Source organism: Chlorocebus sabaeus, chromosome 19, assembly GCF_047675955.1.
Source record: "Chlorocebus sabaeus isolate Y175 chromosome 19, mChlSab1.0.hap1, whole genome shotgun sequence".
In the NCBI taxonomy this organism is placed as follows: domain Eukaryota; kingdom Metazoa; phylum Chordata; class Mammalia; order Primates; family Cercopithecidae; genus Chlorocebus; species Chlorocebus sabaeus.
The window spans coordinates 8,800,440-8,940,460 of record NC_132922.1 but is presented as its reverse complement, the minus strand read 5'-3'; the positions used below and the strand labels follow the sequence as shown (position 1 = coordinate 8,940,460).

At 49.1% G+C, this 140,021-nt stretch overlaps 5 protein-coding genes, 1 long non-coding RNA gene and 1 pseudogene across 18 annotated transcripts; 3 read left to right on the top strand and 4 right to left on the bottom strand.

The window, feature by feature from the left end:
- Positions 1-2,602: 2,602 nt before the first annotated feature.
- Positions 2,603-7,828, bottom strand: TNFRSF13C (TNF receptor superfamily member 13C). The gene is made up of 3 exons (XM_007975930.3): positions 7,494-7,828; positions 6,948-7,187; positions 2,603-6,397 (listed from the first exon to the last, which is right to left on the bottom strand). The coding sequence occupies exons 1-3, from the start codon at positions 7,627-7,629 to the stop codon at positions 6,216-6,218; spliced, it is 558 nt and encodes a 185-aa protein (XP_007974121.1). The 5' UTR covers positions 7,630-7,828; the 3' UTR covers positions 2,603-6,215.
- A 12,056-nt stretch (positions 7,829-19,884) lies between these two features.
- CENPM (centromere protein M) lies at positions 19,885-29,926 on the bottom strand. 7 transcript variants are annotated; one of them, XM_007975936.3, is made up of 6 exons: positions 29,783-29,926; positions 29,181-29,260; positions 28,673-28,765; positions 27,015-27,094; positions 25,433-25,524; positions 19,885-20,345 (listed from the first exon to the last, which is right to left on the bottom strand). In XM_007975936.3, exons 1-6 carry the CDS (start codon positions 29,840-29,842, stop codon positions 20,205-20,207), a joined length of 546 nt encoding a protein of 181 aa, XP_007974127.2. In that variant the 5' UTR covers positions 29,843-29,926; the 3' UTR covers positions 19,885-20,204. The 7 variants fall into 7 exon arrangements, with proteins under 7 accessions (XP_007974127.2, XP_007974128.1, XP_037863289.1 ...); XM_007975937.3 differs by having other exon boundaries at positions 27,015-27,179; positions 29,783-29,917; XM_073006672.1 differs by lacking the exon at positions 19,885-20,345 and adding an exon at positions 24,597-24,765 and having other exon boundaries at positions 29,783-29,917.
- A 5,647-nt stretch (positions 29,927-35,573) lies between these two features.
- SMIM45 (small integral membrane protein 45) lies at positions 35,574-41,627 on the top strand. 4 transcript variants are annotated; one of them, XM_073006669.1, is made up of 3 exons: positions 35,574-35,879; positions 37,499-37,614; positions 40,354-41,627. In XM_073006669.1, exons 2-3 carry the CDS (start codon positions 37,515-37,517, stop codon positions 40,572-40,574), a joined length of 321 nt encoding a protein of 106 aa, XP_072862770.1. In that variant the 5' UTR covers positions 35,574-35,879; positions 37,499-37,514; the 3' UTR covers positions 40,575-41,627. The 4 variants fall into 4 exon arrangements, with proteins under 4 accessions (XP_072862770.1, XP_072862771.1, XP_072862772.1 ...); XM_073006670.1 differs by lacking the exon at positions 37,499-37,614; XM_073006671.1 differs by lacking the exons at positions 35,574-35,879; positions 37,499-37,614 and adding an exon at positions 35,890-36,129.
- A 2,629-nt stretch (positions 41,628-44,256) lies between these two features.
- Positions 44,257-56,317, bottom strand: LOC119627302 (uncharacterized). Its single transcript, XR_012089445.1, has 3 exons — positions 56,226-56,317; positions 55,029-55,195; positions 44,257-45,010 (listed from the first exon to the last, which is right to left on the bottom strand). It is a non-coding gene; the product is annotated as an uncharacterized lncRNA (long non-coding RNA).
- SEPTIN3 (septin 3) lies at positions 55,372-82,510 on the top strand. 4 transcript variants are annotated; one of them, XM_007975938.3, is made up of 11 exons: positions 55,372-57,149; positions 66,483-66,674; positions 71,009-71,137; positions 72,558-72,639; positions 72,975-73,112; positions 74,884-75,001; positions 76,570-76,665; positions 77,663-77,762; positions 79,303-79,354; positions 79,635-79,728; positions 81,912-82,510. In XM_007975938.3, the coding sequence occupies exons 1-11, from the start codon at positions 55,514-55,516 to the stop codon at positions 81,975-81,977; spliced, it is 2,703 nt and encodes a 900-aa protein (XP_007974129.3). In that variant the 5' UTR covers positions 55,372-55,513; the 3' UTR covers positions 81,978-82,510. The 4 variants fall into 4 exon arrangements, with proteins under 4 accessions (XP_007974129.3, XP_007974133.1, XP_007974132.1 ...); XM_007975942.3 differs by lacking the exon at positions 55,372-57,149 and adding an exon at positions 60,702-60,775; XM_007975941.3 differs by lacking the exon at positions 55,372-57,149 and adding an exon at positions 60,969-61,264.
- Positions 82,511-85,546: 3,036 nt separating this feature from the next.
- Positions 85,547-119,298, top strand: WBP2NL (WBP2 N-terminal like). The gene is given in 7 exon segments (XM_007975944.3): positions 85,547-85,665; positions 106,341-106,449; positions 106,694-106,835; positions 107,035-107,127; positions 114,053-114,120; positions 114,122-114,160; positions 118,281-119,298. Coding segments are annotated over 7 exon segments (888 nt in total). The 5' UTR covers positions 85,547-85,603; the 3' UTR covers positions 118,656-119,298.
- LOC140709079 (ADP/ATP translocase 2 pseudogene) lies at positions 87,363-89,066 on the bottom strand (annotated as a pseudogene).
- Positions 119,299-140,021: the final 20,723 nt, after the last annotated feature.

Here is a 140,021-nt window from a genome sequence, read left to right as displayed (position 1 = left end):
CCCAGGTACATGTGGCCTGGTGGGAGTTCCCACTGAAGCCAGGCTGAGAAGACCATGACCGCGGATGCCACCCACAAGCCTCCAAGGCCTCATTCCTAAGCTAATTTCACTTCCATTTCCTCAATGATGCAGTTACCCAAGAAGCAGAGGTTCTTGGGGGACTCTGGGCTCCCTGCTGGTGCAAATGCCGGTACCAGGAGGGGGTCTGGAGGGAGGGCCCACGGTTGTCTTTGTCTCCCGCGAGGCAACTCTGACTCAGGCTCCAGCTGCCCGTGGGAGGGAAGGGGCGCCCGGGCTCCCAAGGTCGCCAGGAAGCGGCGAGACTGGGAGGCTGCGAGCTGGGGCTCGGCCCCCCGTCCCGATGCCCCCGACACCGTCTCCCCCGCCCGCACACCGCCGTGCCTCAGGATCAGCACTTTAGCTGTCACAGGTAGTCCCTCTGCCTGAACGCTCCCACGCGCTCCCCCTTCAGGACCCTTCAAAGCCCTCAGTGTACGTGCGAATCCGGAGCGGACACCGAGACCTTAGCGCGGGAACCAAGACAGGGCAGAGCTCCGCGGAGGCCACAGCGCGTGCACGGGGACAGGTGCGCCCTCCCCGCCAGTCCCCCTGCTCCTGGGTCGCAGTTTCGGGCGGAGGCGTCTCGCGTCCTCTCCCCTAAGCCTCGCCCTTCAGTCGGGGCCGTGGGCCGCATCCAGGCCCCCAGGGCTCGGGATGCGCCTGAGGACACGGACTCCCGAGGGCGCAGAGGTCGGGAGCCCGAAGCAGGTGCCCTTGGCCTTGGTCCTGCCCCTTATCCGGTCCCACGCTTTTTCCTCGCCCCTTGGCCTTGACCCCACCCCTTCGGCATGCCTCTGGCCCCGCCCCTTTCCGGCCACCTTGAGACTTGGGGTCCCTCAGCCCCGCCTCTTCTTGACCCCGCCCCTCGGCCGCACCCCCCCCCAGTCCCCGCCCCACGCCCAAACCGCCCGGGGCCGGTGGTGGCCGGGGCTGGCTGCAGGAGCCGCTCGAGACTCGCCCGCCCCCAAGTCCCTGGATTCGGGCCTGGATCTTAGATTATCCGCAGTCTAGGGGATTGGAGAGATGCCCAAGGTTCACCTGGGTCCCGGGACCCCAGTAGCGTCCCTTCCCCCGTACCCCACACCAACCACTGAGCGCCCGTCTGAGTCCCGGGAGGAAAGCGCAGGGGCGGGGAACACTGGCACCTCTTCCCTCCCGGTTGCTCCCCGACTCTGCCCGCTATTCCGCTATTTGGGGCAGTCGTTTCTATCGCACCCCCATTCTCTCCCCCCGCCCCCCGGGGTCATGAGGGCAGGACTAGGCCTGCTCACACTTCCCTGCAGGGGGCGTTCCCTGGCCCTGGCAGGGGTCCCTCTGTCCCTACATGCCACATGACCTCTTTAATCTTCAAGGACAGCTGGGTGGCCCTCAAGAGCCGCATTTTGCAGATGGGAAGAGGGGCCCAGATAGTTGAGGCCCAGGGAGGTGCTACCAGCTTGTAGGGATAGTGCCGTGTTGAGCCATCCCTGCTGAAACGAAGGTGAGGGGCCTTCCTCCCTGGCCTCACCAGCTGGGCTCCTCAACCCCTCCCGGAGCCCCCAGCCTCTGGCTACCAGGCAGGAAGTGAAAGGGGCCTGCGGGAAGCCCCAGGAGGAAGCGAGACTTCAGCCAGCCCTGCCCCCACCGGCCAGGGTCCTGGGGACCTGGTTGAAATCAGACCCTCCTTCAGGAAAAGCTGGCCCGAAACAGGCTCAGAGAGGGGCCTTTTCCGTTCCGTTCCCACCCTGAAAACGGCCCTTCCAGAGTCTGTCTGGGATCCCTCTTACCGAAAAGAGAGACCAGATAGGGAGAAAATCTGAGTAGTGATGAAACCAAGGGGTGCGGCCTGGCATCAGTCCCCGAATTCTCCGCTCCCAAGAAGGGTGTCCGGGTCAATGACCTTCTGCTGGGCAGGCATGCCGGCCAGGTGCGGGAACCCAGGTTTCACCCAGCTCCACCACCCACCTGTTGTATCTTGGGCTGGATCCCGTTACCTCACAGGGCCTCTCTTTTCCTATCTGCAAACTGGACCATATAGTCACTGCTCGTGGATGTGAAATGGTCTAGATTTGCAGGAGAAAAAATGGACCAACAGGGACTTTTAAAAAGGTCAAGGCTGGCGGTGGACGCGGTTCTCACGCCTGTCATCCCAGCACTGTGGGAGGCCAGGCGGGCGGATCACCTGAGGTCAGAAGTTCGAGACTAGCCTGGCCAACATGGAGAAACCCTGTCTGTACTAAAAGTACAAAATTAGCCGAGTGTGGTGCCGCATGCCTGTAATCCCACCTATTTAGGAGGCTGAGGCAGGAGAATCACTTGAACCCAGGAGGTGGAGGTTGCAGTGAGCTGAGATTGCACTATTGCACTCCAGCCTGGGCAATAAGAGTGAAACTCCATCTCAAAAAAAAAAAAAAAAAAAAAAAAAAAAAAAAAAAGTCAGGGCCTTTGGCACAACAACTGTGCTGGGAAACAGAGACCCCTGCCCAGGACCATGCGGAAGGAGGCCATCTTGGCCACAACAGCAAAAACCAAAGTATCCAAATGCCCGGGTGGAAAACCTTACCATGTGGAAAACTTTATTGTGAAGTATTTAAAGAGAGAAAAACTTACCAAATATTAATATGATGGTCAAGACATGAATTTGTATGTATAGAATGATTACAATTATACAGAAAAATACACCACACACTCAAGGCCTGGGGTTACTGGACACAGGTCATGTCTTCCCTGACTACATCATGGATTCTGGTCCAGAACTTCCAGATTGTCTACAAAATGCCTATCTTCATTCTTTTCATTCAAAAAAATCTAAGCAAACACAAACACCCCACCCTCCTCCTCCAGGTGCTCTTATAAAGATCAGATGAGGGATCGATGTGGTGGCTCTGGGTCTCAGTTTCCTCATCTGTGAAATGCATATGAGAATTATCTAAGGTTCTTTCCTGTCCTTCTCCGGGGACCACAGGCTGGGAGGAGAACCTTGCATCCAACCGCTCATTTTTCAGAAGACAAAACTAAGAACTCAGGGGAAACTTCCTACTGGCTGGTGGGGCCAGAGAGATGACCAAGGTTTGCATGTCTGGGCCCCAGAGGGGTTTCACCCACCCTCGGGGTTTTCACCTGCTGAGCTAACCCTAGCTGTAGCAAAAGATGGGGTGGCAGATGGGGTTGTCCAGGAGAAGATGGGGTGGGAGGTGGGGGGGCCAAGAGAAGATGGGGTGGGAGACAGGGTGTCCAGGAGAAGATGGGGTGGGAGACAGGGTGTCCAGGAGAAGATGGGGTGGGAGACGGGGTGTCCAGGAAAAGATGGGGTGGGAGACGGGGTGTCCAGGAGAAGATGGGGTGGGAGACGGGGTGTCCAGGAGAAGATGGGGTGGGAGATGGGATGTCCAGGAGAAGATGGGGTGGGAGATGGGGTGGCCAGGAAAAGATGGGGTGGGAGATGGGATGTCCAGGAGAAGATGGGATGGGAGATGGGGTGGCCAGGAGAAGATGGGGTGGGAGACGGGGTATCCAGGAGAAGATGGGGTGGGAGATGGGGTGGCCAGGAAAAGATGGGGTGGGAGATGGGATGTCCAGGAGAAGATGGGATGGGAGATGGGGTGGCCAGGAAAAGATGGGGTGGGAGGTGGGGTGGCCAGGAGAAAATGGGGTGGGACATAGGGTGGCCAGGAGCAGCTCAGACTCCCCCAACCCCAGATGGAAGGGGAGTGGATGGCTGGGCCCATGTGGGCCTGACCCCACCAACCCTCTCCCATACCTACTGCTTGTCACTTGACCTCACCCTGTCACCTGGCTCCCTGGGGGCAGGGGCATCTGAGATGGGTTCACGGAGCAAGTAGCCAGGCAGAGACCTGGATGCAAGTGGCCACTGTCTTCTGAGTTGGGCACACAACAGGTCCTTGGGACAGGAAGAACTGAGTCCAGAGGCCTGGCAAGGGATAGGAGGGGCAGGAGAAGCAGGGGTCTACAGGCAGCTCTGGTGGCAGCTCAGGGGGAAGCAGGCAGAAAACATCTGATGCATGGAAGAGAACATGCCCAGGGTCCAAGAGTGGAAAGACAGTGCCTAGAACTCCACCTTTTGACTCTTAGTCCAGTGCTCCCTTCCAAAGATGCTAAGCTGCAACAAGTTCCAAGGAAGCTGCCCAGGGTGGAATCCAGCTCAGGAGGTTCTGACCCTGTGCAAGAGGGCAGGCAGGAGGTGGCTGACTGGGAGTGCACAGTGTCATCCAGGAGTGGAAAGAGACGGTCTTGTCCCCCAGGCCCCAGAGCAAGGAAGAGCTTGGGGCTGTAAGAGGAGGGAGCAGCTTCCACTGTGACAGTGGGTGACCAGGGGACTGGCACAGGATGGCCAAATGAACCCAGCACTGGGGGGCCAGTGCTTCAGGGGAACAAGCCAGAGAGAGAAGGGAGTTCAAGGAACCTCATGACCACCTGGTTCAAGGTCACAGGCCTGCCCTGGCCTCTACACAAAGGAGCCTCCTGTAGGTCCCAGCCCTTCCGTGTATATGGCTGAATGTGCTGTGTCTTGGAGCAGCTGGAACCTCAGGTGGACCCTGAGAGAGCTGCCTGCCAATATGTCCCTTCAGCTTGAGTTTGGAGTCCAGCCTTGGAGGGTGCGCATCTCCTCTCAAATGCAGGCTTGTGGCTCTAGAAGCTACCACTGGGGTCAAAATGGCATCTTAGGTTCTGGCAGATTGGGCCAATCTCAGGGGTTGACCCTGGGGTACAGATACCTGACAATCAGCAAAATCCAGTTCAATCTTTTTTCCTTTGTTATTTCTTAAAATAATCTTGTACTAAATCCCAAAGCAAGCAAACCCATGAACTGATTATGCACTGCCGCCATTTGCATCAGTTTAAAAGCAGGACGGCTCTGAGGGCAGGTATTAAAGAAATAGCGGCCAGGCCCAGTGCCTCATGCCTATAATCACAGCCCTTTGGGGAGGACTGCCTGAGGCCAGGAATTTGAGACTGGCCTGGGCAACATATCCAGACCTGTCTTTAAAAAAAAAAAAAAAAAAAAAAAGCCGGGCGCGGTGGCTCAAGCCTGTAATCCCAGCACTTTGGGAGGCCGAGATGGGTGGATCACGAGGTCAGGAGTTCCAGACCATCCTGGCTAACACGGTGAAACCCCATCTCTACTAAAAAATACAAAAAACTAGCCGGGCGAGGTGGCGGGCGCCTGTAGTCCCAGCTACTCGGGAGGCTGAGGCAGGAGAATGGCGTAAACCCGGGAGGCGGAGCTTGCAGTGAGCTGAGATCCGGCCACTGCACCCCAGCCTGGGCTACAGAACAAGACTCCGTCTCAAAAAAAAAAAAAAAAAAAAAAAAAAAGATTAGCTGGGCAAGGTGGAGCACCTGTAGTCCCAGCTACTCAGGAGGCTGAAGCAGAAAGATCGCTTGAGCCCAGGCTGCAATGTACTGGGGACCCATCATTGCACTCCAGCCTGGGTGATACAGCAAGACCGTGTCTCAAACAAAACAAAACAAAACAAGACCAGGTGCGGTGGCTCATGCCTGTAATCCCAGCACTTTGGGAAGACGAAGAGGGCGAAACACGAGGTTAGGAAATCGAGACCATCCTGGCCAACGTGGTGAAATCCCGTCTCTACTAAAAATACAAAAATTAGCTGACTGTGGTGGTGCATGCCTGCAATCCCAGCTATTCAGGAGGTTGAGGCAGGAGAATCGCTTGAATCAAGGAGTTGGAGGTTTCAGTGAGGTGAGATCATGCCACTGCACTCCAGCCTGGCGACAGAGCAAGACTCGTCTCAAAAAATAAAAAAATCAAACAAACACAAAAAACCACCCAGCTACAAATTAGGCATCCTCCCACTTGGTCCTTTTTCAGATTCATTTTGGCTTAATGGTGCCTTCCCCATTTTAAAACCGGTCTCTTACTCATAGTGCCCCAGCCTTTTGCAGGCACAGGAACAGGGGCTGGGCTACCACCTTCAAGGGCTGTCAAAGATGGTGTGGTCTGAAGCCAAAGGTGAGCACACCAAACTCCATGGGGGCTGAACACTGTGGTCTGTAGTGTCTGTGCTTCTGCAGGGTTAGCCTGGTCCCAGAAAGAGGGCATGTACGTGCTGGAGTGAAGAGCAAAATTTGATTTCGAAGCCCCTGGCGGGGGTCCAGAGGGAGGGCAGGGGCCACCTCCTGTCGGCTCCCTGTTATTGTTGCTCAGGGCCAGCCGTCTTGGTGGTCACCAGTTCAGTGGAGCCCAGCTCTGTGGCTGGCACAGGGACACTGTGGCCAGGTGGGGTGGTTCCTGGGTCTTCCCCAGGAGGAGGCCAGGTAGGAGCTGCGGCATCAGAGATTCCCGGAGACAGAATGATGACCTTGTCCAGGGGCTCTGGGGCAGGGCAGAGGGGATAGAGGCTCGGTACTGGGTCACAGCCTTCCCTCCCTCCCCTAGAAGACTCCTCTGGAGGGACAGTACTCCGTCAAATGAAGCCCACTGCACGGTGGGGAGGGGTGGCACATGGCTGACCCTGAGTTCAGAGGCCTGACCAGTGGGGACCTGGCAGGGCAGGGAGTTGGGGAGCTGGGGCTCAGTCTGGCAAACCCTGCAGGGATTTATTGGGGAATCAAGCTCCGTTAGACTCCCAAAGGGCAGGACAGGCTCCTCCTTCAGACGGGCCCCCTTCCCGCGAACTGTCTCTTCCTCACACTGGGGTCTGGCAGGGCAGAGCTGTTCCTGGCTCCGACCAGGGTCTCAGGCGCAGGACTATGTCTCCGTCCCCAGCCTGAGCTCCTCAGAGCAAACTCGTTCCCGCTCTCTGTCTCCGTTTCCCCTTACAGCCCTTCTCTACCCCCAGGGGCCATGCTTCACCCCCTAGGCCGTCCCGACACCCCAGCCCCTGTGCCCCGCTCGGACTGGTTCCGCTACACACGGAACTCACCGTCCTTGTCCTTGTCTCCGTCGGGGGCCTCTGCGAAGGACGCGCCGCGAAGCCGCCGCTGGCGCCGCCTCCAGCTCGCCAGGCCCACCAGGACCAGCGCCAGGACCAGTGCCAGGCCCAGCAGCGCGGGGGCGCCGAAGAGCAGCCCGGGTAGGGACAGCGCCGCCTCGCCGGCCCCCGCGCCCACCGACTCCTGCGGCTGCAGCGCCGTCCTGGGCGCAGGGCTGCTGGCCGGGGCTGCTGCGGGAGGGGACAGGGAGGGAGGGCAGGGGGCCGAGGGGAGGGAGGAGCGGGGACGGGGAGGGGCGGAGGGGGGCGAGGCTGGCCGGGGAGGGGAGGGACAACCGGCGGGGGGCGGTGGACAAGGGGAGGGAGAGAGGCGGCGGTGAGGGCCGCGCGGTGATGGCGGGCCCCTCCAGGCCCTGCCCACAGGGTCCTTTCAGCCCTCGGCGCCCCCAGGGGTCGGGGCTGTGCCTTCGCCGTGGCGGTCGGGGCCCCGTCCTCCCCGCGGCTGCCGGCGCCGCGCGCCCGGTGGGTCCTCCTTACCCGGTTTGGGCCGCGGCGTGCGCAGGAGCCCGCAGGCCACGCAGTGGCGGACCAGCAGGTCGAAGCACTCGGCCGGGACGCAGGGCGTGGGGGCTGGCGCGTCCCTGCCCCGCAGGCTCCGGGGCCCTCGCTTCATGGTGTCGGCGCCTCCGCACAAGCCGTAGGGACTGAGGCTGAGTGGGCCTCCGGGGCCCTCGGGGAGGAAGCGGGGGGCGGGGGGAGCACTCTGCCCTGCCCTGCCCCCGCCTGCTGGGTGGGACCGAGCTCTCCTGGGGCCCCCCTTTCTTTGTTTCTTTATTTTTCTTTCTTTTTTTTTTTTTTTTTGAGACAGAGTCTCGCTCTGTCGCCCAGGCTGGAGTGCAATGGCGCGATCTCAGCTCACTGCAAGCTCTGCCTCCCAGGTTCGAGCAATTAGCTGCCTCAGCCTCCTGAGCCTCCTGAGTAGCTGGGATTGTAGGCACCCACCGCCACGCCCGGCTAATTTTTGTATTTTTAGTAGAGATGGGGTTTCACCATCTTGGCCAGGCTAGTTTTGAACTCCTGACCTCGTGATCCACCCGCCTCGGCCTCCCAAAGTGCTGGGATTATAGGCGTGAGCCACCGCACCGGGCCTGGCCTCTCTTTCTTCCTGTAGTTCCCCAATTCAGTCACTCAACCAGCACCGCCTGGGTGGGCCCTCTGCTGGGTGCTGGGACCGTCTGGGGGCAGACCAGAGCCTCCTCTTGGGTAGGGAGGGGAATGGAGCCAGGACACAGACCGTGAGTGGTTCCTCTGCTCCCTCTAGCCAAGGATACTCCATGACCTCAGATGCTCCCCCACCATCTCCCCCACCCCACTTGTCTCCACTTCTAGGGAGTCCTCCTGCCCTTCCTGGACAGAGCCGGTTGGGGACATCAGACACCTGCTTTTTTTTTTTGAAACGGAGTCTGGCTCTGTACAGTGGTGCAATCTCAGCTCACTGCAACTTCTGCCTCCCAGATTCAAGCGATTCTCCTGCCTCAGCCTCCCAAGTAGCTGGGATTACAGGCATGTGCCACCACGCCCGGCTAATTTTTGTATTTTTAACAGAGACGGGGTTTCACCATTTGGCCAGGCTGGTCTGGAACTCCTGACCTCAGGTGATCCACCCTCCTCAGCCTCCCAAAGTGCTGGGATTGCAGGTGTGAGCCACAGTGCCCAGCCTGACATCAGACACTTGTACCAGGCCCAAGTAGCATGTGGGTCTGCCCCGAGGGAATCTCACACTTGTGCTGATGGGGGAAGACAGCCTTGCAGCAAGGGCACCAGCTCATGTCATCCTGGAAGGTGGGCTAGAAGGCTTCATGGAGGGGGTGATGGTGAAGTACTTGCCAGATGGAGTGAGGTCTACGGAACAGATGGCGGTGAAGGCCAAAGGGGAGCAAATGCTTGGAGGCCCAAACAGGAAGTCCAGGGAGTGCTGGGACCAAAAGGCTGGACTGGGGCCTTATCTAGCACATTAGGGAGCTTGGACTGTGGCTGGAGGACACGAGGGAGCCACTGGGGCTTTGTGCAGGGAGCGGCCAGGAAGATCTGCCTATGAGCAAGGGATCTGTGACTGCAGTGGAGGGAAGCCTGTCCACACTGGCTCCTTTTCTCCAGGGCTGTGTGTCCTCTCCTGCTACCTCTGTGTCTCACTGCGGGTCTCTCCTGTCTATCTCTGCTCCCCAGTGTTTGGGGTCCCCAACTGTCTGTCACCCATGTCTCAGACTGAGTCTCAGAAGCACACACAAGCCCCCTCAGCCCTCCTGGTCACATGCTACCCCCTCCCCAGGGCCAGGGCTGGAGGGGCTCAGGGAGCTCAGGGCTGGTAGCATGGGGTTAAATGCCATGCGTGCCACCCAGACCCCTAAGCACTCAGGGCTGGGGGAGCACAGTGAGAGGAGAAACTCAGGGGCTGGGGAGGGAGCTTGGGGGCAGAGGGAGACCCTGAGCAGCAGCGAGGGGGTAAGCAAACACTCCAGGCAGAGGGCAGCAGGGGCTAAGACTTGGAGAGATGAAGGGGGAGCCTAAGCTGCTCTGGGGGCAGGCATGGCCACTGCCACAGGGGATGCTGGGATGGAGGAGGGAACACCTGGGTTGCAGATGGGCAGGGCACCAGGCCCTGGGCAGTGCAGAACCTGGGGGTGTCTGGGTAGGAGAGAGATTCTGAGCCGTAACTGCAAGGGACCCTGTCTCTGGCACTGTGGCCCACATCCAGGACTGGTGGCCCAGGGCAGGGGATGATGCAGCGGCTGGCCACGGAGTGAGGGGAGCAAGGCCGGCCCCCAGGTTTCCAGCTTGGGAGACCCTGAAAGTTCACAAAGAACCCCAGTCAGCAAGCCCTGACTGGTGGGCACTGGCCCACCCCTCTCCATCCCCTGCACATGGGCCAGCAGCTCCCAGGCAGGAAGGTGTGGGCGGAGGGGAGCTGCAAAGGAGAAGTGGGGCTGGGGGCAGGTGTGGGTGAGCGTGGGTGTATGGTGATGTGGGCGTGGGGGCAGGTGTGGGTGAGAGTGGGTGTACGGTACGGGGATGGGGGACAGGAGCCTGGAGGGGAGCCAGGGCAGGGAAGGCCTCTCTGTGGGGCAGAGGAGTGGGGACAGAGCCAGAAGACTGAGCCATAACCCTGCCACCCACACGCACATCCATCCCTGTTGGTGCTGCCATTACCCATTAGTGAGGGCTGCAGAGACCTGAGTACCAGGCGGCTCATTTAGCCCTTGTGCCAGCCATGTTGGCAGGCTGAGGTTTGTGGGAACCCAGGAACAGGGAACCTGTCCCTGGAGAGGGTGGCTCAGTGAGGCCAGACTCCGGAGAATTTGCAGGAGTTAGAAGGAGGGGGCTTGCCTGCGCCAGGTCTGCGTTTCACAGTGGAAGCGCTGGCTACTCTGACCCCCAGCAGAGACTGGAGGAGGCTGCTCTCAAGGCCAGAGAGACTGGGAGGGCTAGAACCCACTGTCAGAGTTCCAGGGTCCCTCACCTTGGCCAGAGAGGGATGCCAACTGCTAAGAGCAGCAGACGCAAATGAGACACCCACTCATGTGACACAGATGTTTGCTGGGCGCTCCCTATGTGCTGGGCCAGGTGCCGGGACAAAAGGCCTGCAGGATTCGTGTCTGTGTTGTGTGCAGGTGCCTGGCCTCACATGAACCTTTCCACTTGGGCCTGCTAAATGGGGTGGGGGGCTGCAGCAGGCCCTGTGTCGCTGCTCGGATGACAAAACAGTTAAGAGGAATTCACAGTCAGACCAATGTGGGGAATTAGTTTACTCCTCAATGTATTCTTTCTTCCCCCATAGCTTTTTCTTTTTTTTTTTCTTTTGAGACAGAGTCTGGCTCTGTCGCCCAGGCTGGAGTGCAGTGGCATGATCTCGGCTCACTGCAGCCTCTGCCTCCTGGGTTCAAGCGATTCTCCTGCTTCAGCCTCTCGAGTAGCTGGGATTATAGGCATGCGCCACCATGCCTGGCTAATTTTTTTTGTATTTTTAGTAGAAATGGGGTTTCATCATGCTAGCCAGGCTGGTCTTGAACTCCTGACCTCAAGTGATCCGCCCACCTTGGCCTACCAAAGTGCTGGGTTTACAGGCATCAGCCACCACATCTGGCGTCTTTTCTTTTTTTTTGAGACAGTTTCACTCTTGTCGCCCAGGCTAGAATGCAATGGTGCGATCTTGGCTCACTGCAACATCCAACTCCCAGGTTCAAGCGATTCTCCTGCCTCAACCTCCTGAGTACGTGGGATTACAGGCACCTGCCATCATGCCTGGCTAATTTTTTGTATTTTTAGTAGAGTTGAGGTTTCGCCATGTTGGGGAGACTGGTCTCGAACTCCTGACCTCAGTTGATCTGCCAACTTTGGCCTCCCAAAGTGCTGGAATTACAGGCATGAGCCACCACCCCTGGCCTAATTTCTTTATTCGAGTCTTTTTTTTTATTTTATTTTTGAGATGGACTCTTGCTCTGTTGCCAGGCTGGAGTGCAATGGCACGATCTCGGCTCACTGCAACCTCCACCTCCCGGGTTCAAGTGATTCTTGTGCCTCAGTCACCTGAGTAGCTGGGACAACAGGCACGTGCCACCACGCCCGACTAAGTTTTGCATTTTAGTAGAGACGGGGCTTCACCATCTCTACTGGTGATCATCTCTATTGGCCAGGCTGGTCTCGAACTCCTGGTCTCAAGCGACCTGCGCACCTCGGCCTCCCAAAGTGCTGGGATTACAGGCATGAGCCACCACGCCCGGCCACCATACTCTACTTTTAATTCACTGTATACTCTTTTTAAAAAGATAATTTGGGGCCGGGCACAGTGGCTTAAGCCTATAATCCCAGCACTTTGGGAGGCCGAGACAGGCAGATCACGAGGTCAGGAGATCGAGACCATCCTGGCTAACACGGTGAAACCCCGTCTCTACTAAAAAAAAATACAAAAAAACTAGCCGGGCAAGGTGGTGGGCACCTGTAGTCCCAGCTACTCAGGAGGCTGAGGCAGGAGAATGGCGGAAACCCAGGAGGCGGAGCTTGCAGTGAGCTGAGATCCGGCCACTGCACTCCAGCCTGGGCGACAAAGCGAGACTCTGTCTCAAAAAAAAAAAAAAAAAAAAAAGATAATTTGGGCCTGGTGCAGTGGCCCATGCCTGTAATCCCAACACTTTGGGAGACTGAGGCGGGTGGATCACCAGAAGTCAGGAGTTTGAGCCCAGCCTGGTCAACATAGTGAAACCCTGTCTCTATATGAAATTAAAAAAAAAAAAAAACAGAAAAAAAAATTAGCCGGGTGTCATAAGGGGCGCCTGTAATCCTTGCTACTCGGGAGGCTGAGGCAGGAATTGTTTGAACCCAGAAGGCAGAGGTTACAGTGAGCTGAGGTTGTGCCACTGCACTCCAGCCTGGCTGACACAGTGAGACCCCATCTCAGAAAAAATAAATAAAATAACAAGATAGTTTAGGGTCTTCGGAGAGAAGGGGGTTTCTGTCGATTTTTGTGCCCCCCAGTTGTCCTGCAAACACCCTCACAAAGAGTCTGATGCAAGTACTATTAGGACATTTTCCAGATGAGAAAACAGAGGCTTCAAGGGGCAAGGGCCTTCTCGAGATGAGCCAGCAGGTGGGAGGGGCCTACAGGGGGTCTGAGTCCACCTGACTGTGAAGCGTGGCGTGGGCCCTACATGCTTCGGGGACAGGGTTGGGGAACGTGAGGCACTCTGGGGATGGGACAAGCACAGTGTCACGGGGAGCAGTCCTTGGGGACAGAGAGGCCCAGCCCCCCAGATCTGGATGTGAAACTGCTCTGGGGCCTGGGATGCACTCTGTACTTCAAAATCAGTTTTCGTTATAATTATGCAGTAGTACCTAAACACGTGCTCAGGAAAAACCTGCAAACAATACAGAAGTCTATGAGTGACAAAGGGCGTTTCCCCACGGTCCCCAGAGGGAGCCTCTGTTTTCCCTTGGGAGCGTTTCTTCACTGCCTCATCCTGTGCCTTTGCCCCCTTGTGTAGGTGTACACAGAAACAGCTTTTCCCGTGTTCCAGGAATGGGGTCAGCAGTGGAGATGGCTCTGCTGGCTGGGGTGGGCCTGCAGGGCTTCGAGTCAGCTCTCTTCGCTCCATCTTGTCTCATGACACCACCAGGACCACCCCTTGTGGTTATTTCCTTTCCCTTCTCCTGTATTTAAAAGCCCCCACAAACAAGGACAATGCTACCAAGTACCTCTTGCTGGGGACAGGGGAAAGGATGCAGTGTCGTGAGCCTCGGTTCATTGGGAGAGGGGCAGGAGTGGCCAGGGAATCAGTACAAAGTTCTGGTGAGGCCAGAGCAGTGTGACCCAGAGGCAGAGCCCTGGGAGTCCCCTGGTCCCATTCCTCCCTGAACCCACACCAGGGGCGGGGCAGGCCATGCCCTTCCATGAGGCAGTCACCGATCCTTGCCTGGGTCTTCATGGGCTGGAGCTGCCTCTCCTCCAGCCCCCCACTCCATGCACAAGTGCACATACACACACGCTCCTGCACTGTGGGCAGGAGTCTGGCCAGGGCACCCCAGCCACTCTCAGCATGGGCCCGGGATAGAGGACATAGCCCTCCATGTGAGACTAGAGAGCAGACTACAGTCCCTTAGCCACAAGGAACAGAGCCCCCACCTCTTGGGGGCCAGGTGTGTGAAGCGAAGGGAGGCTGTAAGGCCAGGGTGGGCAGGGGGGAGAGGAGCAGGGGGCCCCCAGGGCCAACCTCCCAGGCCTTATTCAGGGTACCACACAGGAAGACCCTTGTGAATGCACAGGCTGACTCCTGTGCAGATGCCTCCCTGTCACTTGCCACTCACTCACTTAGCACCTACCAAGCACCAGGAGCTGTTTTGGGTTCTGGGGAAATAGCAGGGAAGCAGAAAGGAAACCCAAACGGGACACAACATAGTGGGTGGGGAGGTAAGGAGTGCTGGGGAGAAAAAGTCAGAAGGGCGGGGTGCTGGAGGGTTATGGGTGCAATTTCACACAGGGGAGTCAGAGAAGGCCTGGGGGTTGGCGACCTCAGAACAGAGGACAGGGTAGAGCGATCCCCAAGGATGTCTGGGGCAGGGAAGCAGACAAGGCCCAGTGAGCAGGAAAAGCGTGGTGCATAAAGCGTCTCCCTACCCGGCCAGCTCCTCCCTCAGCCCTGTGTGGGGCTGGCCCGACTGGTCCCACTTTACAAAGAGGGAAAGCAGGCTAGAGAGCAAAGGGGCCCACCAGGCAGCCCCTGAGCCTGCCACACTACACACCCCAGTGTGTCCTCTTCCTGTGTGTGGACAGCGGCAGGGAGAGGGGGTGGGGGTGAGGCCCAGGGGTCTGTGTCCTCACAGGGAGGCTGGCCGAGCATACTGGAGGAGGAGGGCTGGGGGACCCCTTGGGCCTGGCCAGCTTGCAGGGGCTCCAAGTACACCTGGCATCCCCTTTGATGGAAGAGGGCGGTCCAGGGAAGGCTGCCTCCTGTGCAGGTCTGGGGCTCTGGGAAGTACCCACCCACTCTCCCCCAGGAGCTGCCCTCAGCAGTCCCCCGTCCACAGCACCATACTCAGGTGGGACCCGCAGACTTAGGGTACATGACCTGGCAGCCCACCCCACTGTCTCCCTCAGCCCCCTAGTGTGAGACTTTCTGTCACAGAGACTCTGCCTGTGTCCTTCTGGCCCCAGGGGACACTGGAGGGAAGGGGCTAAGCCAACAGAACCTTCCAGAAAAGGTCCCTTTGTGCTCCAGCCCTGCCAGCAGGCCTGGCCCAGCACCCCTGGTGTGGGTTGGGGGACAACTGTAACAGGGCCTTGTCTCAAGAACCCCCCGGCTCTCCTCGCCCACCAGCCTGCCAGCCTGCACCGAGCCACTGTCTGTGGAGGGTGAAAGGGCTGGCAGGGACTCAGGCTCTTCAGTTTCTCTCTGAGCCTCACAAGACCTGAAGAGGGGGGCAGGCAGTGGGGCTTGGAGAGGGAAGTGGGCTGCCCCAAGTCACACTGCAGATCGGCCACAGACCCCAAGTCGATGGGACCCAGAGGCTGGGCCTGTTCCCACTGCACCACTTCCCCTCTGCAGCCAGGCTGCTCCTGCCTCTGCTCACCGGGGGTGCAGGAGACAGGGGGCCCAGGCTGCAGAGCCCCTCCTTGCTAGGAAGGTCCTGCCTCCTTGGCAGGGATGGGAACACCATCAGATTGGGGCCAGGACACTCAGGCCTGGACCACTGGCCATGGAGAATGTGAACTCTCCGGGGTCCCAAGGACTGCTCATAGGCAGGTGGACTGAGGGGGACAAATGAGTGCGTGACCCCGAGTAAGCTCTACTCCTCTAAGAGTGGGGCCCAAACACCACCTTCCTTCCGGCTTATAGGAGCATGGATGAGGCAGCTTCCAGGCCCAGCTGAAGAGGCGCCGCCTCCAGGAGCCTCAGCCCCCCATTGCCAGCCTGTAGGCTGGGAATTCTTGTAGGGGGTTCTTGCCTGCCTTCAACAACGTCCTCCAATGTGACCACATCATGACCATGGCCACCCTGAGACATTTGACATTTGTTTAAAGCTTTATGTTCAAAATAATGGGCTTGAGGCCAGGAGTTTGAGACCAGCCTGGGCACCATAGCAAGACCCCATCTCTAAATAAATACATAAAATAGTGGCATCTTCATTGCCAGTCCTCAACCAGCTAGGAAGAAAGGCATCCGTTAACCTGGTGGCATGCTACAGCTGAGGAACTGAGGCTTGTCGAGGGTGAGCGACCTGCCTGAGGTCACCCCACCAAGCAAGCAGCCAAGCCCAGCCTCTCCCATCTCCCTCCACCTCACTTCAGTACCAAGCACCAATTCCGGCACACACTGATCTTCCATTACTTCCCTCAGCCAAACTGTCTCCTGGACAATGCCACTGGGTCTCCAGATGGCACGAAGCAACCCCACTCTCTGGCCACCCATCCCCCGCCGTCCAGGGACAGCAGGTCTGAGGGCACCTGCCTGCCATTTAAGTGTGGCTCAGCTCTGCTGTGAGGCAGGGGCAGGCCAGCCCCCAACTCTAGAGGGGAGGCCTCTTGGTTCCAGGGCCCCTGCCAAGCTCGGCTGGGAGCTGGCGGCAGTGACAGCATTGTGTTCCCCAGTGCTTGGAAGGTTCCCAGACCCTTGGCTGGAGAATGCAATGCCACTTCTCTTGTTAAATGGTACCAGGTGGCAAGGAAAATGTGGCACAGGGACCTGAGAGAGGGGCCCCATGCAGGCCTGGGGGGAGGGGGTGTGGGGAAAGGCCTCTCCTCCTGGTCGCCAGTAAAAAGTGACATCCCAGAAGAGCAGGCAGGCTGCATCCACACTGCATTCCTCCCCTGCTTGGACCCCCATTCCACCAGCCCCCGCAAAGACCTACTCTAGCCTCCAGTTACCCTGCAAAGACACCCTTTCTGGACAAGGACAGAAGGGCCAAAGACAAGGTCACTCTCCGGGAAGGCTGGCCTTCCGGGCCTCTGCTGCTACTGCCCATCCCTTCAGGGACCAATGTGAAGGTTCACCTCTAGCCTCTTCCTTCTGCCCTGGAGCCACCCCTCCTCCAGCACAGAGGCTGGCTTCCCCAACCGAGTGCCCGAGGGGCTTTTTGCTGCTGGGGAAGGCCTGCTTAGGGCCAGTGCCTGCACCACTCTGCTCCCACACTAAGGGCCTCTGCCCTTGGCCTATCCTGCCACCCCCTGCCCTCGCATGATGCTCAGTGTTCTAGTGGTCTCATCCCGAGGCAGGAACCATGGCTTGCTGACTGCTGCTTTCTGGGGGTACACGGGCTGTCTCCACCTTCTGTATTCCAGCTCAGGGCTTGCCCAGTAGAGATGCCCAAACCCCTTTTTTTTTGAGATGGAGTCTCTGTCACCCAGGCCGGAGTGCAGTGATGCAATTTCAGCTCACTGCAACTTCTGCCTCCTGGGTTCAAGTGATTCTCCTGCCTCAGTCTCCCAAGTAGCTGGGATTACAGGCACATGACACCAAGCCCAGCTAATTTTGTATTTTTAGTAGAGGCAGGGTTTCACTGTGTTGCTCAGGCTGGTCTCGAACTCCTGACCTCAAGTGATCTGCCCACCTCGGCCTCCCAAAGTGCTGGGATTACAGGTGTGAGCCACTGCGCCCGGCCTTCAAACCTTTATTCAAGGATTAGGCACACAGAAAAACTGGAGAGAAGCAGAGGACTGGGGCTGGCTCTGCTGCCAGTTAGCTGTGTGACTGCGACACACTTCCCATGACAACGGTCTGTTTCATCAACTGTGAACTGGGGAAACATCATCTACCTCACAGGTCTGCTGTGTGAGAAGAGCTCTGTGAAGCATGACGTGCCCTGCAAATGTCAGGTGACATGTGGGGCCTCGACCGGAATCTACGTGGCTGAGGTCCTCAGCAGAGCCCAAGGGACTGCCAGGAAGTCAGGCAGGTGTCTACAAACCCTTACTGAGCACTAGGGGTGGGGCCCAAGCTAAGTTCCAGAAGAAACCTACAGAAAGGGGCAGACAGGGCCACATCCCCCGACACCTACGAGTTAGAAGGTGGCCCACCCCTCGGTGAAGGGCATGGGCCCAGCTGCAATGGTGACATCAAAACAGAGAGGTCTTAGGCCAGCTGCAGTAACTCACACCTATAATCCCAGCACTTTGGGAGGCCGAGGCTAGCGGATCACGTGAGGTCGGGAATTTGAGACCAGCCTGACCAACATGGTGAAACGCCACCTCTACTAAAAATACAAAAATCAGCTGGGCATGGTGGTGCGCACCTGTAATCCAGCACTCTGGGAGGCTGAGGCGGGCACATCACCTGAGGTCGGGAGTTCAAGACCAGCCTGGCCAACATGGTGAAACCAGTCTCTACTAAAAATACAAAAATTAGCCAGGTTTGGTGGCAGGCGCCTGTAATCCCAGCTGCTCTGGAGGCTGAGGCAGGAGAATCGCTTGAACCAGGGAGCAGAGGTTGCAGTGAGTCGAGATCGTGCCACTGCACTCCAGCCTGGGAGACAGAGCGAGACTCCACCCCCATCAATCAAAAAAAAAAAAAAAAAAAAAAATGCAGACAGGCCCCAATGTGCTGGTGCAGTGCTGCCCAGGATTTCAACTGGGGTCCATCCTGAGGCCTGAGGCTGGTGGGCACTCCCTGGCACACACAGGGTTAATGTGGGGAGGGCACTGTCACGTTCCAAGGGAGTCAGGACCCGGCTCTCTTCCTGAAGTTTCTCCCTCCAGACACCCGCTTCACCCACAAGCTCCCATGTGCCAAGCCCGCTCTGTGCAGTGGCAGGAGCTTTGACCTGGCTATGGGATTTCTAGAGTCCAGTTCTGATGCCTCTACAATCTCCAATGAGACCCAAGGGAGAAGGAAAGCAACTGTCACTGCACAATCTCTCGCCATCAACCCCAAAACGAGACCTCCAGCCAGTTTCTCTTACTTTTTGCAAAGTTCTGACAGTGGTGTAATTCCTAATTTGCACCAGTTTTTGAACTCTGCTGTGTGATTTCTTTTTTGGAGACAGTCTCCCTCTGTTGCACGGGCTAGAGTGCAGTGGCACGATCTCGGCTCACTGCAACCTCCGCCTCCCGGGTTCAAGCAATTTTCCTGCCCCAGTCTCCTAAGTAGCTGGGACTACAGGCGCAGGCTGCCACGCCTGGCTAATTTTTTGTATTTTAGTGGAGATAGGGTTTCACCGTGTTGCCCAGGCTAGTCACGAACTCCTGAGCTCAGGCAATCCGCCCACCTCGGCTTCCCATGTGATTTCAAATAGTTACTGTTCACTGAGTACCTACCTAGCAAGGTGCAAGGCCTTAACACATTATGAACACAGCAACCTACACACAGGCATTGGGGGGGGGTCACACGGTCCCAGGCATGTCCCCCATCATCTCATTCAATCCTCACAATGTGACAAGGTGAGCAGAACATCTCCATTCACATCTGAGGAAACAGCTCCAAGAGGCAACAACCACGTTCTATGACAGCAGGGCCAGGATGCGGAGTCTGATTGGCTTCCTGAGTTCAAGCTCCCCTTACCCCGCCCCACTCTTTTTTTTTTTTTTTTGAGACGGAGTCTCGCTCTGTTGCCCAGGCTGGAGTGCAGTGGCACGATCTTGGCTCACTGCAAGCTCTGCCTCCCAGGTTCACACCATCCTCCTGTCTCAGCCTCCCAAGAAGCTGGGACTACAGGCGCCCACCACCACGCCCGGCTAATTTTTTTGTACTTTTAGTAGAGACAGGGTTTCACCGTGTTAGCCAGGATGGTCTCAATCTCCTGACCTTGTGATCTGCCCGCCTCTACCTCCCAAAGTGCTAGGATTACAGGCTTGAACCACCGCGCCCAGACTTTTTTTTTTTTTTTTTGAGACAGAGTCTCGCTCTGCTGCCCAGGCAGTGGCGTGATCTCGGCTCAACACAACCTCCGCCTTCCAGGTTCAAGTGATTCTGCTTCAGCCTCCCGAGTATCTGGGACTACAGGTCCGTGTCACCATGCCCGGCTGATTTTTGTATTTTTAGTAGAGACAGGGTTTCACTATGTTGGCCAGGCTGGTCTCACTTTTTTTTTTTTTTTTTTTGAGGTGGAGTCTCACTCTGTTGTCCAGGCTGGAGTGCAGTGGCGCAATCTCAGCTCACTGCAACCTCTGCCTCCCAGGTTCAAGTGATTCTCCTGCCTCAGCCTCCTAAGTAGCTGGGACTACAGGCACCCACCACCATGTCCAGCTAATTTTTGTATTTTTGTAGAGATGGGGTTTCACCATGTTGGCCAGGCTGGTCTCAAATCCCTGACCTCAATTGATCCACCCACCTTGGCCTCCCAAAGTGTTGGTATTACAGGCGTGAGCCTCTGCACTTGGCCCACCCTGCCCTACTCTTTAATTGTTCTGAGTCAGTTTCCTTACCGATAAAGTGGTGAATGAGACCAGTGATTTTTAAACTTTTTTTAGTCACAGACCTTTTGTTCGAAGGAAACCTTAAATGGAGATGCAACACGCCAGCTGCTTAAAGACACAAGGCTCTGCAAGAGTGAGTGTGGGAGTGGGAGGGGGCTGGAGTCCCACCAGCTGGGCCCCTGCGCTGCTTCTGCCCAGCTCTCCCTGCTGGAGCACAGGTCCTGCAGGGAACCTTCCCAACCACTGGAGGCTGAGCCTGGGCCTGTCAAGCCCTGACTGGACATCCTCAGCAGAGAATGTTTATGGAGTCAGCACGAAGCCATGGGGAGAGGCAGCCCAGGGGCCAGTCACCCTCACAGGTCCTCCAGGGAGGGGCCCTCAGAGCTTCTCAGCAGGGACAGCAGGTTCAGAGCTGAGACACCGGGCACGTGGCCAGCACAGATCTGCAGCACGCGCACCAGGCGCTGCGCCATGGTGGCCCGAAAGCCTTCCACCTGCGGGGAGAGCAGAGAACAGCAGTGAGACAGAATGCAGTGGCTGGCCCTGCTCCCTTACTCAGAGCAGCTGCAGGGGCTGCCAGAGCAGGGCTGGGGGGGGGACTCGGGGGTAGCTCAGGTCATCACTGCCCATCACAGCCATGCCCTCATTCATGCTACACCTCAGAGTAACTTCCAACTGCCTCAGCTTGCCCAAACCTTCAGACAACCTCCGGAGACATCCAGAGCCTGACCTCCTGTTCAAGAGGAAATGAAGGCTTAGCAAGGCTGGCTAGGCCAAACAAACTGTCTAGGATCACCCAGCTAGTGACTCCAGAGCTGCGCTCTGAACCAGGGCTGCCTCCAACCAATGCCCGGGCAGCTTGGGCCCCAGAGGCTCAAGACCAGGGAGCAGAAGATACTCACAGGGATGGGACGGAGGGAGGGAGAACGGGTGGCCCTCACCACAGATAAGGTGCCATCAAAAAGGAATGGGCCCGGGGGAGCTGTGGGGCCAGAGAGGGACAAGACTGCTCCAGGCCCGGGCACAGATGCTCTAGACATGTCTGCTGGAAGATCACGATGCTGGCCAGTGTCTTCCCCTGGCCGACATGTGGCCTCAGAAGCATCTCACCTTCTGTTTCCTCTCTAGCTGAGGGCAGGTTGGGGTGTCACCACCCACCCGAAGTAGAGACCAGGGCATCCTCAACTTCCCTGCTCTTATTCCCACCGCTTGCTACCATGACCTCCTTGGTATGAGACCCAGCGGCAGCTTCTCAGTCCTCACCGCACTGGCGCTATTGACAGAGTCCACCACAGCTGTTTACTCCCTCCTTGAAACGCTTTTTCTGCCTGGCTCCCAGGCCCCCGCACTCACCCAGGGTTCCGCTCCCACACAGGCGGCTCCCTCGCCTTTGCCCAGCATCTACATGCTGGGGCTCCAGAGCTCGGTCCTTGGATCTCTTCTCCCACACTCAGTCCCCCGGTGACCTCGTCCAGTTCTGTGGCTTTAAAACCACCCAGTTGCTAATAACACCCAAATTACACCTCCAGGTCTTCCCTCTGAATGTCACACATGTATGCAGCTGTTGACTTGATTTCTCCACCCAGGTGGCTAATAGACCCCTTAATCTTTGCATGCCAAAAGTAGAGCCCCTGAAGCCCCCAAAACCTGCTCCTCCTGCAGGCTTCCTTATCTCAGCCAAAGACAACTCCATCCTTCCAGTCAGCTGGCAAAATCTTCAGAGTGAGGGAGGACTCTTCTTTCTCTCATGCCTCACATTCTGGCCACAGAACAGTTGGCTGGCTCCATCCTGGAAGCAGCCAGTGTCATAGACTATCCCACCATCCTTTTTCCTGGCCAGCACTGAGTCCATGCTTAACTCCCCTAGAAAGAGCCTCCACGCCGGGCGCGATGGCTCACGCCTGTAATCCCAGCACTTTGGGAGGCTGAGGCAGGCGGATCAGGAGGTCAGGAGTTTGAGACCAGCCTGGCCAATATGGTGAAACCCCGTCTCTACTAAAAATACAAAAATTAGCCGGGCATGGTGGTGGGCGCCTGTAATCCCAGCTACTTGAGAGGCTGAGACAGAAGAATCACTTGAATCCCAGAAGTGGAGGTTGCAGTGAGCCGAGATCGCGCCATTGTACTCCAGCCTGGGTGGCAGAGTGAAAGTCTGCCTCAAAAAAAAAAAAAAAAAAAAAAAAAAAAAAAAAAAGCCTCCAGACCTGTCTCTATTTCTGCCCTAGTTTCCCTTCAGCCCACTCTCCTCCCAGCAGCCAAAGGGGTCCATTTAAAACCCAAGTCAGGCCACATCCCTCCCTGGCCCTGAGCCCTCCAGCAGCTCCCCACTAGGCTCCACTGATCCAGCCCCACCATTCCTGATTTCTACACCCCAACCCGTCGTTTGCTGTTGTGCTGCAGCCACCCAGGCCTCCCTGCCAGACCTTGAGCACACCAGGCAAGTCCCACACTCGACCCATGCACTTGCTGTTCTTCCTGCCACGAGGTATCTCCATGGCCTGCCCGCCTACTTCCTTCAGGTCTTTATTTATTTAAAAGTCCTGTTTGTAGGGGCGTTCCCTGGTCACCCTGCCTAACTCTCGCCTGTTTACCACCACCTGATACGCCACGCCTCTACTTTCCAGCACCTCATTTACCCTGTTTGTTTCCTTGACTAGAACAAAGCTGGGGCTTTTTTTGTTTTGTTTTGAGACAGAGTCTCGCTTTGTTACCCAGGCTGGAGTGCAGTGGCACCATCTTGGCTCACTGCAACCTCTGCCTCCCAGGTTCAAGCGATTCTTGTGTCTCAGTCCCCTGAGTAGCTGGGATTACAGGAGTGTGCCACCATGCCCAGCTAATTTTTATATTTTTAGTAAAGACTGGGTTTCACCATGTTGGCCAGGCTGGTCTCAAACTCCTGACCTCAGGTGATCCTCCCACGTCGGCCTCCCTGGGAATAGAGGTGTGAGCTATAGCGCCCAGCAGGAAGCTGAGGTTTTTGACTGCTTTGTTCCGTGCTATGTCCCTGGAGCCTAGAACAGTGCTTGGCACCACAGAAACTCAGGAAGTGTTAATAAATCCTCTCACTCTAAGTTTGGTGGACTTTGTTCCCAAAATCTATCTCCAGGCTGCTGAGGCTCAGGGTCCACAACCTGCCTCTTGCAGCAGCCTTGACCCAGCCTCCTGCCTCTGGCCAGGCTTCCTCCAATCCACGTCACTCCAGAGACATGACCCAAATGCACAGGTCTGACCACAGTCATGACTTTGCCCATGACATCCAGGAAGAAATGACCTAATTCTACCGCCAGGCTCCCAAAGCTCAGCAAATCCTTCTGCTATTGCGTGTGTTACATGTCTGCTTATTTCATGAGATTCTGAGAGAGGAGGGCCAATATCTGAGTCATTTGTGTTCCCAGGGCCCAGCACAGAGCCCTACCAGCAGACCTAGGCAATTATCTCACTGGGCCAATCATACACCTTCCTGTATTTCCTCATCAATGAAATGGGGCTGGTAATTCCTGCCATGCAAAGGCCTCAAGATATATGGTGGGGCTCAAACTCAATTATTCAGAAGAGTGTTCTGAAGAGGACAACACCAGCATGAAGAGGGAGGCCTGTTCAAACCCTGGGTGCTCCATCTGACGGATGCAGGCCTATGTTCTGAGCAGGCATTTCTGCAGCTCCTGCTGCAGCTAGAACCGGACTGGGGCCTCCTGCTTCCTGCCCAGGCCATGAAAGAACCCAGGACCTGGTCTGGCCCGCCACCTCATGGCCACAGACAGAAATGCACCACTTGTCACAAGGTGAGCAGGCAACATTGTCCCCCACCAGCACCTGAACTATGGAGCAAAGGTTGTGATTCCCCTTTAGAGATGAGAAAACTAATGCTCTGTGGCAGGCAAAGTGACCTAATCAAGGTCACATGGTCAGCAGGCTAGGAAAGGAGAACAGCTGGCTCTACCCCTCACTCATGAGCTGTGTGACCCTGAGCAAGTCACCTCGTCTCTCTGGGAGGAAAGCCTGGCAGGGGAAGGCACTTCAGGTGTGCCCAGGCCTCAGGATCCCATCTATGAGATCAGAGTGCTGGTCTGGTCAGGCGCTCGAAAAGTAGTCATCAAATAAGAAAACAAATGCATGAGTCAAGTGTGTACCGTGATCGATGCATCGACCGAGGGGCAGGCCTAACAGCTGCTGCCACATGATGAGACCTGCCCAATCCTAATGTGATATGAAAACATCCCCATTTCTACTGGCGACAGCCACAGACTGCTATCCTCTGAATTCTGCCCTTAGACCAGAGGAGTGCCAAACCTAGGATAAGGGACCCTGGTCTAGACGGTGGCGACGGATTGGTGGTGACAGATCGTGTGCTCACTCGGTTCTCCCTGCATTTCATCACTTTGCTTTTGGTAACAGGCACAAGACCCAGAACAGAGCAGAAACACAACTCTTCAAAATGTATCTCAAAACCAACGAATAGGTTTCCAAAGGAATGGAGCAGGCCTGGCGCGTGGGTGTGGCAGTGTGGGCCCTGGGGCCCCTCAGTAGACCCCTCGGGGGGAGCACATCAACTCCTGCTGAGGCCTCTGTAGCAAAAAGTCATCAGGATTTATCCTGCATAAAAAGGGGGTAAAGGCCAGGCGCAGTGGCTCATGCCTGTAATCCCAGCACTTTGGGAGGCTAAAGTGGGAGGATCACTTGAGGCTAGGAGTTCAAGACCAGTGTGGGGAACACAGCAAGACCTCATCTCTACATTAAAAAGTAAATAAATAAATAAATAAATAAATACTTAGCTAGGTGCAGTGGTGCACGCTTGTAGTCCTAGTTACTCAGTAGGCTGAGATGGGAGGTTCACTTGAGCCCAGGAGCTCGAGTCTGCAGTGAGCCATGATCACACCACTGCACTCCAGCCTGGGCAACAGAGCAATATCTTATCTAAAACAACAACAACAACAAAAAGGCTACTTTCCTACCCCTCATGATTAGTTACACCTTGTGGGAAACACCAATAGAATCCAGTTGGGGCAGAACACCCTACATATCCATCCAACCATCTACCCGCCCACCTAACAAACATCCCTACCGCCTGCTGGGTACCCTGGCTTGGGATGGGACTAGACAAGGTCTGAAATACAGAGAGTTAAGGCCAAATCCGGCATTCTGACTCCCAGGGGACACAAGGATGCACTAGGTAATGAGATGGACATACGCCTGGCCTCAATCATTTACACCCCAGCAGGAGAGGAGACTCACAGATACATACACGTAAGACTTAATTATAACTAAGCATGCAGAAACTCAGCAAAAGGAAAAGCAGGGCAGCACGTGCTAGAGCCTGGCATATAAGATGCACGCCAGATGAAAGCACATCACCCCCGCTTCACACCTGTGTACTCCAAGGCTCAGGGTGACCTGCCCAGGTCACAGCCAGTAAACAGAAACGCCAGGACTCAAACCAGGATCCTGTGTCTCCCTCCACTTCAGAAGCTGCCTCGCTCGGATACTGAGTCCTTCGATAAGCATTCCCGATGTGCCCACTGTGTGCTGACCACCCTTTCCCGCACCCGAGTGTAGTGTTGGTCTCTGTGATCAGCATGCTCACCTCCAGGTCACAGTAGAGCAGGGGGCTTTGGTAGGTGTGGGCCAGCTTCACCACGGTGTGCCGGTGAATGCTGCAGTGGCTCTCCCGCCCAGCTGGAAAGAAGTCATGAGTGCTATAGCTGCAATCTCTACCTTCCTGGCTGGAATTCAGGAAGTGCTGGGCAGAGTCCCTCACTTCCCCACTCTTTGGCTCAGTTTCTTTCTATTCCTGAGGGTGACAGTCCTATTCTACTTTCTTTTCTAGGTAGTCAAGAATATCAAATTAGACAATGACGATAATAACAGCTGCTACCCCACTGAGTCACTCTAGAATCAGTGAGTTGACATCTAGAAATTGCTTGGCCTGCATTTGCTCATCAATGCTTCTTGAGAATTATCTGTGCCGTGCCAGGCGCTCTGCTCAAGGAGCTAACAGTTCAGCTGGAAGGGCAGACAGGTCAGACACCTCCTGCATGCCGCAGAGACACCGGGGCTGAGTTTTGAGGTATTTGTAGGGGTTAGCAAGATAAAGAAGAGGAAACGTATTTGAGAGAAGCCTAGAGTAAACAAAAAGAGACGGGCCGGCCGGGTGCGGTGGCTCAAGCCTGTAATCCCACCACTTTGGGAGGCCGAGGCGGGCGGATACCTGAGGTCAGGAGTTCAAGACTAGCCTGGCCAACACGGAGAAACGCCATCTCTACTAAAATACAAAAATTAGCTGGGCATGATGGCGGGTGCCTGTAATCCCAGCTACTCGGGAGGCTGAGATGGGAGAATCACTTGAACCCCGGAGAGAGTGGTTGCACTGAGCCGAGATCATGCCACAGCACTCCAGCCTGGGCGGCTGAGCAAGACTCCAACTCAACAAAAAAAAGGACGGGCCCTGCAACAGGACTTACCTAGGTGTGAACCTTGGCTCTACCACTTTTTATCTAGGGGCCTTGGGCAACTTAACCTCATGACTCTAAAATGGAGGTAATAATACCTACATCAAACATTAATATGAAAACAAAGCAATTATAGTGTTTGCCTCACAGTGAGAGCTCAAAAGAGGTTAGCCATTATTATTTTCACTGTTAATATTACAAAGTCTCAGGAACAGCAGCAGACCCAGAGAAGGAGAGTAACCAGAGATGAGACCAGCCCAGAAGGCAGACGCCAAACTGCAAAGTGCTTTGTGTCTTTAGAGTTTGGATTTTACTGAAAGCCACAGGCAGCCACTAGGCAACTCCAAGCAACAGCAGAGTTATCTGCTCAGATTCACTCTTAGGCTGACAACAGGTCAGATTCCAAAGTATGTGTATATATGTTCTTTCGGTTTTTAAATTTAACTTTTAAGTTCCGGGGTACATGTGCAGATCTGTTATGTAGGTAAACTTGTGTCATCGGGTTTGTTGTACAGATTGTCACCCAGGTATTAAGCCTAGTACCCATTCGTTATTTTTCCTGATCTCCTTTCTCCTGCCCTCCATCCTCCGATAGGCCCCAGTGTGTGTAAAATACATGTTCTTTCCATCACCCAGGGTGCCTCAGCAAGAAGTCTACCCCCGCCCCACCTTTCCCTTGGCTGGGGGTGGGCAGTAACAGGCAAAGGACGTACTTACCACCTGTGGCGAGGAAACACACCTTCCCCAAGAAGAAGCTGGCATCCACATGGCGCAGGGACTCCTCGGTGTTCTGGAGGCTGCGGTGGCCAGGCCAGGATGAGAAAACACACCAGAGAACAAAACTTTCCAACAGAGAAAGCAGAAGCCCTTGCTTCTCTGATCCTAGAGGCCAGAGAATGACAAGAGGGTGACATTCTCTGGAGAAATACTTTGTCCTTTTTTTTTTTTTTTTTTTTTTGAGATGGAGTTTCACTCTGTCACCCAGGCTGGAATGCAGTAGTGCGATCTTGGCTCACTGCAAGCTCCGCCTCCTGGGTTCAAGTGATTCTCCTGCCTCAGTCTCCTGAGTAGCTGGGATTACAGGTGCAAGCCACCATGCTCGGCTAATTTTTGTATTTTTAGTAGAGACAGGGTTTGCCATGTTGGCCAGGCTAGTCTCAAACTCCTGACCTCAAGTGATCCACCGGTCTCGGCCTCTCAAAGTGGCATGGGCCACCACGCCCCATTATGTCCTTTAATGTTTTTTAAAAATAATTTCAACTTTTATTTTAGATTCAGGGGGTACATGTACAGGTTTATTACATGGGTATACCATGTGATGCTGAGGCTTGGGGTACAAATGATCCCATCACCCAGGTACTGAGCATAGGACCTAATAGTTTTTCAATCGTTGCCCCCTCCCTCCTTCCCTGCTGTAGTAGTCCCCAGTGTCTATTGTTGCCATCTTTGTGTCCATGAGGACCCCATGTTTAGCCCCCACTTACAAGTGAGAACATGTAGTATTTGATTTTCTGCTCCTGTGTTAACTCACTTAGCATAATGGCCTCCAGCTGCATCCAGGTTGCTGCAAAGGTTATGCTTTCGTTCTTTATTATAGGTGAACTTTAATTTTTTTTTTTTTTTTTTTTTTTTTGAGACGGAGTCTTGCTCTGTCACCCAGGCTGGAGTGCAGGGGTCGGATCTCAGCTCACTGCAAGTTCTGCCTCCCAGCTTTACGCCATTCTCTTGCCTCAGCCTCCCGAGTAGCTGGGACTACAGGCGCCCGCCACCTCGCCCGGCTAGTTTTTTATATTTTTTAGTAGAGACGGGGTTTCACTGTGTTAGCCAGGATGGTCTTGATCTCCTGACCTTGTGATCTGCCCGTCTCGGCCTCCCAAAGTGCTGGGATTACAGGCTTGAGCCACCGCGCCCGGTTTGTTTGTTTTTTTTTTTTTTGAGACAGAGTCTCGCTCTGTTGCCCAGGCTGGAGTGCAGTGGCCCGATCTCGGCTCACTGCAACCTCCACCTCCTGGGTTCAAGCAATTCTGCCTCAGCCTCCCGAGTAACTGAGACTACAGGCACAAGCCACCACACCCGGCTAATGTTTTGCATTTTAGTAGAAACGGGGTTTCACCGTGTTGCCCTGGCTGATCTCAGGCAATCTGCCCACCTCGGCCTCCCAAAGTGCTGAGATTACAGGTGTGAGTCACTGTGCCTGGCCGTTGTCTTTTAAACACTGTGCACTGGCCACTGCCTCCTCTTTCCTCACCCTATAGGACTGACCTCAGACAGCCTCTCCCATCCTCACCACTTCCATCACAAGTTAGGTCACTCTCCCAGCACAGGTCTGAGCCAGGCCTGCCTAAGCCCTGACTGCCCCTTCCTCTGGCTCTCACCTGTATTTGCTGTGAAGATTAACCACAAACACGATCAGGTCAATTCGTGGCCGATTTACACTGGAGGGCAAAGGGAGGGACTTTGCCAAGTGGCTGAAAAACAGGAAATTGCAGGACTCAAGATAACCGTGTACCGCCTTCACAGCGACCGTTTAAATGCTGCCCTTCATGGGGAAAAAGGCCGTCAAGGGTTCCCCACCTCATCCTAGCCACCCGAGGCTCTTGCGGCCACAACTCCTTGGGCCAGCACAGAGAGGCAGGACACGGCCGGTCCTATTCAGATTACTCCTGTCTGATTCCCTCTGCCAGAAAGGGCCTCTGTTTAGTCACCACCTCGACAAGGGGAGGTTGGGATATAAGACGGCATGGGCCTAGCCGGCTACGCTGCATGCTGGAAGAAGGACCAGCCTCAGAGGAGGGGGCGCTGGGCTTCGGGGTTTAGCAGCTAGGACTGAATCCCTCTGGAGTGAGAGACACGTGGGCCCAGGCCACAGCCGCGGCTACTTACACCTTCAGCTCGGAGGCGCAGTCCTCCTTGAGCATCGAGTCCGCCAGCTGCTGCAGAAGAGCATCCTCCGTGCCTACCAGCTGCGCAGGGAGAGAGAGCGGACCGTCGAGCCCGAGGCACAGCAACCCCTGGGGAGGGCCTGGCCCTTCGACCCACTCCCGGGGAGATCGGGCCGCCGCCAGCAGGCGGCTCCGAGGACATTTCCCGAGAAGTGGACCCCGCGAGGCGGCACGGGCTGGGGTCCTGAGGTTTGGACCCGCTGCAGGCCTGTGGGCACCGCACTCTCTACTACCCGATCCTCGTTTCGACCGCGGGCCTCTTCAGGAAGCCAGACCCCCAGACGCGGAAAAACCAAATCCAGGCGCGGGAACCCGCTAATCAGAAGATGGGAAGGGCCCGCCGAGCACCTATTGGTGGGTGCGTCTCTCAACCTTAGAGAGCGGCTACTCCGATTGGTTCAGAGCGTGGCTCTCCGCCTTTATCCCGTCCCGCTACGGTAGCGCTCGCTGGCTCGGCGCCTTAGGGAGCTCAGTTGACCTAGTGGCTGAAGCGCCGCCCAGGAGGTAAAGGCCGGCGGGGGAAGCGGGGCCGCCGGCACCTACCAAGATGGTGGCTGTGTTCAGGCTGGGCAGCTTGTCCAGCGGCCTCAACACCGACATCATAGCCTCAAGGCCGACCGCCGCTCCTGCTGTGCGCGCCGATCTTTCAAACTGCCCTGAGTCCCGCCCCTAGAGCGCGGCCTGGGGGCACGTGCCTCCTTATAGGCGGGGCTTCGCGGGACGGGACTGGGCCTCTTAAAGGAACCGAACCTTTATCTCCTTTTCTGAGGGGCATTCCAGCACCACGCGCGGAACACGTGGTGGACAGGCCTTTTGTTCCATGCTCCACAGTAAGCAGATTTTTAGTGATTTCTTTGTGCACTTTCGTTCATTCATGCTCATACACAGTACTTTTTTTTTTTTTTTTTGAGACGGAGTCTCGCTCCGTGGCCCAGACAGGAGTGCAACGTGCGCGATCTCGGTTCACTGCAACCTCTGCCTCCTGGGTTTAAGCGATTCTCCTGCCTCAGCCTCCAGAGGAGCTGGGATTACAGGCGTGCGTCACCACGCCTGATTTATTTTTGTATTTTTAGTAAAGATGGGATTTCCCCAGCTTGCCCAGGCTAGTCTCAAACTCCTGGCCTCAAGTGATCCTCCCGCCTCGGCCTCCTGAAGTGCTGAGATTACAGACGTGACCCACCGTGCCTGGCCTTTTTTTTTTTTTTTTTGGATTTGGAGTATCACTCTGTTGCCCAGGCTGGAGTATAGTGACATGATCATAGCTCACTAGAGCTTCAAACTCCTGGGCTCAAGTAATCTTCCTGGCTTAGCCTCCTGAGTAGCTGGAACTACAGGCAAGTGCCACTAAGCGGATCTGGCCTGTTGCCCAGGTGGCTCTTAAACTACTGGCCTCAAGCAGTCCTCCTGCTTCAGCCTCCTGAATAGCTGGGACTACCGATGCACATCAGCAGGCCCTGCCAATTTACTGCTTTTATAGTGAGTGGTGAGCATGCTGTTCTTTGTCGGGTGGGAGACTTTAACTCATCTTTCAAGGTTCCTTGCTGCAAACGCAGCCTGGGTACAGAGCTGTCAGGGGCTTGCTTTCCTGGCATACCCAGCAAGAACATGCAGGGACGCCCAGGGCCCATTGCGAACTGGTTCTCCCAACAGTTATACAGTAACTTGTTAATTGTTTCTCCATGTAAAATGTAAGAAACAAGCGGTTAGAGACTTTGTCACTTTGTATGTCCAGCACTCTAAAAGGGCCTGGTATGTCATAGTTAATAAATATTTGTTGAGTGAATGGATGGATTACATTCATCCATTCATTCTCAGCAGTCATTTATTCATCATTTCCTATGCCCAGACCCAATGCCCGGCCCTGGGAAGACAGTTGAATCAGACATTATTGATTAACTTAGTGTGATGAGGATGGGATAGACAATGATGACAGTGAGCTCATTGTTGTAATATCTGGGAGAGCAGAGACACTGTCTAGCCTAAATCCTTCAAACTGCAGATTAAACTAACTATGTCTTGCTCAGAAAGATCAGGAAGTAAATGGCCCCATAGAACCCCTGCCCTCAGCACAGATAGGGCTTTGATTCCTCATGGCATGGGATGTGGAGAGGACTTCCTGAAAGTCAAGTAGTAGTAGGCACTATGACAAGAAAACAAAGCAAGCTGAACGCCGTGGCTCACGCCTGTAACCCAGCACTTTGGGAGACTGAGGTGGGTGAATCACTTGAGTCTGGGAGTTTGAGGCCAGCCTAGGCAATACAGTGAGACTTCATCTCTACAAAAAAAAAATTAAAATTAGCTGAGCAGGCTGGGCACGGTGGTTCACGTCTGTAATCCTAGCATTTTGGGAGGCTGAGGCAGGCGGATCACCTGACATCAGGAGTTCGAGACCAGCCTGACCAGCATGGAGAAACCCCGTCTGTACTACTAAAAGTACAAAATTAGCCAGACGTGGTGGTGCATGCCTGTAATCTCAGCTACTCAGGAGGCTGTGGCAGGAGAATCGCTTGAACTCGGGAGGCAGAGGTTGCAGTGAGCTGAGATTGCACCATTGCACTCCAGCCTGGGCAACAAGAGCAAAACTCCATCTCAAAAATAATAGTAATAGGCCGGGCGCGGTGGCTCACACCTGTAATTCCAGCACTTTGGGAGGCTGAAGGAGGCAGATCACAAGGTCAGGAGACTGAGACCATCGTGGCCAACATGGTGAAACCCTGTGTCTACTAAAATTACAAAAATTAACTGGGTGCGGTGGCTCATGCCTGTAATCCCAACACTTTGGGAGGCCAAGGTGGGCAGATCACGAGGTCAGGAGTTCAAGACCAGCCTGGCCAACATGGTGAAACCCCATCTCTACTAAAAATACAAAAATTAGCTGGGCATGGTGGCACATACCTGTAATCCCAGCTACTTGGGAGGCTGAGGCAGGAGAATCGCTTGAACCCAGGAGGCGGAGGTTGCAGTGAGCCCAGACCACACCACTGCACTTCAGCCTGGGTGACAGAGTGAGACCCTGTCTCAAAAAAAAAAAAAAAATGCGGGGCACAGTGGCTCACGCCTGTAATCCCAGCATTCAGCACTTTGGGAGGCCAAGGCAGGTGGATCACCTGAGGTCAGGAGTTCGAGACCAGCCTGACCAACATGGTGAAACCCCGTCTCCACTGAAAATACAAAATTAGCCAGGTGTGGTGGCGCATGCCTGCAATCCCAGCTACTTGGGAGGCTGAGGCAGCAGAATTGCTTGAACCTGGGAGGTGGAGGTTGCAGTGAGCTGAGATTATGCCAATGTACTCTGGCCTAGGCAACAAGAGCGAAACTCCATCACAAAAACAAAAAACAAACAAATTAGCTGGGTGTGGTGGTGGTGGCAGGCGCCTGTAATCCCAGCTACTTGGGAGGCTGAGGCAGGAGAATTGCTTGAACCTGGGAGGCAGAGGTTGCAGTGAGCTGAGATCGCACCACTGCACTCCAGCATGGGCGACAGTGCGAGACTCCATCTCAAAAAAAAAAAAAAAAAAAAAAAAGGAAGATGAATTAAAGCTGACTGGGAGAAGAGATGGATGGGAGGAGGCTATTTTAGAGCAGGGAGGCCTGCCTAAGGTGACATTTGAGCAGATGTCTGAATTCAGTGAGAGAGAGGCCCATTAAGTATGATGAAGAAGAGGCCTCAGGCAGAAGGCAGTGTAAGTGGAAAGCCCCTGAGTGGGAAGCACTTCCAAGGTGTAGCAAGGAGGCTGGTGGCTGTGGCAGGTGGAGTAAGAAGAACAGGGGAGGAGGTGAGGCCACAGAGGTGATTGAGCTCCTGGAGACTGAGGCCCTTAGAGAGTGATGGGCTGGGAAAAGACTTTGGACTCTGGTGGGGACTTTTCAGGAGGGGCCGGGCTGAGACCCATTCAGTCAGTGTGTGCTGAGTGCCTGCCCTGGGGACCCTGGTCCCAGAGGAGCCAAACTGCTTCAGGGAGTTACCACTGGTAACAAGAAACAAGGCACTGTAGTGGGAGAGGCCACTGGGGAGCAGCCAGGAGCAGCAGGAACCCAGGGGAATCTGCCCCGAGTCCCTGGGGACAGAAAGTAGTTGTGTGTAGGATCCATATGTGATGAAGGGTAGGGATGGGGAGGAGGCCAGATCGAGGCCTGGAGGTTCTTACATCCTGAACACCCAAGCTGGCAGGGTCATCAGAGTCCTCTGGGCCAGTGTTTTTCAAATCAGCTTCTGTGGAGCCCTGGGGAGATGACTTGGGGTCCTGTGAGGGACAGGGGGCATTCTGAGTGGGTCGGGTCCAGAACCCCCACCCCCACCCTACCACTGAACCGAAGCAACCTCAGCTTTGTCTGTGTTATGTATTGAGCTTCCCATAAGCTTTTGTATGAATAAGGAATCAGTGGCTATAACAATGCCCACAGGCCATGGATCATATACTTTACAGATTTATTGAGGCATAAGGTACACATATAATCAACTACACGTATTTCAAGGGTACAATTCAATAAGTTTGACATATGTATATACTTAAGAAGCCACCATCACCATTAAGACACTGAACATATCCTTCATCCCAAAAAGTTTACTCCTGCCCCTTTGTGATTCTTCCCCCAACTCCTCTGCTCTCCCACCCCAAAATGTTCAAAAGCACTTTGGCCAGGTGGTGGCTCATGCCTGTAATCCCAGTACTTTGAGAGGCTGAGGCAGGAGGAGGGCTTGAGGCCAGAAGTTCAAGACTGGCTTGGGCAACGTGGCAAAATCTTGTCTCTACAAAAACACAAAAATCAGCTGGGCATAGTGGCATGCATTTGTGGTCCCAGCTACTCAGGAGGCTGAGGTGGGAGGATCACCTGAGCCCAGGAGGCAGAAGTGGCAGTGAGCCACGATCACAACACTGTGCTCCAGCCCGAGTGAAAGAGCAAGACCTTGTCTTAAAAAACAAAGCAAAAGGCCAGGCGCGGTGGCTCACGCCTGTAATCCCAGCACTTTGGGAAGCTGAGGTGGGCGGATCCTGAAATCAGTAGATCCTGGCCAATATAGTAAACCCTGCCTCTACTAAAATACAAAATATTAGCCAGGTGTGGTGGTGTGCGCCTGTAGTCCCAGCTCCTCAGGAGGCTGAGGCAGGGGAATTGCCTGAACCCGGGAGGTAGAGGTTGCAGTGAGCCGAGCTTGCGCCATTGCACTCCAGCCTGGCTAACAGAGCGAGACTCTGTCTCAAAACAAAACAAAACAAACCCTCTGTGAACTCACAGTCACCCCCCTCGTCCCACATATGCTGGAAAGGACCCGTCATACCTGAAGAGCCCCTAGATGGCCCCAGAGGTGTCTGTGGTGGGGGACCTAGGTCCTGAAGCAACCTCACCCAGAGCCTTTCCCCTTGCCCATCCCCAGGTTTCTGGGAACGGATTCCCTAGGGAAGTGGTTCCTGGAAGCGTCTTCCCAGCCACGCCCCATGGGCCCTAGGGGGCTGCTGTCTCCTCCTGAGACAATAGCCCTGAACATGTGGCAGATACCTTATCTATGGCATAGGGGGAGGGGGAGGATCCACACTTGGGAAGGTGGACCCCACCCCCAACGTCAGCCCCTGGCTTTGAACTCCAGCTCAGTCACTAAGAAGCTGAGGGCTCTGGGAGAAGGAGAAGGCCAACAGCTTCACCTCTCTGCCGCATCACAAAATGGGGTCTCAACACCAATCCAGCTGGGAGGACTGCAGGAAGTGACGTCTGGGGCCAGCTAGCAGATGGGAGCGCTCAATGCCTGTGCTGGCTGTACACCAGCCAGGGGTGCTGTGGGGTAGATGAGGCAGAATGGGGAGGGGCAGCCATTTGCGAGGGTCCTGAAAGCCAGGCTAGGGCTCCGACCCTGGCATTGCTACTTTCTTGCTTCATGACCATGAATGAGAAATGAGTTAATATAATCAAAGCGTTGAAAACAGTATCTGGTGCATAGGAAATGTTACATTGAGCCAATGTGTCTGAACTCTCAGACTCAGTCTTGGTTCTTCCTTCTATAACATATGACCCCCTTGGGCTCTACTGGTCACTGATTCTGTGTCCCCACGCACTTGCCAGTTACCCCAGTCTCTCCCTGCTTCCCAAATGGCAAACCATCAAACCCTTAGAGTTATCAGCCGTGGTCGTCTGCTCTCTAGGCCCACCAGGCTTGGGGTGCTACAGCCTGCTGGGTGACTCACCCTCCCCGCACTCCCCCAATCCTGCCGCCCTGTCATCTGCTGTACCACGTGCACAGTACCAGGGATCCAGAAGAGAAGGCTGGTTGCCAGGGCAACGGAAGATAAAGCCCTTGCTCTGTCAGGCTGCTGATTGGTTGAGACAGGTCCCACCTCCTGCCATCCTGAGAGTGGGGGCTAGGGTGAAGGGTCTCTGATGGGCTGGGAGAGGTACCAGGGTGCTGAGCCAGTCCAGGACTGCTCCCTCCTGGCCCACTCAGAGCCCCCGGATGTGAGAAGCTCCGTCTCCCGTGGGTGGCATTGGCCTTGCCCTATCTCTGCCTCCAGCACCCAGGGCAGCTGCAGATAGCAGTGTCTCTGGGGACAGCAGCTGCGAATGAGTCCACGGGCCGACGCTGAGCTGCTCAGGCTGAGGCGGTGTGCTCAGCGCAGAGACCCCGGAACTGGCATCTGCAGGGCGTGAGGTGGGTCTTTGGGCACACGGAGGGCACCGAGTGGTGCCAATGGCTTGGGAGGTAGGGAGAGGGGCTCTGCAAACAAACACTGTCTCAGGCAGGACTTCGGCTGAAATGAGGCTGGAAAATTCCATATAGATCATCTGGTAACCCCATCTCCACCCTGTCACTTTGCACAGGGGACCCTGAGGCCCAGAGAGGGTGAAGAAGGGGCCAAGGTCACACAGGAGGCCAGTGTGTGTGTTGCTTCTCCACCTAGGTCAGTTCCCTGAGAAATCAGGAAGAGACCACGGGGTCCTCAGTCAGCCTCAGAATGCCTGGGATTTTGTGCACAGGGCTGGAAAGGCTGGGGGACCTTGATCTCTATTCCACACCCCCCAGCATCGCGGCTGAAATGGCTTCTGTTCCGCCCCAGCCCCCCATTCGCATGTTTAAGCTGGAAGGAAACTGGGGGCCTGGCTGGGCCTGGGCAGGGGGCGTGAGTCAACTTGGACACAGTCAAGTCACACAGGGAGCAACCTCCCTGCCTGGGGTGCTCCTTCCCTACCTTCGCCAACCCTGGCAGCACCAGGCAATCCTGCACTCTCTCCGGCTCCCCAGAAAGGCAGCTGGGTAAGAGGTGCTGGGTCCTACACGCTCCCCTGCCCTGGCTGCGCTAGTTACTTTGGACAATCATTGCACTCTTCATTTTGTTCCTCCACAAATAGGGCGCTTTAAGACAATGTCGGTGCCTCAGAATAGCCAGTGAGGACCTTCGGGGGTAGGAGAGGGGCTCCAGATGGATGCAGGACCAGGAAGCAGCATCTTTCCCTCCCCTGGGGCCACAGCTCCCCTCACAGGCCCACCTGGGAGTAGAGAGACTAGAGGAACTGGAGTTTGGAGACGGAGGTCAGAGGAGTGAGGGCTTCCCTCTGACCTACCTGGAGTTCTCTCCATCCATCCCCCTGCTTCCCTCCCCAGAAGCAAGGTGAGCATCTGCTCATTTCATCCTGCTCAGGTGCCTTTCCCTCCCCTGGAGGACGCAAGCCTCAGGGCATCACTGGGGTTTGGCATCTAGCTCTGCCACTTTCCAGTTGGGTAAGCCAGGGCAAGTTAGTGAGCCTGTCTGGGCCTCAGTTTCTTCATCTGTAAAATGCATGTGGATAGTGACGCTTGCCCCATAGGCCTGTTGTGAGGTTTGTGGAAAAACTCAAACAGTGCTCTACCTGCCGGGCAGGCAGAGGTGGGCTCCTCACGTCACCCCTTTCTTATAACTAGGGAAGGTTAGGGGTGGGTTCAATAGACCCTGCATCATCCTATCCCTGGAGGAGATGATCTGTGATCTGTGTGTTTTTTTGTTTTTTGTTCTTTGTTTTGAGACGGAGTCTCCCTCTGTTGCCCAGGCTGGAGTGCAGTGGCACAATCTCAGCTCCTTGCAAGCTCTGCCTCCTGTGTTCACACCATTCTCCTGCCTCAGCCTCCCAAGTAGCTGGGACTACAGGCCCCCACCACCACGCCTGGCTAATTTTTTGTATTTTTAGTAGAGATGGGGTTTCACCGTGTTAGCCAGGATGGTCTTGATCTCCTGATCTTGTGATCCGCCTGCCCCGGCCTCCTAAAGTTTTGTTTTTTGTTTTTTTTTTTAACAGTCTCGCTCTGTTGCCCATGCTGGAGTACAATGGCACCATCTCAGCTCACTGCAACCTCTGCCTCTCAGGCTCAAGCGATTCTCCTGCCTCAGCCTCTCAAGTAGCTGGGATCACAGGTGCCTGCCACCACCCCTGGCTAATTTTTGTACTTTTAGAAGAGATGAGGTTTCTCCATGTTGGCTAGGCTGGTCTTCAACTCCTGGCCTTATCCACCTGCCTCAGCCTCCCAAAATGCTGGAATTACAGGCGTGACCCACCACAGCCAGACTGTGATCTGGCTTTTGAAGTATGAAGAGGAATTTGCCAAGTGAACAAGAATGCAAAGAACATTCTAGAGAAAATGAAAGCATATGCAAAGATGAGGACTGCATAATGTGTAGGTGCATGTAGGTGACAGACAGGCAGCTCCATGTGACTGCACATAGTGGGCGATGTGAAGAGGGGGAGGTTGGCAGGGAGCAGATGGGCACCTTTGGGCCATTCTAAAGAGTCTGGGTGGGCTGAACACAGTGGCTCATGCCTGTAATCCCAGCACTTTGGGAGTCCGAGGTGGGCAGATCACTTGAGGTCAGGAGTTTGAGATCAGCCTGGCCAACATGGCAAAACCCCATCTCTACTAAAAAAACACAAGAACTACCTGGGCGTGGTGGCAGGTGCCTGTAATCCCAGCTACTCACAAGGGAGGCTGAGGCAGGAGATCGCTTGAAGGCGGAGTTTGCAGGGAGCCAAGATCATGCCATTGCACTCCAGCCTAGGCAACAGAACGAGACTCTGTCTCAAAAAAAAAAAAAACAAAAAAAAAAAAAACAAAAAAAACAATAAAAAAAGAGTCTGGATGTATATAAGGTTTGCAACTCACCTTACACCTGCTGCCTTTCACTTTCCTGCCTTCTCTGCTTCTGGTTCAGTGGAAATAACAATAGCTGATATTGACCGAGTGCTGATTCTGTGCCAGGCAGAATGGGGCAAAATGCTTTTTTATTTTAATTATTTCTTTTTTTTGAGACAGTTTCACTCTTGTTGCCCAGGCTGGAGTGCAATGACACAATTGTGGCTCACTGTAACCTCTGCCTCCTGGGTTCAAGCAATTCTCATGCCTCAGCCTGCCAAGTAGTTGGGATTACAAGCATGGGCCACCACACCAGGCTAATTTTGTACGTTTTGTAGAGACGGGGTTTCACCATGTTGGTCAGGCTGGTCTTGAACTCCTGACCTCAAGTGACCTGCCTGCCTTGGCCTCCCAAAGTGCTGGATTACAGGCATGAGCCATCACGCCCGGCCACAAAATGCTCTTTAGGCATTGTCTTGTTAAAAATTTGAAGTACCCTTAGGACATGGGTGCTATTTCTATCTGCATTGTACAGATAAGGAAACTGAGGCTCAGAGAATAAGAACAAACTTACTGTGTGGCACTTGTTATGTGCCAGGCACTAGTTCTGAATATTTTACATAAATTAACTCATTCAGCAGACACAAAAGCCCTATCACCTGGGTACTTGTTACCATTCCCTTTTTCTTTTCTTTTTCCTTTTTTTTTTTTTTTTTTTTTTTGAGACTGGATCTTGCTCCAGGCTGCCAGGCTGGAGTGCAGTGGCGCCATCACAGCTCACTGCAGCCTTGATCTCCCAGACTTAGGTGATCATTCCACCTCAGCCTCCTGGGTAGCTGGGATTACAGGAGTGTGCCACCATGCCCAGCTAATTTTTTGAGTTTTTAGTGAAGACGGGGTTTTGCCATGTTGCCCAGGCTGGTCTCAAACTCCTGGTCTCAAGCAATCCACCCTCCTCGGCCTCCCAGAGTGCTGGGATTACAGGCATGAGCCACCACGTCCAGCCTCATTCTCATTTTATAGATGTAGAAACCAAAGCTCTGGATATCTTGCCCAAATGTTTTGGTGCTAGGGGCCATGTCCTTATAACTATGAAACTGGGCTTGTGTCGAATCCATTGATATCAACCAGGTCTCCTTCAATGGGTGTTTGTTCACTACACTTTCACCAGGCCACACTTGGCTAGGGCATGCAGGTGGCTGGGAGATCCACTCATCTCAGGGGCAGGTGCTGGCAACTGGCAGCCATGGCAGCTACAGTCAGGGCTGGGCCCCAGGGCTCAGGGGCGCAGGGAGACCAGAGGAGGCATCGCCCAACCTGTCCTTTACTGAGTGCCCTGCACAGGCCCCATCCAGGGATCAGTGAATCCTCACTAGGACCAGTGTAGAGGTGTTATCCCTTTCCCCTTCTGTAGGGGAGGAAGCTGAGGCCCAGCGAGGTTAGGCAACTTGCCCAAGGGCACACATCCTGGCAAGAGACTCAACCAGAACTGCCTGTGGCTAAGTCGCTTTGTCGCCCAGGCTGGAGTGCAGTGGCGCGATCTCGACTCACTGCAACTCCACCTCCCAGGTTCAAGCCATTCTCCTGTCTCAAGTGGCTGGGATTTCAGGCGCGTGCCATCACGCCCGGCTAATTTTCGTATTTTTAGTAAAGATGGGGTTTCACCATATTGGCCAGGCTGGTCTTGAACTCCTGACCTCAGGTGATCTGCCCACCTCGGCCTCCCAATGTGCTAGGATTACAGGCGTGAGCCACCACGCCCAGCGTAAGTCTCCTTAAAGGGTGAATAGGAGCTGGGTGTCCCCATGGCGTGGCGACAGCTTTGTGCTTGCCCAGGAGGCCTGGGCTGCTGAGTCACCACGTGGTCTTGATCAGCCGCTTCTCCGCCCTTGCTCTAATGGACCTCAGTCTTCCCATTTGTAAAGTGATGCTTGGGCTTCCGGCTCTGTGAAGCCTGAAAGTCTCCTTCTGGATGGGTGGGACAAGGGGCACCTCTGCTGGCCTTCACTACCTTGTGTCTCCGCAGCCAAGGCCGCCGCGATGCCGCACTTCCTGGACTGGTTCGTGCCGGTCTACCTGGTCATCTCCGTCCTCATTCTGGTGGGCTTCGGCGCCTGCATCTACTACTTCGAGCCGGGCCTGCAGGAGGCGCACAAGTGGCGCATGCAGCGCCCCCTGGTGGACCGCGACCTCCGCAAGACGCTAATGGTGCGCGACAACCTGGCCTTCGGCGGCCCCGAGGTCTGAGCTGACTTGCGAAGGGGATGGGCGGGCGGCACCGGGCGCCCTCCCCCAGCCCGCCCAGCCCGCCCAGCCCGGAGACCCCCAAAGCAGAGGGAGGCCGGTCTTTTGGCCCTCCACGCTATCCCTCTGTAGCCTGGGCTCTCCCGACAGAGGCCCCAGGTGCGCTGGCAGTGGAGGTCTGGGAGCTAGGTGCCTGGCTGGCCCAGGGCTTGCTCTCCGTGTCAAGCCGAGTCACCCAGAGCCCACTCTCCCAAGCTCAGGAGTATCCTCCGCTGGGCCCCAGTGCCTTTGTGCTGCGCAGCACTCTGCCCCTCCACTGGAGTCAGGCATAGCTACGGCTGCCTGTCCTGAGCCTCCCGAGCCCTCATTTCTTCGTGAAATCCTGTTTCCCCACTCAGCTCCCCCGCCTCCACTCAGTGGCACCGGCCCTGCAGCTTTAGGCGGCAGGCGTCAAAGGCAACCCAAGGAAAGAACCTAAGAACCTCGTTTGGAGGGATGTCAACTTGGGCCAGCCCAGCCGCACCCCGCAGGGCTCAGGTTTGGAACTGGTGAGGGTGTGTGGTGGGGGTGTGCAGAAGGGTAAGACCGTGGTAGAGGGTTGGGGAGGGGAGAGAGAGAGAGAAAGTCTTGGGGGAGCGGAGCGGGAAAGCTTGGGGAGATGAGGAGATGTGTACATGTGAGAGAGAGCGTGGGGGCCCCAGGCAGGGCAGGAGGTGGTGGAAACGGGGTGAACTCCGTGGGCTGTGTGAGGACTGTCCATAGTGGGTCCCAACCCCCTCCCTCTGCTGGAGTTTCCTAGCCCTTCCCCCTCCCCAAGACTGAGGCAGCAGGCAGGAGCCCCTACCTTCCCTCCCTGTCCTGTGCCACACTTCTGGGGCCAAGCCCAGCCCCCTTGAGCCAGGCCCCCCCAGACTGCAAGCCCACCCTAGAACCCTCCTCCTGTGTGGAGACTCTGTTGCCCCACTTTGGACACAGATTGGCAACCTGCCTCACCCCGCCCCCCTTCGCTGGGGCTTGCATCTTAATTTATTCTCAATAATAAAGACTTCATGATAATCTCTGCAGGAATGTGTCTTTTCCTGAGAGGAGGATCATGTCTGTCAACTCACTGGGTCCTCATGAAAAATATGACAGCTCTATAGTCCCCATTTTAGGGATGGGAACACTAAATCTCAGGGAAGGTAGGCCAGGGCTTCCCAAGAGCTGCAGTACTGACATTCTGGACTGGATCACTCTTGGTTGTAGGGGGCTGTCCTGCCCATTGTAGGATGTTTAGCAACCCTGGTTTCTACCCAGTAGATGCCAGTTGCTTGCCCCCTCTTCTGTTAGGACAATAAAAAATGTTAACTGGGCTGGGCTCGGTGACTCACGCTTATAATCCCAGCACTTTGGGGGGCTGAGGTGGGCAGATCACCTGAGGTCAGGAGTTCAAGACCAGCCTGGCCAACATGGTGAAACCCCGTTTCTACTAAAAATACAAAATTAGCCAGGCATGGTGGCACATGCCTGTAATCCCAGCTACCGCGGAGGCCAAAGTGGGAGAATTGCTTGAATCTGGGAGGCGGAGGTTGCAGTAAGCCAAGATCCTACCACTGCACTCCAGCTTGGGCAAAAAGAGTGAAACTCTGTGTCAAAAAACAAAACAAAACCCCAAAAATGTTAACTGGAATTCCTGGGGTAGATTATTAGTTAGGATACAAATTCAGGCACAACCAAGATGCAAAACAAAGCCTTACACTGTCAACAAAAAGAGTCCAACTCTTTTCAGCTGGAGTGCAGTGGCATGATCTCGGCTCACTGCAACCTCTGCCTCCCAGGTTCAAGCAATTCTCCTGCCTCAGCCTCCTGAGTAGCTGGGATTACAGGCGGCCGTCACCACACTTGGCTAATTTTTGTATTTTTAATAGAGACAGGGTTTCAATATGTTGGCCAGGCTGGTCTCGAACTCCTGACCTCAAGTGATCCGCCCACCTTGGCCTCCCAAAGTGCTGGGATTATAAGTATGAACCACTGCACCCAGCCAAACTGCCTTAGTTTCTCAGAGAGTTAGGAGTGTGAGGCTGGGATTAGAAGCTCAGTGTAGCCACTGTTCATCCAGAAAACTCGGCTGGGCGTGGTGGCTCATGCCTGTAATCCCAGCACTTTGGGAGGCTGAGGCGATCAGATCACAACGTCAGGAGATCGAGACCATCCTGGCGAACACAGTGAAACCCCGTCTCTACTAAAAAAAATACAAAACATTAGCCGGGCATGGTGGCGGGCACCTGTAGTCCCAGCTACTTGAGAGGCTGAGGCAGGAGAATGGCGTGAACCCAGGAGGCGGAGCTTGCAGTGAGCCGAGATCGTGCCACTGCACTCCGCCTGGACGACAGAGCCAGACTCTGTCTCAAAAAAAACCAAAAAAAAACAAAAAAACCCAGAAAACTCTTTCCCAGCCATGGTCAGAGGTGGGACTGAAAAGGGCCCAAGCCAATCTAGTTAGGAGTGATCATTGCAAGGGACAGAAACCCGACTCTCCTAGCTTGGCCAAGAAGGCCAGATATCATGAGGACACTGGGGTGTTCTGTCCCTTTAGGATAGGAAAGTAGTGGGCTTAGGACAACTAGAGCCAGGCATGCAGACCCTCTTAGGATCCTTTCTCTTGTTAGTCACCACTATCACACCCTCAACATGGAAAACACAGCAGCCAGCTGCTGGCAAGTTCTGTACCTCACAGCTCCAGCCCCTGGAGCTACCAGTCCCTCGCTCTGCCCCCAGCGCAAATATCTCTGGGGTAGGATTCGTTGCCTCATTTTAGGTCAAGTGTCCATGTTAGGCCAGTCACCCAAGGCTGGGGCAGTGTCCTGGGGGTGAAAGTCTGTGGGCTCAGCGTGGGTCATCTCAGAACAAGGCAGATCCCCTGGGATGTAGGGAGAGGAAAAGGCAGGTTTCAGGAGAAATGATGTAAACTTCCCCACCCCACCTCAATCACAACAAACAGACTCTTTTGGAGGTAGATTAGGCTCGACTGGCTGAGCACTGGCTCAGCGAGGGAGGGCCTCCAGGCGTGATCTGGCCTGCAGCCAAGTTTGATTTGTCCCACATAGTGTTTTGAAAAAATGCAAATTAGTTGCCAGTATTCACCAGTCAGGAGATTTCACACTAGCGTCTCTTTTTCTGACTCCTCCTTAAAAATAAAAATTCTAGCCACAGACAGTCTGAAGTGCAAATGTGTTCATGGTCACGAGCTTCACAGCCTGGGCAGGGAGGGTGCTGACTGTGACCCTGCGGAGGCTCAAGGTGGCCAGTCCTTCTCTCAGGAGAGCCGCCTCCATTCAAGGGCTGTACCAAGATTTTTCACCCTAGGCTGCCATCAAAGGGAGGGTGAGAGATTCATCCAAGCACTCTGTTCTTCAACCTGGATCCTTTCCCAGACTTCTCCCCTAGGCTCATTACATAAATGTTTATTTACACCTGTTCTTCCCCTAAAAGATTCAAGAAGGTTTCAGCTGAAGGAGCCACATAACATAGGAGTAAGGAGGAAATATTTTAACTCTGACTCCTACTGTAATGCTGTTATTATTACTTGTCTCTAAGCCTCCTGGCAGTGAGAGGGAAAGGGGAAACACAAAGAGGTCTTTATTTGTTTATTTATTTTATTTATTTATTTATTTTGAGATGGAATTTTGCTCTTTTTGCGCAGGCTGGAATGCAATGGTGCAATCTCAGCTCACTGCAACCTCCGCCTCCCGGGTTTAAGCAATTCTCCTGCCTCAGCCTCCCAAGCAGCTGGGATTACAGGCATGTGCCACCATGCCCAGCTAATTTTGTATTTTTAGTAGAGATGGGGTTTCTCCATGTTGGTCAGCCTGGTCTCGAACTCCCGACCTCAGGCGATCCACCTGCCTCAGCCTCCCAAAGTGCTGGGATTACAGGCGTGAGCCAGCATGCCCAGACTTTTTATTTCTTTTTTATAAATGGGTTCTTGCTATGTTGCCCAGGCTGGTCTTGAACTCCTGGGCTCAAGCAATCCTCCCACCTCTCAAAGTGCTGGGATTATAGGCGTGAGCCACCACACCTGGCCCATCTTTTTATTGTTATGTGATAGAAAGGAGAGATTCACTCTTCATAAAAGACAAATAATAATAATAATAATAATAATTATTATTATTATTATTTGAGACAGAGTTTCAGTCTTGTTGCCCAGGCTGGAGTGCAATGCGCGATCTCGGCTCACCGCAACCTCTACCTCCCGGGTTCAAGCGATTCTCCTGCCGGTAGCTGGGATGACAGGCACATGCCACCATGGTCAGCTAATTTTGCATTTTTAGTAGAGACGGGGTTTCACCATGTTGGTCAGGCTGATCTTGAACTTGTGACCTCAAGTGGTCCACCCGCCTTGGCCTCCCAAACTGCTGGGATTCCAGGAGTGAGCCATGGCACCCAACCTTTTTCTGGTTCTAAATAGGAAAAAGAAATGCTTCAGATGGGATAGTAAAAGCAACACAGTGAAGGGGAGGGAAGGTTTGACCCAGATGGCAGAGTCTACAGAAACAGGCCATTGCCCGTGGAGGCAGAATGTTTCTTCCATCTGCCAGGGGATGTCAGAGGACTGGACTAGGAGCGATTCGAGGTCAAGACTTGATAATAGTAAATCCTATAAAACCATTGATTTAAATTGCACATCCTTGGGCAAGTTTCCTGAGCTCTCAGAAACACAACCACACATTTTTGTGTCAGGCACTGAGAATCACAGATGATTAAAGCCCACATAAATGTCCCCTGCCGGTGTCTGGCATTGTGCTCAGCTCCTGTCAGGTTCTCCATACAGACCTGTTCATTTCTTTATTTTTCCTTTCTTTTTTTGGGACGGAGTCTCACTCTGTTGCCAGGCTGGAGTGCAGTGGCACGATCTCGGCTCACTGCAACCTCTGCCTCCCAGGTTGGAGCAATTTTCCTGCCTCAGCCTCCTGAGTAGCTGGGACTACAGATGTGCACCACCACACCCAGCTAATTTTTGCATTTTTAGTAGAGATAAGGTTTCACCATGTTGGCCAGGATGGTCTCAATCTCTTTTTTTTTTTTTTTTTTTTTTTTTTGAGACGGTGTCTTGCTCTGTAGCCCGGGCTGGACTGCAGTGGCCGGATCTCAGCTCACTGCAAGCTCCGCCTCCCGGGTTTATGCCATTCTCCTGCCTCAGCCTCCGGAGTAGCTGGGACTACAGGCGCCCGCCACCTCGCCCGGCTAGTTTTTTGTATTTTTAGTAGAGACGGGGTTTCACCGTGTTAGCCAGGATGGTCTCGATCTCCTGACCTCGTGATCCGCCCGTCTCGGCCTCCCAAAGTGCTGGGATTACAGGCTTGAGCCACCGCACCCGGCCCGGTCTCAATCTCTTGACCTTGTGATCTGCCCACCTCGGCCTCCTAAAGTGCTGGGATTACAGGCATGAGCCACCGTGCGCATCTGAGCCCTGTTCATTTTCATATCACTCCTGCCCTACCTCCCTCACTGGGTGATGGCAGATATCGAAGGAGATAGTGGGGAAGAAAGCACTGTATAAAAGCCGTGTATCACATAGCTACCCTCTTTTTTTTTTTCTTTCTTTTTTTTTTTTTTGGAGAAGGAGTCTCGCTCTATCACTAGGCTGGAGGGCAGTGGCATAGTCTTGGCTTACTGCAACCTCTGCCTCCTGGGTTCAAGCCATTCTTCTGCCTCAGCCTCCCAAGTAGCTGGGATTACAGGCATGTGCCACCATGCCCAGCTAAATTTTTGTATTTTTAGTAGAGATGGGGTTTCACCATGTTGGCCAGGCTGGTCTTGAACTCCTGACCTCATGATCCACCCACCTCAGCCTCCCAAAGTGCTGGGATTACAGGCATGAGCCACTGCGCCTGGCCCATAGCTATCCTCTTGAACTCTACAGAGGCATGTTGCATACCTAGGCCTGGCACCAAGAATGTAATGGAGAAGAGGATATCCCTGCATCAGAAGAGCTCACAAACTGGAGGATACAGAGGTATAAAGAGACAAAGTATTATTAGTAGTAGTAGTGTTTTTTTTTTTTTTTTTTTTTTTTTTTGAGATAGAGTCTCACTCTGTTGCCCAGGCTGGAGTACAGTGGCACAATCTCGGCTCACTGCAACCTCCGTCTCCCGGATTCAAGCGATTCTCCTGCCTCAACCTCCCGAATAGCTGGGACTACAGGCAAGTGCCACCATGCCCAGCTAATTTAGTAGTAGTATTTTTCGTGAGGGAGTGTTACTCTGTTGCCTAGGCTGGAATACAGTGGTGTGATCTCAGCTCACTGCAACCTCTGCCTCCCAGGTTCAAGCGATCCTCCTGCTTCAGCCTGCCAAGTATCTGGGACTACAAGTGCATGTCACCATGCTACGGTAATTTTTGTATTTTTAATAGAGACTGGGTTTTGTCATGTTGGTCAGGCTGGTCTCGAACTCCTGACCTCAAGTGATCTGCCCACCTTGGCCTCCCAAAGTTCTGGGATTACAGGTGTGAGCCATTGTGCCCGGCCAACAGACAAATTATAAAACTGTACCTGCTGCAAGAGAAGTATGTGTGCAGAACTAAAAACGGAACCAAAGAAGTGCCTAATTCTTGGGGAAGGGGGTTGTCAAGGAAGGCGTCCCAGAGGATATGACTAGTAATCTGGGTTCTGGAGGTGGAATAAGAGTTTCCCCTGCAAAGGGAAAAGAAGGCTGCAAGTATTAAGCCACGGACTCCAGAGAGAACCTAGTCCTTTCTGAAGACTGTGAGTGGTGTGGCCAAAACACAGAATGCAAGTGAGCCAGTGGCAGGAGAGCAGGGGGATTAAGCATCCAGAAAGTGGCTTTTCAAGGAAGGCTTAGACCCGGACAGAGAACCCGATGACCTTCCCATTACCACCTACTTGAGGAAGCCTTCCCTGGCCCTACCAGCGGCTTTCCACAATGCTAATTTTGTGTTGTGATTTTGTTCACGTCAGTGGAGAGCAGTGACCGCATCTTCTCATCTTGGCTTGCAGCCTGCCTGGCACTGGGCAGGGCCTCCTTGAAAGCTTGCCTGTGGCAAGAATGGGGCTAGTTTCTTTGGAATTCCTGCCAGGGGTTGCCTGTTTGCTTAGAAACCAAGATTTCAGAAAGGCTTGGAGGTTTCCTGGGCGTCACGCTGTGTGCAGGTTTTTAAAATGCTTTGAGAGGTTTTGCAGAGTCCTGGGAGCTTTCCCATCATCTGAGAGCTGTCAGGATGGGGAAGGGCAGGTGTGTCAGGGTTCAACCCAGAACAGGAGGACAGGAGGCGGGAATGTACAGGGTCCCTGAGTAAGAATGGCTGCAATGTTCAGATTCCAGCCCTGGAGGGTGGCACAGGCTCCTCATTGTTCCGCCCCCACAGTTCTCCACACTGGCTGAGTAGGAAGGGCTTGGGAAGGCTGAGAGACCAGCTTTGGGAGAAGAGCAAAGGCTACAGGCTCTCTCAAAAGACTATCACAGTCTCAGTCAACCACACTTTCAGAGAACCCCTGGCAGGCAGAGCTTTTTTCTCCTTCCCTCATAAGGTACGAAGGGCTCAGTATTTGGAGCCTGGAGACCTGGGTGTCCAGCTACTGATTCACTGTGTGAACCTTGGCAGCTCCATTTCCCTCTATTTCTGCAGCTATAAACAGCTGGAACTGATGAGAAAGTCAGAGCAAATCATGGAAGGATACATAAAAATCATACCTAAAAAAGGAAATCAGAGTGCCAAGGCAACAATTTGAATGGCTAACAGGGACTGAGCTCATGGACTAGCAATTGCCTGTTGCAGTTTTTTGTTTGTTTGCTTTGAGGCAGAGTTTCGCTCTTTCGCCCGGACTGGAGTGAAGTGGTACGATCTCAGGTCATTGCAACCTCTGCCCCTTGGGTTCAAGTGATTCTCCTGCCTCAGCCTCCCGAGTAGCTGGGATTGTAGGTGCCCACCATGATGCCCAGCTAATTTTTGTATTTTTAGTTGAGACGGGGTTTTGCCATGTTGGCCAGGCTGGTTTTGAACTCCTCACCTCAGGTGATCTGCCCGCCTCAGCCTCCCAAAGTGCTGGGGTTACAGGTGTGAGCCACCGTGCCTGGCCCCCATTGCATTTTTTTTTTTTTTTTTTTTTTTTTGGTGAGACAGAATTTCGCTCTTGTCACCCGGCTGGAGTGCAATGGTGTGATCTAGGCTCACTGCAACCTCTGCCTCCTGGGTTCAAGTGATTCTCCTGCCTCAGCCTCCCAAAGTAGCTGGGATTACAGGCGCCCACCACCACACCCAGCTAATATTTTTGTATTTTTAGTAGAGACAGGGTTTCACCATGTTGGCCAGGCTGATCTTGAACTCCTGACCTCGTGATCTGCCCGCCTCGGCCTCCCAAAGTGTTGGGATTACAAGCATGAGCCACCGTGCCTGGCCCCCATTGCATTCCTATAGCAACCATGCAAGTGGGTCCTCACTGCTGTTCACCCGAGGTTTCTGACTCTCCAGCTATCAGCATATGGTAGGATTAAATTTCCCTGCCTCCTTGTGATGAGTGGGGCCATACGACTAGTTTTGGCCAATTAGTTGTAATTAGAAGTGAGTACAGGCCGAAGCATCTAATGACTAGTCCACAATTTGTCACTCCCTCCTTCCCTCTGCTACATGACTAGCAATGCACTAGAAGGCAGCCTGGGTCCCAGAGGGAAGAGGTCACAGAGCAGAGCCTTAGTGGACCCAAATTACTGTGGACATGAGACATGGATGAGAAATCAATGTATCCTCGTGGCCAGGCGTGGTGGCTCAGGCCTATAATCCCAGTACTTTGGGAGGCTGAGGTAGGAGGATCACTTGAGGCCAGGAGTTTTAGACCAGCCTGGGCAACATGGCAAAACCCTGTCTCTATACAAATTAGAAAAATTAGGCTGGGCGCAGCTCATGCCTATAATCCCAGGACTTTGGGAGGCTGAGAAGGGTGGATCACTTGAGGTCAGAAGTTTGAGACCAGCCTAATCAACATGGTGAAACCTTGCCTCCACTAAAAATACAAAATTAGTTGGGTGTGGTGGCCCACACCTGTAATCCCAGCTACTTGGGAGGCTAAGGCAGGAGAATTGCTTGAAACTGGCAGGCAGAATTTGCAGTGAGCCGAGATCATGCCATTGCACTCCAGCCTGGGCAACAAGAGCAAAACTCCATCTCAAAAAAAAAAAAAAAAGGAAAATTAGCTGGGTGTGGTGGCACATGCCTGTAGTCCCAGCTACACGGGAGACTGAGGTGGGAGGATCACCTGAGCCTGGGTAGGTCGAGGCTACAGTGAGCTGTGATTGCGCCACTGCACTCCAGCTTGGGCAACAGAGTGAGACCCTGTCTCAAAAATAAATAAATAAATAAATAAATAAATAAATAAATAAATAAATATGTTATCAGCCACTGGGATTTGGGAATGGTTGTTACTGCAGCATAACTTGACTCGTCCTGACTGATATAATCTCCATTTTACGGCCGGGCGCGGTGGCTCAAGCCTGTAATTCCAGCACTTTGGGAGGCCGAGATGGGCGGATCACGAGGTCAGGAGATCGAGACCATCCTGGCTAGCACAGTGAAACCCCGTCTCTACTAAAAAATACGAAAAACTAGCCGGGCGAGGTGGCGGGCGCCTGTAGTCCCAGCTACTCAGGAGGCTGAGGCAGGAGAATGGCATGAACCCGGGAGGCGGAGCTTGCAGTGAGCTGAGATCTGGCCACTGCACTCCAGCCTGGGGGACAGAGCGAGACTCCGTCTCAGAAAAAAAAAAAAAAAAAAATCTCCATTTTACAGATGAGACAGGAGCTCAGGGGGATTGACTTGTTTGAAAATCACATAGTTTAACAAACCCAGGCTTGAAGGACTCCAGAGCCTATGCCACTTGTCTGGGAGGTCACCAAGATGGTTTTGTGGTTGAGCGGAGGCCTCTGTTCTCTGAGGCCACTTCCAGGCCTATGGATCTTTTCTTTGATGGGAAAGCACCATATGTATAGATAGGAGAGGGCCATTGTCACTTTGGGCCCCTAGAGGGCAGCTGAACCTTGGCCTGTAATTACTGGGCAGGCAGTGTCCTCTAAGCCTCTAAGCAGGGCAGATGGGCAGGAGGATGTGGAGATGAACAAGACTCAGACCTTGCTCTCAAAGCCCTAACAGCCTGGCAGGGAGCAAGATGGAGGAATTGTAGATCTTGAAGTAGAAGAGACCGACCACATGAGGGCATCTGATCCCTATTTTAAAAGGCAACTGAGTCCCAGAAGCACAGGTTAATCTGACAGACGTTGCCTGGTGAATCATTGGCCAAAGTGGGGAGAGAACCCAGGGCCCCTGATTTCAGCCCTAGGCTGCTTATCTCACAGAGATCATGTAATCCAATGGGGCTAGACCCAGGAAAGTCTCCATTGCTCCAGTCTGTCCCGGCAGAGCTGTGCCCTCTCCTTCCCAGCCCTCTGTTCTTCCTTAAGTCAGGCCGGTCCTGAGGGCCTCAAAGCAAGGAAGTACCAGATAGCTCCCCTCCCCCATCCACTGGGATCCCAGCAGGTTGCCCTGGTAACCAGAGCCCAGCCAAGTTTGAGAACCTAAAGCTGTAAGGGGAGAGAAAGGATAAGAAGAGGGATGAGGGCCAGGTGTGGTGGCTCACACTTTTAATCTCAGCACTTTGGGAGGCCGAGGTGGGCAGATCACGAGGTCAGGAGATCAAGACCATCCTGGCTAACATGGTGAAACCCTGTCTCTACTAAAAATACAAAAAATTAGCTGGGCATGGTGGCAGATGCCTATAATCCCAGCTACTCAGGAGGCTGAGGCAGGAGAATGGTGTGAACCCTGGAGGCAGAGCTTGCAGTGAGCCGAGATGGCGCCACTGTACTCCAGCCTCGGCAACAGAGCGAGACTCCATCTCAAAAAAAAAAAAGAAGGCCGGGCGCGGTGGCTCAAGCCTGTAATCCCAGCACTTTGGGAGGCCGAGACGGGCGGATCACAAGGTCAGGAGATCGAGACCATCCTGGCTAACACGGTGAAACCCCGTCTCTACAAAAAAATACAAAAAACTAGCCGGGCGAGGTGGCGGGTGCCTGTAGTCCCAGCTACTGGGGAGGCTGAGGCAGGAGAATGGCGTAAACCTGGGAGGCGGAGCTTGCAGTGAGCCGAGATCCGGCCACTGCACTCCAGCCTGGGCGACAGAGCCAGACTCTGTCTCAAAAAAAAAAAAAAAAAAAAAGAAAAAAGAAAAAAAAAGAAGAGGGATGGGTGCTAGGCCCATACAATCACCATTCAATCATTAATTAATTCATTTATTATTTCTTTCTAAAGAAACTTACTGGTCGGATATGGTGGCTCATGCATGTAATCTCGGCACTTTGGGAGGCCGAGGCAGATGGATCACTTGAGGTCAAGAGTTTGAGACCGGCCTGGCCAACATGTTGAAACCCCATCTCTACTAAAAATATGAAAATTAACCAGGTATGGTGGATTATGCCTGTAATCTCAGCTACTTGGGAGACTGAAGTAGGATTATCCTGAGGCTTGAACCCGGGAGGTGGAGGTTGCAGTGAGCTGAGATCCCGCCACTGCAGTCCAGCCTGGGTGACAGATTGAGACTCTCAAGAAAAAGAAACTTACCGAAGCCAATTCTTGTCAGGCCGTGGGGCCCAGAGAAGATCCAGGCCCTTCAGAACTGAGCTGTCAGCCGTGCATGGTGGCTTATGACTGTAATCCCAGCACTTTGGGAGGTGGAGGTAGGAGTATTGCTTGAGCTCAGAAGTTTGAGACCAGCCTGAGCAACACAGGGAGACCCCCATCTCTACAAAAAATAAAAAATTAGCTGGGCGTGGTGGTGCATGCCTGTGGTCCCAGCTACTCTGGAGGCAGAAGCAGGAGGATCGCTTGTGCCCAAGAGGCTGCAGTGAGCCATGATTGCGCCACTGTCTTCCAGCCTGGGTGACAGAGTGAAACCCTGTTCAAAAAAACTAACAACAACAACAACAACAAACGAAACAGAGCTGAGCTAATATGGTAGCCACAAATTAAAGTAAAAAATCCAGTTCCTTGGTCACTATAGCCACATTTTAAGTGATCGGTAGCCATCTGTGGCTAGTGGCTACTGTACTGGACAGCACAGATATAGAACATTTCCATTATCACCGAAAGTTCTATTGCCCAGTGCAGCTCCAGAAGCTTACTCGCTAAAGAGAGACACACAGGAGAGCAGACCAGACTACACAGTGTTGTGTGGGCGGCAATGTCCTCCTCGGCAAAAAGCAGGTGATGAGGCGGAGATTAAAAGAGATGCCAGGAGAATGTTTAGCCTAGTTCCTGACTCAGGGTGAGTGCTCAGAGGACATCTGCCATCACTGTAGAGGATAGTACTATAGGATCTGTTTACATACCCATCTTCCTAGCAGACTGTGAGCTCCGCCCAGCCCTGGCATGATGCCGGGCACAGAGCAAGTGCTCAGGAAATAGTAGCTGTTATCAGCACCATCGTTGTTATCACCATTGTTATGACAGAGGCAGCCGGGGGCTGTGGGAACACAGAAGAGGGCTCCCATCCCGGCCCCAGGGCCAGGGGCTGCTGAGAGTCTCCATTGCCAGAGCCAGACTGGGTGCCTTTGTGGTCCCCTCAAGTGCAGGCCTAGGGGCCTCTTCACACCCTTAGGGTCTGGGTACAGGGTCCAGCTGGAGCAAGCTGGGGCTCAGGAAATAGTTGTTGAAGGAGCTGTAGCTTCTGGGAACTCCAGCCCCCTTGAGGAAAGACCAGATGAGTGGGCAAGATGGCCTGAGGGTTGCAGAGCTGAACAGGGCATGAAGGGCACAGAGGGAGAGCCTGAGGGAGATTGGTGCTGGGACCATCGGAGTACAGCCATATTTGGAGTATCCCTGTTTTTACTGCATACTCCCCAGGCATCAGAGTCTGTGGGAGACAGAGCAGATTTGGGGAGGGCAGGCTGCAGGGAATCACCCCGCAGGTGGCCGTGAGTGCCAGCCTGGCCATTACCAGCCTCCCATGGCTCTTCAGGATTCCAGAGGCTCAGAGCAGCCATTCACAGCCGCCCACTCCTAGAAAGCCAGCTCCTCCCTGCACCAGAGGCCAGTCCAGCCCAGTCTCCGGGGGATGTAGCTGGTGGGACAGTTAACAGAGGGCTGGGCCCTGTGCCTGGTGACTGTGGCCTGGAGGCTGAGCAGGAGCCGATGAGGGGACCAGATGGACAAGGCCCCTAAGCTGGCCACCATGGCCAGACTCTGGGTAAACGGGAGGTGAGGGGCCTGCGTGTGCCTTATCTTCCACTGGGTCCTTCTCGTCCTCTGATCAAGGTAGGTGTGTGTGGGGGGGGGGGGGTTGGGGAAGGACCAAGCAATCCATGGAAGATGGGAGTGCAGTGAGGTGATGGGGGTCGGGTGATGCCCTCGGACAACCTGTCCTCTGGCCTGCTCTCTGTGTGTGGGTGTGCACACTGAGGGGAGCTGTTTGTGGCTAAGTGCAGGGTAAACGTGTGTGCCCAAGTGTATGTGGTCGTGTAGGAGCAGGCAGGAGATCAGGGCTGCAGCGATAGGCCAGGTGGGAAAGGGTTGGAGGGCAGGGCAGTCTTGGATACAAATATATGACAGAAGAGGGATGTGGGGCTGGGGGCACCATTGTGAGGGGTGATGCCTTCCCCATCTGGTGTCCTGCCTTCCCCGTCCCTGCTCCAGACCTCAAGGACCTGGCTACATGATCACTCCCCTCCCCATGAACCCTCTGGAACTGACTCCTCCCACCAGCCCTGGCCTTGTCCCCCAGCTGCAGGTCCCAGCCTGCTGTGTTAAAAGCAGCCAAACCAACTTTGTTCCAGAGGGTGAGTTACTTGGAGTCCAGAGTGGCAGGGAGTGGCCATCTACTAAGACCATAGCCAGAGTCCTGAGCTTCATCCTTGACACCCCTTTGTGCCTACGCCCTAGCCCGGGCAGTCCCGCTGCTTCTACCCCTGTGCAATGCAGCCTCCTCCAGCCCCAGCCCTAGCCCTGCCCCTTCCACAGCCCAAGGAGCAGAGAGTTTCAACTATGTCCTCATGGGATCCTTGCTTCAATCCTGCTCCTCTCGGATCCCTCTGTCACACTGCCCCTGAGTGCCGTTCCCACCTGCAGATCTGAATGGGTGACATTCCCTGGCCTGAGCATTGCTGTAGCCTGGGCTGGACCCCAGCTCACCCGCAGCCTTTGCTCTCCCCTCCCTGCTAGATGCAGCCTAGGAGCCCCATGTTGGATTTTCAGAAAGATGCCACACTTTCTCACCTTTGGGCCTTCTGTAGGAATAGCCCCAGCTCAGGTCTAGCCTCCCGCCTTTTTACCCCTAATGCTTAGCTTGGCGGAGCCCTGCCTACTTCCTTCCCTGGCATCCCTGGGCACGGCAGGCTCTCCAAGGGTAAGGACCATGGCTTGTTCACCGGATAAGCTCCTTCTGTGAACACTCACTGCCTCTCCATTTCCCAACCTCACCTTCTCCAGGGCTGGCTCTGTTTCCGACTCCAGCACTAGGCCAGCTCAGGGCTCTTCCTTGGTTCTGGGGCTCCAAGTCAAATTGGTCCTCTCTCATCCTTCTACCTGGACACCTGAGCTCCTATGTTGGCTGCTGTGGGTGGGAACCCACAACCCTTTGGTTCTTTCTGGAACAGAAAGGGAGAGAGATCTCCAGTAAGCACTGCCCTCCTCTGGAGTCCCTAAACATGTATATGACCTCCATAGAGCTGTCCACAGAGACGGGGGCCACACTCAGGCTCAGGCAAAGGGAGATGTAAGCCCGGCCTGAGTTCCCCCATGCTGGAGGCAGACTACTCACTAGACATGCCCACCGCCCTGTGTGATGGCTGGCCAGGGGTGGGGTGGGTATGAGGTATAGGTCGGTCTGCAGCAGGTAGGAGCCATAGGGGGACTGGAGGAAGTTACATGTGCCCTCCACTAAGGACTGGATAGTCCCCAGAACCATGCCCCTTCAGACCTGGCATGCTCAGCTGCTGGTCAGGAAGAGGAGGGCTGAGACCTCCAGGCCTGAGCTCCTTACCCCTGCCTGGCCTCTTCTCTCTGTTGATTGCCTCAGGGGAAGACAAACAACCTGGATGGACCACGACTTGGCTCCTTCTCCTCCAGAGATGCAGTCGCACGGAGCTCCAGGCCCGGGAACCTCCTTCTCCCATAGCCATGTGCTGGGGCGCCCTACCCGCCCCTCGAGACTCCCTGGAGGAGGGTCCCCCCTCACCCCCGTCCTCAGGAAGACCATCCATTTGGATACCTTCCCCCAAAGCCATATCCCACAGACCTCCAGTCGGCTGGGCCTTGGAGCCAGGACCCGGAGTGTGCCCCCACAGGAGATGGGCATTGCTCTGGGGGCTTCCTTGAGCCCCCTGCCCACCAGCAGCCTTGTACCCAGGAAGCTCAGCTCCATCTCCTTGACTCTCCGTCAGAACATCCAGGCACGGTCCCTGGATCGCCCACTTTCTCACTGGGAAGAGTTGCCTACCCCAGGAAAGAAGGCTGCTCCTCATGAAGGAGAGAGAGTGTCCTTGCCAGGCTCACCACCTGTGACCCTAGTGCCAGGGGGCAGGGTCCACTCTGAGGGCCCAGGGAACTCAGGTCTGACCAAATCCAGCAGGATGTTTGCCACAGAGAAGCCCCTGGTGAGTTCCTACCTGGCCTTACCTTTCCAATCCCGGTTAGCCCAGAGTGCACCAGTCCTTGCAGAGTCCAGCTCAGTAAGCCAGGGGCACCTTGTCTCAGTGACTGACCACACGCCTACCAGAGCTTCTCCAGGAAAAGGCAAGCCCCGGGCCAGGGGGATCCCCAGACCCCGGGGGCGTCTCCAAAGGGCCAACGCGGCTGTGAATTTGACTGCTATGGATACAAGGACAGACACAGCCAGACATTTAGCCACAATGGCCACCAAGAGACCTAGCTTGGCTATCAATTTAGCCACACCAAACACATCTGGACTGGACACAGGCACAGAGTTCCCCGCTGTGGATATCAAGCTGGGCACAGCCAGAGACTTATCTTCGGTAGGGACAGTCAAGTCAGGCAAAACCACGAACTTGGCTACAGCAGGCACAATCAAGCCGGGCACAGCCATGAATCTGACTACAGTAGGGACAACCAAGCCAGGGATGGTCATGGATTTGATAGCCTCAGACCCAGAGAAGCTGGGCAAAGCCATGGCTACAAGAAGCACAGCCAACCCAGATATGACCACAAAGGGCACAGCCATGGATTCAGCAACATCAGACCCAGTCAAGCTGGACACAATCACAGCTACAGTGGGCACCACTAGGTTGGAAACAGCCATGGCTTTGGCCAGAGTAAACAGATCCAAGCTGGGCACGGCTATGAATTCTCTTGCTTTGGACACAAGTAGGATGGGTACAGCTCTGGGTTCAGTTGTGCCAGTAACCCCAGACCCAGCCACTGGGAAGACCACACTGGGGAGTGTTAATAACCTAACCATATCAGATGTTGCTACATGCCTGCTAATGCCAATCAGATCCACAGACCCAGCCCTAGACCACACTAATGCTGCCACGGATGGAGCCACAGAGCCTGCCTCCCTGGACCTGGCCACAGAATCCAAAGGTAAATGCAGAAACTTGGTTGGGGATGGACTAGGCTGCCAGCGGAGGTGGAAGTGGATGAGCTTGGAGATGGATCATGCTTGCATGGGTTGGGAAAGGGAGGAAGGACTCTAAGGTCAGAGTTGAATGGGTTGGGAGAAAAGGAAATGGGGGTTGTAGGGCCAGACATAGGGACTGTACCCTGAGCTGGGTTATAACCTGCCAGTCTGAGGTCAGGCTGAGGGAAACTATCAGAAAGAAGGTTTTGGCCAGGTGTGGTGGCTCATACCTGTAATCCCAGCACTCTGGGAGGCTGAGATGGGAGGATTGGTTGAGGGCAGGACTTCAAGACCAGCCTGAGCAACATGGTGAGACTATCTCTATAAAAATTAAAAAATAAGGGTTGGGCGCAATGGCTCACACCTGTAATCCCAACACATTGGAAGGCCAAGGTGGGCGGATCACTTGAAGTCAGGAGTTCAAGACCAGCCTGGCCAACATGGTGATACCTCATCTGTACTAAAAATGCAAAAATTAGCCAGGTGTGGTGGCACATGCCTATAGTCCCAGCTACCTGGAAGGCTGAGGCACGAGAAGCTCTTGAACCTGGCAGGCAGAGGCTGCAGTGAGCCGAGATCGTGCCACTGTACTCCAGCCTAGTGACAGAGTAAGACTCTGTCTCAAAAAATAAAATAAGAGGCCGGGCGCGGTGGCTCAAGCCTGTAATCCCAGCACTTTGGGAGGCCGAGGCGGGTGGATCACGAGGTCAGGAGATTGAGACCATCCTGGCTAACATGGTGAAACCCCGTCTCTACTAAAAATACAAAAAAAACTAGCCGGGCGTGGTGGCGGGCGCCTGTAGTCCCAGCTACTCGGAGGCTGAGGCGGGAGAATGGCGTGAACCCGGGAGGCGGAGCTTGCAGTGAGCCGAGATGGCGCCACTGCACTCCAGCCTGGGCGACACAGCGAGACTCCGTCTAAAAAAAAAAATAATAAATAAATAAAATAAAATAAAATAAAATAAAATAAAATAAGATAAAATAAAATAAAAAATTAGCAGGGCATGGTGGCATGCATCTGTGGTCCCAGCTACTGGGGAGGCTGAGGTGGGAGGATTGCTTGAGCCCAGGAGGTCGGGGCTACAGTGAGCCGTGATTGTGCCACTGCACTGTAGTCGTCTAGGTGACAGAGCAAGACCTTGTCTCAAAAAAAAAGAAGAAGAAAAAGGAAAAGAAAGGTTAACAGAGGTAACTTGTGGAGGAGCAATTATGGTGAGTCCTCCTTTTAGCATCTCCTGGGGTTGTTTCTTTGTTCCCTGAAGAGGTGGAATAATCTGGTGATCAATAGGTGTGTCCAGCTTTAAAAGCAGTGGCTCACAGCTGTAATCCCAGCACTTTGGGAGGCTGAGGCAGGTGGATCACGAGGTCAGGAGTTCAAGACTAGCCTGGCCAAGGTGATGAAACCCCATCTCTACTAAAAATACAAAAAATTAGCCAAGTGTGGCCGGGCACAGTGGCTCACGCCTGTAATCCCAGCACTTTGGGAGGCTGAGATGGGCAGATCACGAGGTCAGGAGATTGAGACCATCCTGGCTAACACAGTGAAACCCGGTCTCTACTAAAAAATACAAAAAATTAGCCAGGTGTGGTGGCAGGCGCCTGTAGTCCCAGCTACTCGGGAGCCTGAGGCAGGAGAATGGCGGGAACCCAGGAGGTGGAGCTTTCAATGAGCCTAGATGGTGCCACTGCACTCCAGCCTGGGCAACAGAGCGAGACTCCATCTCAAAAAAAAAAAAAAAAAAAATTAGCTAGGTGTGTAGGCTGAGGCAGAGAATTGCTTGAACCCGGGAGGCGGAGGTTGCAGTGAGCCAAGATTGTGCCACTGTACTCCAGCCTGGGCAATGGAATCTCAAAAAAAAAAAAAAAAAAAAAAAAAGCAAGCCTCCTACCTCTTATGTGAAAATACTGACTAGCACTTTAGGAAGTTGTGATTTGTCTAATAGGTAGTCTCGCAGCCTCCTCTGGATGTGAGATAATGACCTCACCTGAGACTTTCCAAATCCATTTACACTCAGCCTTTTAGGAAGTATCTGCTGCTTAAAAGGTGCCTTACCTGGATGTCTCTTTCTTGGTCCCCCACCCCCAGCCCTTTAATCCTGAAAGGTAAGGTGGAGCCGTGTATATATGGAAGTCCTACACAGAACTCTAAATAGGTCAACACAAGGGCTGGACATTCAGTTGGTCTTAAAAAGCCTGTGACATGCCTAAAGTCACACCAAAGCTGGCTGGTGGCAGTAAGCTGACTGGAATCCAGATTGTTGAAATTTCTACTTTGGGCAGCCTCATTCCCAACATTTCAAGGGCTCAGAGTTTCTGGGTCTGGAAAGGTGCCTCGAAGGCATCGAGTCTAACACCTGAATTGAGTCTTTAGATTGTCAGACCCCTTTCCCTCCACCCCGCACACTCAGTCTGGGCACCTCACCTAAATTCTGGTCTTCACTTCTCCCTACCAGACCTCAGTTCTCCCTCCTTCTGCAGCCCAGCCCTGTCTCCTGAAGTGCAGATGTGGGTAGCCAGCAGCTAGCTGGTTTATCTACCAGACATCCCGGATGTCTCCCGGACATGTCCAGAGGTAGCCCTTTTCTTCTTGAACTGACTCCTGCCTCCCTGATCTCACTCTCTCAGCTGTAGGCATCGCCTAACCTTCTATCAGGTGCCTAGAAACCTGGGTATCCTCTTCTTCCTCATCTCTCTCTTGCCATCTCATCCAGTCTATTTCCCACTTTGTTGATTTACCTCTTCAGTACTCAGCTGTCTGGCTGGCTGTCCCCTCCTCTCCATCCTTCTGCCCCTGTGAGGCCACCTCCCACCCACTGGCTTGTTCCCTGTCCACACACAACTGCTGCAACGACTTACATATTGAATGGCAGCACTTTCAGCTTAATATTCGTCAGTGACTCACCATTACCTTCCATTAAAGTCCAGCTTCCAAGGCTGCGTGGGGACTTCTCCAGCCTCTTATTTAGCTCTGCACACCTGTCTAGAATTTTCTCTGCTTCAGCGACACCAAGGACTTTGGGCTGTCCACCAGCACCATGCAGCTCTCACCTCTGGCCCCCCTCACCTCCGCTGTCTTCTCTTTGCAGAATGCCTCTCCCTTTCCATTCTTCCCTTCCACTCCCATTTGCCTTTCCATCTGGCCCTCATCTCCTCCAAGAAGTCTTCCAAGCCCCCTCTCCCCAGGGTGCTCACCTGCCTGCACCCTCAGTCCCCTGTGTGCACCACAGCCCCTGCATTAGGACATTCCATCTTCCTGTTTCCTCCACTAGACCCAGAACCTTCAAGGGGAGGGATGGTTGTCCTCACCCCTGTGCTCCCAGGGCCTGGCAATATGCTGTCCATTAGTATCCACTGAATGCATGACACATTTTTTTCTAATGGGCAAATTGAGGCTCAGGGAAGTTCCTGGCTGGCTTAAGATTATTGGTTCATCATCCCGGAGCAGAGCCTGGAACCCGGGCCCCTGACTCAGGGCTCTACAGGCACCCGCGCAACACCCCAGCCCCCGCGTGACTCACGCGCGCTCACGGCCGCCCGCAGTTGCCACTGGTCCCCTGCTCCCACCGCCCCTCCCTGCCGCAGCCAGCGGGTAAGGGGCTGCGAGCGGATCCAGGGGGACAGATGGGACTGGGACGCAGGCACCTTTCCGGGCCGGGCACCTGGAGCCCGCGGGTGCGGCTCCTGGGCCGCCCGCAGCCTGGACCCGGGGCCCGTTCCCGCGTGCGGGCGCGGGCGCCGCGGGAAGGGGAGGGGCCCTCGGCTGGGCCGACGGGCGCGCGGTCACGTGGTGCGGGTGGCAGCGGCGGCGGCTGGCGGCGGCGGCAACGGTGCGCGCGGACAGGGGCGGCGCGGCGCCGAGCGAGCAGAGGCGAGGTCCCGGGCGGGTGCGGCGGCGCGGGGCGCAGGGGCGGCGCGGCGGGGCCGCGGGCCGGGCGGGTGGGAGGACAGCGCGAAGGGGCGAGGCCCGGCTGCAGGGGCCGCTCGGCCCGGGGGAGCCCGCGCCCCGCTCAGCCTTGCAGCCCCGCGCCCGGAGCATCTCCCTGGAGGAACCGAGACAAAGGAGGATTCATGTCCAAAGGTAGGGCGGCCGGCCGGGCCACCAGCACCCGCCAGGAGGAGGCTGCGGCCCCGACCAGCGCGGCCGGAGGCGCTCCCGGGGGAGGGTTTCCGCGCCGAGGAGCCCACGCGCGGTGACAGATGCGCGGACACACGCACACACGGTGGCACCCACCTCGAGGGAGACAGTCTCGCAGAGGGGCAGACACAGGACGCGGGGAGACGCAGGGACCATGGACACGCAAGCAGGGACCCCGATGCGCACAGGAAGCCCCACGCTGGAGTACACCAAGACACGCACACGCACGAACACCATGCACAGGTGCCAGGGCCATGCCAGCCGGATGAGAGACCTGTGCACTGATACATACGTCCCCTTTCCCCCAACCCCCACAGGCACACGCTGAGACAGGCACCAGCTGGTGGTCTCCAAGGGAACCCGTTGGCCTCCGGAGGACTGGGATGGGGGAAGGGGTGTCCCAGGGCCCTCCACTCCTGCGAATGGGAAAGGACCGAGAGAGCTTTCGGTGATTCCTTTTCCCAGAGCCTAGGGCTGGAACTGGGGTGGGCTGGAATTGCCTCTGTGGGGGGTGGTGGGGTCTTGAAGGCTGCTAGGAAGATCCCCCTTCAGGCTGGAAGGAAGAGGGGGGCCTGCACTAAGCAGGTGCTATTTTGGAAAGGTCCCCTCCCCCAGCTGCCACCTTCCCACAGAGGGGTGGTGTCCCTGGGCCAGACAAAGCCAAAACCATTCATTTGCCCGTAAAAGGAAGTGCCAGGGTCTTTGCTTAGCATGGGAATGGAGGGGCTGTTTCTGTGGGGGACTTGGCTGTGCCCAGTCAGGTGGATGGTGCCTCTCCCTGGAGCACTGATGGGTCAGGTAGCTTCTGGCAGAGGGTGCTGCAGGCAGATCCGCCTTCTCCAGGGGCCCTGGGAGAGCCAGGAGCTGAGGGGGGCCCCAAAGACCATCTAGCCAGGATGGCAGACTTGAGCTGCACCCTGCTGTGAGCCCGACCTGAGCTCTTCCCCATCCTTGGGGAGCCCCCCTCCAATCCTTGTTGCAGAGGAGGGAGGAGGTCTCAACAATTCTACTCTCTTGACTGTGGCCAAGACAACAGCCATTGCTCACTGGGGGTCAGCTGCTCTGCACGGGGAGAAGCATCTGAGGGAAGAGAAAGGTGATGTCTCTGATACCTGCCTCACTCTGAAGCTCTCATTCACTCATCATTCATTCATTCATTTATTGAGGAGTGCCTGTGGTATGCTAGGTAGACTGGGGCACAGAGATCAATAAGACATGGCCCTGCCCTAAAGAAGGGTGGGAACTAGTATGTATTTGTGCCATATAATTTACATCCTTCATTCTATATAACCTTCATAGCAACCCAGCAAGGTAGGTTCTATCTCCAGTTTTCTGAGCAGAGAATGAGGCTCACAAGGGTCACCCAGCCAGGATTCAAGCCTGGGTCACCTGCCCATCTGAGGTTGACATGGTGGGACCAGGGGAGCTGTAGGGGCAGAGGATGGAGCTACAGAATCCAGCTCCAGAGCAGCATTGGTTCTGTGCCCCAGAGGTCTTTGTTTATTTGTCAGGCACCCTTACCAGCCAGTGGGTCCTTGAGGGTAACAACCTTGTCTGGGGTACATAAGTGTCCTTGGAATTTAGCCTAGGGCTTGGCTGGTGTTGACCCCCATTTGACAGCATATGAAATGGCCTTCATGGGATGGAATGAATGAATGAATGAATGTGATGAGTACCAGAATACCTGCAGCGGGTACAGAAGAGGGCCATTCACATCAGATGGCAAAGCAGAGGCTTTCCTGTGAGTAGCAGTGGGGCTGAATGCTGGAGGAGGAGGAGGAGAAGGAGGAGGAGGAGGAGGAGGAGGGAGCCAGGGGTTGGAGGGGGAACAGGATCTTCCAGCAAAGCTTGTGGCACTGTGACCTGCACATGTTTTCTGTACTTGGGGCTGATGGGTGGCTTGTTAGCATGTGACTGGCATGTCATGGGCATGTGGTGGGGAGGCTGACTTGGCAGCAGGCACTCTGTACAGTGCACACAATGGGTGCTCATATGTGCTTGCTGGAGGGAATGAAAGTGAGATTTCATACCAGGTCCTGGTCCTGCAGCGGGCCTGTGGTAGCCCCTAGACGCTGCTTGGGAATCTGGTAGGACCCTCTCTCCATCAGGGTCTATCTTTTGGGAGTGCTCCTTTAGGATGCTGCAGTTGACAGGCCAGGGCTGAGCAGGCCATGGTGAGAACAAACACTTTATAGGAATCTTTACACAACTTCTCATAGTAAATACAAGGCATACTTTCCAAGTATGTAAAATGGGGATAAGATCATCCCCCCCCAAAACCACGTGGCTCTATCTTATAACACAGGTTGAGACCAAATGGGCTCAGCTGCAGAGGCATAAGGGGCAATAGAAAGGCCCAGCTTGTGTGAGCAGCTGGGCAGGAAAAATGGGGCATTGGTCCCAGTGCAGGTGTGCTGAGTGGGGCCTGTGAGCCACGTGCAAGAGTGGAGGAGCAGGGCCAGGCTGCTGAGAGTCAGCTGCTGCAGGGCTGAGCCAATCTTGCTGCCGTGTGGAGCTGCCTGGCTGGGAACAGCTTCCTGGGAAGCAAGAGAGGGCCATGCCAGGCCCTGGGGAGGTCCTGAGGCTTTGGCAGATTTGGCTGTGCCTGGGAGTGACAGAAGAAAGGACAGTTTCCCATTGGGAGAGAGGGTCTTGCCAGTACCAGTGGAAGGACCAGGTGGAGAGAGATGAGAGTAGACTCCTGGCTGGGTTTAGGGGCGGGAAGGGAACACTCCTGTCCCCTCTCCCTCTCCTCCATCTGCTGCTTCATCAGGCCTCCCTGTAAGGTTGAGACTCTGCAGGGTGTTAGTCATGAAACATAGGATTCTAGAACGGCAGAGCTGGAAGGTGTCCTCAAGAGCACATGGAGTCCAATAACCATGCTTGTGTAACTAGCATCTGGGGACACCTTCCTTTAACCAATGCTTTCACATGTACTGTTTCATTTCCCCTACAGACCTGAAAGGGGCTGGGGCAAAAGGGTTTGGGACCTATTGCTCAGTGCCTCTTCTTTTTTTTTGAGACAGAGTTCCACTCTTTCGCCCAGGCTAGAGTGCAGTGGCACAATCTCGGCTCACCGCAACTCTGTCTTCCAATTTCAAGCAATTCTCCTGCCTTAGCCTCCCCAGTAGCTAGGATTACAGGCGTCCGCCACCGCGCCCGGCCAATTTTTGTATTTTTAATAGAGATGGGGTTTCGCTATGTTGGTCAGGCTGGTTTTGAACTTCTGACCTCATGATCCGCCTGCCTCAGCCTCCCAAAGTGCTGGGATTACAGGCGTGAGCCCCTGCGCCCGGCCATTGCTCAGTGCTTCTAAGCATTATGTCTCATGTTTTGTTTTGTTTTGTTTTTGAGACAGAGTCTCACTGTGTTGCCCAGGCTGGAGTGCAGTGGCCGGATCTCAGCTCACTGCAAGCTCCAACTCCCGGGTTCATGCCATTCTCCTCCCTCAGCCTCCCGAGTAGCTGGGACTACAGGCACCCGCCACCACGCCCAGCTAATTTTTGTATTTTTAATAGAGATGGGGTTTCGCTATGTTGGTCAGGCTGGTTTCGAACTTCTGACCTCATGATCCGCCTGCCTCAGCCTCCCAAAGTGCTGGGATTACAGGCGTGAGCCACTGTGCCTGGCCATTGCTCAGTGCTTCTAAGCATTATGTCTCATGTTTTGTTTTGTTTTTTTTTTTGAGACAGTGTCTCGCTCTGTCGCCCAGGCTGAAGTGCAGTGGTCGGATCTCAGCTCACTGCAAGCTCGGACTCCCGGGTTCACGCCATTCTCCTCCCTCAGCCTCCCGAGTAGCTGGGACTACAGGCGCCCGCCACCACGCCCGGCTAATATTTTGTATTTTTTAGTAGAGACGGGGTTTCACCGTGTTAGCCAGGATGGTCTTGATCTCCTGACCTCGTGATCCGCCCATCTCGGCCTCCCAAAGTGCTGGGATTACAGGCTTGAGCCACCGCGCCCGGCCGCATTATGTCTCATGAATGCTCACCACAGTCTTAGTGATGATCCTACCATTTTATAGAGGGGGATGCAGGCTCATAGTGGGGAGGTGGTCTTCCCAAGTCCACAAAGCTGAGAAGTAGCAGAGCCAGGCTCTTTCCACTTCACCCCACACCCCAATCGTATGGATGGGGAAATGGAACTGCTCTATTCTAGAACCTGCCCTGGTGGCCAGTGGCCTGATAAGGAAACCCAAAAATTTCTCCTGTGTGTGAACACACCCATGATCCACTAAACCCAGGGAGATGTTTGCCCTTCCTCACTAGGGAAGGGCTGGTTCCTCAGCCTCCTCTTTCATCTGCCATCCACCACTCCAAGAGCACACTATGTCGTCTTAGGCAAGTGATGCCCTTATCTGGTTTCTCATCCCCTCCCCACTGGTCCCACAGATTCAGAACAATGGCTGGGAGGGTGTCTGGGCTCCTCCAGGCACAGACCCCCCTGCTCTGCAGTGGTGCTCATGGTACAGAGGGGACATCGAGGCTGGGAGACGAGAGTGATGGCCACTTTTCAGAGAAGGGTAGCCCTGTTTGCTTCTAAAAGATGAAGCAGCCGAGGTCAGTGACAGTTAATAGATGTTAGTGCAAGATCCTAAAACATCTTTGCCCGTTATCCGGAGAGGGGGGCACAACTCAGGTCTGAATAACCCCACACATTTCCTAGACCAGTGGTTCTCAGCCAGGGCAATGGTGACTCCCAGGGGACATTTGGTACCGTCTAGAGATATTTTGGGTTGTCACAACCTGGGGGGCTACTAAGGTCAGGGGTGCCACTAATCATCCTGTAATGCACGTGACAGCCTCCCACAATAAAGAATTACTCAAATGTCATTAGTGCCAAGATGGAGAAGCCCCTGGGTTAGACGCACAGATGTGGGCTTCAGAGCGTGAGGTACATTTGAAAGTGCCCAGCAACCAGAGAACCTGGCACTGGCCCAGAATTTGCCTCTGACCTGCTCTGTGTTCTTAGTTGAGTTCTTTCTCCTCCAGGCTTCAGTCTCTTTGTCTATGAAATGAGGGACCTGGACTGGATGATACTAAGATCCTTTCCAGGCTCAACTTTGTATGATTCTGTAGCAAGAGAAAAATACCATGGTTTCCATGTGACTTCTGCTGTCCTCCTGATCACCCCTCCGACCTCTCCCACCTTGGCTCTGCAGGGCTCCCAGAGACCAGGACGGACGCAGCCATGTCAGAGCTGGTGCCTGAGCCCAGGCCTAAGCCAGCGGTGCCCATGAAGCCCGTGAGCATCAACTCCAACCTGCTGGGCTACATCGGCATTGACACCATCATCGAGCAGATGCGCAAGAAGACCATGAAGACCGGTTTCGACTTCAACATCATGGTCGTCGGTACGGAAGGCTGTGGGACTGCTGCAGGCCTGGTAGCGGGCAGCACCAAGGATCCCATTTCTTTCCCCCGAATGGCTGTGACCCTGGCTCTTCTAAGATGAGCTGTTTCTAGAAGGGAGAATTTCACCATGCTGATCACAAAGGCCTGACCCCTGTCTCCCCTTAAGACTAGCTGACCTGGGGGTAGGAGCTTCGGGTGGATGCCAGGCCGGCCCCATCACCAGCTGGGTGTACACAGGCAGCCCCTTCACCACTCTGAGCCTGCTTTCGGGTTTGTGACATGAGAGAATCAGCAGTGTCCTTCCTTAGCTCTAAGATGTGGTGGGAGGATTGGATGAAGGGTGGTCTTATTTCTACTCTTTTGTAGTGCTTTAAAACTTTGAGAGAAGGCCGGGCATAGTGGCTCACACCTGTAATCCCAGCACTTTGGGAGGCTAAGGCGGGCAGACCACCTGAAGTCAGGAGTTCAAGACCAGCCTGACCAACATGGAGAAATCTCATCTGTACTAAAAATACAAAATCAGCCAGGTGTGATGGTGCATGCCTGTAATCCCAGCTACTCGGGAGACTGAAGCAGGAGAATCATTTGAACCTGGGAGGTGGAGGTTGCGGTGAGCCAAGATCGCACCATTGCACTCCAGCCTGGGCAACAGAAGTGAAACTCTGTCTCCAAAAAAACAAAAACAAAAAAACTTTGAGAGAATTTCCAGGGATTTGGTTACTGAGTAGCATCACTACGTCACAGAATGTAAGAGTAGGAAGGGGCGGCCGGGCGCAGTGGTTCAAGCCTGTAATCCCAGCACTTTGGGAGGCCGAGATGGGCAGATCACGAGGTCAGGAGATCGAGACCATCCTGGCTAACACGGTGAAACCCCGTCTCTACTAAAAAATACAAAAAACTAGCCAGGCGAGGTGGTGGGCGCCTGTAGTCCCAGCTACTCGGGAGGCTGAGGCAGGAGAATGGCGTAAACCCGGGAGGCAGAGCTTGCAGTGAGCTGAGATCTGGTCACTGCACTCCAGCCTGGATGACAGAGCAAGACTCTGTTTCAAAACAAAATAAAAGAGTAAGAAGGGGCTGGGCGTGGTGGCTCACACCTATAATCCCAGCACTTTGGGACGCTGAGGTGGGTGGATCACCTGAGGACAGGAGTTTGAGATTAGCCTGACCAACATGGTGAAACCCTGTCTCTATTAAAAATACAAAAAAATTAGCTGGGCATGGTGGTGCATGCTTGTAATCCCAGCTACTCAGGAGGCTGAGGCAGGAGAATCACTTGAAGCCCGGAGGCGGAGGTTGCAGTGAGCCAAGACCGTGCCATTGGACTCTAGCCTGGGCAACAAGAGTGAAACTCTGTCTCAAAAAAAAAAAAAAAAAAAAAGAGTAGGAAAGGACCTCTGCCCCATCTCAGTGAGATGGCCAGTCAGTGCTGAAAAAGGAATCTGGCGTCATCCTTCTGTACTGTTCCTCCTTCGTCCCCCAATCAGTCATCCAGTCCTGTCCATTTTACCTCACAAATACCTCTTACGTCTGCGCACTTCTCTCCTCTCTCCTGCTGCCACCCTATACTGAGCTAGGTCTCTCACCTGGCTTGCCGTGGCCACCTGACTCTGTGCTGTCAAAGTGCTGACCTGCAGCAAGATAAGCTCAGCTGGGGCTTGGGCCAGAGTATAAATCATCTGGAAAATCTTGCTATAAAAAACCTCCGCTGAGCTAAACAGTGTGCTCAGTGACAAGGTAGATTTCTCTCCTGAGGCAGACTTCTTATCTCAAGAACTGGTGGCAAATGGTTCAGGGACCCTGGCAGCTGGGCCACTATGGGCCACACTCGGAGTGGCACCAACCCTCCTAACTCTCTGTCTCCTTTCCTCTCCAATCCCTTGTCCACCAGTGACCAAATAATCTTCCCACCTTGCAAAACTTATCAAGTCACCTAACTTACTTAAAACTCTGTAATAACGCTCCTTTAACCTCAGGATAAGTTTAAACTCCTAGACTGCCCTGATGCTACCTCTCCAACTCATCTCTGACCACTTCCCATCTAACATTCTACTCCTCACTCATAAGAGGCAGTGCTCGTCCACGTGCCATGCTCTTTCCTACCCTAGAGCTTTCGTGTCTGCTGTTCCCTCTGGCTAGAACTCATTACTCTTTTGAAATCAACCTTCCAGTTTCAGCTTAGTTGCATTTCTCCAGAAGTCTTCCTTAGTCCCAGAGAGACTGGGTTGGATTCCCTTGGCAATGCTGCTTCAATACCCTGCGGTTATTCTCTTTCATACTGGTTATTGCAACATACTATAATTGTCTGCTTATGTTTTGATCTCTCTCACACTAAAGAGTTCCTTGAGGGTAAGGATGATGTTTTGTTCACCATAGTACCTCCAAATTTTAGGACAACACTTGGCACCTAAGAATAATGAATGAATGAATGCTCTTAGAAAACATCTCAGAGCAAGCATGGCAAATCTAAGACCCGTGAGCCACTTCTCTCCCCAGTGGTGCGCATGGCAGACTGCTAGTCAGTCATGGTACGTGTTCAGTGCTGAGGCCAGATATAGCCTTTTTAACATAATGATCTAGGTGGCTACTACCAGATAATCAGCAGGAATGAGAAATACACCTTATTCAGGGAAAACAATACAGGCGGGTCTGGAACTCTAGGCCCTTGTCCCCCAGCATGGTTCTTTTTCTAATATAATCACAAGAATGCACTAGCCCAGTATTTCTTAGATCTTACTGTCTATAGGACTCTTCTGGAAGCCCAGTTAAAATGCAGATTCGGAATCATAGGTCTAGGGTGGGGCCTAAGACTGTATTTCCTACTAGTGTCCAGACAATGCCAAGGCTGCTTGTCAATTGCAAGTCTTTCTTGTGGGATTCTTGTACATGTTGAAGTTTGAGAAGCACCAGTGGGTTTCTTTCTTTTGAAATAGAGTCTCGCTGTGTTGCCCAGGCTGGAGTACAGTTGCATGATCCTGGCTCACTACGACCTCCACCTCCTGAGTTCAAATGATCCTCAGCCTCCTGAGTAGCTGGGACTACAGGCATGTGCCACCAGGCCTGGCTAATTTTTGTATTTTTAGTGGAGACAGGGTTTTGCCATGTTGGCCAGGCTGGTCTCAAATTCCTGGCCTCAAGTGATCTGCCTGCCTCAGCCTTCCAAAGTGCTGGGATTACAGGCATGAGACACTGTGCCTGGCCTGACCAGTGGTTTTTTTTTTTTTTTTTTTTTTTTTTTTTTTTGAGACGGATTCTCTATCTGTCGCCCAGGCTGGAATGCAGTGGTGCGATCTCGGCTCACTGCAAGCTCCGCCTCCCAGGTTCATGCCACTCTCCTGCCTCAGCCTCCCGAGTAGCTGGGATTATAGGCACCTGCCACCACACCCAGCTAATTTTTTGTATTTTTTTAAGAAGAGACAGGGTTTCACCATGTTAGCCTGGATGGACTCGATCTCCCCCCTGACCTTGTGAACTACCCACCTCAGCCTCCCAAAGTGCTGGGATTACAGGCATGAACCACTGCACCTGGCCTGACCAGTGGTTTTCAAATGCTCTGTAGCTGTGAAACTTTTCCTTGAAATGAAATCTTTTGCAGATATGCATCTGGAAAACAGGTGAAAGGGAGCCATAGCGAAGGAAGTGGAGGCAGAGGCCCTGCCTGCCCAGCCTCCTCCTCCTCTCACAGTGCCCTCTCTGACATGTATCTTCACAGGACACTAAGGCTTCTGGGAGCACAATCTAAAAACCACTACACTAGAATGAAGAGTGGATATAGAGACAAGATGTTCTTTGGGTTCGAGTTCCTAGTCTTGCATGTATTAGTTTATGTTGCTCTGCACATATTTTGTTAGAAGAGGATTCATCTCTCTAGGACCATCTCAACTGAGGATAAAGATAGTTCTGCTTCAGGATCCACAGGGCTTATACAAAGATTTGTGTAACAAATGTGAATGTACCATATGCACTGTGAGGCAGTATCAGGATGCAAAGTCCTTCTATTTTTCCTTTTAGTATCATTACAAAGTGAAAACCTAAGCAAAAAACCGAATCACAACAAAACAGACAACCACGACACTAGACGTGTGCAGAGGTTATCCCTTTTCTCAGTGGTCCTGGGACTCTGGGAAGGAGAGAATATGGAATCCAAGTGATGTCTCCCCGAGGCCCCCTGCAGTAAGCAGGAAACCATTCCCACCTGCCTACCATCCCCCAGTGAGTAGTCAGACAAAGTGTTGGCCTGGATCATGGCTCTAGAATTCTGTAAGCTTATGGGGAAGTTTTAGGCTCAGAAGGTGGATGCGGAGTCTCCCTACCTCCTCCTCCTGCTTTGCTGTAGGCCAGAGTGGACTGGGCAAATCAACGCTGGTCAACACGCTCTTCAAATCCCAAGTGAGCCGCAAGGCCTCCAGCTGGAACCGGGAGGAGAAGATCCCCAAGACAGTGGAGATCAAAGCTATCGGGCATGGTGAGGACCAGGCAGGGACCCCTATGGGCTTTGTTCAGTGAGTGTTTCTGCTGGAAAGGGGAAAGAATGGGGCTTATTGAGGAATAAGACCAGGCAACCTTAAGACAAAACACACTTGAGTGCTGCACTCTGAAGCAAACCCCTTAGACTGCTGGTTCAGGGAAGAGAGAGCAGGGAGCTCAAATGGAAGGAGGGGGGATTTGAGGTGGATGATAAAGTACAGGATTTAGACAGGTAGAAAGAGGTAAGGAGAGGGCAGGTGTGGTGGCTCATGCTTGTAATCCCAGCACTTCGGGAGGCCAAAGTGGGAGGATTGCTTGAGTCATGGAGTTCGAGACCTTCTTGGTCAACACAGTGAAACCCTGTCTCTCTTTTTGTTTGTTTGTTTTTGGTTTTGTTTTTTGAGATGAAGTCTCACTCTGTCGCCCAAGCTGGAGTGCAGTGGCGCGATCTCGGCTCACTGCAAGCTCCACCTCCTGGGTTCACGCCATTCTTCTGCCTCAGCCTCCTGAGAAGCTGGGACTACAGATGCCCGCCACCACACCTGGCTAATTTGTTTTGTATTTTTAGTAGAGATGGGGTTTCACCATGTTAGCCAGGATGGTCTTCATCTCCTGATCTTGTGATCCGCCTGCCTCAACCTCCCAAAGTGCTGGGATAACAGGCGTGAGCCACCGCGAGCGGCCTGAAACCCTGTCTCTTAAAAAAAAAAATTAGCTGGGTATAATGGTGCATACATGTAGTCCTAGCTATTGGGGAGGCTGAAGCAAGAGGCTCACTTGAGCTGGGGAGTTCGAGGCTACAGTGAGCAGTGATCGCACCACTGCACTCTAGCCTGGGTGACCGAGTGAGACCCTGTCTCTTAAAAAAAAAAATAAAAGAGGCCGGGCGCAGTGGCTCAAGCCTGTAATCCCAGCACTTTGGGAGGCCGAGATGGGCGGATCACGAGGTCAGGAGATCGAGACCATCCCAACATGGGCTAACATGGTGAAACCCCGTCTCCACTAAAAAATACAAAAAACTAGCCGGGCGAGGTGGCGGGCGCCCGTAGTCCCAGCTGCTCGGGAGGCTGAGGCAGGAGAATGGCGTGAACCCGGGAGGCGGAGCTTGCAGTGAGCTGAGATCCGGCCACTGCACTCCACCCTGGGCGACAGAGCGAGACTCCGTCTCAAAAAAAAAATAAAAATAAAAATAAATAAAAAAATAAAAGAAGAAGGAAAAAAGAAATGAGTAGAGAGGGGTTTCCAGGTACAGGGAACAGCATGAGCCATGATTATTGAGATGGAGAAGACCCTAAATTTGACTTTTCCAATAACTGATCCTGAAGAAGAGGCCTGGGTCTCCCTAGCTAGTAGGCTGCCAGGTACCCGGGGTCAGCTGTAGGACTGACCTCTCTGGTACATTTTCTTTTCACCCCCAGTGATAGAGGAAGGTGGTGTTAAAATGAAGCTGACCGTCATCGACACCCCAGGCTTTGGAGACCAAATCAACAATGAAAACTGGTATCTGTCTGCCTCTGAGATCTTTGCCCTAAAGACTCTGCTGGGAAGATACTTACTATAGTGCAGATTCATTTACGTTGAGAACCATCTGCACCCTCCATGCTCCACAGTTCCCGACAGCCCAGGCAGAGGCCAGGGTCCCTGGGGAGCTCCACCCCTGCTAACTAACCATCCAGGAAAGCCATCGATGTGCGGGCTGAGGGGGAATCCAGCAACAAGTATTCTAGGCCCACCAGGGAATGAGATGGATGTAAGGAGATTGCTACCAGACCATGCCTAAACTGAGCCCTAGGTCTTCTTCTTCTGATGGATCTATCTACTTTCCCCCCCATCAGCTGGGAGCCCATTGAGAAGTACATCAATGAGCAGTACGAGAAGTTCCTGAAGGAGGAGGTGAACATCGCCAGGAAGAAACGCATCCCTGACACTCGTGTCCACTGCTGCCTTTACTTCATCTCCCCCACAGGACACTCGTATGTACCAACCTACCCCTATTGCCAGGCCCGGTCTGGTTCGCATCATCTGTGTCCATTCTGGATCGGATGATCCATCCGTTGACTCAGCTAGGGAGGGCCAGATGGGCTGGAATATAGTCATGGCCCATGACCTTGCGATTCCTCAGACTTTCCGTGAGGAAGTCTGACTTTCTTGCTAGGAGGTTAAAACTGTCCAACGTCAGCCACCAGTATCTGCCCACTGGTGTCCCAGCAGCACAGCACAACTGTATCAGCAAAGAGGACTTGGTGTGTGTGAGCAGAGGGCACTTCATTTATTCACCAAATACCTGCTTTGGAAAATAATTGGAGTTGGGGGGAGCAGCCAGAAGGGTGAAATAGGGCAGGGCAGGGCAGGGCTCCCGCATTGGGGCTGGTGTTTGGAGGGTAGGGACCCAGCTGTAGGCATTTGGAAGGTACCAGCCTGGAGTGAGGCATCGTGTGTCCAGAGATGAAGGCCAACCCTTATAATGAAGTACTGTCTGATAGGCAGAATAAGACACACACAAGCGTGTTGGGAACTCTGATTGTGAGTGACGGGTGGGCCCCATGAAGGAAGTGCTGGGAACAGGCAGAGAATGGAGATCCCAGGGGGCAGGCCAGCAACCTTCCTGCAGAGATTGGGGGAGGGGGTCCCATAATGTTACTAAGCCCAGATACTGGGCCAGAGTTAAGCTCTTCAGAGAATGGCACAAGCAAGTTAGGCCCCAAATTTTGTAGGAACCAGGCAGTGATGGTAGGGGGAGGAGAGAGATGAAACAAGACTCCTGGGAACGCAACAGAAGGCTGGTTTTATCCCTCCCTAGGCTTCGACCCCCCCAGTCAGAATGAACCATCAGACAACCTGACTTAATGAGTCCCTGAGGTTGCAAAATAGAGCCAAGTTGGGGTCTCAGAGCCTGAGGTAGGATGGGGGCATAGACTGTCAGATTGTGGGAAGGGCAGGGCCCCTAGCTTGGCCCTGCAGGACTAACTCTGGGGGCTAGGAGGAGACCTGTCAAGAAGTAGTCTGATAGGCAGAACAAGGCATACACGCTAGGCATGGTGGCTCTCGCCTATGATCCCAGTACTTTGGGAAGCCGAGGCAGGAAGACTGCTTGAGCCCAGGAGTTCGAGACCAGCCTGGGCAACATGGCAAGACATTGTCTCTACACAAAATTTAAAAATTAGCCAGACATGGTGGTGTGCACCTGTGGTCCCAGCTCCTCTGGAGGCTGAGGTGGTAAGATTGCTTGAACCCTGGAGGTCAAGGCTACCATAAGCCAATGACTATACCACTGCACTCCAGCCTGGGCGACAAAGCAAGACCCTGTCTCAAAAAAAAAACAAAACAAAACCACACAGTGTCATTTGTTGTTGTTGTTGTTGTTTGTTTTTTATTTTTAGGACAGACAAAAAAGGAAAAAAGGCACACATGCACAAAGACATATGAGTAGAGACAACAGTCCACAGATGCTCCAAGGAGAAAGAAATCCCTGAGTCAGAAAAGATGTCATGAAGTGGTGGTTTGAGGGGGGCTTACAGAGAGGCAGGATCTGCATGGGGAGTGAAGAAGAAAAAGGCAGGTGTTGAGGCTGCTCTGCAGACAGCAGGGCAGTGGGGCTGTGTCGGAGAGGAGAGCTAGCAGCCTCTGGGCCTCAGTCAGATGCCCAGCCCAGTCCTCTTCTCCTGCGGTGTCCTGGAGTGGTGGCGGTGGCTGAGTTGGGGAGGGTGAGGTGGCTCTGACGATCCCACCTTTTCTGTGACCCAGCTTGCGACCTCTGGATCTCGAGTTCATGAAACACCTCAGCAAGGTTGTGAACATCATCCCTGTCATCGCTAAGGCTGACACCATGACCCTGGAGGAGAAGTCTGAATTCAAGCAAAGGGTGAGAAGGCCTCTTGTCTTCTTTTCCTGTTCCCATCCCCTCCTTTCTCTCCACTGGGTTCAGGCCATGTCCTAGCCCTCATCATTCTGCCTTTACCCCCACCCTCAACCCTCCCCCAATTCTCCACCCCAGCCCCTACTTAACCATTCAAAGGGCTGAGGTTGGTGGTATCTGGGGACTATGATGAAGAAAAGATGGCGCAGCTCCAGGCTGCCTTCTTCCCACCTTCCAAACCTGTCTGTGAAGACCACTGAATACATGTATCACTGTGAACATAAGAAATCACTCCTCAAACGTTAGCCTACTGGAAGGACTTGACGACTAGACTGATGATTTAGTCATCTGGCCACTAGTCCTCACTGGCATCTTCTTTTTTTTTTTTTTTTTTTTTTTTTGGAGTCTCTCTCTGTTGCTCAGGTTGGAGTGCAGTGGCGCAATCTTGGCTCACTGCAAGCTCTGCCTTCTGGGTTCTCGCCATTCTCCCGCCTCAGCTTCCTGAGTAGCTGGGACTATAGGTGCCTGCCACCACACCCAGCTAATTTTGTTTTTTTATTTTTAGTAGAGACGGGGTTTCACCGTGTCAGCCAGGATGGTCTTGGCTAGTCTCGATCTCCTGACCTCGTGATCTGCCCGCCTTGGCCTCCCAGAGTGCTAGGATTACAGGCCACTGCGTGAGTCACCGTGCCTGGCCATCACTAGCATGTTCTATAAGCTCAGTCCTGTGCTGGATGTGCAGGGTTAGGGAGGGGAGATTTGAGAGAAATGAAAAGACAATTGCTGCCTTTAGAAACTTACAATTGTCTGGGGGCGGTGGCTCACGCCTGTAATCCCAGCACTTTGGGAGGCCAAGGCGGGTGGATCACCTAAGGTCAGGAGTTCGAGACCAGCCTGGCCAACATGGTGAAACCTCATTTCTACTAGAAATAAAAAATTAGCTGGGCGTAGTGGCATATGCCTGTAATCCCAGCTACTCGGGAGGCCTAGGCAGGAGAATCACTGGAACCTGGGAAGTGGAGGCTGCAGTGAGCCGAGATCGCACCACTCTGTGCAAAGCAAGACTGTCACAAACAAACAAACAAACAGACAGACAAAACTTACAATCAAATAGAACGATGAAGAGGTCCTGGATGGTTTCCTGGAGAAGGCAAGACTTAAGTCGACCTTGAAAGAGGGCAGTCTCGGAGTAGGGGGAGCCTCACCTTTCTTCCTTCCAATCAGGAATATAACATGCAGGGATCTGAGCACTCCCCAGTGCACTCAGCTGTGCTGCTTGTGTAAATCTCAGTCTCATGGACCCTGAGATGAGCAAGCTGGTTGCGAGGCACCTGGGACCTGAAGTTGCACCTCCTAGCCTCTTCCTCCTTTGAGGCTAGGCTGTAATTGTATAGCTGGGGCTTGCATTTATTCACTATCCTCCTGCTGCTCAGGGTCTCAGAGTTCAGAGATGACTGTGGATTATCCAAGGCTGGATTCGGCTTTCTGACCTCACCTCACACACATAGGTGCACACACCCCTCTTTTCCATTATCCTGACACTTGACTACCTTGCTTCTTCTCCTCGCCTCTAGGTTCGCAAGGAGCTTGAAGTAAATGGCATTGAATTCTACCCCCAGAAGGAATTTGATGAGGATTTGGAGGATAAGACGGAGAATGACAAAATCAGGGTGGGTGCCTGGGGCACTACTGCTCCACAGATGCCCCCTTGGGACCTCTGGGATGTGTATTGTGCACGTCCTCTGTCTTTTCACTTTCTGTACTCCCCCCAACCTTGCCTGACCCATACCAGAAGTGACATGGGGGGAGGAGGAGGACTATGGCCCTGGACTGTTAACCCACAAAAGGTCTCCCTGTACCAAAAAAGCCTTCTATCTCCAGACCACACAAAAGCCTTCTTTCCCCCCACAAGGTCTGGCAAAAACAGTATGTGAGGTGATGGGAGGGGCAGCAGGCAGGAAGAGCATTGGACTGGGGTCCAGGATGATCTATGCTCTGGTCAGACCCTGCCTCAGTTTCCCCTCTATGAAATGCAGGGCTTCGATTGAGTGGCTTATAGGCTATTTTCCCCCTCTAGAATAACTTTAAAAAAATTAAATTGGCTGGACGTGATGGCTCATGCCTGTAATCCCAGCACTCTGGGAGGCCTAGGTGGGAGAATCACTTGAGCCCAGGAGTTCAAGACCAACCTGGGCAACACGGGAAAACTTATCTCTACAAAAACTGCAAAAATTAGCCAGGTGTGGTGGCGCATGCCTGTAATCCCACCTACTCAGGAGGCTAAGGTAGGAGAATTGCTTGAACCTAGGAGGCAGAGGTTTCAGCGAGCTGATATCGTGCCATTGCACTCCAGCCTGGGCAACAAGAGCAAAATTCTGTCTCAAAAAAGAAAGTACAAAGTTCTCTGCAGCTGAAGGACAGCTGATTCCTGAGGTTAACCAGCCAGGCAGTGGTACAATCGGGACTGGACCCAGGACTCTTGAATCTCAGTCAGGTGCTCTTTTCAAGAGACTAAGCCTTGCCCTTGCCATCAGTGGTATCTCTGAATGAGCATCAGAGGTGTGTGGTTCAAGGCTAGAGGACCATATGCCGTCCTGCTCCTGGATGTCCAGGTTGTTGGAGGATGACGGTGCACATGTGTCTGGTTTGTGTTTCTGCCCCATATAGCAGGAGAGCATGCCTTTTGCTGTGGTGGGAAGTGACAAGGAGTACCAAGTGAATGGCAAAAGGGTCCTCGGCCGAAAAACTCCATGGGGGATCATCGAAGGTAATTCACTGCATCTTCTGAAAGAACTGGTTGCTGATCAGTTATCCAGTCACCATTTATTAAGCATCTATAGATCAAGGCACTGTCTCAGGACATATGAAATGAATGCCAGCCAGATTCTGCTCATAAGGAGCTGTATTACAGTCTCATTGAGAAGATGATGCTCACAGGCAGGAGTAACGAGAGACTGATTTAGCACCTGACTGGGTGGCACTGACTTGGTGCATCAAAGGAGTTCAGAACATGGAGAGATTAGTAAGGCCTGGAAAAACTGGAGAAAGGTTTTCACAGGAAGAGGGATGTGATCTGACAAACTGCCAAAGGGTTGTTCAGGTGTTGCCATTTCCATTTTATTATGAATGGATGTGACCTTGGGCGGGTCTTGATGATTCCGAAAGTGGTCAAAGAATCACTTCAATGATTTCATTCAATATAATAACCCTATGAAGGGAGGAGGGCGGGTGCTCCTGTTCTCAGAATATAAGCCACTAAAGCACTGGAAGCTTAGGTTAAAAGCCTTGTCCAAAGTCACATAACTCCTTAGTGGTGAAACTTGATTTCACATGTAGATTTTGTTTTTTTTTTTTTTTTTTGAGAGGGAATCTTGCTCTGTCATTCAGGCTGGAGTGCAGTGGCGCAATCTCAGCTCACTGCAACCTTTGCCTTCTGGGTTCAAGTAATTCTTCTGCCTCAGCCTCCCAGGTAGCTGGGACTACAGGTGCAGACCCTAATTTTTGTATTTTTTATTTAGCCCAAAAAATTAGCCCAGCTAATTTTTGTATTTTTCATAGAGACGGAGTTTTGTCATGTTGATCAGGCTGGTCTTGAACTCCTGACCTCAGGTGATCCATCTGCCTTGGCCTCCCAAAATGCTGGGATTACAGGTGTGAGCCACCATGTCTGGCAATTTTATTTTTATTTTTAATAGAGGTGGGGTTTCATTATGTTACCCAGGCTAATCTCGAACTCCTGGGCTCAAGTAATCCTCCCACCTTGGCCCCCCAAAGTGCTGGGATTACAGGCATGTGCCACGGCACCCAGCCCCTTGTCTTAATCCTCATTCTGTTCCAACAGTGCTTTGCCAGTGATTTGCAAATACTAGGTATTCAATATATGTTGAATTGGATTTGTCATGTAGTGCATGACCTTTTTAAAATGGCTCAATTATTTTCTCTGTGTTACTTCCAATCAGATTATAAGCTTCTGAAGAATGGGAAGTGTGTCTTAGGCCTTGGCCAGTTTCTCAGACTCAGTATTAGTTTTCTCTTCTATAAAATGGTAAAAATTATAGTCCCTCTTGGCTACTATTCCACAGCGTCTAGAAGAGTGTTGTTCCCATTGTAGCTGCTTAATAAATATTTGTTCAATGAATCAAATCCAGCACACCCAAGTAAGCAAACCTCTGGAAGGGTTAGAAAAAATAACCTGTCCCATAGCTTTCTCCTAAATGCCTCCGTGACCGGAACAGACGTTCACCTCCTGGGTGTTGCTGCATTAATGAACTGACTACCTGTTTTGCTTTCTTTTGTCTTGTTCATAGTGGAAAACCTCAATCACTGTGAGTTTGCCCTGCTTCGAGACTTTGTCATCAGGTAAGATGTCTCCCTCCAGCTGTGTCCTGATGGCAAGCTGAATTATTTGGGGTCAGGGTCTATATATTCAGATTCATCTCCTGCATCTCCAGGTATCTCTGACAGAGCTTTCTGCCCCAGTTCCAGCTCCTGTCACAGACTGGAAGAGGCTGTAGAAGAATCCTTAGCTCCTGGGAGTGGGTCCCAGTCATTGGGTCCAGTCACTCGAAGTGATGTGTGTCACCGCCTCCTCTTCCTGCCCCTAATTGCAGCCCTCTTCTTCTTACCCTGTGTCCTCTAGGACCCACCTCCAGGACCTCAAGGAAGTGACACACAACATCCACTATGAGACTTACAGGGCCAAGCGGCTCAATGACAATGGAGGCCTCCCTCCGGTGAGCGTGGACACAGAGGAAAGCCACGACAGTAACCCATGACGACCACTTCTCTGTGTCATCACACATACCCACTTCACACACACACATCCCAAATACCACCACCAACCACCTTCTTCCTCTCAACTCTGTCCCGCAGGCAGGCCTGTCTGGTATTTGTGGAGCATCTTGTCTACATTGTGTGTGTGTGTGTGTGTGTGAAAGAGAGAGCGAGAGAGCCTCTGTGTGTGCATGCAGGGGTGAGGTATTTTCACTGCCCTCCCTGGAGAGTCCTTTGTAAGTTTGGCTCCTCCATGCCTGTCCATTATCTGTCTCCCTTCCTTGTGTCCCAAAACAAAGCTGTTTTGCCTCACTCAGGAGATCTCGGGGAGGTTTCATTTAAAAGTGTTGGGAGCAGGTGAGCCACAGGCAACTCTTCTCTCGGAACCTGCACACAATCTGGGGCTATAGAGATTCTCCAAGGACAGATGGCAGCGGAACTAGACCTGAGTAGGGGGCAGGGAGTTCAGGACAACCCTCCCTGTAAGTGGGGGGTGGTCTGGAGGTAAGGCAGGGGCTTCCTGGGACAAGAAAGGCCATGAGAAGGCAGAGAAGTAGGCCAGAGCTGGGTTCTTGCAGAAAGCATCAGTGCCTACACGTGGAGCTCCACCCTTCAGTCTGTGTCGTGTTCACTGTCCCAAAGCTACCACCTGTCACCAGAGCCTACTGCTGCTCTCCACTCACCTGGCCTCTGCTGCCGGGTCAGTGCCTGTCTCTGCTTCCCACTCTGTCTTCTTTCTCCCTTTCCCTCCTTCCCTCATACACTGCTTTCTCTCCCTCTCTCCTGCCTGTCTCTGACATCTCTCACTTCCTTTTAGATGAATCTACTTTAGGTTCATTCCTATATTTAGCATTTATGCCCAGTCTGCTTCCAGAAATGACTTTAGGCTGCCTTCACATAAAATCACAAAACTACAGGACAGTATAAACTGAGATTGCCAGAGAAATCTGGGGCAAAGAAAGGAATAGGAAAGAAAGTTTCTGTAGTCAAGCACTGGAACAGGCCCTGAGCTCATAGGCAGCCAGTGCAAAGAGGGAAACACCGTGAGTTATGCAGTTCCCAGTGTCTAGTTAAAGGAAGCGCCCATGCTAGTCACGTGAGACAACCTTTTATGGGGACATCAGATACTAGAACTAATTCTAAAGAAGTATCAGAAACAATATACATTATTTGTCTTTCTTAGTAATTTGGCTTCAAAGACAGAATTTTGACCACACCTCCCTTTTCTCTGTCAGACTTCTCTCCCTTCTAAGCAGGCTTCTCTGTTGCTCCATTTGCCTCATACTTACTTGACCTCTCTTTTCAATTCCCCATCACTTTTGTGCTGAAGCTAATTACATTTATGTCTGTCTTTCTCTGCTTTTCCCTAATTCCCTCTCCTCCCGACTCCTACAGACATTCCCAATGATACCCACCCTCATACATTTAGGTTTTTCTTGCCTTTCCCTGAAGCCCTATATTTATTAATGCATATATTTTCCCCGTTTGTTTTACAAGTAAGTTACTCTTTTCCTTTAATCTGTAAGATTCATGAAATTTGGGGCCAGGGAAACAATTTAGCCTTAGGAACGGGAAAACACCAAGTGAAACTGTTTACAATAACCTCATACAACCTCCTGTCCCATCTCCTGGTTCAGCCTAGGTGTTTCACTGGTCCTCTACGAATCCCAGCACTTATAATCCCAGTCTTTCATCACTCAGGTGCTAGGAAAAAACATAGACTCAAGACCCAAGATTCAGTGGACCAGGAGAAAGGGGGGGGGGGTGATCAGGTCACTGGTAACCCCAAACCTATGGTCTCGATCTTTCCTGGAGGCTGCCAACCCAGCCCTCATCCTCCCTTGCTCACAAAGTTACAGGGTAGGCACCTGTCAGGATAGAACAGCAGCAGTGCTACAGCCCAGAGGTTACTACATTTCAACAGAACAGGGATCCTTGGCTGCTATAGAAGCAGTCCTGTTTGGAGACCTTGGACCAGCAGGGGAAGATCTATGGGCCTGGGAGGTGGGCGTTGGAGAGGCTGAGTAGGAATGGTGCCTGGCACCCCTGAACCATAATCTCAGCCTCCCTGGAGAAGCTATTTTATATGTCTTCTGCCAGCTGCTGGTCTCCACACCCTCAACCGTTCTCAACCCCCCTGCAGGGAGAAGGCCTCCTGGGCACTGTCCTTCCACCTGTGCCAGCCACCCCCTGCCCCACTGCTGAATGAAGTCCATTTCAAGCGCTGCTTCTCCCTCCATTCCTCTCAGCTGTTATTGCTTCAGGGCCAGGCCCTTTTTAGTGCTGTGCTCGTCCAGCTCACCACCACAGCCCCTCTCAGCCCTCAGTAGGTGGGAGGGGCCAGCTGCCTCTTTAGGACAGTTGCATCTTCCATTTATCCAAACCACTCCTCTCCTCCCAGTGGAGTGGGGTTCTGCCAGCACTGCCCTACCACATCATCTGTGTCAGCCGGTCCCAGCCCATCTGCAAGGCGAAAGAACTCATTAAGAGTTTCTTCTGCCCTTGTAAGCCCATCCCAGCTACTTGTAACCATCTCTAAGGGCAATGGCATTGCTCCCTAACCATTCATCTGCATGAGCTACTCTTGGCTTCCTTAAAAAGTCAAGAAAGCAATTTTTCTGCTTACTAGATTCATTGAGATCAATTGTATGAGCCCCAACGTGGGACAAGGGTGTCTCCTTCATCATTTAAAAGTATTCATGAGGGTGGGTCACTACAGATGTTGGGGAGCAAGGGCTAGGATCACTTTTTAAAAAATCACCACTTGTGGCTGGCCCAGAGTGCGGTTGTACATCCTCCTCACCTCATAACGCAGCTACTAAGGAAGAGTGGTTTTCCTAAGAAGACATTGCTGGAGTTGACGTTCTTCTGTCCAAACAAACAAACAAAAACTAAATACATAAACCCCCAGAAACCCACAATACGTACACGCTAAGGAAAAACTAACACCCTTCTGTCCACTCAGCAATAAGAAGGATCTCTTCCCACCTACCCTACCTACTTCTACCCCCAACCCCCTTCCCCATTAATGTGAGTAATGAATTAGCCTGGCCACAGGTGGTCACTGTAGGCTAATGGAAAATACCCAAGGGAGGGCAAAGCCCCCCATCAGATGCATGAATGTTTGCGAATGTTGACTGCCACTGCCCCACACACTGTGTCTTTATAGAATTCCCCTTTGCCCACCCCCTCCCTGTCTCCACCTGGACACAACTTGCTCAAAGGCTGGTGACTTGTGGGCCATTCATCTACAACCAAGTCCTGATGGAGCAAGAGGCCCATACCTAGGGGATGCAAGAACGACCCATTTCTAAAATGTTACCAGTCCCAGCCAATCTTATGGTGACATTACAGTTAAATTTCCCAATTGAAAACAAGCAAACAGACACTCAAACTGGTCCTGTAATTGTTGCTAGACTTTATGTGTTGTACAACTAAACATTGCTGTTTGAACAGTAACTGCTTGGCCTGTCTTATTTGTGCTCCTTGACCAAATCAGCCGTTTTGTCATCTCACCCGTGTGTGGAGGGTGAGACTCTCTTGGTAAGAAATAGCTACAGATATTAGAGATGAAAACACCTTGTGAGGTCAGTTCATGTTCAGTTGGCGTGAGGTCGGGCCTCAGTCATTATTTTCTAGTGTTTCATATCCAAAGTGAATAATGGATGGGAGGTTGAGGTGGGAGGATGGCTTGAGCATGGGAGGTTGGAGGTACAGTGAGCTGAGATCATACCACTGTGCTCCAGCCTGGGCAACAGAGCAAGACCCTGTCTCAAAAAAAAAAAAAAAAAAAAAAAAAGCAACAACAAAATGAGTGATGGAACTATCGCACCTGACCTTGAAGGATGCTGTGCAAAGCACAGCCTGTCTACGGTGAAAATGATGCTTATTTCCATTCAGTTAACTTTCTGGCTTTCCCCTCCTTTTTCCTGAATGTGTAAGGACCAAGTCTATGAAAGGAGTGGACCTGGCTGGGCATGGTGGCTCATGCCTGTAATCCCAGAACTTTGGGAGGCCAAGGCAGGAGGATCACTTGAGCCTAGGAGTTCAAGACCAGCCTGGGCAATACGAGACCCTGTCTCAAAAATAAATACATAAAAAATAAATAAAATAAAAGGAGTGGACCCATCTTACCTAGATACCTGCTTATTTTACAGTGAATAAGGATTAAAACTTAAGCACTAGCTTGTATCTTTCTTGAACTTAAACCAACCCTTCCTCTCCTTAAGGTGCACACTCTTTATGGTAGCCAGCAAATAACACAATATTTCCTTATATATTATTTCTCTGAACGTGACGACTGTAGGCAGTTATGTTTGAGGCCTCAACATTCTGTAGGCTGAGTGCAAGGTATAGATGAATGGTGGGAAGTGGTTTGGAGGGGTCAGAGTTGGAGGAAGACGAGGCAGGAGGCTCTTGGAGTGACTGAAGTAAAATGACGAGGGCAGGAAGTAGAGTAGCATCATGACACTGAAATGGAGAGAAATGAAATGTGAGTTACAAAGCAGTTTGATGAACATAAAATGTCACAGCTGAAAGAAACCTGAGAGCTCTTCTACTCAATGCCTTCATATAGATACATGGAAACTGAAGTCCCGAGAACATAATAATCTTTGCCCAAGGTTGCTCTAGTAAGTCTTGTATTTTGAAGTAAATTTTCTGAAATCAAGATACATTTATAATTGATGGGATGTTAGTTTATTTGGCAACCTTTTTTTTCCTCAGTGGTACATGAAAAATTGTTGCATCTTATACTTAATAGCATCTTAAATTCCATGAAATACAGTAGTCAAGAAGAGGTTTACGTCTCTTTGAAGATCTTTTTAATCTCTTTGAAGATCTCTGATACTATTTGTGAAGTTTATTTTTATTATTTGAAATAGGGTCTTGCTCTGCCGCCCAGGCTGGAGTGTGGTGGTGTGATCACTACTCACTGCCATCCCCAGCTTCCATCTCCCTGGCTCAAGCGATCCTCCTGCCGCAGCCTCCTGAGTAGCTGGGACTACAGGTGTAAGCCACCACACCTGGCTAATTAAAAAAAAAAAAAAATTTGGTAGAGACAAGGCTCACCATGTTGCCCAGGCTGGTTTTGAACCCCTGAGCTCAAGCGACCCTCCCGCCTGGGCCTCCCAAAGTGCTGGGATTACAGGCGTAAGCCACTGCGCCCGGTCTGTATTTGTGAAGCTTAAAGGAAATAAGAACATGTACAACATTTTAGTCCTCAAAGCAATTCCGGTATAACGTGTCCCACCCCATTCCCACCATCACCCTGGAGGAAGCAGGGCAGGCATGAAAGATAACCCAGAGACAAAGGCGCTTTTGATCCTGGAACTGGCAGGGACTCGCTCAAGGGCTTCTGGGCCTCCGCTGGTGGAAGAAAGTTCTGCGGGCCTAGGGAGGCGAGGAGTTGTTCTGGACCCTTTCTCTGAAAGGCAGCAGTTTCCTGGCCGGGCGAGGAGGGCACAGGGAAATCCTGGCTGGGGTTCTCGTGACGGCTGCCTTTAATTTTCATTCCTGACAGCACCAACCCAAGTCCATACCTAAAGGCAGGGGACTAAGGGGACAGGTGAGGTCGGGTGGCCACTCACCCATCACTCACCCCTTCGCGCTCTGGGGGGCGGAGCCAATTCTCAGGACCCGCCCCTTTATCCCCTTTCACGGCGGGGGCCCTCTACCCTGACCCCGCCCCCGCCCTGCCTCGCCACGTGACCCGCTCTCGCTCCTCCTCCTCCTTACGTCATAATCTGCGCCCTCCCCCTCAGAGCCACGCCACACGACTCGGTGCAGGTCCGTCCCTTTCCATCTGCGGGGCGGCAGGAGGAGGCCCGAAGCAAGATGGCGGTGAATCAGAGCCACACCGAGAACCGCCGCGGGGTCCTCATCCCTAACGGTGAAAGGTGCCTGAGGGGAATCACGGCGTGCTGTCGGAGGAGAGGAGATGAATGGGATAGACATCGCAGCTCGCAAGATCCCAGCGAGTCAGGAACTTTGCCGCCTTTTTTGGGCGCGGCGCTCTTAGCTCCGCCCCCGAGCATTGGGAGCGCGCGCCCACTCACTGGCGTTGCGGCTTGTGGAGGTGGCAGAGGCGGCGGAGGCCGGAACGCGTGGCCTCGCGCGTTTGAGGGGCGGGGGTGGGAAGGTGCCTCTTCATGGCGCAGGGCCGAGACGCGTGCCTCCTCAGGGCGGGGAGGGGGTGCGAGCCGCGTGTCTCCTTTTAAGAAAGGCAGGAGCTGACTGGTGGTGGTGAGCAGCCGGGGGCCCTCGGTGGCAGCGCGGCTGCCCTTGGGTGCTTGTGACTGTTGGATGAGGACAGGTACTGGGCGTGTATCTCCCCCTACTCCCAGGAACAAAGTGTCGCCCTTTGGTAAGAGGGATGAGGAGGTGGGGTGTGGATTATTCTGGAAAGATCTCGAACTGTTGTGGGGCTTCTCCTTGGCTCTCGGAACTTTCCAAAGCCCTGTTCCCTCCTTGCTCCAACCAGGGAGATGTCTGCTTTTAAAAACAGAAGATTGAAAAGATTGAGGCCAGGTGCAGTGGCTCATGCCTCTAATCCCAACACTTTGGAAAGCTGAAGTGGCCCAGGAGTTTGAGACAAGCCTGGGCAACACAGTGAGACCCCATCTCTACAAAAAGTAGAAAATTAGCGGGGCATGGTGGTGTGCACCCATAATCCCAGCTGCTTGGGATGCTGTGGTAGGAGGATCGCTTGAACCCGGGAGTTCGGGCTGCAGTGAGCCCAGATTGTACCACTGCACTCTAGCCTGGGTGACAGAGCCAGATCCGGTCTTAAAATAAAAGATGGGACTGAACAGATGCCTGTGCAGAATGAAGCACTGTTGGTCGCGGGAAGCTGTGGGACTTACACCAGTTGCTTTGCTCCTTGCAGTGCCTGCTGCTGGCCCCTGAGCTCTCTGCTGGAGCAGACTCAGCCAGAGGGGTGCCCATCTCCACCTTCAAGGCAGACTTGTTCACTAAGGGCTGACTCCACTGTACTCCCCTCTTTACCCCACACGCCCCCTTTCCCGTTTCCCACACTCAAACTCAGTGTCCCCCGCTGTGCAGTTCTAAATTACGCTCCTTTCTGGGCTCTGACTTGCCCTCAATTTCCTTTTCTCCCACCGAGCGTTGAAACTCAAGCTGGATGATGTGCTTGGGACCAGCATACCCAGGTCGGTTTGAATGTAGTTGTCAGGAAGATTGAGGTAGACATTACCAAATGTTGATACCCAGATCTTTTCTTCTATCTTTCCTTCCTCCAGAAAGTTTTCTTGACAGATTTATATGGGCCTTAGAGGTTGTATGTCCTCACGTGCTTCCTATGTACCTCTGCTGCTTTGTTGCATTTTGTGGTAGATGATTTGCTCACCACTCTGACAGTGGTGTCCCCGTGCGCACTTGCTGGGAGCCATTTGAGCATTTGTCATTCCAAGGCGTGAAGCTATTTCTTTTCTTTTTTTTTTTAAAGATATTTTTATTTCTCCAAATTTGTTATTTATTAGGAGTGACTGAAATAAAAAATATAATTGAGTCCCATCATCATCATCATCATCATCGAAATGGCTTTAAGAGAAAACTGGTCAGGTGAATATTATTGCTTCCCATTTCCAGCCAATAAATAGTTGCCACTGATAAATTGACAGCGAGGAGTCTGTCAAGAATGCTCAAGATAGCTGGGCACGGTGGCTCACGTCTGTAATCCCAGCACTTTGGGAGGCTGAGGCGGGTGGATCACAAGGTCAAGAGTTCAGGACAGGCCGGGCGCAGTGGCTCAAGCCTGTAATCCCAGCACTCTGGGAGGCCGAGGCGGGCGGATCACGAGGTCAGGAGATCGAGACCATCCTGGCTAACACGGTGAAACCCCGTCTCTACTAAAAAAATACAAAAAACTAGCCGGGCGAGGTGGCGGGCGCCTGTAGTCCCAGCTATTCGGGAGGCTGAGGCAGGAGAATGGCGTAAACCCGGGAGGCGGAGCTTGCAGTGAGCTGAGATCCAGCCACTGCACTCCAGCCCGGGCGACAGAGCGAGACTCTGTCTCAAAAAAAAAAAAAAAAAAAAAAAGAGTTCAGGACCAGCCTGACCAATATGGTGAAACCCCGTCTCTACTAAAAATACAAAAAAAAAAAAAAAAAAAAAAAAAAAAAAAGCGCCAGGAATGGTGGCGGGTGCCTGTAGTCACAGCTACTCAGGAGGCTGAGGCAAGAGAGTTGCTTGACCCCAAAAGGTGGAGGTTGCAGTGAGCCGAGATTGTGCCACTGCACTCCACCCTGGGCAATAGAGGGAGACTCCGTCTCCAAAAAAAAAAAAAAAAAAAAAAGGAATGCTGAAGATATGTTATATAATACAACATGCCTGTTCACAGGGGGAAAAATCCTAGGAAATAACTTACGTGTACTTCTTGGTTTCATCATACAAGAGAAGCACAAAAGCACCACCCATGCCTCTGAGAACATTGGACCACGCACCCTTGAAAAAAGCTTTGCCTCCTTCATCATGAGTAATCTTCCTCCAGCAGTCAAGTGTGCCTGTGTACATGATATCAGTTCCTTTGCATCCTGACTGCATCATCATGCAGCAGCGAACGGTGTTAAATGGATAGGAAGTCAACCCAGCAATGGCAGTGACAGTCTGTGCATCATCCAGCTGATGACGATGTGAGTGTCCTTGGGATCTGGAAGCTTTCCCTTTGCAGTTTCATAGATACTGAAGTAGGCAGCAGGCAGCTCGATAGATAATACCCTGCACAGATGTGTTAAAGCCTTGGTACAGGCTCTTAATCTCATCAGATTTGTAGATCTTAACCAGGCGGTCACTGAAGACTTGGAATTCCCTTTCAGCTCTAGCTTTGCCCACATCAGCTGCTAGACGAGTATGGGCAAAATCAAGAGGGTACACAAAACACAAGGACGTGGCCCCAGTGGTACCGCCTGATGCCAGATTCCCTGCAAAGTAGCACCAAAACTGGGACCTCTTGTCCATACCACCCAGGAAGAGCCTCTTGTATTTATCTTTGAAGGTGAAGTTAAGAGCCCAGGTGGGGGAAGTATCTGATGACATTGACCAGGTTACTGCACCAAAAGGACAGGACTTCCTGCTCCTTGGGAATATAGACCATGCAGTCTATAATGCCCTTGTATTGCTTATCTGCAGTGATCTGCTTGCTGGCATGCTGCAGCTGTAGCAGCAGCTTGACCCACTCGATGGGTGTTACCGCCGTCTTGGAGATGGCTGTGGTCCCTCCACCTGCCAGGGAGTCCTTGGCGAAGGACACAGCGGCATCCGTCATATTGAAAAGAGGAGGCAGGCTGCTGTGGGATGGGACTGGTCTGGGAACCGGCTTTGACTCTGGGACTGCCTGTGAAGCCATTTCTAATTTGGTGTTTGGGTGTCTTCTCGCTTCGGCTGTGGGTGTCTCTCTACTTTGTTGCTTGTGTGTTGGAGGAAGGGAAGGAAGCATGTTTTAAAAAACAAAACACAGAAACACTGATTTTTGTGGTCCTTTGAATTACGGTCATGGGATCCATTTTGTGCTCCTGAATACTTAATAGCATTTATTGAATACTTAAATATTTCAAGTACTGTTCTTAGTTCCAAGAGCTTTATACTGTAGTTAAAACCACTCTATCGGCCAGGCATGGTGGCTCATGCCTGTAATCCCAGCACTTTGGGAGGCCAAGGCCAGTGGATACATGAGACCAGGAGTTCAAGACCAGCCTGGCCGACATGGTGAAACCCCCACCTCTAGTAAAAATACGAAAAATTAGCCGGGCATGGTGGTGCACGTCTGTAATCCCGGTGACTCAGGAGGCTGAGGCATGAGAATTGCTTGAGCCTGGGAGGCAGAGGGGAGGTTATAGTGAGCTGAGATCATGACACTACACTCCAGCCTGGGTAACAGGGTGAGACTTTGTCTCAACATATAATAAAACAAAACTCAGTCTATCTACAGTGAAGATCAGTACTGTTTCCTTCATTTCACAGGTGGGAAAACAAAAAGAAGTAATTTGCTTAAAGTGCATGTGGGAGAGCTTGAATTTAGATTTGAACTTAGGTACTGTGCATTAACTCCTCTACTCCAGCTGTCCCTCAAAAAAGAAAAGGACTCTTTCTGTGTTTTCTTCTCACCAAAGAAGGACCTATTAGTACCCTAGCTTCCTGGATAGAAACTAAAGAACCAGAGATGGTGGTGCACATCTGTAGTCCCACCTATTCGAGAGGCTGAGGTGGGAGGATTACTTGAGGCCAGGAGTTCAAGACCACACTGAGCAAAATACTGGGACCTCATCTCACAAAATAAAATTTAAAAAAAGAAAGAAAAATGAAACTATAGCCAGGCATGGTGGCACATGCCTGTAATCCCAGCTACTTGGGAGGCTGAGGCAGGAGAATCGCTTGAACCCAAGGAGGCAGAGGTTGCAGTGAGACGAGATCACACCATTGCACTCCAGCCTGGGCAACAAGAGCGATACTCCATCCAAAAAAAAAAGTACCAGCTTATGAGGTAATTAGATTGGTTCTCTCCAGAGGTAACCTGCCAAGAAGAGATGCTATAGATGTTACTCTTATACTGTAAAACCTTGTGAAATCAGATTACTTTAAAATGATGTATTACAAAGTTATGGAAAAAAGCAGTTGTGACTGTGGAAGCCCAAGGCTTATATCCCAGCTCTGTCTTACACTAAATGTCGGTACAGTGTTTCCACTCTTTGTAAAATGGGAGCTAATATCCTCCAACCTGTGTGCCTGACATGGTGGTTAAAAGAATTAAGCAAAACAATAGTTTGTAATTTATTCTGTCAGAGCAAACTGCTGGTAAATAAAAGGGAGTAAGTTGACTAAAAATAAATTTTTTTTTAAAATAAGAAAAATCCTAATAAAACAAGTTTGTACTTTATAATTGTATACAAATAAAAGATGTTATTAAAAAAAGAAACAAAAAAAACTTGAGTGGGAGAAGATTGATTCTATGAGGAGTCTTCAAAAAGATCATGGAAAATATGAGTTACGAAGAAACTATGCATGGATTCCAGATTATTATTATTATTATTATTATTATTTTATTTTTTTTTTTGAGACGGAGTCTCGCTCTGACACCCAGGCTGGAGTGCAGTGGCCGGATCTCAGCTCACTGCAAGCTCCGCCTCCCGGGTTTACGCCATTCTCCTGCCTCAGCCTCCCGAGTAGCTGGGACTACAGGCGCCCGCCACCTCGCCCGGCTAGTTTTTTGTATTTTTTAGTAGAGACGGGGTTTCACCATGTTAGCCAGGATGGTTTCGATCTCCTGACCTTGTGATCTGCCCATCTCGGCCTCCCAAAGTGCTGGGACTACAGGCTTGAGCGACCGCGCCCGGCCTGATTCCAGATTATTTTTCCACCAAAATTAACTCATACTAACTTGTTATAATATAACTGAACAGGATTTAGTTTGAGGCACTAAGAAAAATAAGACATCAATTTGAAAAAGGGCTCCTATCAGAGCAACATGAATAGTGCTAAAATTGAAGGAAGAACAAACATCAAATTTATGGTAAAACTTGGGTGGAAGAATGGTGAAACCATTGATGCTTTAGGAAAAGTTTATGGGGAAATGGCCCAAATAAATCAGCAGTTTACAAATGGATAATGTAATAAGAAGGGACAAGAGGCCAGGTGCAATGGCTCGCGCCTGTAAACCCAGCACTTTGGGAGGCTGAGGCAGGTGGATCACTTAAGGTCAGGAGTTTGAGACCACCTGACCAACATGGTGAAACCCTGTCTCTACTAAGAATACGTAAAATTAGCCAGGCGTGGTGGCACATGCCTGTAATCCCAGCTACTTGGGAGACTGAGGCAGGAGAATTGTGGGAACCCGGGAGGTGGAGGTTGCAATGAGCTGAGATCACGTGACTGCACTCCAGCCTGGGCAATACAGCAAGACTCCATATCAAAATAAGTAAATAAATAAAATTAAAAAAGAAGGGATAGGGGTGGGTGCAGTGGCTGATGCCTGTAATTCCAGAACTTTGGGAGGCTGAGGTGGGTGGATCGCTTGAACCCAGGAGTATTTAAGACCAGCTTGGGCAACATGGTAAAACCCTATCTCTACTAAAAACACAAAAAAATAGTTCGATGTGGTGGCATGTACCTATAGTCCTAGCTACTTGGGAGGCTGAGGTAGGAGAATCACTTGAACCTGGGAGGTGGAGGTTGCAGTGAGCTGAGATTGTGCCACTGCCCTCCAGCCTTGGTTGACAGAGTGAGACCCTGTCTCAAAAAAGAGAAGGGACAAGATTATGTTAAATACGAAGCCTGGGTGGGGCACAGTGGCTCACAGTTGTAATCCCAGCACTTTGGGAAGCCAAAGTGGGTGTATTGCCTGAGGTCAGGAGTTCCAGACCAGCTTGGCCAACATGGGGTAACCCCATCTCTACTGAAAATATAAAAAATTAGCTGGGTGTGGTGGTGGCACCTGTAATCCCAGCTACTCGGGAGGCCGAAGCAGGAGAATCGCTTGAACCTGAGAGGCAGAGGTTGCAGTGAGCCAAGATCACGCATTCCAGCCTGGGCAACAAGAGCAAAACTCCATCTCACAAAATAAATAGGCTGGGTGTGGTGGCTCATGCCTGTAATCTCAGCACTTTGTGAGGCCAAGGCGGGCAGATCACAAAGTCAGGAGTTCGAGACCAGCCTGACCAATATGATGAAACCCCATCTGTACGAAAAATAAAAAAATTAGCCAGGCGTGGTGGTATGTGCCTGTAATCCCAGCTACTCAGGAGGCTGAGGCAGGATAATCGCTTGAACCCAGGAGGCGGAGGTTGCGGTGAGCCAAGATCGCACCACTGCATTTTAGCCTGGGCAACAGAGTAAGACTCTATCTCAGATAAATAAATAAATAGGCCGGGCATGGTGGCTCACACCTGTAATCCCAGCACTTCGGGAGGTCTAGGCAAGCGGATCACCTGAGGTCAGGAGTTCGAGACCAACGTGGCCAACATGATGAAACCCCGTCTCTACTAAAAATACAAAAATTAGTTGGGCGTGGTGGTGGGTGCCTGTAATCCCAGCTACTCAGGAGGCTGAGGCGGGAGAATTGCTTGAACTCAGGAGGCAGAGGTTGCAGTGAGTGGAGATCTCGCCACTGCATTCCAGCCTGGGTGACACTCCTGAGTGAGACTCCGTCTCAAAAAAATAAAATAAATAAATAAATAAATAGATGAAGCCTGTAGTGGCAGACCATCCACATTAATTTGTGAGAAAAAAATTCATCTTGTTCATGCCCTAAATGAAGAGAATCATTATTAACAGCAGAAACAATAGCCAATACTGTACAGATATCATTTGCTTCAGTTTACAGAATTAAAGTCGAGCAAACTTTGCATTCAATGGGGGCCAAAACTATAGTGCCCAGATCAGCTGCAGGCAAGAGCAGAACTTTCAGTGGAAATTTTAAATATGTGGGATCAAGATCCTGAAGCATTACTTCAAATAATTGTAACTGGAAATGAAACATGGCTTTACCAGTATGATCCTGAAGATAAAGCACTGTCAAAACAGTGGCTACAAAGATGTGGAAGTGGTCCACTCAAAGCAAAAGTGGACAGACAGGTCAAGAGCAAAAGTCTTGGCAACAGTTTTTTGAGATGCTCAAGGCATTTTCCTTATTGACATTCTGGAGGGCCAAAGAACGGTAACATCTACTTTAAGAAAATTAGCCAAAGCTTTAGCAAAAAAACACCCAGGAAAGCTTTACTAGAGAGTCCTTCTCCACCATGACAATGCTGCTATTCACTGTTCTCATGAAACAAGGGCAATTTTGCAAGGTTTTTGATGGGAAATCATTAGGCATTCACGGATCATTAGGTTCCTTCTGACTTACTTTGTTTCCTAATTTTTTTTTTTTTGAGACGGAGTCTTGCACTGTTGCCTGGGCTAGAGTGCCGTGGTATAATCTCAGCTCACTGCAACCTCTGCTTCCCAGGTTCAAGCGATTCTCCTGCCTCAGTCTCCCTAGTAGCTGGGATTACAGGTATCTGGCACCACACCCAGCTAATTCTTTGCATTTTTAGTAGAAACGGGGTTTCACCGTGTTGGCCAGGCTGATCTCGAACTCCTGACCTTGTGATTCGCCTGCCTCGGCCTCCCAAAGTGCTGGGATTACAGGCGTGAGCCACTGCGCCTGGCCGGCTTTGTTTCCTAATCTTAAAAATCTTTATTGGGCACTCATTTTTCTTCTGTTAAAAATGTAAAAAAGGCCAGGTGTGGTGGCTCAAGCCTGTAATCCCAGCACTTTGGGAGGCCAAGACGGGCGGATCAGGAGGTCAGGAGATCGAGACCATCCTGGCTAACATGGTGAAACCCCGTCTCTACTAAAAAAATACAAAAAACTAGCCGGGCGAGGTGGCGGGCGCCTGTAGTCCCAGCTACTTGGAAAGCTGAGGCAGGAGAATGGTGTGAACCCGGGAGGCAGAGCTTGCAGTGAGCTGAGATCCGGCCACTGCACTCCAGCCCAGGCGACAGCGAGACTCCGTCTCAAAAAAAAAAAAAAAAAAAAAAAAAAAAGTAAAAAAGACTGCCTTGGCATGATTACATTCCCAGGACACTCAGTTCTTTAGGGGTGGACGAAATGGCTTGTGTCATAGCTTACTAAAGTGTCTTGAACTTGTTGGAACTTATGTTGAGAAATAAGGTTTATGTTTTTTGTTTTTATCTTATAATTCGATGAACTGTTCGAAGTTCTCATTATATTTTGACTCCTTTTGCCTATTCACAATACACAGTTAAGAAATTCATCCCAGCTCGCTGTGTTTTGTAGAGATTTTTTTCTGACCCCACTTGAGAAGTCATGAACATATGGGCCATACTCTACTGTAAAATGGGAATCATTGAGTTTTATTTTATGCATTGTTAAAAACGTGTGCTGATAACCTGTCATTATAGAAAAATCAGAAAAACATCTGTTATCCCAAATTTTTACCAGTAATGTTTACATTTTGGTATATGTCCTTCTGTACTTTTCCACATGGAAATAAAGTTTTTTTCTCCAACTGCTTTATAACTTATTTTCCTTATTTACCAGTGTATTGGGAATGTTTTCTAGTGTATCTACATCATTATTTTCAATGGCTGGTATTCCAATGTGCATAAATCTTTACTCAACCCCTAATCTGGAATAGTCTGGGTTTTTGTTTTGTTTTTTGCTTGTTTGTGGTTTTTTGGTCATTACTATAAACATCCCTGCCATGAACATTTTTGAAAACATAATTTTGCCTACCTGTCAAAATGTTTCTTTGGAATTTATTCCTGAAAGGGGAATTGTGAGATCAGAGGATATAGACTTTTAAAAAGAGATTAAATATATATATTGAAAATATAAAAATCATTGTCCAAAATATTAAAATATATGTGACGATACATTAAAATATACTTATTGCAGAGTGGCCTTACAGAATTATATCAATTTACATTCCTCTCAGTGCTCTTGAGTGCCCACTTCACCATACTTTTCCCAACAATTCTGTTCCCATTAAACAATTCCCTCTATCCCTGTCCCCATGACCCCTAGTAACAACCATTCTACTTTCTGTTTCTATGAATTGGACTACTTCAGATACCTCATGTAAGTGTCATCACAGTATTTGTCTTTTTGTGGCTGGTTTATTTAACTTAGCATAACATCCTTAAAGTTCATCCATGTTATAGCATGTGACAGGATTTCCTTATTTTAAGGTTGAATAATATTCCATTGTATATATGTGCCACATTTTGTTTATCCATTCATGCACTGATGGACATTTAGGTAGCTTCCACCTCCTGGTTATTGTGAATAGTGCTGCTATCAACATAAGTATTCAAGTATCTATTTAAGACACTGCTGTCAATTCTTTTGGATGTATACCCAGAAGCAGGATTGCTACCTTGTATGGTAGTTCTATTTTTAATTTTTTTGAGGAGCCTCCGGACTGTTTTCCATAGCAGCTACTCATTTTACAGTTCTAGCAACAGTGCACAGGAGTTCCAGTTTATCCATGTCCTTACCAACACTCGTTTCTCTTCTCTTCTCTTCCTTTATCTTCTCTTCTCTTCTCTTCCTCCATCCCTCCTCTCCCTCCCTCCCTCTCTCTCTTCTTCCCCCTGCTTCTCCCCCTCCCCCTCTCATCCCCTCTCTTCTCTTTTTTGACAGTCTTACTCTGTCACTCAGGCTGGAGTGTATCAGCAGGATCCTGGCTCACTGCAGCCTTAGCTTCCAGGGTTCAAGTGATTCACATGCTCTCAGCCTCCTGAGTAGCCAGGATTACAGGCATGTGCCACCACACCCAGCTTTTTGTATTTTTAGTAGAGATGGGCCGGGCTGGTCTCAAACTCTTAGTATCAAGTGATCCATGCACCCTGGCCTCCCAAAGTTCTGGGATTACAGGCATGAGCCACCATGCCTGGACCTGTTGGTTTTTTAAATATTAACCATCGTAATGGGTACAAAGTGATATCTTATTGTGGTTTTGATTTATATTTCTCTGATGATTAGTGATGACAATCTTTTTATATGCTCATTGGCCATTTGTGTATTATTGCTGTTGTTGCCTGCGCTGGAGTGCAATGGTACAATCTCGGCTCACTGCAACCTCCGCCTCCCAGGTTCAAGTGATTCTCCTGCCTCAGCCTCCTGAGTAGCTGGGATTACAGGTGCCCAGCACCACACCTGGCTAATTTTTTTTTTTTTTTTTTTTTTGAGACGGAGTCTCGCTCTGTCGCCCAGGCTGGAGTGCAGTGGCATGATCTTGGCTCACTGCAAGCTCCACCTCCTGGGTTCACATCAGTCTCCTGCCTCAGCCTTCTGAGTAGCTGGGACTACAGGTGCCTGCCACCATGCCCGGCTAATTTTTTTCTATTTTTTAGTAGAGATGGGGTGTCACCGTGTTAGCCAGGATGGTCTCTATCTCCTGATCTTACGATCTGCCCACCTCGGCCTCCCAAAGTGCTGAGATTACAGGCGTGAGCCATTGCACCTGGCCAATTTTTTGTATTTTTAGTAGAGACGGGGTTTCACCATGTTGGCCTGGCTGGTCTCGAACTACTGACCTCAGGTGATCCACCCACCTTGGCCTCCCAAAGTGCTGGGATTATAGGGAGCTCTTTACATACTCTAGATATTAAGGCCTTATCATAAATACAATTTCAAATATTTTCTCCCATTCCATAGGTTGCTTTTTCATTCTGGTGATTGTGTCCTTTGATACACAATTTTAAAGTTTGATATAGTCCCATTTGTTTATTTGTTCTTTCGTTGCCTGTGCTTTTGTTTTCTTATCCAAGAAGTCATTGCCAAATCCAATGTCATGAAGATTTTCACTTTGTTTTTTTCTAGGAGTTTTGTAATTTTGGGCCTTATGTTTAAGTCTTTAATCCATTTTGGGTTAATTTTTGCATATGACATAAGTTAAAGGTATGACTTCATTCTTTTGCATGTGGATATCCAGTTTTCTAAAAGCACATAATTTGTTAAATAGATTGTCCTTTTCCTGTTGAGTCATCTTAGTACCTTTGTTGAAGATTATTTGATCAATCCTCACATATATGTGAGGATTTATTTCTCTCTATTCTAGTCCATTGGTCTATTTATCTTTAATGCCAGTGCCATGCTGTTTTGATTACTGTAGCTTTGTAATATACTTTGAAGTCAGGAAGTGTGAATCTTCTTTGTTCTTCTTTTTAAAAATTGTTTGGCTTTTTGGGGTCCCTTGCAATTCTATATGAATTTTATGATGTCACTTTCTGTTTGTGCAAAAATTGTTGTTGAGATTTGGTAGGGATTGTGTTGAATCTCTGAATCACATGGGTAGCCTGGACATCTTAACCGTATTAAGTTTTCAAATCCATGAACATGGGATACCTTCCCATTTATTTATGTCTTCAATTTTTTCACCAATATTTTATAGTTTTCAGTGTACAAACCTTTCACCTCCTTGATGAGGTTTATTCCTAAGTATTTTATTCTTTTTCATGCTATTGTAAATGATATTGTTTCCTTAATCTCCTTTTTGGATCGTTCATTGTTAATGTATAGAAATGCAACTATATTTGTGTATTGATTTTGTATGCTGCTACTTTACTGAATTCACTTATTTTGACAGCTTTTGGGTGGACTCTTTAGGTTTATTTACATATAAGATCATGCCATCTGTGAAAGGAGTTAATTTTACTTCTTCCTTTCCAATTTGAATACCATTTATTGATTTATTTTATTTTTTGCCTAATTGCTCTGGCTAGGACTTCCAATACTATGTTGAATAGAAGTGGTGAAAGCAGGCATCCTTGCCTTGTTTCTAACCTTAGAGGGGAAGCTTTCAGTCTTTTGCCATTCAGTATGCTGTTAGCTGCAGGCTTTTCATATATGAGTTTTATTATGTTGAGGTAACTTCCTTCTACTTTTACTTTGTTGAGTGTTTTTATCATGAAAATATATTGAATCTTTTCATATGCTTTTTCTGCATCGATTGCGATGATCATATGGTTTTTTTCCTTTATTTTGTTCATATGGTGTATTACATTGATTGATTTTTCCTATGTTGACCCATTCTTGCATTCTAGGAATAAACCCCATTTGGTCATAGTGTATAGTCCTTTTAATGTGCTGCTGAATTTGTTTTGCTAGTATTTTGTTGAGGATTTTTTATATCAGTATTCATCAGAGATACTGACCTGTAATTTTATTTTATTGTAGTATCTTTGACTGGCTTTGATATCAGAGTAATGTTGGCCTCATAAAGTGAGCCTAGAAGTGTTTCTTCCTCTTTAATTTTGGGGAAGAGTTTCAGAAAGATTAATGTTAATTCTTTAAATGTTTTGTATAACAGAATTTGTCGAGAGTTTTTTTTTTTTTTTTTTCTCTTTTTGAGACAGGTTCTCACTCTGTCACCCCGGCTGGAGTGCAGTGATGTGACATGATCACAGCTCACTGCAGCCTCAACCTCCAAGGCTCAAGTGATTCTCCCACCTCAGCCTCCACAGTAGCTGGGACTACAGGTGTGTGTCATCACACCCAGCTTTTTTTTTTAATATATATTTTGTAGAGATGAGGTCTTCCTATGTTGCCCAGGCTGGTCTGAAACTCCTGGCTTTAAGCGATCCTCCTGTCTCAGTCTCCCAGAGTGCTGGGATTAAAGGCGTGAGCCACCACACCTGGCTGAGAGGTTTTTGGTTACTGATTCAATTTCCTTAATAGTTAATTGATCTGTTTATATTTTCTGTTTGTTCATGATTCAGTGTGGTAGGTTGTGTTTTTTCTAGGGATTTACCCATTTCTTCTAGGTTATCCAACTTGACATACAGTTGTCCTTGGTTTTCTCTTATAATCCTTTGTAACTCCTTGGCATCAGTTTTGTTGTTGTTTTGTTTTGTTTTTGTTTTTGTTTTTTGGAGACAGAGTCTTACTCTGTCACCCAGGCTGGAGTGCAGTGGTGAAATCTTGGCTTGCTGCAACCTCTGCCTCCTGGGTTAAAGTGATTCTCCTGCCTCAGCCTCCCTAGTAGCTGGAATTACAGGCACCCACCACCACGCCTGGCTGATTTTTTTGTGTGTTTATAGTAGAGATCGGGTTTCATCATGTTGGCCAGGGTGGTCTCAAACTCCCGGCCTCAAGTAATCCACCTGCCTTGGCCTCCCAAAGTGCTAGGATTACAGGCATGAGCCACCACGCCTGGCTGGCATCAGTTTTAATTTCCTCTTTTTCATTTCTGATTTTAGTTGAGACTTTTCTCTTTTTCTTAATCTAGCTAAGAGTATTTTTTTTTCTATTCTCGCTTTCATTTATCTCTGTTCTAATCTTTATTATTTTCTTCCTTCTGCTAGCTTTGGGCTTCATTTGTTTTTTTTTTTTAGTTCCTTGTATAAAGTTAGGTTGTTGATTTGAGATCTTTCTTCTTTATTAAAGTACACATTTACAGCTATAAACATCTTAGCACTGCATTTATGGCATCCCATAAGCTTTGATATGTTGTGTTTTCATTTTCATTTTTCTCTACGTACTTTCTAATTTCCCCAATTTCTTCTTTGACTCATTGTTTACTTAAGAGTGTATTGTTTAATTTCCACATATTTATGGCAGTTTTCCTTGTGCTGTTGATTTCTAGTTTCTTTCCATTGTAATCAGAAAACATATTATAAAATATAGCATTTCTTATACTTCAAATCTACTAGTGATGAGCTCTCATTTTTTGTTTATTTGGTAATGTCTTAATTTCTCTTTAATTTTTGAAGGATAGTTTTGCCACTTACAGAATTCTTGGTTAAGAATTTTTTGTTTTTAGGGCTGGGCACAGTGGCTCATACCTGTAATCACAGTACTTTGGGAGGCTGAGGTGGGTGGATCACGAGGTCAGAAGATCAAGACCATCCTGGCTAACATGGTGAAACCCCATCTCTACTAAAAATTCAAAAAATTAGCCGGGCGTGGTGGCACGCACCTGTAGTCCCAGCTACCCGGGAGGCTGAGGCAGGAGAATCACTTGAACTCAGGAGGTGGAGGTTGCAGTGAGCCAAGAGAGCGCCACTGCACTCCAGTTTGGGTGACAGAGCGTGACTCTGTCTCAAAAAAAAAAAAAAAAAAAGGAATTTTTTGAATATGTCATCCCATTTCCTTTTGGCCTCCATGATTTCAATAAGAAATCAGCTGCTGGCCAGGTGCGGTGGCTAACGCCTGTAATCCCAGCACTTTGGGAGCCCGAGGTGAGCAGATCACCTGAGGCCAGGAGTTCGAGACCAGCCTGACCAACATGGAGAAACCCCATCTCTACTAAAAATACAAAATTAGCTGGGCATGGTGGCACATGCCTGTAATCTCAGCTACTCGGGAGGCTGAGGCAGGAGAATCACTTGAACCTGGGAGGCGGAGGTTGTGGTGAGCTGAGATTGTGCCATTGCACTCTAGCCTGGGCAACAAGAGTGAAACTCCATCTCAAAAAAAAAAAAAAAAAGAAATCAGCTGCTAGTCTGAGGATTCCTTGTGCATGATGAGTCACTTATCTTGCTAATTTCGATTCCTTGAATTTGGCTTTCAATAATTTGATTATAATGCATGTCAGTGTGGATCTGAGTTTATTCTACTTGATTCCGCTTGGAGTTTGTTGAGCTTGGATGTGTAGATTCATGTATTTCATTAAATTTGGGAAGATTTTGGCCATTATTTATTTATTTTGAGATAGGGTCTCTGTCACCTAGGCTGGAGTGCAGTGGCACGATCACAGCTCACTGCAGCTTCGATATCCCAGGCTCGAGTGATTCTCTTGCCTCAGCCTCCTGAGTAGCTGGGGCTACTAATGCATGCCACCACACCTGACTACATTTTTAATTTTCACTTTTTTATTTTTGGAGACAGAGTCTCACTCTGTTTCCCAGACTGGAGTGCATTGGTGCTATCTCGGTTCACTGCAACCTCTGCCTCCTGGGTTCATGCGATTCTCCTGCCTCAGCCTCCTGAGTAGCTGGGATTATAGGCACGCGCCACCCATGCCTGGCTATTTTTTGTATTTTTAGTAGAGATGGGCTTTCACCATGTTGTTCAGGCTGGTCTCGAATTCCTGTTCAGGTGATCCACCTGCCTCTGCCTTTCAAAATACTGGGATTACAGGCATGAGCCACCGCAGCCCACCAGCAAATTTTAAAATTTTTAGTAGAGGTGAGGTTTCACTATGTTGCCCAAGCTGGTTTCAAACTCCTGAGCTCAAGCAATCCTCCCGCCTCAGCCTCCCAAACTGCTGGGATTATAGGCATGAGTTACTGTTTCCGGGCCAGATATTCTTTTTTCTTATTTTGAGACAGGGTCTCACTCTGTCGCCCAGACTGGAGTGCAATCCCAGACTGGAGTGGTGCAATCATGGCTCACTACAGCCTTGACTTCCCAGGCTGAAGCAATCCTCCCACCTCAGTGTCTTGGGTAGCTGGGACTATAGGTGCACTCCACCATGCTTGGCTAATTTTTTGTGTTCTTTGTAGAGACAGGGTTTCACTATGTTGCCCTTGCTGGTGTTGAACACCTGTGCTCATGCATTCTGCCCACTGTGGCCTCCCAAAGTGCTAGGATTACAGGCATGAGCCACCGTGCTTAGCCCCAAATATTCTTTATTCCCCTTTTTCTCTCTCCTCTCCTTCTTGAATTCCCATTGTAGATATATTGGTGTGTTTGATGGTGTCCCACAGGTCTCTTAGACTCCGTTCATTTTTCTTCCTTTTTTCCCATTTGTGTTACTCAGGTAGTAACCGTTATTCCCATTGATCTACTTCCAGTTAAATAATTCTCTCTTCTGCCTGCCAAAATCGGCTATTGAGCCCCAGTGATTAAATTGTTCATTTCAGTTGTAGTCTTCAACTCTAGAATTTCTATTTGGTTCCTTTGAATAATCTCTGCCTCTTTATTGATATTCTCTACTTCCTGAGACTTTATTCGTATTCTTTCTTTTAGTTATTTGGACATGATTTCCTTTAACTCTTTCAGTATATTTACAATAGTTTATTTAAAGTGTTGTCTGATATATCCAATGTATGGACTTCCTCAGGGACAGTTTTATTAATTTCTTTTGTTCCTGTGTATTGCTATACTTTCTTGTTCCTTTGCATGCGTAGTGATTTTCGTTGTTGAAAACTGGACATTTTGAATAATGTAGTAACTCTGGAAAGTAGAATCCCCCTCTTTTTCAGGGTTTATTTTTGTTGCTTGTTGTAGTTGGTATTTATTTGTACAGTGACTTTTCTGTATTATCTGTTTTTTGTGGCCACTGGAGTCTCAGTTCTGTTACCTCAGTGGCCAGCTAGTGATTTGACAGAAATTTTCTTCTATGTCTGGAACAACAACAAAATCTCCCAGCCCTTACAGATGGACTGTGTGTGTGTTGGAGCATGAACGTGCCTTTCTCACTAAGCCAGGCAGTTTACAACTCTGCCTTCACCTTCACTTTTTTTGCATCATTTCCTTTTTTTTTTTTTTTTTTTTTTTTTGAGACAGAGTCTTGCTCTATTGCCCAGGCTACAGTGCAGTAGCATGATCTTGGTTCACTGCAACCTCTGCCTCCTGGGTTCAAGCAGTTCTCTTGCCTCAGCCTCCTGAGTAGCTGGGATTATAGGTGCCCACCACTACGCCCAACTAATTTTTATATGTTTAATAGAGATGGGATTTCACCATGTTGGCCAGGCTCGTCTTGAACTCCTGACCTCAGGTGATCTGCCTGCCTCAGCCTCCCAAAGTGCTGGATTACAGGCATGAGCCACTGCACCGAGGCCTTTTTGCATCACTTCTAATTGTCAATCAGAGGTGAAAGCTTAGTGCCTCTTCTGTGTGTGTGTGTGTGTGTGTGTGTGTGTGTGTGTGTGTGTTTCATTTTTTGTTTGTTTTTAGTATGAATCTAGCCCTGGACATGTATGTGTATGGCTTTCTTGTTTCTCAGGAATATGTGTGAGCTTTTACCTTTATTCCTCAAAGCATCTCATTGCTCATCCTTTCCTCTAGCTTTTCAATTTGTCTATTTTTTTTTTTTTTGCCCCAGTTGTCATCCCTGTTACTAGGTAGCAGCAACTAATACATTGACTTGGAATTTTTTTTCTTTTTTTTTTCCTGAGATGGAGTTTCACTCTTGTTGCCCAGGCTGGAGTGAAATGGCGAGATCTTGGCTCACCATGACCTCTGCCTCCCAGGTTCAAGCAATTCTCTTGCCTCTGTCTCCCAAGTAGCTGGGATTACAGACACATGCCACCAGGCCCGGTTCATTTTGCATTTTTAGTAGAGATGTGGTTTCTCCATGTGGTGGGGCTGGTCTCGAACTCCCAACTTCTGGTGATCCGCCCGCCTCAGCCTCCCAAAGTGCTGGGATTACAGGCGTGACCCAGCCAGAAATGTTTTTGACACATGCCCCCTGGCAGCCTCATCCATCCTGGGAAAATTACAAATTAACTACATGCCCTTTGAGCCAGTCCTTTAAGGAGCCACCAGACAAGTCAAACTACAATTTTTTAAAATAAGTGTGTTCTTTTTTTTTTTTTTTTTTGCAGCCTCCCGAGTAGCTGGGACTACAGGCGCCCGCCACCTCACCCGGCTAGTTTTTTGGTTTTTTTTTAGTAGAGGCAGGGTTTCACCGGGTTAGCCAGGATGGTCTCGATCTCCTGACCTCGTGATCCGCCCGTCTCGGCCTCCCAAAGTGCTGGGATTACAGGCTTGAGCCACCGCGCCCGGCCTAAAATAAGTGTGTTCTGCTCCCTCCAGTACTTGGTATCTATCATGGTAATACAGATTGTTGTCTTCAAAGCTGCTGCCAAGCTAGTAGTGGGGGATGATACCAGGGTAGGTTAAAATGTCATAAAGCTTGCTTACTGAGATTCAGCGTTTTTTCTTAAATTGTTTAAGCATTCGCCTAGTTGCTATTAGCTTTTGATTAGATTCTAGAGTTCTGAAAAAGTTGATTCTGACAGGTTTTCTTTTGCTTTATTTATTGCTTTTATGGCTAGACTGACATTTAAAGGTTCCCATTCCACTGTTTTTTGCTAATGTCCTATATTTTCATAGTCTTTTAAAAATCCTCCCCTTTTAATCTGCACATTACCACCCTAGTTCCAGTTTTTACCTTGCATCAGAACTATTTTAGGAATTCTTAAACTGATCCCTCTGAAACCTTCTTGATTATGTGACTTTCCTGTTGAGAAATCTGAAGCTCACAGTTTCTCCTTGCCTATCAAACGATGTCTTTAAGCTGTAGTTCCGGCATAGCTTTCCAACTTTATTTCACTGTTTCTCCTAACCTCACTTCCACACTATGTTTTGATGAAGCCATACCAGTAGGCTTCTCCCAAGTATGCAGTTTGCTTTCCATATCTGCTCCTGCACCTCCATGAATGTTGTTTGCTTCCCATCTGGATTGTTCTCTACCCTCACCTCTGCCTACTGAACACTATCCGTATCTCTCTCTCTCCCTTTTTTTGAAACAGGATCATATTTTGTTGCCCAGGGTGGAGTGCAGTGGATCACTGCAATCTCTGCCCTATGGCTCAAGCAATCTTCCCACTTCAGCCTCCCGAGTAGCTGAGATTACAGGCATGTACCACCATGACTGGATAATTTTTGTATTTTAGTAGAAATGGGGTTTTGCTAAACCCCATCAAGCTGGTCTCAAACTCCCCAAATGATCCGCCAGCCTCAGTCTCCCAAAGCGTTGGGATTATAGGTGTGAGCCACTGTGTCCAGCCAGATTACTACCCATCTCTTAATCAGCTCAAATTGCAGTCTGTCTATTAGGTCATTCCTAATTACTTCAACTAAAACTAATCTCTTCTTCCACTAAATTGCTATGACATTTTGTTACCAATAAATGTATGACATACATTTATATTATGTCATATATTGTTTGCATTATGATCTATATTCATGTTTTCATTCATTCTTTCAATAACTATTTAGAGCACCCACTGTTTGCTAGGGCTAGAGTAGCAAAGAAGGCAGACATTGTACTTAATGATCATTAAGGTATACATTGGAGAGAAAGAGATATATATATCTTCATATATATATATATATAGAAACCCTGACTCTACCAAAAAATACAAAAATTAGCCTGGCGTGGTGGCAGGTGACTTAATCCCAGCTACTTGGGAGGCAGAGGCAGGAGAATCGTTTCAACCTGGGAGGTGAAGGTTGCAGTGAGCTGAGATTGAGCCATTGCACTCAAACCTGGGGGACAAGAGCGAGACTTCTCTCAAAAAAAAAAAAAAAAAAAAATTAACCAGGCGTGGTGGTGCTTGCCTATGGTCCCAGCTACTCGGGAGGCTGAGTGGGAGGATCACCTGAGCCCAGGAGGCGGAGGGTGGTGCGTGGAGATTATGCCACTGCACTCCAGCCTGGGCAATGGAGTGAGACCCTGTCTCAAAGAAAAAAAGACAGACAGAAAGAAGAAAGAGAGCTGGGTGCAGTGGCTCACACCTGTAATCCCAGCAATCCCAGCACTTTAGGAGGCTGAGGTGAAAAGAAAAGGAAAAGAAATAAAGAAAAGAAAGAAGTGAGGGAGGGAGGGAGAAAGAGAGAAAGAAGAAATAAAAAGAGAAAGAAAGAAAGGAAAGGAAAAAAGGAAAGAAAGAAAGATAAGAAAGGAAAAAAAAGAACCTAGCAGGATTTGATGAGTGACAATAAGGTGAGTCCAAGTTTTCCAGGTTAACAGTAAGGAGAGAGCATGACGGGCTGAGGGGACATGTCAGAGGGGGTTGGGGCAGTCTGCTGCCTTACCTTTACCAGCGTCAAAGAACCATTTCTATTAGCACAGTGCTTTACGCTTACCACACAAGAAGTATAAGAATTAATGAACACACATTGAGAATAGGAGTAGATTTGACAAGAAAAAGAATCCAGTGATGAAGAGGGAGAAGAATAAGAGTAAATTGTCAGAGAATAAGATCATTTGAATTCCTTTTTATTTCAATAAAATAGTAATAGTAGTAATAATAGCAGTAGCAGAAGCTAATGTTTATTGATTGCTTACTCTGGGGAAAAAAACTGCGTTAAGAACTCTATGTGTGTCATTTTATATACATTCTTTATTGTGTGCTGTCTGTTCCTCGTTTTCTACAGTCTCTTGAAGCAGTCTCCGAATGTGGAGCTCTCCTTCCCACAGCAATCAGAAGGCTCCAATGTCTTTAGTGGTACAAAGACAGGAACATTGTTTCTCACTTCATACCGGGTAATTTCTACTTCTGCTTTAATCTGCTGATTAACTCTACATTTGTTTTCCTTAAAATGAAGAAAAGTTAAACATTGACTTTTGAAGTGTTTTTAAACATGTGCACTTTGGGATTTTCCACATTGAAGGGTGATGGAAGAAAATATGATGTTTCTCAGTCAGACCAGAATGCACCTTGCTCTTGTAAGTCTCAATCCATGGACGAATTTTGCATTCCTTTTCCAAAGTTTCTGTCCTTGCATAGGTGATTTTCATAACTTCGCGCTCCATCAATGATCCCATGCTGTCTTTTATGATGCCATTTGATCTGATAACGAACCTCACCGTTGAACAACCAGTATTTGCTGCAAACTTCATTAAGGGAACTATTCAGGCAGCTCCATATGGTAAGTGTTCCCTCAGAAGTGTGTATTTTTTTTCCCTCAAAATCTTCTAGAAAGTTTAAGATTCAAACTTGGCTCATGTTGAAATTCAAACAAAAGCTGCTCTGCTTTGTCAGGTAGTGTTTCCCTTGGTGTTTGTGGCAATCTTTCTGTTGTCAGCTATGCCAGTTTCTTAGTGAGTGTGTGCCATTTCTTCCCCCAGGTGGCTGGGAAGGACAAGCTACTTTTAAATTAGTCTTCAGAAATGGAGGTGCCATTGAATTTGCCCAGTTGATGGTGAAAGCTGCCTCTTCTGGTAAGTGATGCTGATAAAGATATTAAGCACTTTGGGTTTTTTGTTTGTTTGGGTTTTTTGTTTTTGTTGTTGCTGTTTTGTTGTTTTTGAGACAGGGATTTTTGTATTTTTTGTAAGTCGGGGTTTCACCATGTTGCCCAGGCTGGTCTCGAACTCCTGAACTCAAATGATCCTTCTGCCTCAGCCTCCCAAAGTGCTGGGGTTACAGGTATGAGCCACCATGCCCAGCCCACTTTGGGGGTTTTAAGGCTTGTGGAATTAAAGCAGGACTTTTACTAAGCCAAGATTTGCTGGCCTCTGTGGCCAGGCAGTTGGTATTTGCATACATATTCAGCAGGCATTTCCTGGGCCTAGCTACAATTGTCAAGTACCATGTTACAGGGTAGGAACACAAAGATTATTCAGTCCCTTCCTGTCCTGAAGGACCTTGCAATCTAGTAGGAGCTTACAGCCAGACACCCAAGTGACTGATTATACCTGATAGTCTTTTGTCCATTTAAACACTGATCTCAGATATCCACTGAGCGTCTCTTCCTTGGGTCAGGCAGCCCTTAGTTATTCTTCCTTTGGTGTGGCTTTTAATTTTTTTCTTCTCTCCGGACTTGCCTTTGTTTTTCTCAGGTTTAGTCCCCATCTTACATGAGAGGGGAGTAGAGGTACTGTCAAGACTTACAGCACTGATCTAATGGATGTACCACAGAACTCTTTCAAACTTTGACTAAATATAATTTTTTAAAATCATATATATATATATATATATATATATTTTTTTTTTTTTTTTTGAAGACAGAATCTTGCTTTGTCACCCAGGCTGGAGTGCAATGGCGCGATCTTGGCTCACTGCAACCTCTGCCTCCTGGGTTCAAGCGATTCTCCTGCCTCAGCCTCCTGAGTAGCTGGGATTACAGGTGTCCGACACCACGCCCAGCTAATTTTTATATTTTTAGTAGAGGTGGGGTTTCACCATGTTGGCCAGGCTGGTCTTGAACTCCTGACCTCAGGTGATCCACTTGCCTTGGCCTCCCAAAGTGTTGGGATTACAAGTGTGAGCCACCGTGCCCTGCTATTATATATTTTTATTTAATCTAGTCTCACTTCATGCCCCTCACTCTCTTACCTTTTATATTCCAATCAAACTGGACTTCTTTGTGCTTTATTTTCTCTCATCTCTGAACTTTCATGCTATTTTTTGTGTCTGGAATGCTCTTCCTTTTCTCCCTGCCACCCACCCCCAACTTCAATCTAGTTGAGACAAACATGCTCTAGTAGAGACAGACATATGCAGATCCACTATTGTGTCTCATAGAATATGCTGTAATAAAGGCATGGACAAAGTGTTGGGGACACACAGAAGGATGGAGTAAACTTTCTAGCTTAGAAGACTTAGTGGATTGGGATGCTATAAACCGTGTTCAAGAATATAAGAGACAGGCTGGGTATGGTGGCTCATGCTTGTAATCCCAGCACTTTGGGAGGCCGAGGCTGGCGGATTACCTGAGTTCAAGAGTTTGAGCTCAGCCCAGGCAACATGGTGAAACCCCGTCTCTACTGAAAATACAAAAGTTAACCCGGCGTGGTCGTGCACACCTGTAGTCCCAGCTACTTGGAAGGCTGAGGCAGGAGGAGTGCTTGAACCCAGGGGGGTGGAGGTTGCAGTGAGCTGAGTTCGTGCCACTGCACTCCAGCCTGGGCAACAGAGTAAGACTCTGTCTCAAAAAAAAAAAGAATATAAGAGACAGTCTAAGTTGAAGAAGAAATGAGTTCAATTTTAGACATAACACTGAAACACTGACTAACATATATTGAAATGTTTACTGTATACTGGGCAGTGTTCAAAGCCCTTTACATTTGTCAATTTTTTTAATCCTTGCCAAAACCTTATGATGTAGGTACTATTATTATCGCCAGTTTATAGCTGGGGAAACTGAGTCAGTGGTGGTATATAATTTCCCAAGGCTATATAGTTAGCAAGTGATGTAGCTGGGATTTGAACTCTTAAACCTACTTTCTCTTTTTAAGTCTTTTATTGGTAAAAAAAAATCAGATCTATGGAAAAGTTGCAAGAATATTACGATCAACTTCCCTCATCTAGATTTGCCCGTTATCAGCATTTTCCCTTTATTATTCTTTATTGCTCTTTATTATTCTTTTTTTGCTTTTGTTCTTGCTGAACTATTTGGGAGTAAGTCACAAAGATTATTTCCTTCATTCCTAAATATTTAAGTGTGTATCTCCTAAGAATGAGGGCATCATTTTATCTAACCTCAGTGTACTTATCAAATTCAGAAAATTTAACATTGACAGAATACTGTTATTTAATATGTAGTTTATATTCAGCCGGGTGCAGTGGCTCATGCCTGCAATCCCAGCACTTTGGGAGGCCAAGGTGGGCGGACCACTTGAGGTCAGGAGTTTGAGACCAGCCTGGCTAACATGGTGAAACCCGGTCTCTACAAAAATACAAAAATTAGCCAGGCATGGTGGTGTGTGCTTGTAGTTCCAGCTACTTGGGAGACTGTGGTATGAGAATCACTTGAACCTGGGAGGCGGAGGTTGTAGTGAGCCAAGATCATGCCACTGCACTCCAGCCTGGGTGACAAGAGCAAAACTCAGTCTCAAAAAAAAAAAAAAAAATGTATCTATCTATCTATCTATCTATATATATAGTTTATATTCAAATTCAAATGATTGTCCTGTTACTGTTCCTCATTCTAATAGCACTTTTTTTCCCCAATCCAGGATCTAATTCTGAATCACACATTGAATTTAGTTGTCCTATTTCTTTTATGTGCTTTAATCTGGAACTCAGCCTTTCTTTGTCTTTCATGACATTGACTTTTTCTTTTTTCTTTTTTTTTTTTTTTTTTGAGACAGAGTCTCACTCTGTCACCCAGGCTGGAGTGCAGTGGCATGATCTCGGCTCACTGCAACCTCCATCTCCCGGGTTCGAGCGATTCTTCTGTCTCAGCTTCCTGAGTAACTGGGACTACAGGCGCACGCCAGCACACCTGGCTGATTTTTGTATTTTTAGTAGAGACGGGGTTTCATCATGTTGGCCAGGATGGTCTTAATCTCCTGACCTCGTAATCTGCCCGCCTTGGCCTCCCAAAGTGCTGGGATTACAGGTGTGAGCCACTGTGCCCGACCAACATTGACATTTTTAAAAGAATATAGACTTATTGTTTTGTGGAATATCCCTTAATTTGAGTTTTTCTGTTTCTTCATGATTATATTCAGGTCATACATTTTGGCAGAAATACTACATAAGTGATGTTGTGTCCTTTTGAGCCTATACTCTTGACCCCTACACCATATTAAGTGTGAGTTACATTAGGAGGCCACTTGACATGCAGCTTGGAGCTCCAAAGATGAGCTGTGTCTAGAGACTGATTTGGAAATCTTCAGCACACAGGTTGTCTCTGGGGCCATGTGAGTGATGGGCTTCCTCAGTGATTTGAGGATAGAGTTCCAATGGTTCTTAACATTTAAGGGAAGGGAAGGGAAGGGAATTAGCGATCTGCAAAGATTGAGAAGGGGCTGACTGTGATAAATGAGGAGAATCAAGTGAGTTTAATATACCAAAAGTCAATGGAGGAGAAAGTTATGAGACATGGGATGGTCATCCATATCAGCTGCTCTAGAGATGTTTGGTAAAATGAGGACTGAAAAGTGTGCATTGCATGTGGTAATTAGAGTTTGTTGATGGTAGCAAGAGAGATTTCAGTGAAATGCTGGAGAAGAGAGGTACTGGAAGAGCCATATTCTGGGAAGTTAAGAAGTAAGAAAAATTTTTAGTTACCTTTGATGATACAGTGCAAAGATAAGGAGGCCAAGAAGTTCACAAGCTGTACCTAACCCACAGCTGTTTGGTAGTGCAGAGTGCAGACAGCATCTGGAAGCCTGAAACTGGATTGCAGGTTATCCTGGCAGACAGACGAGTACAGCTGTGGGAAATCCAGAGACAGTGGGAAATCCAGAGATAGGGGACACTTGGAAGTCTAGTACTTCTTTGCTACAGACATCTGGGGAACTCAGGACAATTGCATACTGAGTGTTGAATTCACTCTTACTTTTGGCCTCATAGTACTGAAGAGGGCTTCTTTTTTAGGATTATGGGCTAAGGGTCAGGCAACTTTTGAGGTTCTCTGTACTCTCATTAAGATCTACTTCTTGGCCTGCAAAGCTAGCCAAGAAGGTTCAGCGTCTCAGCAGTTGCATAGCCACTTGAAAAGGGTTTAGGCAACTTACGTGAACTTGCCCAATGTCTGGAACTGCTCTGGGTCTTTTTTTTTTTTTTGAGATAAGAGTCTCGCTCTGTCACCCAGGCTGGAGTGCAGTGGGGCGATCTTGGCTCACTGCAACCTCTGCCTCCTGGGTTGAAGCCATTCTCCTGCCTCAGCCTCCTGAGTAGCTGGGACTACAGGCGCACACCACCATGCCCAGCTAATTTTTGTAGTTTTAGTAGAGACAGGGATTCGCTATATTGGTCAGGCTGGTCTTGAACTCCTGACTTTGTGATCCACCCACCTCGGCCTCCCAAAGTGCTGGGATTACAGGCATGAGCCAGCATGCCCGGCCTGGGTCTTCTGATTATATCATGGCTTAGATGTAGGGAACTTCCTCCCCACCCCACCCCCCGCCCCCACAAGAGCCAGGGCTTGTGAGATAAATGTCCTTGAGGCCCTTAGAGATAACTATTAATCATCTTTATGATCTGATTCTTTGACCAGGAAAGATTCCCTTTCCCTCGCAGAGTTGATATGTTAGGGCTCTTGATTTATGTTTTTAACACATGTATGTTGAGTACCTATTGTGAACCAAATTCCCAATTGTGAGACAGCTGGGAACACAGCAGTGAATAAGACACACGTAGTCTTTATAAACTTATAGTCTAGTTAGAGTCATATAAAAAGCAAACTTGTAAGTGAATAAAATACTTACTGTTGGAATTACTATAAAGGACACAGAGGGTCCTCAAGGAGGGTGATAAGGGAAGAAGGGCAACTTTAGATTTATAGTGAATTAGAATAATTCTAGCCGCTGAAACAGATAAACTCCAAATTATCAATGCTTAAGACAGTAGATATTACTGCTTATATAAAGACCAATCAGCAGGGGCAAGAGGAGGCTCTGTTCCACATAGTTATTCAGGGATGATCTAGGGTAATAGGGTCCTTGCTATCTTTTTTTTTTTTTTCTTTTGAGACAGAGTTTCACTCTTATTGCCCAGGCTGAAGTGCAATGGTGTGATCTCGGCTCACTGCAACCTCCACAGGTTCAAGTGATTCTGCTGCCTCAGCCTCCCAAGTAGCTGGGATTACAGGCATCTGCCACCACACCCAGCTATTTTTTGTATTTTTAGTAGAGACAGGGTTTCACCATGTTGGTCAGGCTGGTCTCGAACTCCTGACCTCAGGCGATACACCCACCTCAGCCTCCTAGAGTGCTGGAATCACAGGCGTGAGCCAGCACACCTGGCCAGTCCTTGTGATCTTTTTTTTTTTTTTTTTTTTTTTGATACAGAGTCTCGCTCTGTCGCCCAGACTGGAGTGCAGTGGCCGGATCTCAGCTCACTGCAAGTTCCAGCTCCCGGGTTTACGCCATTCTGCCCCAGCCTCCCGAGTAGCTGGGACTACAGGTGCCCGCCACCTCGCCCGGCTAGTTTTTTGTATTTTTTTTTTTTTTTTAAGTAGAGACGGGGTTTCACTGTGTTAGCCAGGATGGTCTCGATCTCCTGACCTCGTGATCCGCCCGTCTCGGCCTCCCAAAGTGCTGGGATTACAGGCTTGAGCCACCGCGCCCGGCCAGTCCTTGCGATCTTTAACCCATGGCTCCCATGGCCTCTTTGTACAGCCAACAGAGAAGGGAATAAAGATCTCCCCTGGGAAATTTTTATGGGCCAGGCCCGGCCAGTCCTTGCGATCTTTAACCCATGGCTCCCATGGCCTCTTTGTACAGCCAACAGAGAAGGGAATAAAGATCTCCCCTGGGAAATTTTTATGGGCCAGGTCTGGAAACTGTACATTACGTCTGATTACATGCCATAGGCAGAACTCAGTGTAGTAGACTGCTAATGGACACACAGATATATCCCCATCCCAATCCTCAGAACCTGTGAATGTTACCTTGTTTGTAAAAAGGGTGTTTGTAGATGTAATTAATTTAAGGATCTTGAGATGACAAGATTTCTGTAGATTATTTCGGTGGCCCCTAAATGCCATCACAAGTGTTCTTATGAGAGAGATGCAGAGGGGAGACAAGACAAAACTGTTCTGTACCACACTGCCTTACATTGGTCTTTAATGGACATATCTTACCAACTTGGTAGAATCCTTAGAAGTTTTTTCTGAGTATCTATTATGATTAGGTGCTATGCTAGGCCTGGAATAAGCACAGGCAAATGAGACACAATCTCTGCTCTTAAGAAGCATGCCATTCAGGACAAGGGTCATAGTTCTTTTTTTTTTTTTTTTTTTTTTTTTTTGAGACAAGGTCTTACTCTGTCGCCCAGGCTGGAGGCTCCAGTGCAGTGGGACAAATAAGGCTCACTGCGGCCTCAAACTTCCAGGCTCAAGCAATCCTCCTGCCTCAGCTTCGTGAGTAGCTGGGATGACAGGTATGTACCACCACGCCTGGCTAATTTTTAAATAAATTTTTGTAGAGATAGGGTCTTGCCATGTTTCCCAGGCTGGTCTTGAACTCCTGGGCTCAAGCAGTCCTCCCATCTTGGCCTCCTGAAGTGTTGGGATTACAGGTGTGAGCCCCTGCACTCAGCCCATGTTTCTTTTTTATCTTGTATCTCAAGAACATTGTTGGAAACACATGTAAGGTGGTGATTAAATACTCTGTTAATTGTTCAGTTGATATCTGCTATACTTCTGACTTAATTAAAAGAGTTCCTATTTTGCCAAATTTGTCTTTCCAGCTGCCCGAGGATTTCCACTTAGAACCTTAAATGACTGGTTCAGCTCTATGAGAATTTATGTAATTACTGGGGAAGGGAATATATGCACTCCACAGATGCCTTGTTCAGGTAAGGTATGGCAGAGAGGTTCTTCCTGGAAGGTGGAAAATTATGCCGGAGGCTCAAAGATCTGTCTATTGCAGGCTTGCCTCCAGCTCTCCTGCAGGAGCAGCAGCAGAGGTTTAGGGGCTTGGAAAATGGTTACGTCTGTGACTTTGTTTTCAGATTGAAACCCAGTGGCAAAGTCAGCAAGTGACTGGGCTTTGGTTTCAGGCTTACTTTTAATGATATGTACAAACCTGGAACATACTTGGGCAACGCCTGTTAGTGGGAAGGGTCACTTCCTGTTTATAGCCTGAGCAGAAAATATATGCTCTTGCCCACTTCCTTGTTTCCATTTCACATAGCACAGTCATCATACCTGTGCCACACTCTTTAACCTCACTGAGGACTCAAGCCCTGGGCCCTTTAACAGTTGTGCTGTTGAAGTCCACTGCGACTGAATGGGGTTTCTGGGAAGTAACTCTCAAACATGGTCCACTGCCTACTGGTGGGCCACCAAGGGTCTCCTAATGCTGCCAACCCCCTAAAAATATGGGACTTTTCTTGAGTTCTCCTTGGAACTTGATATGCATGTCCATGGGCCTTTAGTTTTGTATGTAACTTAAAGGCTACTTATTTATAACCTTAATAGTTACCTTGGTTTTTAAAGGTTATTATAATCTAATATTCAGAATCTAAAGTACGTGTTGCTAGGGTTTAACATTTTTTCAATTGAGGTGAAATTCACATAACATATAATTAACATGTTAATGTGTACAATTCAGTGGTATTTAGTGTAAAATTTAGCAGTATTTGATGTATTCACAATATTATACATCCATCAGCTCTCTCTAGTTTCAAAAGGTGGTATTTTTTTGTTTGTTTGTTTGTTTGTTTTTGAGAGGGTCTTGCTTTGTCACCCAGGCTGTAGTGCAGTGGTGCTATCATGGCCCCTTGCAGCCTCGACCTCCTGGGCTCAAGCGATCCTCTTACCTCAGTGACCCCCAGCCAGAGTAGGCTAGGACCACAGGCGCAATCCACTGTGCTCAGCTAATTTTTATGTGTTTTTGTAGAGATGGGAATCTTCCTATGTTGCCCAGGCTGGTCTGGAACTCCTGGGCTCAAGCCATCCACTCACCTTGGCCTCCTGAGGTGCTGGGATTACAGGCATGAGCCATCCCTGCCAGCCTTTTAAAAAAATTTTTTTTGTAGAGACAAGGTCTCACTGTGTTGCTCAGGCTGGTCTCACACTCCTGGGCTCAAGCAAGTCTACTGCCCTGGCTTCCCAAAGTGCTGGGATCACAGGTGTAGGCCACAGCACCTGGTCCAGTTTCAGAACGTTTTATCACCCCATACCCACTAAGAAGTTACTCCCCCATTGTCTCCTCCCTGATCTCCTGGTATCCTCTAATCTGCTTTCTGTCTTTATTGATTCACCTATTCTGAATATATCACATAAAAGAAATCATACAATATATGATCTTTTGTGTTTGACTTATCTCACTCTGGATAATGTTTTTGAGGTTCCTCCAAGTTGTAGCATGTAGCAATACTTCATTTCTTTTCGTGGCTGAATAATATTCCATTGTACATATATGCCACAATTTGTGTATTCATTCATCCATTAATGGACATTTGTCTTGTTTCTACCTTTTGGTTATTATGAATAATAGCTGCTATAAGCATTTGTATATAAGTTTCTACGTAAACATATGTTTTCATTTCTCCTGGATATACATTTTGGAGTGGAATTTCTGGGTCATATGTTAATTCTCTAACTTTTTGAGGAACCACCAACTATTTTCCAGTGCTGCGCTATTTTACATTCCTATGTAAATGTAAGTGTTCCTATTTCTACACATCCTCAGCAACACTTACCTTCCTTTTTCAAAAAAAAAAAAAAAAATATATATATATATATATATAAAAGCCGTCCTAGTGGGTATGAAGTGGTATCTCATTGTGGTTTTAATTTGCACTTCCTTAATGACTAATTATGTTGAACATCTTTTTACGTGCTTTTTGGCTTTTTGTATACCTTCATTGGAGAACTGTCTGTTCAAGTCTTTTGCGTTTTTTTTTTTTTTATTTAAATCGGATTGCTTGTCTTTTTGTTGTTGAGTTGTAAGCATTCTTTATATAGTCTGGATATGAAATCCTTGTCAGATATATTATTTGCAAATATTTTTAGGTTTTCTTTCACATTCTTGATAATGCCTTTTTTTTTTTTTTTTTTTTTTTTGAGACAGAGTCTTCCTCTGTCACCCAGGTTGGAGTGCAGTGGCACCATCTTGGCTCACTGCAACCTCTGCATCCCGGGTTTAAGTGATTCCTGTGCCTCAGCCTCCTGAATAGCTGGGACTGCAGGTGTGCGCCACCATCCACAGCTAATCTTTGTATTTTTAGTAGAGATGGAGTTTCACCATGTTGTTCAGGCTCATCTAGAACTCCTGAACTCAAATGATCTGCCTGCCTCGGCCAGTGGGTTACAGATGTAAACCACTGTGCCCAGGCAAAAATGGCTTTTAATGCACAAAGGTTTTTAATTTTTATCAAATTTCTCTTTTTTTCTCTTGTTGCTCATGCTTTTGATGTAAAATTTAAGAATTCATTGCCAAATCCAATGTCATGAAGATTTAATCCCTGTTTTCTTCTAAGGATTTTATAGTTTTAGCTCTTATATCAAGCTTGTCCAACCCATGGCCCAGGATGGCTTTGAATGCAGCCCAACACAAATTCATAAACTTTCTTAAAATGTTACGAGATTTTTTTAAATAGCTCATCAGCTATCGTTAGTACTAGTATATTTTATATGTGGCCCAAGACAATTTTTCCATCAATGTGGCCCAGGGAAGCCAAAAGATTGGCCACCTCTGTCTTATATTAAGGCCATTAATTCATTACAAGTTAGTTTTTGTCTGTAGAGTGAAGTTAGGGAGGAACCTCATTCTTTTATATGCAGATATCCAGTTGTCCCAGAATCATTTTTTGAAGAGACTTATTTTTTTCTCATTGAATGGTCTTGGCATTCTGTCAAAAATCAGCTGTTCATAGATGCTTGGGTTTATTTCTGGACTCTTAATTTATTCCATTGGTCTCTAAGTCTGTCCTCGTGCCAGTAACACACTGTCTTGATTACAATAGTTTTGTAATAAATTTTGGATTAAAGCAAAATAATTTTACAGCTGTCCATTCACTTTATCCAGTTAAATCACTTTGGGGAATGTAACCCAAGGTAGTAAGTAAAACTCGTGTTTATTGTAAGGTTAATTGGAAAGTCAGAAACAACAAAAAGTATCATCTATCCATATGATGAAATATTATCCAGCTTTGAATTTATGAAGTAAATTAACAGTATAACATTTCTTATAATATTAAGTAAAAGAGCCAGATTTTAAAAATCATGTGACTGGCCTATAATCCCAGCACTTTGGGAGGCCGAGGCGGGCGGATCATGAGGTCAGGAGATCGAGACCATCCTGGCTAACATGGTGAAACCCCATCTCTACTAAAAATACAAAAAAATTTAGCTGGGCATGGTGGCGGGCGTCTGTAGTTCTAGCTACTTGGGACACTGAGACAGGAGAAATGGCGTGAACCTGGGAGGCGAAGCTTGCAGTGAGCCAAGATGGCGCCACTGCACTCCAGCCTGGGTGACAGAGCGAGACTCCGTCTCAAAAAAAAATAAATAAAAATAATATGGCTGATATGATCATGATTATATAAAGAATATTCACAGAGATTCTACAAAGAAATACACCAAAATATTAAGTGTTTAGTGGTAGAATTATAGATGACTTTTTTCCACTCCTCTTTTCTCTATTTTCCAAACGGATAGTCCTCATTAAGCATGTATTACTTTTTTTCATCATCAAACTTTATTAAGTAAAACACATATCTGTGCACAAGTATAAGTAATGCACCAATCTATTCATAGGGTTGTTTTCATGTTGATTTGAATCCCTGCACAACAGGAAGTGATATGCCTTCAATTGGTGATAGCTGGAGGAAATCACTTTAGCATTATTCTGCCTGACTTCTCTTCTTGCGTCAGTTTGCTTCAGCATTATTTTTTAAGTTCTTCCTTTTCACATATTCCTTGACTTCAAGGTAACTGAATTTTTTTCCTTCTCATTATAATTCCCAGTTATTGCCTATGGAGCCGCACCTGCAGGATATGGAGCCCCACCTCCCGGATATGGAGCCCCACCTGCAGGATATGGAGCCCCACCTCCCGGATATGGGGCCCCACCTGCAGGATATGGAGCCCAACCTGCAGGAAATGAAGGCCCGCCTGTGGGATACAGAGCCTCACCTGCAGGATATGGAGCTCCACCTCTTGGCTATGAAGCCCCACCTGCAGGAAATGAAGGCCTGCCTGCGGGATACAGAGCCTCACCTGCTGGATCTGGAGCCAGGCCTCACGAATCTGCAGCAGCCCAGGCTCCTGAAAACGAGGCTTCTCTTCCCTCTGCCTCCTCTTCTTAGGTCCATTCTTAACCTTCTAAGATGTAAACCTTGAAGACTCATCAAGCAAAGAGGTACCCTAAAATTGAAGTCAGGATAAGGAGGAGGACTCAGGTATGTGATCACAGGCTTCTCGCAGGTAGTTGTTCCACCCTTTGGAATGGCAATCTTATGGGGGAAGATGAAGCTTTATTTCTGCGCCTAGATTTTAGAAGCAGAATCAACTCTTGAGTAGCTGGCTAAAGGAAGAGTACTGTTGTAGGGCTAATTCCCCAGTAATTTGGTTGACATTGGGTTGCATTTTATTTTTATTTATTTATTTTTTTTGAGACGGAGTCTCGCTCTGTCACCCAGGCTGGAGTGCAGTGGCCAGATCTCAGCTCACTGCAAGCTCTGCCTCTTGGGTTTACACCATTCTCCTGCCTCAGCCTCCCGAGTAGCTGGGACTACAGACGCCCGCCACCTCGCCCGGCTAGTTTTTTGTATTTTTTAGTAGAGACCGGTTTTCAGCGGGTTAGCCAGGATGGTCTCGCTCTCCTGACCTCGTGATCCACCTGTCTCGGCCTCCCAAAGTGCTGGGATTACAGGCTTGAGCCACCATGCCCGGCCTGGGTTGCATTTTTAAGCATAACTTTTTTCCACACTCGCATTCAAGGTTCCTGTCTTCCCATTCTCATTCAAGAAACATTTATTATGCTCCGTTTGCTAGGCACTAAGATGCGTGCTAAAAACAACGTGGTGAAACCCCGTGCAGTGAGCTGAGATCCAGCCACTGCACTCCAGCCTGGGCGACAGAGCCAGACTCCGTCTCAAAAAAAAACCAAAAACAAACGAAAACATCATGTTGAACACTTAGTTGTTTGAAAAAGCTGAATTTTCAATAGTATTATAAATTGTGGTACATCCATAAAATGGAGTATTATACACCTGTTGAAAACTATGTCTAGAGGTAGAGAAAGCCTTTTGAGGAGGTCAGAAACAAATAAAATCATAAATTTGACTATATCAAAATTTAAAACTTCTCTATGATAAAAGTTAAAAGAGAGGCAACAGAATAGGAGAAAGTGATTTCCAACATATATATTAACTTAGAATATGTGAATAACTATAAATCCTCCCCAAAATGACAGAAATATGAATTGCCAAACAAACAAGACAATAGCATGGCCAAAAAATGTTTGAAAAGATGTTCAGCTTGACTAGTGTTAGGGAAATGCAACTTGAGAAAACATTTTTATCTCCAAAGATTTACAGATATTAAAACTCTTGATCTGGCACTTTCACATCTTAAAATCTACCTCTGAGAAATACTTGCACGTGTGCACAAAAGTGCATGTGGGAAGATTTCATTATATTCATTGTTTCTAATAGCACAAAATTAGAAATAACCTGTATGTCCATTAATAGGAAATATATGAATAGATTATGGTATGCCCATACTACGTATGCGGAAATTTCTAAGACTTGATAAGGAGAAAAGCAAGTTGTAGGGAGCATATACTATAGTGATTTTCAGCCTCATCAGACTGAATGCCCCATTTTATAACAAATATTTATATTTTATAACAAATGTTTATATTTGTATATTTATAACAAATATTTTGTAATGTCTGCACTTCAATGAAGTTTGTAGATAATTGCATATGATTCCACACCATTTCAACCAAAATTAATATGCCATAAATGTGATAGAGGAAATAAAAGGAGTTTGTAGTAAAATTTTAAGTGTTTTAATACATAAATGCTCAGATTCTACCACACTAGAAGACATACTGAAGTAATCAAGGGTTCACTCCCATATACATAGTCGCCATAGGTATAAAGACTAGAAATGCTAACTGATATGAATATGTTGCTTTGGTGACTTGAATACCATTGCTACTGGCAATATTGTTCTCCAAAATGGTGAACAACCTTTGAAAATTTTCCAAATAAAACAAAGTTTAGTCTTCCCTTGATTTACACAGTGGTGGAATTCCTGAAAATTTCTGTATATATTAAAGTAATATAAAACAGAGTTAGGCTCTAGGCTCAAATGATTATAAACGTGCTTCACCTACATCACTGACTGGAGAGCCATTTGAAAGTCAGGAGACATAGGACAATTAAGGTACTGCCCTGTACCTTTCAGGATGTCTCTGATCTTCGACTCCTCACCCATTAAATGCCAATAATGGCCTCTAACTGTGATAACCAAAAATGCTCCCACTTATTTCCTAATTGCTCCCTGGGGGGCAGTACCATCCCTGCTGAGGACCACTATTCTAGACTGTTTCAAGGTTTTTAGCCCCTTCAGAGCTCACCATTCTTCCACACTGGCAAGGTAGGCAAAGTTCCTAATTTCATTGGCCTTTCCTTATCTTATTGTAGGCTCATCAAGCCACTTAAAAGGGAGGCCTTAAAAATGTATTAGTAGCCAGGTGTGGTGGCACATGCCTGTAATCCCAGCACTTTGGAAGGATAAGATGGGAGAATCACTTGAGGCCAGTTCAAGACCAGCTTGGGCAACATGGCAAGACCTTGTCTCTAGCAGGGAGGGAAAAAAAAAAAAAAAAGCCAGGTGTTGTGCGCAGTTGACCCAGAAGACGTTTAAATCAATATATTTTCTATGCATTTTTTTTTTTTTTTGAGACAGTCTTGCTCTGTCACCCAGGCTGGAGTGCAGTGGCACAATCTTGGCTCGCTGCAACTTCCACCTCCCAGGTTCAGGCAATTCTCGTGCCTCAGCCTCCTGAGTAGCTGGGATTACAGGCAGGTAACACCATGCCCCGCTAATTTTTTTTATTTTTAGTAGAGATGGGGTCTGGCCATGTTGGCCAGGCTTGTGTTGAACTCCTGGCCTCAAGTGATCTGCCCATCTCAGTCTCCTGAAGTGCTGGGATTACAGGCATGAGCCACTGCGCCTGTATGCATATTTCTTATATGTAGTTGAAATCATGCTATATAGTGTTTCACCAGATATTTTACATTTTCATAGGTTTTTAAGAAATGCTTGTAAATATTGTTAGTGACCACATAATATTCTGTGACACAGTCACACCATAATGTATTTTCTCAATCCCTCTTTTAAGGTATTTGTTTCCAGGTTTTTGTTATTACAACTTTGTGATTAACTTCTTTGTATATGGAGCTTTTTAAAAAGTTTTAAATGCTTTCCTTAACACAGCTTAGAGTCATTGATTGATCTGCGTTGTGAAAATTAGGAAACCAGATGCTCCCATGTTTTCAAGGACAGCCTTTCTTAAGGAAGTCAGGTAGATATTAATGGGTTTTATGTGAAATGGAGTAACTGGGTTAAATATAATTGAAAAAGACAAGAAAACTGGTATCTTTACAATTTCTTAGAGCCTTTGACTATACTAATGGACATAATCTCCAAGAAGGGGAGATTTTCAAAATTTACAGTTTTTTCAAAATTATTTGATTTTAGAATATTCAGTAAACATTTTGTTCAGTGGAACAAACTTTGAGAAACATTTTCTGGAATTATGGGATATTATAATTAGAATGGACTTCAGGTATCAGAAGTATGCTAGACCTTAAAGCTCTTTCCAAAAATGAAGACAAATCAAAAGATGATTCTTCCTTCCATTCCAAAAAAAAAAAGAGCTTTATGTCCAATTTACAGAAAGCAGGGTGGGACATCTTGAAGATATAATATATAGAAAGTAGCTGCTGCTTCTCTCAGAAATTACTGGGATAGAGTTACGGGTCTAGGAAGCTGGAATGTCAAAACACAAGGACAGCCACTTTGCCCAGGCAACTGGCATGAGGGGAAGAAGTGAAAAGGGAAAGTGTGATTGTAAACCTCTCTGAAGTTTCCAAACAGGGAATCCAGGCAATATTGGATCTCAGACATGGGTCATAGGATCTGGTGCTTTTATCCCTAAAATTTTTAGAGGAAAATAACGAGATATTTTTAAGGGTTTCTTCTTTTCTTACTTCCAAACTACAGTACGTGGGCAACAGTGACAAGGAGAGGAAGAGAGGAGAAACTCAACCAACTCGAGCAGGGATAAGGTTTCCCTTGTTCAGCTTTTCAGTGTCTGCTGGAATGTGACGGTAAGTTGGGAACAGGGTAAATGGGTGAGGCCTTTTTTATATCAGAAAGTTTTCTGAGTAACTGATATCTGGCAAATATTTGGGGATTAGAATTCTAAAAAAATACAAACTAGACTTCTCTTCTGCTCTTAATTTTAGTTTTACTTGTACCAGGTAGATTTGAGGTGAGGTCCAGTTACCTGAAAAGCGTAGCAGGTGCGAGTTTCTTAAAGGTGTTCTCCTGTGCAAAGGGTACCTGTTTACCTGGTCCACCAAACTGCCCCAATACAACCAAAGGCTGTGACTGTAAGGATAGAAGCAAATGGAGCCACAGGTTGGAGCCACAGGTTGGAGCCACCTGGTGCTGTGTGGCACACCCACTGTTAGTTAGCTCCCACTGTCTGATGCAGTTGTTTCCCCAAAGACTCAGTCGAATTTGTTCTATAAGAAGAGCCTTGTGTCCTGTATATTCAAAGGACCCTGGTTTTTGCTTTGCTTAGGACAAATCCAGTCAGAATTCAGCTGAGCCTTTTGCATGCTCAAAGCACTCATGTGGTGAGTTCCTCAGCTCCTCACTGACGTTTTGAGTACTTTCTTTCTGACTCACTCACTGTGCTGGTGGATTCCGCTCTTCCTGTCTCTTCCCCAGCTGCAATACAGAAACTAGACTCTGTTGTCTACTCTTTCATTTCCTATTAGAAATATAAAGGGATAAAAATAAGAAGACCTTTTAGTCCTGGACTATCTGGTATTGGCCCCTAAAATGAACCTCCAAATACTCCTTTTCATGGGTAAGTGGATGCTCCCCAGCCTGCTGGAGCAGAACCTTCCTGGCTCAGCTACCCTGAGATATCAGGAGGAAATCTAGCTGGTGTGATTTTTCTCTTTTTGTTTTTTTGTTTTGTTTTGTTTTGAGATAGTCTGGCTCTGTCCCCCAGGCTGGAGTGCAGTGGCATGATCTTGGCTCACTGCAACCTTTGGCCTGCAGGTTCAAGTGATTCTCCTACTTCAGCCTCCCGAATAGCTGGGATGACAGGTGCCTGCCACCATGCTCGGCTAATTTTTGTGTTTTTAGTGAAGACAGAGTTTCACCATGTTGGCCGGGCTGGTCTCGAACTCGTGACCTCAAGTGATCCACCCGCCTCGGCCTCCCAAAGTGCTGGGATTGCAGGCATCGGCCTCTGCCTGGCCAATTTTTCTTTTTCTTTTTTTTTTTTTTTGAGACGGAGTCTCGCTCTGTCACCCAGGCTGGAGTGCAGTGGCGCCATCTCGGCTCACTGCAAGCTCCGCCTCCCGGGTTCCCGCCATTTTCCTGGCTCAGCCTCCCGAGTGGCTGGGACTAGAGGCGCCCGCAACCGCGCCCGGCTAATTTTTTGTATTTTTTTTTAGTAGAGACGGGGTTTCACCGTAGTCTCGATCTCCTGACCTTGTGAACCGCCCGTCTCGGCCTCCCAAAGTGCTGGGATTACAGGCGTGAGCCACCGCGCCCAGCTGCCTGGCCAATTTTTCAATCCATAGATTAATATGTTCAAGAAATATTGCATGTCTTTGTTTTCTGTAAATGTGTTTCTGTTACCAAGATCCCCACCACCATCTGCCTTGCTGGTGGGCTTCTCACAAATCCTAAGATTATGCAAAGGTATCCAGATTTTATTTGGCACCAAGATGCTGAGAAGGTTCTTTTGGTCATCAGACTGCTTCTGAAACAGCCACTATCCAGTCCTGGCAGTTCCATCAAGTCTAAAAGCTTGTTTCCTTGGGACCCCAGAATGGTAGGGCTTAGAACCAGGGTGTCAGAGATCCAACTCTGTGTACCATATTGCTCCTTAGAGCTGGGGAGTAGGACCCCAAAGCCCTCCTTATCCTTGCGAATCTCACAATTCCTTCCTTAAACTTCCAGATTCTGCCCTCTCAGCTGTGCTGTTGGTCTGCATCACCTCCATCTCTTAAGCATCTACCCTAATCCAAATCTCAGGATTTGGGTTTACACAAAAGGTAATAGAAAGCCTTTGCCTTCATGTTAACTTGGCTTTCCTTGCCCAGCACTTGGTTGCTTGCTTGAAAATCATGTATGTATATGTATAAAATGTAGAAGCCCAATTCAAATTAATAATGTAAAAAATTTTTGTGTTATACAGATTACCTCATTGTCAGGTAGGAAATGAAACATACGGTATTCTTCCTGGCCTTTGCCTTGAGAGTCTTCTGGAGCCTGAAGAGGGTGGGGCAGACAACCATGGACTGCTAAAGAATAAACTTTTTTTGAAGCTTCCAAAATGGATTAGAAAGAAGGGGTTCTGTCAAAGGGAAAGGGTCTATACAGATGTGATCAGCAGTTTGATTAGTTTAGATGTGTGATTTAGTAGCCAACATAAGAAACTTGTGTAATTTTTAGTAATTGGAATTTATTATAAATAATAAAACAGGGTATTAATTGAGTTATTAATGTTATGGTATCTTTGGGGTGTCACTTTTCTGGCCAGAAACCTCTGTGGCCAAGTGGCACCTCTGCCCAAGTTTTGCTTGGGCCCACTGGGTTCATTCCACCCACCTGGCCTGGAAGGCTGCACTTGGCTCATGCTACTGGCCTGGATCCCATGCCTGCCAAGGGAGATTGCGTGGAGTGACAAGGGGCATGTGGGGAAGTGTGGGGTCTGGCTGTTGTTCAGTCAGACGTGCCAGCTGCTGCAGGGGGTGGTCAGCTTCAGTTACCAGCATGGGTGCCAGTTCTCTGCCAGGCTGCAGCTGGACCAGTCACACTCCAAGCAGCTTCCACAGCTGGCACCAACGAAAAGGTGGCGCCCAGAAACTTGGAGATGCCAGGAACCATAGGGCCCCAAAGAGGGAGTCACAGCCCTGACTCGGAGAGCTCCCAGATCTGGGCTTCCCAAAGGGTCGCAGCTCTTCTTTTCTTCTCTTTGTCCACAACATGGTGAGCAAGGGGCATGTCTTAGCCCTGTTTGTGTTGCAGGTCTTTTAGCCTCATTTGGTGGGTCCAGAGTTATTGAATGAGGTACACAGACAAGTAGAGGGTGAGCAATGAGAATGAGGTACACAGACAAGTGTGGTGAGCAAGACAAAGAGCAGCTATTGAGTGACAATAGCTCAGAGGAGGCCTTGGAGTGGGTAGCTCCTATCTGCAGGCAGGTCTTCCTGTCATCTCTGCAGCTCTCAGCAGAGAGGAGGCCCTGGAGTGGGTAGGTCTTCGCTGCAGCTAGTTGTCCTGATGTCTGCTGCTCTCAGCAGAGAGGAGGTCCTGGAGTGGGTAGCTCCTCCCTGCAGCTGGTCATCCCAACATCTGCTTAGCTCTGGCTGAGCCCAGGGCTTTTATAGGCCTCAGAGGGGAAGAAATGCGTATCAGTTGGTCCATATGTGGCCATGGGCAGGCCCAGAAAAGGCACCACAAGTTCTCACTCCAGTCCGTGGGACTGGCATCCTGACCCTCAGCTTTCAAGCCCTCCCTGGCCTGCAGGTGGGACCTCACCAGGGACCCATCCCCTTCTACTCAGGAATCTGTCTGCCTCCTGCCATTCATGGTACCCAGGCTATAGGTGCCAAGCCAAGCTGCTCTCAGCTCCCCTCGGTTTCCTTCTATGCTCATTGGTGCCCAAAATCTGGAGGGGGCTGAGGCGGTAGGGGGCTGGTGAGTCAGCACTGCCCAACTTTGCTCTGAGATCAGAGAAGGCAGGGAGAAGCTAGGCAGTAGGAACAGGCATTTCCATGCCTGCAAGGGCAAGGGAGGCCTTCCTGGGCCCCCAACAATGCAGGGATGCCAGGGTCTGCAGCCATGGCTTGGGTGGCTGCAGCAGCATCCAGGGAGCTCCTGCCTCAACTTGGAAGGGGCGGGTCTCCCGCTTATCCCTGGCTTTTGCCTTCTCCATGGAGCATGCAGCCCTGGCCATGCCTAGTTGTTACAGCCAGCGTGATGGCAGCAGCTGCTCCAGATGGCCTGCTGCTGCCATCATTAATATGTAGCTATTAAGCACAGTTGGTGAATCACTTTTTTGTCTTTTCAATTGTTTTGTGATAATTTAATTTTTATGACATATAAAAATTATATATATTTAAGGTTTACAACTGAATTTTTGTGAAACATTGTGAAATGACCATCACATTCCAACTAATTAACATATCTATTACCTGTATGTAGTTACCATTTTTATACCCTTTGACCTACATCCTCCATTTCCCCCTCTTCCCAGCCCCTGGCATCCACAATCCTACTTTCTGTTTTTATAGTTTGACTATTTTAGATTTGACATAAAAGGGAGATCATGCAGTATTTCTCTTTCTGTGTCTTGCCTATTTTGTTTAACATAACTTCCTCCAGCTTCATCTATTTTGTTACAAATGGCAGGATTTTCTTTTTTAAAGGCTGAATAATATTCCATTTTGTATGTGTGTATACTCATATTTTCGTTATCTGTTCATCCATTGAAGGACATTTAGGTTGTTTCCATGTCTTGACTATTGTGCAAAATGCTACAGTGAACATGGGAATACAGATATCCCTTTACTATCCTGTAGGATTGTTTGATCATATGTTCTATTTTTTTTTTTTTGAGACCGAGTCTTGCTTTGTTGACCAGGCTGGAGTGCAGTGGCGCGATCTCAGTTCACTGCAAGCTCCGCCTCCTGGGTTCACACCATTCTCCTGCCTCAGCCTCCCGAGTAGCTGGGACCACAGGTGCCCGCCACCACACCCAGGTAATTTTTTTTTTAGTAGAGATGGGGTTTCACCATGTTAGCCAGGATGGTCTAGATCTCTTGACCTCGTCATCCGCCCGCCTCAGCCTCCCAAAGTGCTGGGATTACAGGCATGAGCCACCATGCCCGGCCATATATTCTATTTTTAATTTTTTGGGAACTGTCCTACTTTTTCCATGATGGCTGTCTGAATTTATATTCCTAACAGCAGTGTACAAGGGTTCTCTTTTCTCCACATCCTTGACAACATTTGTTATATTTTATCTTTCTGATAATAGCCTGAAAGGTGTGAAATGATATCTCATTATGGTTTTGATCTGCATTTACCTGATGACTACAAATGTTGAACACATTTTCATATGCTTATTGGCCATCTGAATTTCCTTTTTTGAGAAGTATCTATTTTGGTTCTTTGCCCATTTTTAAATCCAGTTATTTGTATTTTTAGCATTGAGTTGTATGAGTTCCTTATATATTTTGGATATTAATCCCTTATCAGATATATAGTTTCCAAACATTATTTTCCCATTCTGTAGGTTGCCTTTTCATTTTTTGGATTATTTCTTCTGCTCTGCAGAAGCTTTTTAGTTTGATGTAATCCCACTTGTCTATTTTTTCTTTCATTGTCTGTGCTTTTGGTGTCATATTGAGAAAATTATTGTAAGACCAATGTCAAGAAGGTTTTCCCAATGTTTTCTTCCAGGAATTTTGCAGTTTCAAGTTTTACATTTAAGACTTTCATCTATTTTGAGTTGATTGTTGTGTGGTATGAGATAGGGGTCAGATTTCTTTTGTGTGTGTGTGTGTGTGTGTGTGTGTGTGTGTGTGTAGATATCCAGGTTTTCCAGTACTGTTTATTGAACAGATTATCCTTTCCCGATTGTGTGTTCTTAGCACCTTTGTCAAAGTAAGTTGTTCATTAATATGTGAGTTTCTTTCTGGGTTCTCTGTTCTGTTCCATTTTGTCTGTGTCTGTTTTTATGCCAGCACCATACTATTTTGGTGATAGCTTTGTAAGATAGATAATTTGAAGTCAGGAAGTGTGATGTCTCCAGCTTTTTGTTCTGGTTCAAAATTTCTTTGGCTATTCAGGGTTTTTTGTAGTTCCATATGAATTTAGGATTTTTGTAAAAAGTGCAATTGGGATTTTGATAGCGATTGCGTTGAATCTGTAGATTGCTTTAGGTAGTATGGACACTTCGACAATATTAATTCTTCCAATCAGTGAACATGAGATATCTTTCCACTTACTTGTGTTTTTATTCCATTTATTTGTGTCATTTATTTTGCTGAGTCCTATAAATTCCTAAGTATTTTAAAATTTTTGTTGCTAAAGTAAATGAGATTGCATTCTTAATTTCCCTTTCAGATAGTTCATTTTTGGTATATAGAGATGCTATGGAGTTTTATGTTGATTCTGTGTCCTGAAACTTTACTGAATTCATTTATTAGTTCTACCAGTTTTGTGGGGAGGTGCGTGAGGCGGGGAGAGAGACAGTGTGTGTGTGTGTGTGAGAGTGTGTGTGTAGTCTTTTGAGTTTTCTATGTATGTGATCATAGCAGGCAAAAATAATCTTTCTTTTTTCTTTCTGACTTGGAAGCCTCTCTTTTTCTTGCCTGATTGCCCTGGCTATGACTTCCAGTACTATGTTGATTAACAGTGATTAGAGTGAGCATCCTTTCCTTGTTCTGGGTCTTAGAGGAAAAGCTTTCAGTCTTTGACCATTGAGCATGATGTTAGTTGTGGGCCTGTCATAAATTACCTTTATTGCATTGAGGTAAGTTTCTTCCATACTTGTTTTGTTGAGTCTTTATCATGAAAGGATGTTAACTTTTGTCAAATGCTTTTTCTAGGTCTATTGATGTGATCATCTGTTTTTTGTGTTTTATTCCTCTTACTGTGATTTATCACATTGGCTGATTTTCATATGTTAACTGACCTTGTATCCTATGGATAAATCCCACTGTATCATGTTGTATAATCATTTTAATGTGCTGTTGAATTTGGTTTGCTAGTGTTTTATTAAGGATTTTTGCATTTATGTTCATCAGGGATATTGCCTGGTAATTTTCTTATGTTATCTTTAGCTTTGGAATCAGGGTGATGCTGACTTTACAAAATGAGTTTGGGAGTGCATTCTTTTTTTTAATTTTTGGAAGAGTTTAAGAAGGGCTAGTGTTCTTTGCATGTTTGGTAGAATTATCCTATGAAGCCATCCTGTCCTGGGCATTTCTTTGTTGAATTTTTTTTTTTTTTTTTCAAGATAGGGTCTCACTCTGTTGCCTAGGCTGCAGTGCAGTGGTGTGATCATTGCTCACTGCAGCCTCAATCTCCTGGGCTCAGGTGATCCTCCTGTCTCAGCCTCCCACGTAGCTGAGACTACAGATGCATACCACCATTCCTGGCTAATTTTTTTTTTTTTTTCTTGAGACAGAGTCTCATCCTGTTGCCCAGGCTGGAGTGCAGTGGCACCGTGTCGGCTCACTGCAACCTCCGTCTCCTGGGTTCAAGCAATTCTCCTGCCTCAACCTCCCAAGTAGCTGGGATTACAGGTGTCCACCACCATGCTTGAATAATTTTTGTATTTTTTTTAATAGAGACAAGGTTTCACCATGTTGGACAGGCTGGTCTCAAACTCCTCACCTCAGGTGATCCACCTGCCTTGGCCTCCCAAAGGGCTGGGATTACAGGCTTTTTTTTTTTTCCCCTCCCAGTATTGATGAGGTCTTCCTGTGTTGCCTACACTGGTCTCCAACTCCAGAGCCCAAGCAATCCTCCTGGCTCAGCCTTCCAAAGTACTGTGATTATAGGTGTGAACCACCACACTCAGCCTGGAATGTTTTTGATTACTGATTCAACTCCTTGTTTGTTATTGGTCTGCTCAGTCTTTCTGTTTCTTCTTGATTCAGTCTTGGTAGTTTGTGTGTTGCTAAGGATTTATCCATTTCTTCTAGGTTATTCCGTTTATTGGCATATAGGTTGTCATAATAGTCCTTTATGATCCTTTTTATTTCTGTGTCATTCATTGTAATGTCTCTTTTATTTATGATTTTATTTGAATCTTCTTTTTTAATATAGCTAAAGGCTTGTTGATTTTGTTGATCTTTTTAAAAAGCCAACTCTTAGTTTTTTCTGTTCTCTATTTTGTTTATTTCCGCTCTAATTTTTCTCTTTTTTTTTTTTTACGACGGAGTCTCGCTCTGTGGCCCAGGCTGGAGTGCAGTGGCTGGATCTCAGCTCACTGCAAGCTCCGCCTCCCGGGTTTACGCCATTCTCCTGCCTCAGCCTCCTGAGTAGCTGGGACTACAGGCGCCCGCCACCTCGCCCAGCTAGTTTCTTTGTATTTTTTTAGTAGAGACGGGGTTTCACCGTGTTAGCCAGGATGGTCTCGATCTCCTGACCTCGTGATCCACCCGTCTTGGCCTCCCAAAGTGCTGGGATTACAGGCTTGAGCCACCGCGCCCGGCCTAATTGTTCTTATTTCTGTCCTTCTGCTAAGTTTGGGTTGAGTTTGTTCCTCTTTTCTAGTTTCTTGATTTGTACAGTTAGGTGTGTTTTTTGTTTTGTTTTCTTTTGTTTCTTTTTTTTTTTTTTTTTTTGAGATGAAGTCTTGTTTTGTTACCCATAGCTGGAGTGCAGTGGCTCAGCCTCAGCTCACTGCAACCTCTGCCTCCTGGGTTCAGGTGATTCTCCTGCCTCAGCCTCCAGAGTAGCTGGGACTACAGGCAGGCGCCACCATGCCTGGCTAATTTTTTGTGGTTTTAATAGAAATGGGGTTTTACTATGTTGAACAGGCTGGTTTCGAACTCTTGACTTCAAGTGATCCACCCACCTGGGCCTCCCACCATGCCTGGCCAAAGTTAGGTTCTTTAATTGAGATCTATCTTCTCTTTCTCTCTCTTTTTTTTTTTTTTTTTTTTTTTTTTTTGAGACGGAGTCTTGCTCTGTTGCCCAGGCTGGAGTGCAATGGTGGGATCTCAGCACCTTCGCCTCCTGGGTTCAAGCAATTCTTCTGCCTCAGCCTCCCAAGTAGCTGGGATTATAGGTGCCTGCCACCATGCCCGGCTAATTTTTTGTATTTTAGTAGAGACAAGGTTTTACCATGTTTGCCAGGCTAGTCTTGAACTCCTGACCTCAAGTGATCTGCCTGCCTAGGCCTCCCAAAGTGCTGGGATTACAGGCGTGTGAGCCACCTCGCCTGATCGAGATCTTCCTTCTTTTTAAATATAGCTGTTTAATGCTATACATTTCCCTTATGGAACTGCTTTTGCTGATTCCTGTAAATTTTTAAAAGTTGGAATTTGATTTTTGTCTCAAGATATTTTAAAATTCTTTTGATTTCCTCTTTTATCCAGTTGTTCAAGAGTGTATTGCTTTTATGAATTTGTGAATTTTTCTATTTTCTTTTTGTTATTGATTTCTAGTTCATTCCACTGTGGCCTAAGAAGATACCAGGTATTATTTCAGTCTTCTTAAATTTGTTAAGACTTATTTTGTGACTTAACATGTGACCTATCCTGGAATATGTTCCATGTATACTTGAGATGAAATTGTATTCTGCTGCTGTTGGCTAGAAAGTTCTGTATGTTAGGTCCATTTGGTGTATAGTGTTATTCAAGTCAGTTGTTTTTTATTGGTTGTCTACCTGAATGTGCTATCCAATATTAAAAGTGGAGTATTGAATTCTCCTACTATTATGTTGTTATTGTTGTTGTTGTTGTTGTTTTTTTTTTTTTTTTTTTTTTTTTTGAGACAGAGTCTTGCTCTGTCGCCCAGGCTGGAGTGCAGTGGCCAGATCTCAGCTCACCACAAGCTCCGCCTCCCAGGTTTACGCCATTCTCCTGCCTCAGCCTCCCGAGTAGCTGGGACTACAGGCGCCCGCCACCTCACCCGGCTAATTTTTTGTATTTTTTAGTAGAGACGGGGTTTCACCGTGTTAGCCAGGATGGTCTCGATCTCCTGACCTCGTGATCTGCCCGTCTCGGCCTCCCAAAGTGCTGGGATTACAGGCTTGAGCCACCGCGCCCGGCCCCCCCCTTTTTTTTTTAATCCGTTAAGCTACTCTGTGCCTTTTGATTGGGGGGAGTTTATCCATTTACATTTAAAGTATTTATTGGTAGGTGAGGACTTAATATTGCCATTCTGTTCATTGTTTTCAGTCTGTTTTGTAGCTCTTTTGTTTTCTTCCTTCTTTTGTTATTTGATGATTTTTTTGGTTTGCTTTCATTCTTCTTTTGTCTATATCTTTTGTGTATACACTACAGGGTTTTTCTTTGTGGTTCCTGTGACTCTTGTATATATGTTTGTTTTGTTTTATTTTATTTTATTTATTTTATTGATTCTCACTCTGTCACCTAGGCTGGAGTGCAGTGGCATGATCTCCACTCACTGCAACCTCCGCCTCCCGGGTTCAAGTGATTCTCGTGCCTCAGCCTCCCGAGTAGCTGGGACTACAGGTGCGTGCTACCACACCTGGCTAATTTTTGTATTTTTAGTAGAGATGAGGTTTTGCCATATTGGCCATGCTGGTCTCGAACTCCTGATCTCAAGTGACCTACCCGCCTTGGCCTTTCAAAGTGCTGGGATTAAAATCATGAGTCACCGTACCTGGCTACATTTTCTTTCAGTTACAACCATCTATTTTATTTTAACAATAACTTAAATTCAATTGCCTACAAAAACTTCACACTCATACTCCCCTCCACTATGTATTCTTCAAGTCAGAGTTTACTTCTTTTTATATTGTGAATCTATTACCAAATTTTTTTGGTTATAGTTATTCTTGATATTTTTGTTTTTCAACTTTTGTATTAGTGTTATGGGTAAATTGGGTACCACCATTACAGTGTTGGATTATTTTGTATTTGACTGTATATTTACCTTTGCCTGTGAGATTTATGCTTTCACATTGCTGATTCGCATGTTTTAAATTCCATTTGAAGAACTCCCTTAAGCATTTCTTGTAAGACAGGTCTAATGGTGACAAACTCAGTATTTGTTTATGTGGGAAAGACTATCTCTTTCATTTTTTAAAGGATAGCTTTGCAGGGTATAGTATTCTTGGTTGCCATTTTATGTCAATATTTTGAAAATATCCCATTCTTTCCTGGCGTGCAAAATTTTTGTGGAGAAATCTGATAGTCTCATAGGGATTCCTTTGAATGACAAGTTGCTTTTTTCTTGCATCTTTCAAAATTTGACTTTGACAGTTTCATTGTGATGTGCCTTGTTGTAGACTTGTGTTCAACCTATTTGGGGTCCTATGGGCTTTTTCAGTCTGGATGTCTATTTCTCTCCAAAGATTTGGAAATCTTTTTAGTTATTTCTTCAAATACACTTTCTACTCCATTCTCTCTCTCTTCTTCATCTCATAACCCCGTAATGTGTATATTAGTTCACTTGATAGTGTCTCATAAATCCTGTAAGCTTTCTTCATGCATTTTAGTTCTTTTTTCTCTTTTCTCCTCCAATTGGACAATTTCAAATAACCTGTTTTTGAGTCTGCAGATTCTTTCTTCTACTTGAGTTATCTTCTGAAGTTCTGTATTGCATTTGGTAGTTCAGTCATTGTATTTTTCAGCTCCAGAATGTTTCTTTTTAATTTTCCTCTATCTTTGCTGAACTTCTCGTTTCATTCTTATATTCTTTTCCTGATTTCATTAAATTGTTTATCTGTGTTCTCTTGTAGTTTGTGGAATTTCTCTAAAACAATTATTGTGAATTTTTTATCAGGCAGTTCATGGATATCCATCTCTTTGGATTATTTACTAGAAGCTTATTTTCTTCCTTTGGTGTTGTCATGTTTCCCTGATTCCTTGTGATCCTCCTAGCCTTGCATAGGTGTTTGTGCATTTAGAGAAATAATCATTGGCTGGGTATGGTGGCTCATGCCTGTAACCCCAGTACTTTGGGAGGCCCAGGTGGGCAGATCACTTGAGCCCAGGAGTTCAAGATGACCAGCTTGGGCAACACGGTGAAACCCTGTCTCTACCAAAAAAGATACAAAGATTAGCCAGGCATGGTGGGACTACACACCTGTAGTCCCAGCTACTCAGGAGGCTAAGGTGGGACAATCCCTTGAGCCCAGGAGGCAGAGGTAGCAGTGAGCCAAGAAAAAAACAAAAAAAAGGAGAAGAAGCAATCCATCTCTTCTAGGTTTTATAGAGTAGCTTTGGTAAGGAAAGACTTTCAGTTCTCAGGAGTGGGTGGGCAGCATGCTGCAGTGTGCCATGGCATTAGTTCTAGTGGTACTCCACAAAGTGTGGGGGCATGTGGCAGCTCCAGGTTCATGGACCAGTACAGTGTTTTATTGGTTCATGGAGCTGGGTCAGTGATGTCAGCAACTGTGTGGTCCTTGGTGACAAGAGGTGTGGGGGCCTACAGTGGCTGCAAGGGCTGTTGAGGTTCTCAGCAATGCTTCCAGGTGCAGCAGTAAGGGACTGGAACAAGCCGTGGTGAGGGCTAGGGCTGGTGGTGTGTATATGTTCAGTTGTGGGAGCCAGCTGCTGGCACATGTGTGATGGCAATGGCCAGATTTGGGCATATATTGTGGTGAAGGCCAGGACCAACAGCAGGGGCTGGAGTTGACTCTAGGCACACACACAGTGGCAGTTGTGTGTGTGTGTAGCTATGGGGTTGGTGGTGTGTATCCATGTGAATTTAAGGGCCAGTTGTGAGCACGTGCATGGAGGGAAGGGCCAGCAACCATTCTGGATCAACTGCATGCATGTGCACAACTGAGGAAAAGCAAATTGCTTTTAAAGTCCAAATGTTCTTTCAACAATCTTTGACACCCTAGCCAAAACTACTGGAACTAGATTATTATTATTATTATTATTTTTGAGATGGAGTCTTGCTCTGTCACCCAGGCTAGAGTGCAGTGGCGTGATCTAAGCTCACTGCAACCTTCACCTCCTGGGTTCAAGTGATTCTCCTGCCTCAGTCTCCCAAATAGCTGGGATTATAGGGAACTGCCATCATGCCTGGCTAATATTTTGTATTTTTGTATAGACAGGGCTTCACCATATTGGCCTCAAGTGATCCACCCACCTTGGCCTCCCAAAGTTCTGGGATTACAGGCGTGAACCACCTCTCCTGCCCTGGAGCTAGGGTTTGAAGTTGTTAACCAAAGAAAAGATTTCCTTCTCTGTTGCCTCAGAGAGGCAATAGTTATCTTTTCAGTTTGGAGAAGAGTTACCTGAACGTGCCTTGCTCTCCTGTTTCACCAAGTCTGTGCCTAGAATGCTTTCTATCCATCCCTGTCCCTATCCCACCAGGCGTGTGCCACCATGTCCAGCTAAATTTTTTTAAATCTTTTTTTATCTCTACAGACAAGGTCTCGTTATGTTGACTAGGCTGGTCTTGAACTCCTGGCCTCAAGCGATCCTCCCACTTCAGCCACCCAAAATGCTGAGATTATAAGCATGCGCCACCGCAACCAGCTGGCCTTAGCTTTCAATACAGCCCCATTGGGGATTAAGTTTCAACATGAGTTTCAGAGGGGACAAACATTCAAGCCATAGCAGGAATTAATAGAGAAAATCAACAAAACCAAATTTTGTTATTTGAAAAGATCAATAAAAATTTTGGTTTTGGCTAGGTACAGTGGCTCATGCCTGTAATCCCAGCATTTTGGGAAGCCAAGGCAGGAGGATTGCTTAAGCCCAGGAATTTGAGACTAGCCTGGGCAACAAGGGGAGACCCTGTCTCTACAAATAATAAAAAACGTTCACTGGGCATGGTGGTGTGTGCCTGTAGTCCTAGCTACTGGGGAGGCTAAGGCAGGAAGATTACTGGAACCCAGGAAGTCAAGGCTGCAGTGAGCCATGTTCGTGCCACTGCATTCCAGCCTAGGTGACACGACTGTGTCTCAGAAAATAGATTTTTAAAAATTTATTTTGGCCGGGTGCGGTGGCTCACGCCTGTAATCCCAGCACTTTGGGAGGCCGAGATGGGTGGATCATGAGGTCAGGAGATTGAGACCATCTTGGCTAACATGGTGAAACCCCATCTCTACTAAAAATACAAAAAAAATTAGCCGGGCATGGTGACAGGTGCCTGTAGTCCCAGCTACTCGGGAGGCTGAGGCAGGAGAATGGCGTGAACCTGGGAGATGGAACTTGCGGTAAGCCGAGATCATGCCACTGCACTCCAGCCTGGGTGACAGAGCGAGACTCTGTCTCAAAAAAAAAAAAACACAAAAATTATTTTGTAGAGATGGATGTCATTCCATCACCTAGGCTGGAGTGCAGTGGCTTGATCATAGCTCACTGTAACTAGGAACTCCTGGGTTCAGGTTGATCCTCCTGCCTCAGCCTCCTGAATAGCTGGGACTACAGGCACATGCCACACCTGGCTAATTTTTTCTTCTTTATTTCTTTTTAATTTTTAAAAGAGAGATGGGCATCTCACTATGTTGCCCAGTCTGGTCTTGAACTCCTGGCGTTAATCAGTCCTCTTGTCTCAGCCTCCCAAAGCACTGGGATTAGAAGCATGAGCCACTATGCCCAGTCTAAAATCAATAAGAGATAAAAACCTCAGCCGGGCACCATGGCTCACGCCTGTAATCCCAGCACTTTGGGAGGCCGAGGCGGGCGGATCACGAGGTCAGGAGATCAAGACCATCCTGGCCAACATGGTGAAACCCCGTCTCTACTAAAAAAAGTACAAAAAATTAACCGGGCGTGGTAGTGGGTGCCTGTAGTCCCAGCTACTCGGGAGGCTGAGGTAGGAGAATGGCCTGAACCTGGTAGGCGGAGCTTGCCGTGAGCCCAGATCATGCCACTGCACTCCAGCCTGGGTGACAGAGCGAGACTCTGTCTCAAAAAAGAAGGAAAGAAAAAAAAAGAACCTCTCGCCAGGCTAAGGAAAAAAGACAAATTTCTGTGAAGTGAAATTTCATAGAAATGAAAGAGAAAATCACTGTTGATCCCATGGGCATTACAAGGATTATAAGGAATATTGTGAACAACTCTCTGCCCACAAATTCAATAACCTAGATGAAATGGACTAATTCCTTGAAAGATACAAACAACCAAAACTCACACAAGAAGAAATAGACAATCTCAGTAGCCCTATATGTATTTTAAAAATTGAGTCAATAATTAACCTTTCAAAAAATAAAGCACCAGGCTCAGGTGAGTTCACTGGTAAATTCAGTATGTTCCAGAAAATAGGAGCAGAGAGGAACACTTGCTAACTCATTCTCTGAGACCAAAAACATGTAGATACCAAAACCATGGCCGGACGTGGTGGCTCATGCCTTGAGACCAGCCTGGTCAACATGGTGAAACCACATCTCTACTAAAAGTGCAAAAATTAGCTTGGTGTTATGTCAGGCATCTGTAATCCCAGCTACTCCGGAGGCTAAGGCAGGAGAATGGCGTAAACCCGGGAGGCGGAGCTTGCAGTGAGCTGAGATCCGGCCACTGCACTCCAACCTGGGCGACAGCGAGACTCCGTCTCAAAAAAAAAAAAAAAGAACATTTTGGCTTTTCCAGTGAGTCTTTAGAAACAACATCAAAAGCATGAAAAAAGAGAAAAAGAAAACGATAGGTTGAATACAAATACAAAATACAAATAAAAAATAAGCCAGGTGTGGTGGCACGTGCCTATAATCCCAGCTACTGGGGAGGCTGAGGCAGGAGAATTGCTTGAACCTGAGAGGCAGAGGTTGCAGTGAGCCAATATTGCGCCATTGCACTCCAGCCTGGGTAAAGAAGCAAGACTCCGTCTCAAAAAAAAAAAAAGGTGGCACATTTTGGTGTGGCACATTCTGCCATCTTTTATATCTAAAATTTACAGGTGGCTCATGCCTGTAACCTATGGGAGGCTGAAGTGGGAAGATTGCCAGTTTAAGACCAGTCTGGGCAACATAGCGAGACCCTGTCTCTACAAAAAACTATAAAAATTAGCTGGGCATTCCTACAGTCCTAGCTACTCGGGAGGATTGCTTGAGGCTGCAGTGAACAATGATTGTGCCACTACCTTCTAGTCTGGGTGATAGAGCAAGACCCTGTCTCTAAAAACAAACAAAAAACCCAACTCTTATAACTCAATAATTAAAAAAACAAACATAAAAACCAACCTGGGCCAGGCGTGGTGGCTCATGCTTGTAATCCCAGTACTTTGGGAAGCCGAGGCAGGTGGATCACCTGAGGTTAGGAGTTTGAGACCAGCCTAGCCAACATGACAAAACCCCGTCTCTACTAAAAAAATACAAAAATTAGCTGGGTGTGGTGGCGCATGCCTGTAATCCCAGCTACTCAGGAGGTTGAGGCAGTAGGATCTCTTGAACCCAGGAGGCGGAGGTTGCAGTGAGCCAAGATCATGCCACTGCACTCCAGTCTGGACAACAGAGTGAGACTCCATTCCCCCCGCCCATCAAAAAACCTAATTAAAAAAAGGATAAAAGACCCAGACACCTCACCAAAGAACATAAACAGATGGCAAACACGCATATTAGAAGATGCTGAACATCATATGTCATTAAGGAACTGCAAATTAAAACAGATACTATTATACACCTATTAGAATGGCTAAAATCCAAAATGCTGACAACAAATTCTGGTGAGGATGTGGAGCAACAGGAACGCTCATTGCTGATGGGAGTACAAAATGGTACACTTTGGAAGACAGTTTGGCAGTTTCTTACTAAACTAAATATACTCTTACCATATGTCCCAGCAGTTGTGCTCCTTGGTATTTATCCAAATAAGTTGAAAATCTATGTCCACAAAAATCTGCACTCAAATATTTATAGCAGCTTTATTCATAATTACTGAAACCTGGAAGCAACAAAGATGTCCTTGAATAGTTGAATGGATAAACAGTGGTATATCTATACAATGGAATATTATTCATTTAAGTACATTGCTTAAAAAGTAATGTACTATCAAACCATGAAAAGATATGGAGGAACCCTAAATTCATACTGCTAAGTGAAAGAAGCCAATCTGAAAGGCTATTTATTGTATGATTCAAACTCTGTGGCAGTCTGGAAAAGGCAAAACTATGGAGACAGTGAAAAGATAAGTGATTGCCAGGAGTCGGGGAGAGGGAAGGGAGGGATGAACCAGGTGGAACAAATATTTATGGCAGTGAAACTATTATTTATGATACTGTAACAGTGGGTGTGCCTCATGATACATTAGTGAAAACCCGGTGAATGTATAGCATAGTGAACCCTAATGTAAATTATGAATGTTTGCTAATAATAATGTATCAGTATTATCAATTATAACAAATCTACCACATTAATGCAGGAAGTTAACAATAGGGGAAATAATGAGTGAAGAGAGGGTATATGGGAACTCTGCATTTTCTGTTTAATTGTTCAGGAAACCTAAATCTGGTCTTTAAAAGGCTGGGGTCAAGGGAGGGATGGGAAGCCCATTTAGAGGGAGAGACTGTGATTTCCCACAGCTTTTTAAATGTCCTAGGGCTCCCAAGCTAGGTGGCAAAAACCCTAGAAAAGCCTGGGCCTGAATAACTACTTATTCAGGTGCCATTCTCAGTGCTTTACATAAATTAGCTCGCTTAAAACCTGAACGATAATCCCATGAGGTGTAGGAACTATTATCCCCATTATAAAGGAAATAGAATATTATAATACATTATCCCCATTATAGAGGAAGTAGAAGCACAGAGAGATTAAGTAGAGTGCTCAAGATT

Bases quoted from the DNA above. Each gene is read 5' to 3' on its own strand.
- SEPTIN3 (XM_007975938.3), top strand. From the start codon at position 55,514: ATGCCCCTTCAGACCTGGCATGCTCAGCTGCTGGTCAGGAAGAGGAGG. The intron at 75,002-76,569 runs GTGAGAAGGCCT...CCTCGCCTCTAG, and splicing joins AGTCTGAATTCAAGCAAAGG to GTTCGCAAGGAGCTTGAAGT. The intron at 79,729-81,911 runs GTGAGCGTGGAC...ACCCCCCTGCAG, and splicing joins ACAATGGAGGCCTCCCTCCG to GGAGAAGGCCTCCTGGGCAC.
- CENPM (XM_007975936.3), bottom strand. From the start codon at position 29,842: ATGATGTCGGTGTTGAGGCCGCTGGACAAGCTGCCCAGCCTGAACACA. The intron at 27,095-28,672 runs GTGAGAGCCAGA...TGGCCACCGCAG, and splicing joins AATCTTCACAGCAAATACAG to CCTCCAGAACACCGAGGAGT. The intron at 20,346-25,432 runs GTGAGCATGCTG...CTCTCCCCGCAG, and splicing joins TGCTCTACTGTGACCTGGAG to GTGGAAGGCTTTCGGGCCAC.
- TNFRSF13C (XM_007975930.3), bottom strand. From the start codon at position 7,629: ATGAAGCGAGGGCCCCGGAGCCTGCGGGGCAGGGACGCGCCAGCCCCC. The intron at 7,188-7,493 runs GTAAGGAGGACC...CCCCTCCCGCAG, and splicing joins CACGCCGCGGCCCAAACCGG to CAGCCCCGGCCAGCAGCCCT. The intron at 6,398-6,947 runs GTGAGTTCCGTG...GCCCTGCCCCAG, and splicing joins CGGAGACAAGGACAAGGACG to AGCCCCTGGACAAGGTCATC.
- SMIM45 (XM_073006669.1), top strand. From the start codon at position 37,515: ATGCTGGAGTACAATGGCACCATCTCAGCTCACTGCAACCTCTGCCTC. The intron at 37,615-40,353 runs GTGCCTGCCACC...GTGTCTCCGCAG, and splicing joins TCAAGTAGCTGGGATCACAG to CCAAGGCCGCCGCGATGCCG.